The sequence below is a fragment of the Petromyzon marinus genome, chromosome 24, assembly GCF_048934315.1.
Source record: "Petromyzon marinus isolate PM22_M1 ecotype Great Lakes invasive population chromosome 24, UKy_Petmar_22M1.pri1.0, whole genome shotgun sequence".
NCBI classification, from domain to species: Eukaryota; Metazoa; Chordata; class Hyperoartia; order Petromyzontiformes; family Petromyzontidae; genus Petromyzon; species Petromyzon marinus.
The window spans coordinates 15963354-16102009 of NC_133690.1; the positions used below are offsets into that span (position 1 = coordinate 15963354).

The window sequence follows — 138656 nt, forward strand, 5'->3', positions numbered from 1 at the left end:
TTCCGGATCACGTTTGATGCTTTTGGTGGTTACATCGCGGCTGTGATGCTGATTGTCGTGGTAGTAGTGGTGGTGGTAACTCCGAATGGATGATGTTGTTGTTATGATGCCGTTAAAAGTGATTCTGAATATGTATACATTTCGTTTGATTCCTCAAACCTGTTTGCGATTACGATGTTTGCCGGTTATGATCGTTAACATTGGTTACATTCTGGAATAGGTTTGATGTTTTGTTTGTTATGTTAATTCATTAAAACTCTTTGGGTATTTCGGTAAAGTCACGTGGAGACGATTGCTTGTGTTGCGATCGAAACGTGATTTTGTTTCATTTTTTGTTTCATTTTTTTATTTTCATTTTTTTATTTTCATTTTTTTATTTTCATTTTTTTATTTTCTATCTACGTGACTTTACGGAAAGACCCAAAGAGTATGAATCCCTGCAGTCACGAAAGCTTGAAGTCAATATTTAATTCATTAAAAGAAAAAAATTGTACCTCTCAAGAACCTGTCCGCTCTGTCGATGATTATACCGCAGTAAAATTAACATTTTTATCTCTAGAAACTGCTCTTTACTTTATGATGTGAAACCGACTTTAAATGTACCATTTATGGCATAAATACGGCTAAGACGTTCAAACGCCCAAAATAGACATGATAAATCTTTTAGTATGAAAACTGGTCGCGAAAACCGATGTATTAAATTTCCAAAGTAGACCCCCACGACAAGACATAAAGTTTGCATCAAGAGCGAGTACTTGCGGTAAAATATATAAATACGCTTTTATATTGTATGCAATGTCCTTGCCACGAATAGGCCTTCCATCAGAGGCGAGCCTCCTCCGTGACTTTGTCTCCCCCAGTGCTGTAGACCAATGGCTACCAAAAGGCGAAACCCGTACATTCAATATCTCTATACCGGCAAAAGGGGTCCCATGGACATTGACTTTAAATGTGGCTTGTGATGTTAATACGACGGTTTCGCAGATATGTGAGACTGCCAAACTGGGTCGTCCTGGCCGTGAGGTGGCCAGGAGGCATGGTGGGGTCATTCACCGTCTGTTCGGTGGGTGGGCGCTCACCAGGCCTCTCCGGTTTACTCTTAAAACTCTGCAACAAAAACAAACCTCATCAAACAAGGAAGGGTAAAATATCCCCAATGCACGACCCTCTTCAAGAGTGACTCTGAAGACTCGCTGAGATTTGCCCGGATAATAAAATGACACAAAGCGGGGAAATTTTGACTTAAAACCGAGGTTAAGAACCAGGCTACAGTCTACATTATAGACTGTCAGTACACTGACCCAGCTTACTAACCATTGCGACAGTCTACATTATAGATTGCCAGTACACTCACCAAACTTAAGAACCAGGCTACAGTCTACATTAGTGTTTTTTTATTTTTCTATCGACGTGACTTTACCGAATTGAACGAAAGAATACAAGCGGGGAAGCCTGCGATCACGTGCGCTGTCTCCCCTCCTCTCCCCTCACCGCCTCCTTCCCTCAGTAGGAAGACACTTCCAGAAGTGTCCCGCCTACAGACGTCATTCTCCCGTGTGTTTGCTCACCTTCGTCGCCCAGAAGGTTCCCGTGCCCCTACATGACACTTCCGCTCTTCGCAGGCCAGGTGGCTCAGCAGTAGAGCAAAGCAGCTCGCAGTTTGGAAGGTTGCGAATTCCAATCCTGGTTTTGGGGGGGGTTGACTAAGAACCATGAATCATCCCTCTACGGTCTATAAAATCAGTACCACTTTGCAGTGAAGTGAGCAGTGGGGGTTGTCCTTCTGAGCGAGAGAGAACGTTAACCCCTGCCACAGAAATGTGGAATTTCAAGAGCCGATTCGGGGCTCTCAATGGACGGCGTGCACCGCTTTTCATTGCTCGTTTGAGCAGGTAATCCACCTTAGACTTTGTTGATTCGACTTCTCATACCGGGGCTTCCGCGGATTTCCTCGGGACCCCCTCCCCCCACCGCCGTGGTGTTTTCTCGGTGTCTTCGTACGATCCGCCTTCACCCAGCACAAGGGGAACAGCCGTAACTCGATCTGGACCGTGGTTTTTTTTGTTTTTCTGTTTTTAAAATCGGTCTCCCAGCACTGCCAGCCTCTTAGCGTCGACCGGACCCACGCGGCCCGGGTCGGCTTACATTCCGTCATTCCAGGCAGCCGTCGTGAGATCTTCCTTCATCCAGCAGTGGAAAACATCCTCTGCTTTAATTTCTGCCATCAAACTCCTACGTCATGACGTCATGGTCTCATCTTGAACCGTCTGGACTACTTCTGTAATTCTCTTCTTCTTTGTCATCATGCATCTGCCGTCAATCCGCTCGAACAAATTCAAAATGCTTCTGCCCGAGTTATTTTCAGTCTCCCCTTTAATCTTCACGCTTCGCCTGTCCTCCAACTCCAATGGTCTCCCCGGTCTCCTTTCAAATACCCGACGGAAAATTCGCGCAAGCAGCGAAACGTCACAGTGCTCAAGTTGTACATGTTGTGGGTTTACTCTCCAACACACCGGTGTTCTGAAGCAGTAACTAATTGGCACGTTACTTACGTGACACACCTTACGGGTTGGCTGTGTCAGGTGGTGGTGGGTGAACGACACATCGTTACGCGATCTAACCAAAAGAAACCCTTATTATGAATATTTTATAGGTGTTGTTTTCGCCGTGCTATCCGTACTGTCTCTCGTGTTTTCTCTGCCATACATCCTCAATGTTTTATTCGTAGCTCGTTCGCATACACTCAACAAAAGTTGAGCCTTTTACACGAACCATGGGGCCTGTTAATAGCTAGTCAGGATTAGCGGATGACGCCTCTGATGCGTCGCTTAACCCCCTGGGCCCCACGGCATCATTGACGTCTCTCGTACAGCAGATGGCGCGCTTAGCTCACGGATAACAGCAGGCGACCTGCTGAGAATCCTCAGTGCCGTATAGGGAGGCTCAATATGACCTTAAAATGCTTTGCATGGTCCCTTGCCTGCGTCTCCTCTGCTCCCGATGTCTGGAATCCTCTTTAACTCCACTCACTCTGCAGTTGAGACTCTGCCCCTGGTTCAAGTCAAGACATAAGAGTCATTTGTTCTCATGTGCAGAGAGATATATTTTTTTAGCTGCTCTTGTGGAGCGTCTGGAGATGTAGTTGTATATAGACTCCACTATACCACTCTTCGTCACTAATTTCAGGGGGGGGGCTTTCGCCGATAAGACATCATCAGTATGAGGGCCACCACGTATTTGAAACCATTGGGGTTTGACAGCAGCACGATGATTATGATGGGGGGGGGGGGTCTTGTCACGTGTTGTGTATTGTCGGAGACCACACGTCAGAGGCCGCGCTAAAGGTCACCAGGGGCCGCCAGTGACCCACGAGCCTTCCAATGAAGAACGCCGCTCTACACGAATGTCAATTGTATTGTAATATGGAACCCCTATTATCTGCATACCAACTACCTGCATCTGTAGGTTTCGTGAAGAGTCGTGTGATCTCCGCACCCACCCCCCGACTCCGATCTGCGATTTCCCCACACATCCCACATTGCCCAGCGGCTTCCTAATTATCCGCAAATTCTAGCGGATAAGTGAACTGAACTTGTGGAAAAGATAGCGGATAATAGGATCCGTGATACTCGTCCCCTTCATAACCAGATGAGCTCTACTGTATGTTTACACTGCGGTACCTGCACAGTTTAATAGCCAACATTTAAAAACTTTGGGTTTAAGATGTTCCAATTATAAAACGTAGATTTGGATGTCCAGTACTGTAGCCCTCCATCCCTTCGTCGAACAGCGATGCATTTCACAAAACTCAAATCAGAATGTATGTCGCATTGTTGCATGCCATGTTTATGTCTGTGTACGTGTTTGCATACGTACGAGCGTTTACAACATATAATTGAGCGCTCATAAAAATGGTGTGTACATCAATCTAGATTTGAAGCTTTCGTGACTGCAGGAATCCATACTCTTTGGTTCTTTCGGTAAAGTCACGTAGGTACAAAATAAAATAAATCACGGCGTTTCCATTGCAACACAAGCAATCGAAACTTCGTGATGTATTTTATTTTATACCTACGTGACTTTACCGAAAGAACCAAAGAGTGTGGTGTGTACACCATCCTAGATTTAGGCGACCGCAAATGAACAAAACCTTGCAAATAATGCGGGACAAATGGGAAACAAGACATGGAACAGGAGGTAAAAGTAGTTTTAATGAATTCCAATCATGACCCTGAAGTATGACAATTCATTATATTTCTGGGCGGGGGTGATGTTGAATGGCCACTTTGCCGCTAAGAGATTAATGATGGATCGAGTGAAATTGTGAGGCTAAGATTTGTGTTAACTCACAGTGAATATGCCTTGTAATGTGTGAGTTCACTTACTCCCTGACGCCACTAGAGGCCGCTATATTCACCACTTGAGCAAACACGAAACATCGATCCTCGAATTAAATGATCAATTCTGAATTGTGACACGTCATCAAATGGCTCTGGAGGGGCTGTCAATGGTAACGTTACGCTCACTATTCACAATCAGAACATTTATTTGGACTGCAGGAGCAATCTGATGAGCTTTTAAGCACTTTTTTTCCCCACATGTCCAGTAGAGTACCCATATCCATCTAGATCAGGGGTCGGCAACCAAAATAACAAGAAGAGCCATTTTTTTCGAATAGAGTAGTTAAAAAGAAATCACTATTTCAAGAGCCGCATTGCACTGCGGTGAATACGAGACAGCGGTCCTTCATAAATAACGTCACGAGGCAGGCCTTAGAGCCGCAGGTTGCCGACCCCCTGGTCTAGTAAGCAGACAATGCCCCCTGAAAAAATATCCGTCTCTCCCTAGACGGATATATGAAAAAGGCACCATTGTCTCAGCTTCATCGGGTTTGCTATTTTTACTCAACACAGACGGATATAGCGACATCGTCAGATGTCTCACAATTCTCCCCCCCCCCCCCTGCAGCAGTGGTTCTCGGAACGCGGTCCCGAGTATCCACCCGCAGTTCGTGACGGCCCTGCAGGCGGTCCGCGGGGCCTGTGATGCCAACGCAGGTTGATCCGGACAATAATTACAACGTTTGTAGCTTTTTTTATATATATATTCGGACGTTAATTAATATTTAAATGTATGATGTTTAATTACAAAAATAAGGTGGGTAAACTACCCTCATTAAGCTACCCAAATCATAAAATGTAAATGCCACCCGTAACTTTATTTATGTATTTATAGTTTAGTAATACTATTAATACTTTAGTATGACGGCTATTGAGAGGGGAAGAGAGAGAACTGAACGAATAAAACAAGTTTGAGAAACTCTTCCCTATAGGAACAATGCGCCAATCCCAAGCGCTCCTGTGTCCTACGCACGGAGCATTCCACTTGCACCTTTTGTGGGGGTGCGACGCCGTGAGGCTGGGATGGGGTGGGGAGGGCATTGCAAGCTCCCTCCACGTGTGGCTGGCATTGACCCCAAAGTACAAACTCGTGACCCTGTGGAGTCTGGTTTCATGTTAACGAGGCTTAGCTTGGCGAAACAGCGCTGCGCAGTGACAGGGCTGGGCGTGTGTGGAATCTGGATCAATGTTGGACCTTCCAGTCTACGAAATTTGTAACGTTGTCTCTGCTGCTGTGTTTACGGGTTTTTGTTGTTAGCCCGTTGTGTTCATCACGATGTCCATGCCGGCACAAACCTGAATACACATCAGAGTTCTGTAGCACGCAGCCACGAGAAAAAGCCACGATGAAATTTTGTATTTTTACCCAGGTAAGGCTCACTGAGCTAAATAGACATTTTTCAGAAGCGACCTGGCCACAAATGATATCTCAACGAAGTGGCTTACCACGTGGAAATGTATGGCAACCAAAAACTCAAAATGCATGTTTCCAAATGTGGAGGGGAAAACCGGAGGACCCGGAGAAAAATCCCCGCGACCACGGGAAGAGAGACACAAAAACTCCAAATATACAGGCATCGTCAGGGTCGGGATCGGGATCGACCCCACGACCATCCTGTACACCAGGCGAGGCAGATAACATTTCGCCACCGTGGCGCCCCACTGCGTAGAGAAGATCCCAGTGCACGGTGGAGCTTCTCTACGCCCTACGCAGTGGCGCTCGTAAACATTGATGCCGGTCGCTCAAGCAACGACAAATTCGTCGCATTCATCGCCATCAACAGAAAGCCTCGCCACTGTCATTGTTGTCACTGCCAAGTACTTCCCACGCGCTAAGATAATAAATAATTCCTGACAACAATCTGCAACCCATATTCCTGGTTCTTTCGGTAAAGTCACGTTGAAGGGAAACAATAAAATAATAAAATATATATAAAACAATTAAATTCTCACGACGTTTCCCTTCAACGTGACTTTAACGAAAGAACCAAGAATATTAATCACTGCAGTCACGAAAGCTTTCAATTAAAATCTGCAACCCTTTCACTTTTGGATGGGGAATGCTCCACGCTGGGTCAGTTTTGCAGGGGTTGTTTGACCATACTTCACCGCACGGGTCAATGAGGGTTAGTGAAGGGTGAGGAGATTTGGGGGTGGGGGGCAGGATAGAATTTCTGACTGGACATCACTGGCTACCTGATGTAACCTGTGGCCAGGAATCGAACTCAGGTCACTGGGTTCATCGTGCATTGTGTTGTCCTTTCCCCGCACCGCCGATTAGCACGGTTGGCTCGGCATGGTGCGAAATTAGTTCTACACACATACAATGTGCCAACGACCGTGGTGTAGCTCCATAAGTTAAGCGCAGTACTGTGTAGTATTGACATTGACGTGGCTAATGTGTTCCAATAGTTGGTGTCGGTTAAACAGGGCATAAAATTGCGTGCAATTCAATTGAAAGCCTTTATGTACGCTCTTGAAACATGCTTAGGAAACAATTTTTAAAAAACGTATTTGGAATGCGTGAAAATAATGTTCCTGTGCTTACATTTAGATTAACAGGGCAAACACAATAATCCGAAGGAAATCCTGTACAAACGAGGCAAGGTAAATTGTCAACAACAAACACGAGACGGTTAAGAAATGATACCAAAATAAAACGGTGTCGTTGGCTGGATCGAATCGCAGGGCCTTGACCCTGCGATTAAACCCGGGCTCTCAAGTGTCGCGAGTCGCTGGTCCTCGCCACAGTCACCGATGTGAGAGTGGGCACCATATAACCCGATCGCGTGAAACTTGCTTCTGTGCCCTATATATCTCCTGAGCATTAAAAACAAATATCGGATTGTAATAAAACAAACGTCGTTGTTATAGCGATACACCTGGCGCAAAGCGCTGCCCCCGACTATTATGCACGGATATTGCTTGAAGGCATCTTCGAGGTAGCCCTGTAATGTCCTCTTCCGTGGGCCATTCACTAAACTAAACGTTTTATTTTACCAGGTAAGGCCCACTGAGCTACATATCTCTCTTTTTCAGAAGCGACCTGGTCACAAATCAAATGATAGCTCAACGAAGTGACTCATCATGTGGACATGTATAGCAGCCACATACTCGAAACGCATGTTGATTGTAAACGTGGAGGGAAGACCCGGAGAAAAATCCACGCGACCACGGGGAGAACATAACACTGCTCAGCAAGGGATCCATATTCATTTATCTCGTGACATGATGCCGAATGCACGATCGTGCTCAGCGTTGTTGTTGTTGTTTTTAAGCTGTGAAACCGGTTTTGGCGTTTCCAGCAGCCTTGAGCAAGTGTTTCCACTGCTTTCTCAACCAGCCACAGGAGGCATGTACCCTCTGAAAGTGCAAACGATCAAAAAAATCCACATCTCGCAGCAGCAGCAGCAGCGGGGCTGATGTCAGCCCGATCTATATTTAAAATATCCCGCACAGCCGGAGCAGGATTCGCTCTTCACTCATCGCTTGTTCACGAGCCCCGGGGTACGTCCCATCACGCTCGGTGTCTTCCAGGCGCTCCTGGTGCCTCCGGGCTCCTCCTCATCTCCAACCTCCTCCTCATCTCCAACCTCCTCCGTTCTTCTCCTCTCCTCTTCCTGTCTCACCGCCTCCTCCTCTTCCTGTCTCAACGCCTCCTCTTGTCTCACCTCCTCGCTCTTCCCATCCCTTCTGGTCGGGCGATGCCCACGATCTGAACGAAGCCTTCAACTCCACTGTCCCTCAACTCTTCAAGCCTCCAGGTGAGGATGAGCTGCACCTGCGCGCGGTCGCTTTGCAAATTCGAAATTTGTCTCTCGGTAGTTAACGATAGGGATTTGCAACGGATGTTTATTTCCAGTGCTTAAACGCATCTTTAAAGTGCTTTGCAAGTGCATGGCAATGCAATCTGATCGGGTAAAATATGGGGAATTGATAGAGGGGGAATAATGGAAAAACGTACAGCCCTTTTGTCAATCCACTGCTGGATGAGGGCCTCATGATTCCCCAAGTAACGACAAGGATCTGCGTTTTAAATGCCGAGGCGTGGTGAATGCCCGGCGTGGAACCGTGCTTTATAGACGCATGGATGGAGTGTGAGAGCAAACTCGGAGCTGAGTACGGGGGCAAAGTAGAGAGGGGCCAAAACGGAAGCATAAAGACATCGTTGTAAAAAATGGTCAAACTCACATCATCATTATTCTATTGTGCTTGGGAACATATATAGGGGGGTAGAGTTGACAGCCCCCCACCCACCGCCCAACAACTTTTGACAGGGGGCAGTAACAAGGCATATAAGGTGCCCCCCCCCTATAATGCTCATCATTCACGGAGTCCCTCTGGGCTATTCAATACAGAACCCCCGTGCGGGTAGTTGTGCACTCAGTCTCTCGTCGTTTTCTCTTCACCTGCAGTGTTATTATGGAGGTGGAAAATTGGCTAAAAATACTGCGAGCGTTTTGGGACGTCGATGGATGTGAAAGATTGATCGCACTAACTCTGCAGGTTGAATCCCACTGCAATTTGGACTCGGTGATGAAATGTGGCCGCCGTCACAAGGCTCTGTCTAGAAACAGTGGCTTGTTTATCCTGCAGACAGAGGCACCAGTCGGACATAGGTAGAGCGGAAGGTCTTGAGGCTGGACTTGAAACGAGGGCAGGGAGCCGACAGCACAGACGACTTGGGGAAGGGAGTTCCAAACTCTGCGGGTGATTTGAAGTCACGATCCGTTTCACAAATCGGTGACTTACTTTTTTTACCTTTCGATGACCACACGTAGAGTTTACAGCAGGTGCGAATATATGAAACGTTCTGCAGTGACATAAAACTAAACATCTTTGAACACATAAACAAATATACACATTTACTCTCATGAGTTGATGCATATATCTCGGCAGCGGTGATCCCCGGCATGTATCGATGGCCAGAGATGGGGAATTCCGAGTGAGTCGAGTCGGCGTTAGGAGGAGCAGCCTGTCACCGCAGTGCTGTTCAGACACACGCACAGGGTTCGTCACAGCGCTACTCGGCACGCTGATCTACGAGCATTGCCCACAGCACCGTATTGCAGGTGGGAATGCCAAGTTAAAAGTCGTGGACTTGTAAACATTCACAAAAATTGGTAGCACATGCTGTTGTTGGCCTTTTGTGGCCAAGACAACCTAGTTTAACACGTAGGCTTTCGCGACCAATATTATTCATAATAAAGGTTTTTGGGTTAGATTGCGTTATTTATAAATGTGTCGTAACCCTCCACCACCCGACACGGCCAATCAGCAAAAAAAGTGTCACGTTAACAAAAGACAAATAGTTCACTACTTTAGCCCACCGGTGTGTTGAAGAGTGAATCCACAACATTTACAGTTTGAATACGACGTTTCACTGGTAATTACATCCAGCATCATCGGGCAATTCGCCAGAATGGTAAAGCCCTCACTTGCTCCCAGTCTTAAATGGAGCAGCAGGGTGACGTCATCATTTCATTAGAGAATACATTGAAATTGAGAGAAATAGAAATAACTTTAATCGCTCTGACAGCTACAGGCTTAGTGCGGCTTGGAAGCGTATTATTAAATAATACATATGACAATTCCTTATAGGGGAAACACATACTAATTAACGGATTACTAACGTAGCATATAATCACAATAACACACATTACAACTTATTACTAATCTACAACTCATTACTAATCATAACCATTGACTGATTACCAATCAATTAAATAATTACAATACCCCCCCTCCGCCTCAAATCACTGCACCTGAATGAGTTAAATGATGACGTCATCCTCCTGCTCCATTTAATACCGGGAGCAAGCGAGGGCTTTACCATTCTGGCGAATTGCCCGATGATGCTGGATGTAATTGCCAGCGAAACGTCGTACTCAAACTGTAAATGTTGTGGATTCACTCTTAAACATACCGGTGGGCTAAAGCAGTGAACTATTTGTCTTTTGTCAACGTGACACTTTTTTTCTGATTGGCCATGTCGGGTGGTGGAGGGTTACGACACATTTATAAATAACGCAATCTCAGAAAGGGTTTTATTCGCCATGAAAGTTCGCACAGACAAGGAATTTACTTTGGCAGGAAGGTGCATAAATTCAACATATAGGAATCTGAAATCTAAAATAAGTGGTATACAAGTCTAACTATACTAAAGGTACAAAGTCTAACTAACACTAAGGGGCTAAAGTATGTAAAAATTTGAATAAATATTGAATATAAAGTAGCTATAAGATACAATCTAAAAATACAAAAAATACAAATAGGGTAACATAGTGTAAATATGGCAAGGTGTCATTTTGTAGATAAAATATTAAAGTCAGTGTAAGCCCTTGGCCTTGTTGAAGAGGCCAGCAGTGGATGGGAAGAAACTGTTTTTGTGGCGTGAGGTTTTGGTCCTGATGGACCGCACCCTTCTGCCGGAGAGGAGTAGCTGGAACAGAGAGTGTCCAGGGTGGGTGGAATCGGCCACAATCTTCCTTGCTCGCCTCATGGTCCTCGAGGTGTGCAGGTCCTCGAGGGTTGGTAGATTGCAGGCAATCACCTTCTCAGCAGTGTGGATGATACGCTGCAGTCTGCTCTTGTCCTTGGCAGTGGCAGCAGCGTACCAGACGGTTATGGAGGAGGTGAGGATGGATTCAATGATTGCTGTATAGAAGTGCACCATCATTGTCTTTGGCAGGTTGAATTTCTTCAGCTGCCGTAGGAAGTACATCCTCTGCTGAGCTCTCTTGGTGAGGGAGCTGATGTTCATTTCCCATTTGAGGTCCCGGGAGAGCATAGTGCCCAGGAAGCGGAAGGACTCTACAATTTTGACTGGGGAATCGCACAGGGTGATGGGGGTGAGTGGGGCTGTGTTCTTCCTTAAGTCCACAACCATCTCAACTGTCTTTAGAGCATTTAGCTCTAAGTTGTTCTGACTACACCAGGCCACCAGGTTGTCAGCTTCTCACCTATAGTCAGACTCATCCCCACCAGAGATCAGCTCAATGAGGGTGGTGTCGTCCGCAAACTTCAAGAGTTTGACGGACAGATGATTGGAGGTGCAGCTGTTGGTGTACAGGGAGAAGAGCAGTGGGGAAAGGACGCAGCCCTGAGGAGTTCCGGTGCTGATGGACCTGGAGTCAGAGACTTGTGTTCCCAGCTTAACGCACTGCTTCCTGTCAGACAGGAAGTCTGTGATCCACCTGCAGGTGGAGTCGGGCACGTTCAGCTGGAAGAGCTTGTCCTGAAGCAGGGCAGGGATGATGGTGTTGCAGGCAGAGCTGAAGTCCACAAACAGGATCCTGGCGTAGGATGCTGGGGAGTCCAGATGCTGTAGGGTGAAGTAGAGGGCCATGTTAACTGCGTCGTCCACAGACCTGTTGGCTCTGTAGGCAAACTGAAGGGGGTCCAGGAGAGGGTCTGTGATGGCTTTGAGGTATGCCAGGACCAGGCGCTCAAAAGACTGCATTACCACAGAGGTAAGGGCGACCGGTCTATAATCATTTAGTCCTGTTGGCTTTAGCCTTTTGGGCACAGGGATGATGGTGGAGGACTTGAGACAGGCTGGCACATGGCATGTCTACAGGGAGGTGTTAAAGATGTTGGTGAACACCGGAGACAGCTGGTCAGCGTAGTGCCTGAGGGTGGCTGGAGAGACAGAGTCCGGCCCAGCTGCTTTGCGTGGGTTCTGCCTCTTGAAAAGTCTATTAACTTCTCCCTCCTGAAAGGAGAGAGTCGTCTCTGTAGTTGGGGTGGGGGATGGGGCCTCTTGGGTGGGAAGGGGTAGTTCAGGACAGTCCAATTGTCTTTCACATCTGCAGTAGAACTCGTTCAGGTCGTTGGCCAGGCGGGAGTCGTTAGTGGTGTGGGGGGCTCTGGGTTTGTAGTTGGTGATCTGCCTGAGCCCTCTCCAGACAGAAGCAGAGTCGTTCGCAAAGAACTGATGTTTTAATCTCTCTGAGTACAGTTGTTTAGCCTCTCTCACCGCATTGCTAAACCTGTTCTTCGACTCCTTGAATCTGTCTCTATCCCCACTCCTAAACGCTTCCTTCTTCTCCAACCTCAACCTTCTGAACTTTGCTGAGAACCAGGGCTTGTTGTTGTTGAAGTTCACCCTGGTACGTGTTGGAATACAGCAGTCCTCACAGAAGCTGATGTACGACGTCACAGCCTCTGTGAGTTCATCCAGACTATTGGTAGCAGTCGTGAACATATCCCAGTCAGTGCAGTCCAAGCACGCCCGCAAATCCTCCACAGCCTCACTGGTCCACTGTTTAGATGTCCTCACAGCAGGTTTACAGAGCTTTAGTTTCTGCCTGTACGCAGGAATCAGGTGGACCATGGCATGGTCAGAGTGTCCCAGTGCTGCTCGGGGGACGGCGTGGTAGGCTCTACTGATTGTAGTGTAGCAGTGATCCAGAATGTTCCCTTCTCTGGTAGGACATTTAATGAATTGTATGTATTTGGGGAGTTCGTGGCTGAGATTACCTTTGTTAAAGTCGCCAAGTACGATAACCAGCGAATTTGGATTTGCTCCACACTCAGAATCTGGTCGGCGAGCATGCGTTGGGCCTCTATAACCTGAGGACCCGGCGGCAAGTAAACTCCGACCAAAATGAGCGACGCGAACTCGCGAGGCGAGTATAAAGGTTTACAGTTTATAAAAAAATTATTCAAGGAGCGGAGAACAATGTTGCAGAATCACTTGACATCTACACACCAGCCACTGTTAATGTAAAAACAAACACCACCGCCTTTCGTCTTGCCGGAGAGTGCTATGTCACGGTCCGATCTTACAAGATGGAATCCTGCCAGTTGTAGCGCAGTGTCCGGAATCAAATCACACAGCCATGTCTCCGTGAAGCATTAAACAGAAGATGAAAGAAAGTCTCTGTTTTCACCATAAGTAGCTGAAGTTCGTCCATTTTGTTGCACAGTGAACGTACGTTGGAGAGGAAAAAGCTCGGTACCACTGTTCGGATCCCGCGTCTGTGTAGCCGTACTAGAGCCCCCGACCGTTTACCCCTTGGGTGGCGTTTCGCTGCTTGAGCAAAGCCTAGCGCGGCTTTGACTAGAATGCCCACTAATTCTGCCACTGGAAACAGAAGAGTGGGAAATAAATCCACAGGAATTGTTTCCCTGATGTTTAAAAGTTCGTCTCTTGTTAGGGAACTCCGAAAATATTGGCAAAACACTGAATTAACAGACAAAACAAGACAAAACGGGGCTACCATCATCGGCGCCATCTCACCAGTACGGGTGTGCTGAACAGCAGGCCTCTCTCACCAGCACGGGTGTGCTGAACAGCAGGCCTCTCTCAATAGCACGGGTGTGCTGAACAGCAGGCCTCTCTCACCAGCAGCTGAACAGCAGGCCTCTCTCACCAGCACAGGTGATCAAGCAAAACAAGACAAAACCGGACAAAACAGGGCTCACCAACCGACCGAGGCTGCCATCATCGGCGCCAACTGCACCAATGTTCTAACCCAAAAACCTTTATTATGAACAAGACAAGTGAGTTGTGCAGATATCAATCCACTTTCAAAACGATATTGGACAATTTACTTCCATTGGCCATGTGAACACAAATTGTTATCGCTAACGTTTAACCGGGGTGGAGTGGGTGGCCTATTGATTAGCACGCTGTGCAATGAACCCAAACTGTCCAGCGTGGTGAAGTATGGTCAAACGACTCCCACAATCGACATGGCACGGGGAAGCCTTCACCCAGCAGCACATTGACAAAGTGCTATCAATCATATTTTGTGTTCAACATTTTTTCCATGTAAATTTCCCTCGGTTGTATTTCAATCGTGTTATTTGAGTCTTCATCAGACGAACAATCCGTTTGGAAATCTTTCAGAGCAGTGACCATTTATGTTAGAGAATAACTGTCGGAAGCGGATATCACATTCTACGTCTGAGATACCTTTAAGTGACCTGGACCACACAGTAAAAGGCAGAACGTTCCACCCACTTCGCCACATGGAGAGTAATAATGTTCGTCACGTGACCGGCAAAGCAATATTTAAATTCTCATTGCTGGAATTTAACCAAATTAAATGTAGTGGATAATCAATTTGATATGAAGAGGTTTTTTTTGTGCAATCATCGGTGAACGGGCCACGACAATTAACTTGAGAATCCAGTTTAACTACAGTTGTGTGGCTAATACTTGGATTAAAACCCAGCATTTCAGTGGTACCACCTCAGCACTCGGAACTCTTGAGCCAACCCGCCACCTTTCTCACTATATGTAACCACACCAGGTTAGCCAACTGGTCATGGCACGTGGATTAATATGAATGCAAATCTTAGAGCGCATTTTTTTGCTATCCATTGAATATCGCTGGCTTTATTTTAATTTCATGCTGCAGATTCATGCCTTTAAAATAATTCTGGAGCAGCGAAACGCCAACTTTGCCTCTTCCCTGCTTGCTGCAGAGATTAATAATAGCTCTTCCAGTCACACTTTTAGTTCCACTAATACAGTGCATGGATATTCATAGTTTGTACATGAGGCCACGGTGGTAAAGTTAAAATATGCAGAGCTGGATATTTAATTACTGAAATGGAATTATGCAGAGGCCACGTTTTCTTGTGCATTTTTTCATTTTAAATTTAGCAGGACTTTTGAAAATCCATTCCGAGTGCCAGCACCCGTGCCGTGTTTATTTTTCCACCGAACGACAGCATCTTGTAATGTGTAAACGGGTTAATCCACTGCGGAATGTTGGGGCATTGCTGAGCGAGAAAACATGGAACTGGATTATGCCTTTTGAGGACTGGAATATATTGCGCCAATGTAATTTTTGTTCTCAAATATTATATTCTAGCTGTGCTATCGGCGTCATGGCACGCACATATATTATTTTATTCTCATTCTACGTGACTTTACCGAAAGAACCAAAGAAGATGAATCCTTGCAGTCACGAAAGCTTTAAATCGAAATTTTACGCATATATTTTTCACGTGTTTCTACTCTGCAGCTAGCAGTGCATCGCCCTGTGTCAGATAATGTTCCCAAACAATGACAGAACTGGCAATCATTGGTAAGTGAGAATAAAGATTTAATCGTGGGTGTCTGCCTAGTTCCGAACCCAGGAATCTCAGCAGTGCTAGCTCACGACTATGAACCTGGAGCATTGGTGCTTTAGCAAATAATACGTAATCGATTTAATTTCAGTGGAGGTGGAACAATTAAGATCACGAAAAATACATCAAATCACCTGTGTGTGTATGAATCAATGTTATGATTTTCCTAGCCGGGCGGTGGTAGTTATGCACATGGCCTGTAATCCAGCACTGTGGAGCCGAGGGTTGCTTGATCACACGAACTTTGTGGAACCCCTTACTCATTGGGCATCGATGTGCCCATATCCTGTCGAGCCAGGAGAAGGTGGTACAGCAAAGCGCCGATGAATATCATCCGTCTTCTCCAGGTCCTCCGGTTTTTCCCTCCACATTTAGAATCAATATGCGCTTAGAGTATTTGGCTGATATAAATGTCCACGTAATAAGCCACTTCGTTGGGGTATCACTTGTCGCCAGGTCTCTTCTGGAAAATAGCTATATAGCTCAGTGGGCCTGATCTAGTAAAATAAATATATATTTAGTTTAGTTTTAATAGAATGTTTCCACCTCGCAAGAGTAGGATTTCTCCAGGTGCTCCGGGCCTCCCCTCGCATGCAAACTCTTGTGAATTTGCTGAAAACATCTTGATCTAAAAAAACAACTATAATGTAGGACCCTAATTTAAAAAAAACACATCGCCCTTGAAATTGAATTCGTTGCTGGGGTTGAAGGGTCGATTTATATCGATTGTCATTGTGGCGCGTGCAGACTCTCTTAGACGGGTTCAGAGGTCACGTGAACCAATTTTCACGTGATGCGCCCGAATTGTAAACGATAAATCTCTCACTTTAATAATGCGACGCGCGCTTTGAAGTACATGCCCTATACCCGCGATGCGCCAAGTGATTTAATTCGAGAAGCGTCAGCCCCTTACCAATGCACTGCTGGACGACACGCCTCCCCGCCCTGTGTCAGTTGCTGCGCATTGTTTACCCATACTTCACCACGCCTATCGTCAGTTGGTCACACGCGAGGTATCCAACCGGAAGGGATCTTCGGGGCAAAGCCCCCTGCCTTGATGCGTGCACCTAAAGCTGCCCCTGGGGCTTCGATCGCCCGTGAAGCTTCTGGGGGCCACGACCACCGGAACCGCACACAAACCACGGCAGCAGATGCGGTTACTTGATGGACGCATGGACATTTTTTTTTAAAAACCTCTCTGGTGTGCGGAGACTGTTGTCGCCCAGAACAGACCACGGGACCATATGCTTGGACTCACTGCCCGGTTCACAGACACAAAGGGAGGCATCGTCAGGGCGATCCCACTACTCCTGATGCAATGATCTGGCCCAACCACCTCAATGTCAAATTATAGCTGCTGCTGCTGCTACCGCTGCTCCAATCAACATCAGCCACACGAAGTTTTGCGGTGCGACCGAATCGCCGAGCGGATAGCTTGAGTGGAGTATTGTCTCTAGTCTGCAACCAGCTCGAGCTGTGCACAGATAATGATTCGTCCCCGGGTCATAGCAGGAGTTGGTATGACCTAAGGTAGCAAATGTTTGGCCTACCGATGTCTTTACATGACCGATGAAAGTTAATTAAATTTTGATTTAAAGCTTTCGTGACTGCAGGGATTCATGTTCTTGGTTCTTTCGGTAAAGTCACGTAGAAGGGAAACAATAAAATAATAAAAATATAAAACAATATTTTTCATTTTATTTTATTGTTTCCCTTCTACGTGACTTTACCGAAATAACCAAGAATATGAAAGTTAATTACTTAATAAGCCAGTCATTGCAACAGGTTATCACACAACTCACTGTTATTGGTCACATCAAGACATTGGAACCCGCTATGGCTTTACCAGCTCAGGTGGGTGCCGCGGATGAGAGATGTTAACGACCTCACCTGGTATACAGGAGGTCGTGGGTTCGATCCCAACACTGACAGCTGTAGATTTGGAATTTGCGTCTCTCTCCCCGTGGTCGCGTGGGTTTTTCTCCGGGTCCTCCGGTTTTTCCCCTCCACATTTAGAAACATGCGTTTAGAATATTTGCCTGCTATACATTTCCACGTAATAGGCCACTTCGTTGAGCCGTCATTTGTGGCCAGGTCGCTTCTGAAAAATATCTACAAAAACTCAGTGGACCTTACCTGGTGACATAAAAAGTTTTTTTTAAAGCGGTACTGAGCGGTGAGAAACCATGCCTGGGCTCGTGGACTATATAGAAGCGATTCGGTCGCAAGCAACCAAGGCTTATAATAGGGTTTTTCCCCTTTTTTTCTGGCAACAAAACTGAAACCTTTTTAAAAGGTTTCATGTCTGCATTAACCACAATACCTGCAGTCAAAATGCAAACAAAAAACATATGATAATATATGTATTGTCCTTGAAACTGATTGGTCCACACCAAGGGACGGCTTTCTTTTGAGCCTCGACCCAATTGGTGCTCGACCAGATGACGCCAGAAGGCGAACGATCAATGGACGTGACATTTTAAATGCGCCACGATCGAGATTTAAAAAAAAGCTGAGACAATGTACGTTCAACTTCTTTCTCACCGTACATAGCCAAGGCAAAGAGCAGTGGACGAAGAGAGGCACGGCGAGTGTACGGCGTGGGACGTTTTCTCAGCTTTGTTTTTTATTGAAAATGTGTACGAAAAAGAAGCAAAAGGAAAATATGAAGCGTATTAGGGATTGACCGCCAACTATATAATGCGATCGAAGCGACAACAACACTCGAACAAAAAAGAACCCGGAAAGTTCCCGGGCCATTCGCCGCGCGCACTTGCGACGGCATCTGTGGGCTTTCCTTTCGGACGTTCACCCTGGGGGTGGTCCGGTCGCCACAACGACAACGAATGGATGTAACTGAAGTTTAAGATAATAGTTATTAGAAACCCCACCCCCACCGAACAAAAATGAAAGCAACACAACATGTCACCATGTTGTGTTGTTTTTGTCGTTGTAAATGGAACTTGGGCGGTGGTCCATTTTAAATGTTAATTTGTTTTTTTGGGTCGGGTACATCGATGAAGCCAGTGCAACGATTTATTGCCAATATTTCATCGTAAGTCAATATTTATTTCATCGTAACTTTGATTTAAGGGGTGACATCACATTCCTCGTCGCATTAAGGTGGCTACGCTAAAACAAAACAGTTGGAATGTTGACAGGGCTATCGCTAGGCCAGGCTCCAGCTTATCTCAGTTGGAGGTGTGGGGGTAGATTGGATACTGTTGCTGCAGGCAGCCACAGTAACAGTTTTTCACCGCTAAGGGAGCGTGGACTTGGATGGGGGAGGGGGGCAGCGGTGGTGTGGGAAGCCAAAGCGACATTGCGTGGTGCAAGCCTCACCCGATCGCCCGCCTATTGTAAGCCCTGACTATCGCAGGTATTTCGATGAACCCAGTGCAGCGAGTTATCATCAGATTGATCGTGAACTTTGACCTGTCGTGGCATCACATAATAGTCTCCAAGAAGCTCTGCAAAGCGAGCATCATTTTGACACAGCCATTGTTCAGATCCGCTACCGGATTTCGAGACTGGATTTCAATCGACGAGTCGATGCGTCGTCAGGACGGGCCGGGGAGGCATCTTTGCTAAGAATCCGTCGCTAACAGACACCCACAGCTGAGGGATTTGCGGCGATTACCTGCAAAAGCCTTCTCTCACCGGCGTCAAGAGGTTAGGATGAGCGACAGGATGAGCCGTGTTCGGTTAATTGGCTGTGCCGTGACCGCAGGTCCTGTGCGGGCTGGACATAAGTGGCGATTGGGGGGGCAGGGTTGGAGGGAGCCCCAGGTGGCTATAATGAGGGGGGGGGGGCGTTAGACAGGTGGTCCCAGGTAAAATCCTGCAGCAGCAGCAGCAGGGGGCCCCATGCCAGCCACGCTCCGGCAGCAACCCCTGGTACCACCACCGCTCTGAATGGCGAGCGGCGTGTCTACTTCGCGTTACCGGAACACGCAACGGACTCCAACCGTCATCTAGACGAGAAAATCGACGTCGTTGAATTCGATTTCCGGATAAACACCGCTGCAGAGTGTGATGAATACAAGCTGGTAAATTGGTTTGCGAGAGGGGGGGGGGTCTAAGCCCGTGACTTGCACCGTGTTAGCCGCCCACCCCACACGAAGCCTCACGGCGCCCGAAAGTCTCGGCGCTTCTCGCCTGTGGCAGACGGCCAATGGGACGACGGTGATGCCGCTCCACAATTTCACAGCCTTGGGGGACCCCCCCCTCCCCCTCGGACCCCCCCCCCCTGCCCTCCGGACATCGAACAACAGATGGACGGTGAACTAATGCGCAGTGTAGCAAGCGGAAACAATCTCTCCCAAACACTTTTACCGTTAGCGAAAATAAAAACAAAAAAGTGCAGACGTTTAAACAATTCTTAATCGCCTAATTGTTTACGGAAGTTTCTTTTTTTCCTGTATTATTATTCATGTCTATATTCTTTTTTTATGCACTTTGGTGAAGATATTCTATTGGAAATAAATAAGCGTGGTTTTAAGAAAAAAAAAAGATCTATTTGTCGCAGCACGCGTACGCTGTGATACATAGGCACAGGATACAAATCGTACTTGCGTGCGTGCGCGCGTGTGTGTGTAGTAATATAAGCAGTTTTATATTTTTGTATTTTTTTGTTTTTGTGCCACTACGACTACCGCTAAACGTTACACTGTTATCGGATTACGTTGCCGTATTGTTTCATTTTTTCTCTCGCCATTAACATATGATGCGTGATACATGTGCCCCCTTTAAAAAAAAACTAAGCGACGTACCTACCTCCCTAGATAATGAAACTACAAGCGCCACCCTTCTCTCGGGCCAATCTCGACACTTTCTCTCTTTCCCCCACGCTCTCTCTTTACTCTCTGCCTGCATGCGCCGAAAGAGGCCGGCTGTAACCCAGCGATGCCACAACCAACAACGCCGTTGCAATTTGCCTGCTCTTACCAGGTGGACCAAACTAACCCACAGCTCAACTGTCCTCGTGTGCCAACGCCAGTGATGATCATCTGCACCAATTCGGTCTCAAATGAGTACGTGGTGGCCACGCGTAAACATCGCCACCAGGGAGACAAAGGCGGCCGGACGTGGTGCTGGCCACCCACCCCCTCATATGCTGTGAAGGGCGCTAACATTTTAAGAGTAAATATTATTCAATTCAAAATGCGCCCTGGTGGCACGCATCTCATGGGTGGCACACGAATATGAGTCGCGTATCGGATAACTTGTAATTTCAACAGGAACCAAATTGTTCGCTCCACCAAGCTGACTTCACACAAAGGACAAGTCTGGCCAGGTATAGATATCCACGGGTTGAACAGAAGCGTGAAGATTCACATTCGTCTGATGGTGTTGTGGCATTCACCCGTGTAAAATAGCTTTATAGCTAATCGGATATCTCCAGGATAAATAAAGATTCTGGTCACGATTCGTTGTGCCACCTTGCTCTCTGGAACCTAAACGCCACCGTGACATAGGCTGGCGCACGCTGGCATCTCCAACCCATGCCCAACTTGCAACTTTGCCCACCTCTTGACTCTAGCCCGTCAGCGTCTGCGATTTCCCATCACTCGTCAATCTCCTTTGAGGTTTTTGAGCCTCGCACATTCTCTCTCGTCCTTGATAAAGTTTCCGTACAGGAGGATGATGCGAGCACCTCTCTGCACGATCCCTAACCCTGTGTGTGCAAAGTAAGAAAACCCCATCTCCTTTACATGACGTCTGCGATCCTCCGTTTGTATCTCCAATTCCATTTTAGGGAACTAGAAATTGTCCAATGGGAAGAGCCAGCAGAAACGCAGCCCCCCCTCCCCTTGTCCAGTGGGTGCTACTCGAGGTCTTTCAAAATAGCCCCGAGTGCGCGATCTCGCAAAAGCCCACAATGCACCATTGCACAACCGCTTCTAAAAAAACTACTTCCTTTGCTCGTCCCTTTTGCCCCGTTTCTGTTTCCTGTCGGGCGTTGAGATATCAATAAAAACCAATATCGGTGGAAGGGGGGTGGGAGAGGGGCTGGAAGGCCCTTCCGCCCCCTCCCTTCCATCGTTTCTGTACGATCCTCGTGCAAACAAGCGAAGCCGGCTGCGACAAGATTCCACAAATCTTGCTGCCACCTGATGATGCCGGTTGTAATTACTGGCAAAACGTCGTACTCCGATTGTACATGTTGTGGATTTGCTCTCCAACACACAACCGGTGTGGCTGTACTAGTAACGAATTGGCACGTCCTGTTTCTGTGACAAACCTTACACATTTATATTTACGCGATCTAACCCATAAAAAAAACCCTCTTATGGATGATATTGGTCGCAAAAGCCTCCTCCTACGTGCTAAACTGACGAGCTTCTACTGGGCAATGCGGTGGCGGTGGACGTAGAATGCTTATCTTTTTGCAAAGTCTGATGATCGCTAAATATTGCGGGGTAGGACGAGGTGGCGGGGGGGGGGGGGCTCTTTGGCAAATGACGTTTGTGCTCACGTGGGGTTTCCTATCGACCCCGTGGCACGCCGCGGCTCCGTGCGTGCGTGCCGAGTCTAAGCTCTCGCACCCCCCCCCCCCGCACCACCCTAGCGTGCGTTTCGGTGTGGGGGGCTGGATGAGTTGTGCTGTGCGCCGCCATCCGGCGCGATGTCTCTCGACGTTTGTCCTCCACGTGCCGGGAATGAAATTCGACAGAGCTCGTGCCGCGCAAGCGCAGCGGAAACGTCCGTCGTGCGAGGGCAACCGCAAAACAAAACAACTCACGCGGCCGTCGAGCGAGCGTCGCTCAACAGGCGCCACCGCCGCCATCGTCAAATCCTTCCAGCGTCCGACAGAAGTCCTCTCGTTCATCAAGCACTCGCGCCCCCCCCCCGCCTCTCTCTCTCCCCTCCCACGCCCTCCTATCCCTCTCTGCTTTCTTCCTCTCCAATGTCAATGATAAGCAAGTAAAAGCTCAGTAGGACTATGGATGAGCACTGGGAAATGTTCACCCGGGCTTTTGCCGCGAGTGCCCGTCGCGTTACTATCGATAGCTGACAATGATCATTTAACTTTGGACAAAACGTTGAGGAATTAACGCGTCGACTAATTGACAATTGTTTGTGGACCGCAAGGTGTAAACAAGCTCGCACGTGATTCAGAAACGTGATTTTTTTTTTTAAGCACGCGCACACGCGTCACAAAAAAAAAATCCCCGCTTGCCAAATGTGACTCGACGACTAAAATGTGCGTGGTTTGCCGCCGGATCTGCTTCGCTTGAATTTGAAATCGCCCAAGTATGCGAACGTTTTTCAGCGATTGCCCCATTACGTTTGGGTTTTTGTTACTTTAAGATACTCCTGCACGCGATTCGGTGTGGAGAGACAAAAAACGAGGAGTCCGCGGGGGCACATCCAGAAGCCCTCGTGTTTACCAGTGCTCATCCTTTTGAGGAATAACGAAACGGAATATATATAGCTATTAAATAAACTGCGAGTAACATACATTTCTGTTTAAAGCCATTATATAAATGATATTTTTTTTTGTTTTCCTTAAAAAAAATTATAAATACAAAAATGAAATTGCTGGCGTGGGAGATGTTGCGCAGTTAGAAGATCTTTCAGACTTCATTCACGTATTGCTCCAAACCTGAAAAAAATAAACAATGCAGAATATTTAGAGGATTTTCCATAGACAAGTTATAACTTATCTTGTGAGTTAAATTATTCGCTACGACGCCAGTGCTTATTATCTGTTGTGTATTACATCACTTTGCGTTGAACTAGGACCCATATGTTATAAGAGATGGTCCTTGTCTATAAACATCTGGCAGTTCACCAGTATTGATTCAAGAAGGTCCGACGCTGCTGATGCGACACTGTATGTTGAAAGCGGTCCAGCATTTTGCTTTTACCAAATCAATGCTGCTGAATGTATTCAATCCCAGAAGGCTATCGTGCGAATGGGTTGTAAGAGATATACTTTTAGAGAGTTCTGGTTGCCATTGTGCATGTATCGTGGATTCATATCGATTCCCAAAACCCCACAAAGACGTCCATCGAATCGCGCGTGAGAATCAATGATCCTCGCTTCATTCCTGTTGCATTCATGTCATGTGTTCACGTTGCACCTGCAGCCACTAAAGGCAGCTAGAATATCCACCACGATAGAAAAATAGCGGCTCGGCGAGTCATATCGCGACCTCTCCGAGGTGATTACTATTCATCAGCTCGTCGGGTGGGAGGTTGAATCCGCGGCAAGCCCAACAGCATCTATTGTCTCCGGAGAGAGCGGCGAACTTCCAAGCATTCCTGGCGACATAGTGGACGTGTGTGGCCACAGACACCTGCGTTGCACCGTGTATATATTGTGAGAAGCAAATCCCAGTGGCTGGCTTGCCGCGGTTCACATTACTGGCGCACCGGATTGTGCCATACCGTCACAAAAATGGGGGGGGGGTAGGGGGAGGTGTTGGTTAGCTTGTACTTCTTGCGCTTCCCTAGAATGGCTTATTCCATTTATTCACGGGGTGTGAGGGGGGGGGAGATGAGGGTGAACTTGGTGGTGACCATGGGCAACTTGCGTTGGACGCAGCGAGTGCTGAATGCAAACGCCTTGAGATCGAATCGGGCGAGAAAGGCGGCTGGGGCCCAGCACCTGCCTGCCGGCACACTGGGCAGAGGACCGAGTCGAGAAGCTGACGCCATTTTTGTTAACGTCTATTTCGATAAACGCCCCACGCGAGTTTGGACATCGGACACAAATGCCAAGGTGGAGCTGAGAGCGTATGCTTTGGGTGCGTAGGTGAGCGTGTGGCGGTGGTGTGGTAATTCGGGTGATTTGAGGGGGGGGGTGTGGGAGGGAGGGGGGTAGGAGAGGGGGGGGGTGATGGGAGGTGAGGGGGCAGCCACTTGAGCAGCGTCCATAAGCGGCGTCGCGGTATCGGATACTGCAAGCTGTCCATTCCTGCCCTATTCTTGGCATGCTGGCACCTGAGGCTCGGTGAGCAGCTGTTGCCGGAGGCCACGAGGCCACTCGGAGCCCCGGGGGAGCGCAATAAGCGAGACCGGCAGATGGGCAGAGAGCGAGCGTAGGCAGCAGTGGAGTATGCAGGCGGTGCAACTGCACCGGGCACCACAGGCTACACAGGGGCCCCGTGCACTCGGAGGCTATGGACAGGAGAACGTTTGATTCCTTGCACCAGGGCACATGGCGACCGAGTTATGCCACAAGGGAGAGCGGAATGAATAAACAGCAAAAGTAAAGTGGGAAACAGAAACGAGCCAGATTTAAATTGGAGGATGTGCTTCCGGACATCTGTAAAAACAAGCTTCATAGCTCATCGGATTGCTCCAGTATAAATAAAAGACTGATACTGAATATCATTGATATTAAATTGCAAAAAATCAATTCACATGCGCCGGGGTTCAAGGTGTGCGTCATGACCAGCATTTGGGAATCGGCGGCGCGTTTGCTTGCTTAAAAAAAAGGCTGCGTGATCAAATTGGTCTGGAAAACCGATTGGCTGATGGACTGAAATATTTTTTTTATTTATACACGGAGACAAGCAATGGATTTCTTCTTCATATAAGCTTTTATCCAAGAATGGGAACGGAGAGAGTTTTCTGAGGCTAACGATACAAAACTGGATAAAAACAAACTCATTTCAATTAAAATGTTTTTATGAAATTTAAATTTAAATAAAAAGTCCTTTCTAATCGGAGAAGAGCAAAGACTGCTGTGACTTCTTTTTCCCAAAATATTTTTCATTGCTTTAATGCGACTTTCTACCTGAGCTCTGCCTATCTATATATGTAAAAGGCTACGGATGTCTGCAATAGCTCAGTGTCTGAAGACAACCAGAAAGAACCCGGAAATTGACAATTGTGTCTGTAGAGAAATCTTTGATAAAAAAAATATAATTAAACGCGTGAATGTTGAATCAAGATCTGCTAGATCGGCGTATGTTACGCCAGGTACAGCTAGTTTAATACATTTTCCTACAAGCCTGCCTATTGACCTTTGACCCCTTTGTCGATCATGTGACAGGTTGGCTACCATGATGGTTACCATGGCATCTGCATACCCGGCCTACCAGCAGGTCCATGCCAAGCCTCCGCCCCCTGTGCCACCCCCCAAGCCCAAGAAAAAGGTCAAGTTCCTCAACTCTGTCAACAAGGACAGCAAGAAGAGCGACAAGAACCATGAACACGGAGTCAATCATCACCAACATCATCATCAGCACAACCAGCACCACCCCCGTCATCGGCAGCACCAGCATCAGCAGCAGCTGCCAGATGACATCTTGGAGGTGGAGGAGCCGGAAGACGGCTCTGTAAAAAACAAACGGGAGGCCCCAGTTGTTGTCGTGGTCAACAGCGAGATCCGGCAAGAAGTCGGCGACAATTCAGCGCAGGTGCGGCTGATTCCGGTTATTGAGACTGAAGTGGCGGTGGACGCCGAGGAACCGGTGATTGCCAGGCCTCCTGTCCGTGCCATTCAGTCGACGCCGCCGCCACGGCCGCCGTCAGCTGAACCATCAACGGTAGAGAATGCTGGCAAGACCCAGGAGAAGCAGAAGCCAAAGACTCTACCGAAACCGGCCAAGAAGGGACTTGGCTGGGCGCGTCTGAGGAAGCACCTCATTGTGCAGGAGCCCGAGAATGCCGGCACCGGGGACGGCCAAGCTACGACTGGCAATGAAAAGCCCGGCGAGGCCACCACCGCCGCTTCCCCTTCCCAAACGGAGATGCAGCGGGCCATCGTGCCTCCGCAGAGCCGGGGGATGGGCAAGCGGTGGGACTCGGTGCTGTCTCAGCTGTTTGCGGCACGTGCCGAGCACCAGCGCCGCAAGGAGCAGCGGGAGAAGCGAGGAGGGGAGCCCGAGGGCACCGGTCACCGGGCCTACAAGGGCCGCCTGCCGCTGCTGCTGTTCGGCCCGCGCTTCGACGCACGGAAGCTCCGCGAGGCGGCATCACGGCCCGCCAAGAAGCTCGCCACCTTCGTCTTCGACCTGGGCCTGGCGCGGAGGGCCGCGGCGGCCGTCTGCGATGACGATTCCGCCACCGCCGCCGCCGCCACCGCCGACGCGGTCGCCACCAACAAGACGTTCAACCGCTCGGCTCGCGGTTGGCAGACTGATGAGGTGGCGGCAGCGGCATTGGTGCCAGCCGCCAGCGAGTGATGGAGACGACGGCGGATTCGGGGACGGTCCTCGGCAAAGCCCCGTCGGCGGCGGTGATCGATCGCGCGAAACCTAGTCATGCCGAGTCTTCTGCGAATTCGGCGACGTTGGGGCAAAGTGTGAGGTTTCTTGGCCTCGTGCAGCTGAGCTGACCATACTAACCTTGGGTCAAACAAACGAGTTATTGTTCGGGGGCAACGACGCTGTTATTATATTGTTGGGTCAGAATCGTACGAAATTCAATTTAGCTTTGGGCTGTTTTATATCTACATGCAGTGTGGTCGCACATACCTGGTAAGGTGATAGGTGATAGCTTAAAATCCGTGAAATGTGAATATTAACCCTATTGACCAGTTCAGGCCACTGCCAATTTTCACCCAAGTGAAAAAACTACCCGAGCGATTGACAGCATAAAAGCCAAAGGGTTGTTATTGAGTTGGATTTGCAGTTCGTGAAGAAGGTAACGACTGAAATCATGAGGGAAACAGAGGTGAAGTAGAGCTATGGATACGTGAAGTGTGTCAGTGATGAAAGGAAAACTGGCACCAAAAGAATGCTCAGTGGTAATGTATTCAGTTGATAAGCACTTCTCGGCCTAGTAAAGAAAACTGCGATTATATTTGTTTTCTTTTGTTCCCACACCTTTTTCGGAAACCACGATGCCAATCCGTCGCGCGCTGTTGTAAGCCTTCTTCAAAATAAGAGCAGCACGTTACATCGGTAACGAGTGTCAATCAACAGTGATATCGGCCAAAGGCAGAGCCGACGTCCGATGTCCGTTTCACGCAACTTGTTGGGGTTCGCACCCAAGGCCGGGGCGCTGCGTCGTCGAGTCGTCAGGAGCCTCGCGTCCAACTCGAGGTGAACTTGCCAAGCGTGTCGGTGCTCCTTGCATGCCCAAGATGTGCAGCACGAGACGTCCCCACAGTCACCACACAACGAAGCCGGCGTCGCGTGGTAGAGGAGGGATCGTCGCAGCCAGCCAATTGCATTGATGCCGCCATGCCATCGCTTCCTTCCTTCCTTCTGTTAGGTCCTGCACAGCTTTTGCCTGACCTTGAAGGATCGCTCTTACAGCCTCTGCATTGGGTGACCTCTGGGCTGCCACTCCACAGTGCCTGTCGGTCATGGTTGGTGGTTTGACCACTCGCCAGCGATGTTAGTAGTGGCCAGGAATCGAACTTGGGTCACCGGGCTCTAGAGTAATATGCACAACGTATGCTAATTTGGATATTATTTACTTGCATGAAGATATTGCTATGTAAACAGAGAGACAACTTGAGTTAAACTTGGAATGTTGCTACGTATTTATTTTTGAAAGTGTATTGAATTAGATTTTCCGGCAATGTGCTGCGACGCGTGACTTTAGAGGCTGGGAATTTGCTCGAACTCAAAAGTTCATGGTTTTTCAGCCGCTTTGGAATCCTGGACCACACACCTTACACTTGGTGCTATGAATCCCAAACATATTTCCTCGGGCACAATTTCTTATTGCGATTTGCTTTTTGCAAAAGTGCAATTGGATGCCGTAGAACATACGCAGAACAATACCATTTTATATTTTGCGTTATAAACCATTTGCTTTCTTCCCAACAGTCCTTGCTCCAACGGCCCTTGATGGGACCTGCGTCACTTCCTGTGCAACAGTCTCTCGGACTTCTGCCGACAAACTGTGGCACGTCGTCCTGGCGGTTCCCTCTGACAAGTTCCCCTTCGCTTTGACGAGGCCCATGCAGCGTGTGCAAACTGATTCACTTGCATTCGATCTCGATTGGGGCGCAACAGCCTGGCATCGTCACCCCCTCCGATGTTTGTGAATGTGCGTTCATCAATGTTGCCAACTGAGCAAATTTGTATCTAGATGTAGTGACTTTGATAAATCGACAGTTTTAAAGATTTACCAGGTGGCTGGCTGTTGTTGGGGGAGTTGGCAATACTGGCCTACATCGGCTCACGATGAATTTCTAGATCGGTAGACATGGGAAAGGGAGGCAAGCATATGGTAGTTCACGAGGACCGGAGTTTGAGCAACCTTGCTTCGCTACAGAATCTTAAAAACCTCGTTTATCCCACTGGCGAATAAAAGGCACTTAGCTGGGTGCCATGCATGGCGGGGTGGTCAGAAGTTAAATGTGGAAGAGTGCTCCAAATATCGCGTCAGCTTAAATCAAGGCCTGGATGTAATCGAAATCTGAATGTTAATCCAGGCATGTTGCCGTGTGAAGACAGGCCTGTGACCTACAGTGAGGGAAAAAAATATTTGATCCCCTGCTGATTTTGTACGTTTGCCCACTGAAAAAGAAATTATCAGTCTATAATTTTAATGGTAGGTTTATTTGAACAGTGAGAGACAGAATAACAAAAAAATTCAGAAAAACGCATGTCAAAAAGTGTTATAAATTGATTTGCATTTTAATGAGGGAAAGAAGTATTTGACCCCTCTGCAAAACATGACTTAGTACTTGGTGGCAAAACCCTTGTTGGCAATCACAGAGGTCAGACGTTTCTTGTAGTTGGCCACCAGGTTTGCACACATCTCAGGAGGGATTTTGTCCCACTCCTCTTGCAGATCTTCTCCAAGTCATTAAGGTTTCGAGGCTGACGTTTGGCAACTTGAACCTTCAGCTCCCTCCACAGATTTTCTATGGGATTCAGGTCTGGAGACTGGCTATGCCACTCCAGGACCTTAATGTGCTTCTTCTTGAGCCACTCCTTTGTTGCCTTAGCCATGTGTTTTGGGTCATTGTCATGCTGGAATACCCATCCACAACCCATTTTCAATGCCCTGGCTGACGGAAGGAGGTTCTCACCCAAGATTTGACGGTACATGGCCCCGTCCATCGTCCCATTGATGCGGTGAAGTTGTCCTGTCCCCTTAGCAGAAAAACACCCCCAAAACATAATGTTCCACCTCCATGTTTGATGGTGAGGATGGTGTTCTTGGGGTCATAGGCAGCATTCCTCCTCCTCCAAACACGGCGAGTTGAGTTGATGCCAAAGAGCTCCATTTTGGTCTCACCTGACCACAACACTTTCACCCAGTTGTCCTCTGAATCATTCAGATGTTCATTGGCAAACTTCAGATGGGCACATATATATGTGCTTTCTTGAGCAGGGGGACCTTGCGGGCGCTGCAGGATTTCAGTCCTTCATGGCGTAGTGTGTTACCAATTGTTTTCTTGGTGACTATGGTCCCAGCTGCCTTGAGATCATTGACAAGATCCTCCCGTGTAGTTCTGGGCTGATTCCTCACCGTTCTCATGATCATTGCAACTCCACGAGGTGAGATCTTGCATGGAGCCCCAGGCCGAGGGAGATTGACAGTTCTTTTGTGTTTCTTCCATTTGCGAATAATCCCACCAACTGTTGTCACCTTCTCACCAAGCTGCTTGGCAATGGTCTTGTAGCCCATTCCAGCCTTGTGTAGGTCTACAATCTTGTCCCTGACATCCTTGGAGAGCTCCTTGGTCTTGGCCATGGTGGAGAGTTTGGAATCTGATTGATCGATTGCTTCTGTGGACAGGTGTCTTTTATACAGGTAACAAGCTGAGATCAGGGACACTCCCTTTAAGAGTGTGCTCCTAATCTCAACTCGTTACCTGTATAAAAGACACCTGGGAGCCAGAAATCTTTCTGATTGAGAGGGGGGCAAATACTTATTTCCCTCATTAAAATGCAAATCAATTTATAACATTTTTGACAAGCGTTTTTCTGGATTTTTTTTGTTGTTATTCTGTCTCTCACTGTTCAAATAAACCTACCATTAAAATTATAGACGGATCATTTCTTTGTCAGTGGGCAAACGAACAAAATCAGCAGGGTATCAAATACTTTTTTCCCTCACTGTACGCTCCGGTGTTAAAACACAGCTCTCGCTGACATCGGATAACTCTCATCGGCTGTCTGCAGATGTAAAATAATGATTTTACAGTATATATGTATGTACAGTGCAATGTAACACCCGACTCCCTGGGTAGTGATGTATAGGCAGATACGTGAAATGGTTGGATATGTGAATATTGACAGAAAATTGTGACCACCATGCACAGTGTGTGGGTGTTTTGCTTGGTGAGGGAAGATAGGTGACGGTCGGGTAAGCGATGTACTGAACAGTATAGTCGAGGAGTTTGCAATGAAAAGGAAAACTGCTAAAATCATGTGTTCATACCGAGCAGTGTCGTGATATGCATTGCTATTGAACCACTGAGGTTTTGCACATGTATGTGATCTTAATGCAATGTAGCTCTTTCATAATAATAATTAAAAAACTGAACTAAATTATTTTATTTACCAGGTAAAGCCCACTGAGATTTGTTGCTGTTTTTCAGTTGCGACCTGGCCACACATGATAGCTCATCGAAATTGCTTATATCATTACACGTGGGAATTTATAATTGCAGACAAATAACCTCACCGCATGTTTCTAAATGTGGAGGGGAAAACCAGAGGACCTGGACAAATATCCACATGACCACGGGTAGAGAGATCAATCAAACTCCAAATATATAGGCATCGTCAGGGTCCAGGATCGATCACACAAGCTCCTGTGTACCGGGAGAGTTGAATACAACACCTTGATACTTAAACATTTTTTTAACTAAAACCAACAATCACTGTCTTTGTTAAAATACGTGCTTGTTTGCACATCATTGGTGAGAAAGTTTGAGAAGGGTTATTTATCAAGTTTAGGTAATTACTATAACTGTGCATAAATATAAGACTATATACAAACTTGTACGTTTGATTGTAAATATGTTTAAAGCAAAATCTAATAAAAAATTGAATGCTACGTTTTCTTGCATGATGATACTGTACATATACACTCCAGAAAAAAACAATATGGCTGCTGAGCAGGTCGAAGCCTGCACTGGGCTTGAGATAAAATGCAAATGGGTGTGCTTTTCGGAATATACGAGACAATACAATGTTAGCTTAGGTAGAATGTATATGTGACCACATCTTACTGTTAAAAAAAAACAGCATGCATATTTATGTATAGAGAAAAATAGGCATAGCCTGGGATTAAACGTGCAGGGAATTGACAGCACAGATTTCTGGGAGAATGGAGTACCAGACCCAAGGTGCAGCAGAAGAGGACGAGTGACCCCCACTAAGTGAAGGTGGACACGTGACTGACAGAAAGACTGGGTTGCTGGCACAGAGGGTGCGTGGGGGGAGAGAACAGAGTATGATGACAGGGGATAAGTAGGCGATTGAGGAATGAAGAGTGAGATAAGAGAGGAGAAATATGCTGGGGAGTCCATGGAGGATCTTGAAGATGCGAAAATCATCTTGAAAAGTCAATGTGGCTGCAGGGAGTTACAGGAACCAATAGCAAAAACACATGAATAAAAAAAGATTTTCACACTGCATGTATCGTGGGTGTATGAATTGATGTTTAATCAACAAAGCTGATGCACCTACTCCTCAGCCACACTGAGGAGCTTCTCCTGAATGGGAGAAATGGGGAACACGAACTGAGGGGCACTGCTGTTTGGGTGATTTGCTCCCCCCCCCCATCACCCCCGCCCCCCACCAATTCCACCGTGGAAGAAGCCATGCCCGCAAAGTTCCAAGTTCGGCTGGAAGCAAGCAACCTTCTACCATGCACACACACACGTTTCCTAGGAGAGGTTAGGCCATACTTCACCAAAAAAAACAGCTGCTGCCATCCATCATCGCTGACTCCTCATAGACAAGAATAGGAAGTTCCTAGTAGACCCTGCACTCTCTCTCTCTCTGGCTCTCCTGCTCTCTCTCTATCTTACGAACTCGCTCTATCGCTCACAATCTCCATCTCTTACCTTTATTTTACCTCTGCTCTCAACAACCCTCGCTGCACCTGTCCTCTTTTTTCACTCTGATGTCCGCTCTCCCGCCACAGTGGTGAGATGTTAACTATCTCGCCTGGTATGCAGGAGGTCGTGGGTTCGATCCCAACTCTGACGCCTGCTATATATTTGGAGTCTCCCCGTGGTCGCATGGATTTTTCTCTGGGTCCTCTGCTTTTTCCTCCACATTTATAAACTTGTATTCAGAGTATTTGGTTGCTATAAATTTTCACATCATAAGCCACTTCGTTGAGCTATCCAATCGCTTCTGAAAAATAGCTACATAGCTCAGTGGCCCTTACCTGGTATTTTTTAAAAAATATATATATTTTCTCACTCTTGCTGGCTTGCTCTCTCCTCTCCGTTGCACTCAATGCCTCTGCATGGGGTTGGGTCTTCGCTACGCCTACCTCGAGCATGACCCGCAGCCACCACCTCTTATTTACCATAAATCTCCATGGGGTTGCTCTGTTATTTCCAGAGTTAAAATAGTCCCACGTTCGCCGGGCGCCCCCAGTCTAACATAACCGTGCAATGGAATCGCGACCGGATGAGCCCGCGCGTATATGTTTGTACGTACGTGTAAACATACACCGAAGACAAAGATTCCCTGTATATCCTTATTAGACCCTCGGGGCAGTACTATTAGCGAGCACCTATTAAGGCCAGCTCGGCAGCGCGAGGAGAGGAAATGGTGTGGCCACAGCGGCCGTCCTTGTCTGCCCAGTGCTGATGTTTACATGCCGCTCTGGGGATGCGGGGGGCGGGATACTCGTTTGGGTTGACCTGGGGGGAAGAGGCCCATGACTGTTTCAGATATCGCTTGCCACTTACGTTAGCTGTGGCTTTGGAATGGAATCCGGGCCTGTCGAGCTTTTTTTCGTTCAGCGTGCAAACTGCTGCACCACTGCAGCATGACTGGCTCATGTGACGAGGCGTGTTGCAACCCCAGAGGACTAATGCGATTGCCACGTGTGGATGAGAGGCAACCAACCGAAGGGACCTCGGAGGTAGTTCTTTGACGTCACCTTCCTACACCGAAATGAATCGTCTACGGGCAGTGATAACACGACGCCGATCCACCTTGCCCCAGCCCACGTCAGAGACAAGCTGCACCCATCTCCTAAGACCTGGGGATGCAGGTTCTCTCTGCATTTCCAGGTCATCGAGGCTTCAGTCGATGGGTGACTGAGCTGTTTCCTGCATAGTCCCGGGACTCAAATCTATCCCACAAGATCTCAGATTCTCAGAGTCGGGACATCTTTGAAACACGTATTTATACACTTCCTTTGATTCAACTGTTAGTTACTTCAGAAAATGGCTTTTAGCATTTCTTTTGATCTTGTTTTGTGAGTATTTTTTAATGCTGAGCTTTTGCTGCCGTGCACAGACTTTTAAATACTGGCTAAAAGGCGATTTGTAAATGCAATTATTATTACCTTTCTAAATAAACCGTGATTCGGAGGAAAATGGCAAAAACGAGAAGAAGAAATGTCAAAATGTTGGACCTTGTGGGTGAGCATTGGCGTGGGGTGGTGGGGGAGGATGCTGGGGGGGGGGGGGAGACGTAAGGGGTGGAGTTTGAGGAATCGCGCTCTAGAGGGCGCCGGTGGCCACACTCGGCCAGAACAACACCCGGGCGTTGGGGCCGGAGTTAGTGTGCCATTCTATTCAGGGTGTGTTGTGTATGTACGTGTGTTGAACTTCTTTGGCACCATACGTAGCCAACCGTGCTAATCGGGGGTGCGGCACTCGCTGTTTTTGCTGCCTTGCCCAACGTTGAAAAATCGGACTTGTAAAAATATTATCTGATTTATTTATTAATTGTTACCTGCACACCATTTTCTCTATTTTGCACTCCTATCGGTTTTTTTTTTGCACCGTTTGCCATTGTGACTTGCTGACCCGACCCATCTTTGAAAGGGAGCTTCATAGCTCATCCGATTCCTCCTCCAGTCTGTATCAAGATTCCGATTCTGAGGCCGAGGTGACGGTGGGGGGGGGGGGGGTGTTGGTGCCGTACCGTTCTCGCAGTCCTCTCCCTCCTCGATGGGAACCTTCTCGTATTTGCCGTGCCCTGTGATGATGAACTTGTATCGCTTCCCGCTGGGCGTGGACTGCGGGGAGAGTGAGCGAGAGAGACAGACAGCGGCCAGGTTCAGTCTCTGTCAAGTTCAGTGGTCTGATGTGTTATTCGATTATATGACTCACCAAGAGCTGTTATCTTTGGTGGAGTTGTTATTCCAGTTTGAAAGTGCGGGGGGGAGTATTTGATTTCTTCCAAGTTACGCATGTGCGTGTCTGTATGTGTGTGTGACTGTGCAAGTGTGCGGGTGCGTGTTCATAAGTTGGCACAGTCGGGGGCACAGCTGGTGCATCTGCCAGTCATCTCAGTCAGTCAACCCATGGCACCTGGGTCTGTCCCCGTGACCTCCTGCCGGTGAGCCTTCGACACTTCACGTGGCCTCAAAGTGCACCTGGCCTGGCACAGGTGCCGTGGTGACGTCACCGTAACTCAGTGGCGAATTGCATTTGTTGTTGTATACGTACGATTGCACATGTGCAGAGGTATCGCTGAGCGCACCTGAACACGCGAGCGTGTGTTTTTGCGCGTGTGTTTTGCGCCATTGTGTCCCCTGACCTTGTTGAGCCCAGACTTGTCACGCTCGGAGGCCGGAGCGTCCGACATGTGCTCCCACATGCTGCGCTTGCTCAGGATATCCACGGGGCGCAGATCCTGCGCAGCACACCGTCGGCACAACACAGGCAGCGCCTTCATCGCCTCTCCCGTTCCCCGCTGCAGCTCCCCCACCTCTACCGGATCATCGTCATCATTGATTGAAAGCTCATTTATTTAGGACTGCTTTTTTGTGTTTAGTTTGTTGTCCTGCCCCTGCAACCTCCGATTAGCGCGGTTGGCCACGCACGGTGCGAAAGAAGTTCAATGTACAGTACTTAGCATTAATAACTACAGTCTACATTATAGACTGCCAGTACACTCACCAAACTTAGTAACCAGGCTACAGTCTACATTATAGACTGCCAGTACACTCACCAAACTTAATAACCAGGCTACAGTCTACATTATAGACTGCCAGTACACTAACTCAGAATAAGAATCAGGCTAACAGTTTACACGAGTGTTTTTTTGTTTTTTAGTATTTTTTCTTATTTTTATTCACTTTCTTTTTATTATTATTTTTATTTTCCTATCTACGTGACTTTACCGAAAGAACAAAAGATGCGTGCCCCCCTTTTGGCTGCGAATCCGTCATTTGTCTCGACCACTGGCAAACGTCCATTCTAGCAGCCGTGTCCTGCCCATGCCAGGGTTTCTCAAACGCCAACCCCATGGGGCCCACCACTGCCCACGTTTCAACGTTTACCAATTTACCTCCGGTCAACAGCTCAATCGTGTCTTCGCACGCCGCACGCACACTTCGTCATCGCGAAACGGTAGCCTCACGCTACTTCTTTGTTTCGACCATCAACTTAGTCCACTTGCGCACGCTTTCTGAGGATGGAAAACTCGAGGCAGACTTTTGTCACTCCTCGAGCTGTGGGCGCTGGGAGTTGCCCACCTGTCATAATTTTCGCAGGATCCCATCCCTCCTCTGATTTAGGCAGGTGTGTTCTGGGAAACGTGCAAATCTTCCCAGAAGCATTCAAAGTCACCTTCCGCGGTCAGCTGAGTAACAATGACAAGATTAGTATCAACACACCACTCAGGTCCATGCATTGTGCCTGTAGTGCTCCCATCTTCTTGGCAATCGAGATTGGAAACCCATTTCTTTAGCACTGCTTTCTTGTGTTTCATTTGCTGTCCTTTCCCCGCACCTCCAATTAGCACGTTTGGCTACGTAAGGTTGCCAAAGAAGATCAATATACACGCATTGTGAGACATTCTTGCCCACAATGCGTTCCGTTTTTTTTTTTGTACCCAACCTTAAAGAAAAGTTGGCGACCCAAAACCCGGAGCAAAAACGACCGACGCCCAAACCGGAGCGAGCCGCGCTCTGTTCTCGGCCGGCGCGGGCTTGTGCGACGCCACGCTCATCGGCACGGCGCTCGCCATTTATTTGTACGGGTTGGTAAGGGGAGAGAGGGGGCGGGGGGAGCGCTCGCGGTGTCTGCGACCTGTGGGTTGTAAATCACGGTAATGAGGGCTCGCGATCGCGGCCGCCCGGCCTGACGCACGTGCGCGGCAGCGCGTGCGTGCGTGCGCTCGCGTTAGAACGAAGCGGCGTTCATGAATCATCATAGGTGCTCGCGTGCGAGTTCACCCTTGACACGCACCTGGCGGAGCTATCCTAGTTTTCTTGTTGTTTCTTGGTGATTAATGTGACGCCAAGCTATGCAATGATTAATATCAAAGAGTGACACGTGATGCGATCAGTTGTCGCCGCAGTATATGCAGGGTTGTGATTCAAATGAGTGATTCGGTGTTTCTTGCGTTGCTTTTGTCTCCGTTAACATCGATGTTATTTTGCTTTGAGGCTCACGCAAGTCGCGCGATATCATGAATTCAACGTCGCCTAAGCATGAGTTCACCATTTCTCCATCTCTGAAGAGTTGCCCAGTGGGTGCTTTATTATCATTCTTATTATGATTGTTCATTTGAATTGCCAAGTATTGGCGATTCTTTACCCCCTCCACGTTCCAATTTGATGAATTGTAAATGAAGACTTTGCCATTCCATTCAAAATTCTATTAATTTTTGTCTCCATTTCATCATCTCATTCATATCGTTTATGGTACAATTTATTCTTGTTAGTTTTTTGCCTCTGTTCACACGTAACGTTAGCACGTGATTTACGTAAATTGCAATTAATCGATTCCTTACGATTAATTGCAACGCGTATACGTCGACACGGTCTGAGTGGAAAGTCTCGTGGTCGCTGTTCACCACGGATGCCCTATACACCGGTGTCACGACCAAAAATAGACGTTCATAACGTGGTTTTGCGACTATGACCCGAATGCACCCCATCTCATCAGATCTCAGAAGCTAAGCGGGCTTGAGCCTGGATAGTTATCGGATGGGCGACCACCATGCACAACAAGTTTGTTACAGGCAGCTGCGGGGCTACGTGGTCACTAGCAGCAAAGGGAAATGAAGAAAACAACTACATTGTTGTACGGTACTTCTATGCTCCACGCCTTCACTCAACCCACACTGACCGGCATGGTGAAGATTCGTTAAATAGGTTCCCACAACCTCATCCAGCTGTGGATTGGCAATAGCGCTTGCAAGTTCGCGTGTATTTAAAGTTTGATCTCAATGAGTTCACGGTTCACATCAATGAAGGACAGCGACTTGGAACTTCAGCTCGCGTCCGTTCACCCAAAGCTCTCGCCGCCGCGAGCGATGAACCGAGGACTGCTCGCTCATCGGTGAACATTCCTGATCGCCACTCGGCTCGCCGCCTTCTCCACTGCTTGGGATGCAAACTCGCACGTCACCTAACTAACATTTTTATTTCCTTGGAGATACGGGAATGGTTAGCTGAGCGAGCGGAGCGAGAGAGAGAGAGGAGGTGGGGGGAAAGAGACTCGGCGAGGTTGGTGAGGAACGGCGGGCGCGAGCGGTTTTTCGGGGAAACGCCAGAACGCGTTATTATGAAAATAGATATTTAAACCCTCGTTCCGACTGCTGAGTAGCGGCGAAGCGACGGGGGAGGGTGGGGGGGGGGGTCTCTGGAGGGGGGTGCGACTCCGATGGGGGTTTCAGATTTCCCAGCGCCGGCCACGTTGGCCGAAACGCGGCAACGGCAACGCCGCCGGCTCCAACGGGAGTGAAGCGCCACACTCGCACGAGGCACTCAGCGCGGCAGTTGAAACGATGGTCCAAATTTCTTAAATCCACCCACGGGTATGAACAGGTGCAGCCCCAGTTAGTCGATGGGCAGGTCACAAGTGTGGCTACTCCCAGCTCTTCCAAGGCGTGCAAAGGTAGGCCAAAGCTCCCTCCAGAGGGGTGTTTTTCTTTAGCTCCGTCTAAACGGAGGCCCGAACGCCGTAACGCAGCGGATCCATCTGCCCAGATTGAAGCCCCACAACGATTTTCGTCAATCCACGGCCGGGTGAGGGCATCCCCTGGGGTTTATTTGACCGTACTTCTCCACGCCGGCCGCTCAGTGTGGGGTAGCGATGGTGGTGGGATAGGGGGAGGGGAGCACGGGTGATGGGGGCATTGATGTTGCTGCGCTGCCCCCGCGCCTGACGACGTCGATCTGCGGCGGCCTACGATCGTGGTGGCGGTCGCCCATCCAACCAACAGACTACGCGGGCCCGGGCCTCCTTTAGGTTCCGAGGTCTGACAAAATATGGCGCGTCCCGGGTGGTGAGGTGACAGGCGACCCCCCCCCCCCAAGAAAGAGAACGGAGGTCTAAAGCGAAGAGCGCTCGCTCTCTCTCTGCAGTGTTCTTCGAGACTTCAGGGGGTAGAAAAAAACAAAGCAGTTCGGCGACGCTCTCTGTCGGCTTGGGACATTGTTCCGAATTGCCCAGAACATAACTCCGCAATAATTCATAAAAAAAACAAATATAATTCACCCCAACGTGGGACAGCAGATCACAGCCTGCAGTTAATGCCCCGTCCTGTAGGAGCATTTGACCTTCCGACCCGTGGCAGTTATTTAATGTTAACACATGCTAGATATTAGTTATGTCACATTCCTTAACAAGTAATTGCTGTAACGTATATCTGCCTTGTGACCTCATTGCATCACTGGAGGGTGGGCGTGGGGGGTGGGGGTAGGGGGGGGGTACAGCAAACTCGATGTCGGCTCGACGAAAAAGGGGAGAGAAAAAAATAAACAACGATCAAAAATCGCTTTAGCGTGAATATTTCTCGAAAATAAACAATTAAACAAAGTCGCCGAGTCGCGGCGTTTACGTAATGGCAGCGCTGCACGTGCTTGTGCCGCGGCCCTGATACGAAGATGAGGAATGAGCGCGTTGGCCTCCTCGGAGCAGAAACACGAGCACCCATCGCCACGACGCCCTGGATCGCATTAGCGCTCGCGTGCACGGTACACGCACACACGCACGGTATACACGCTCGCCGCTCGACCGACTCAGCCCGAGACCCAACACGGGCACTCCGGTCAGCCTCTGGGTCGACTCAACCGAAGGTCCACGTCAGGCGGAGGCTGCGGGTTTTGTCGGTCGAGCGTCTAAAGATCCTACCGGAGGCTGGGCTGTCGGTCAATTATCGTCGAGACTCCATCGGACCGAAATGTCAAGCAGGTATGAAGGCTGCGATATCTCGGTCCATTGTCTGAAGACCCCGTGAGAGGCTGGTATATCAGTCTATTGTCTGGAGGGAATCGGCAATAACACCCTGATGGCAACAGATAGAGAAACGCTCCATTTCATGAATCTTTATCTGAACGCTTTGGGAGTTAACTTAGAAGCAGAAACCTACTCCCTCATCACCATAGCTCGATAACCCCCGTGCTCACCACTGCTCTCTAATCTCTCCGCTCACCACCACTCTCTAACCACCTCGTTCACCACCGCTCTCTAACCACTCCGCTCACCACCGCGCTCTAACCATAATGCAACATTGCACCGCTTAGCTCTACATACCGACAGCACGGAGCACATGACCTCGAAACAATTCTAGCCGTGCTCTCAACGAAGAACAAAAAACGATGAGTCGGAGGTGGGTGGGTGGGTGGGCGAGCTAGGGCCAGGGTCTTCCAGATGTGGGGTCACGCGGGGTGCTCGGGTGGGAGTCGCCTTGAGAATTTTGGAGGCTGAGAGGAGGGGGCTAAGAGGGCGGCGAGGAGATGGAGGAGGAGAAGGGGGGGTGGGGGCAGGGTGAAGCTTTGGGAACGAAACTCTCACAAATAGGGTTGACCGCAGCGAGTGCATTGAACGCACTGGACAAACAAACCCGAGTGTGCGTGGTCACCCCCACTCGTACAGCCTCAATTACTCACCCCCCCCACTCCCTACCTCCCCCACCGCTCCACCCCCAGGCGCTTATGTGTAATTGCGTGCACGTAAACACACTGGCACGCTTATCGTCGAGCGCGCGCGCACACGTCCCCGCACGCGAGCGAGTGAGTGCATCTTTTGAGAGATCTGGTTCATCAGAGACGTCGCGATGCTCCCGTGAGATTTATTTTTTTCCTCGTCGTCGATTCGCCGGATGGATGATGAACGGAATGCAATCACCCCCCTCTCTCTCTCTCTCTCGACTCTCTCTCTTTCTCTTCACCTTGTCCGAACACGCAGCGTTGGAGACCTTGTCTCCCAGTAAACGTGCCAACGTTGGGGCCGAGGTTGACAAACGGTTGGAACCGTTTGACCAATGTTGGCCGGACGTTGGTCCAACGTGCGCCACATTTGCTGAGCCAATATTCGCTCAAAATCGATTGCTTTGTCGCTCGCAGATGGCAGTGAGGTGGTGGTTGCCGATCTGTTCGTTATCTCCGTTCGAATATTTTTTTTTCCCATTCTCCGGGTCAGGTCATGCCCTCCCCCCTCGACCCCAACCCTCCCACCCACCAAATAAACAAACGAGGATCTTGGAAAGGGGAATTCTTTTGCAGATATTTTTGTAGCATTGAGAGACAAAGATAAGAACCGTTTTGTGGGATTCAGCAGTGGTTGTCCACTGCATAGACTCGCCCCGGCCATATAAATACGTTACTTCCACCATTGGCTTGGGGGTGGCCGTAAGTGGGTGATGAGCACAGCTCCCATGCTCAATTACTTTCAGAAACGATTTTGGAATTATTTTACTTAAAAATTGTCACACTTTCTAGTGGTGTATTGGTGCGTTTGTGGTGGGGAGCGGTAGCGCAGCGGTCAGCGCGCTGCGGAGTCCCGAATTAAATTCCCGCTCACGGCCAACATCAGTGACGATTTTCTGAACCGGTCCTGGGCCTCCACCGGGGCGACTGAGCCTCAAATGAGTTCCTGGTGCGATGTGTAAACATCGCCACGAGGGAGACAACAGCGGCCGGGCGTGGTGCTGGCCACCCACTCCCTTGTGTCCCGTGCCGGCCTTCATTAGGTGCTCGCTAACAGCACTTGCCCAAAAAGTCTGTTAAGGATATACGCGGGGCGGGGGGAAGGGAGGGGGGGGTCATCTTTTTATTTTGTGTGTTTGTGCGTGCGTGCGTGCGGGCGGCGCGTGCCTTGACAAAATTAAAACGATGGTCGTGCTCCCGAGGCAGTCCATGCGAGGTCAATGAAAAGCAAAGCGTGCCGGGAGCCTCCAGGGGAGGGCGGCGGGGAGGAGGCGGTTCGCGAGTTTTACCTGGCAGTGACAGAGTGCCGAGCACAGAGCTGCTCAAGAGGAGGCAGAAAAGAGGCAGCGTCTAAAAGTGAGAGCGGGGCAGTCGGCGGAGAGAGAGAGAGAGAGCGCCACAGATCAGCTGAAAACAAAGAAAATCATAATTCGAATCACTGAAGCGGAGAGGAACAGAGACGTACGAACGAATAAACTCATAAAAGCACAGGGAGAGGGGGGAGGGTAGGCTTGTGCATTGACTGTCACGTGTCGTCCAGCTGTCACGTGTCATCTGGCTGCTACATGTTATCTGGCTGTCACGTGCCCGGCTGTCACGTGTTATCTGGCTGTCACGTGTCTGGCTGTCACGTGTTATCTGGCTGTCACGTGCCCGGCTGTCAGGCTGTGAGACCGTGTTGCGCGGTCGCAACACGAGTTTGGTTAATTCCACCGCGGCAGTGTTCCCAGATTCGGAGCGCAAATGGTTCTCTTCGAAGGGTTTCAGCCGGGGCCGCAGCACGCACGCTGAACAAGCCTCTAAACGTCACAATTTAATCCTCTGCTTCTTGACGTTCCAATCAAGCCGTGATGGTCGTTGCTATTTAGTAGAGCGCAAGACCATCGCCAAAGATGCGACGTGTCTACCGCCGCTGTAAACGTGTAGAGATGGGCCCGCTGGCCGACTCGGCCGCTTGATTGAGGAGCCTAGCGCGATCGCCTCCTCCCCCTTCTCGGTGGGCGATTATTCTGTACGCCTTCAGAAATAGCGACCGGAACCCACATATACTGCCTACCGAAGTGGGGAAAACCCCCCCCAGGAGCCATGTCCGGCATGAGCGGCTGACGGTGCCGATGATGTCACCAAGCCCTGCCCATCATCACCTCTCCCGTCGAACGGGAGAGGTGAGTGGTCGAGTAATGGATCACTTAAATCACGGGATTACAGCCCAGCTCGAGTCAAGAGCTATGCGTCGTGTTGTTCGGACAGGCAGCACCCCCTCCCTAACCCCCACCCCCTATTGACGTGTCAGCGGTCACAGCCTCAGCTCCGACACGCAACAACGCGCGACCGGGATCGGGCGAGAGCGGTAATAATCACGGAGGGAATGGAGAAAGTTTCAGAGTGAATACGGCAAGTCGATGGGAGAGTCGCGAGCGTCGCAGAGAGTGGCGACAATGGAGACGAGAGAGAATGGAGGAGATAATCCAGGAGAGAGTAGAGAGAATGTAGGATAGAATGGGCTGAAAGAGAGTTGAGAATATCAAGGAGAGGATGGTGGAGACAATGAAGCCGATGTTGTTGCTGTTGTTGTTGCTGCCACCACCGCCGCATTACCGTGGGCTTTGCGGGCTGAGCCGGGACCTTGCTGTCGGCCACGTCGGGCGACTTGGTGCCCCACTGGCTGATGCGGTTGGCCACGCCCACCTTGATGACCGCCAGCTCCTGCGGGCAGAGACACCGGCGGACGAGGTGGACGTTACGTGACGACGGCGATTGAGGAGGTGGCGGCGATGACGGTTGTTGTGGGGGGTCGAGGGGGCGTTGGCGGCAGTGAAGGGCGGTAATGGTGGCACCGATGGGTGTCGTGGTGTGGCGGTCGTGATGATGATGATGATGGTGGCGGTGGACGTGAATAACAAAATCCAATAAAATAATCGCGATCAAAAAATTAGTGTGGTTTCACTGGAGCCAGAGTTGACCGTCAGAAGGTCATGGGATAGTTTTTTATTAGTGTAGAGTTGATCTTATCAAACCAGTCACAAGAACAAAACGTCGCATTTACATTTGTTTCACTTCGCCTGACATCGTTTGAGCGCTGAGGATTAAACATCAAATGGCATGATTGTCGTGCAAACAAAAACATTTCTCCGCGTAGCAGGCTGTCCGGGAAACGCGTGTGCGCCCCGTAGTGTGCAAATAAAAACGGTCACTTGAAAAGTGACCTCCGAAGTAGTTCTGGGTTATCTCCTTCCACGGGCCGCCCTCGAACACGGGGAGGGACGCAGCACCGCTCGTGTGAGCATTCTGAACGGCGCCAATAATACGAATTGTGATATGCACATCCCCGCCCCCCCCACCCTACCCTAGCAAAGCGTTATTTTACTTTTCAAAAAAATATATATCTATATCGAGGAATGGCAGTGACCCCCCTCTGCCCCCCCCCTCCCCACCGATGCAGGCAGCTCCGTTCAGACAAACATCTGGCCCAAGTGGAAAAGGGAGATCGTGAGACATTTGGGGGGGGGGGGGGGGGTCTGAGTATGAAAGGCAGGAAAGAGGGAAAGCATGTGGTTTGGAGTTTCTGGGGAGGGGGGAGAAAGAAATAAATAAATAGCACGGAGCATTCCTCAACTGACTCTCCTAACAGGAGGGTCTCGGAGAAAAACCGCACGGTAATTTTCGAGAATTTGCTGAGTGGTCTCGGGCAATAAAGGCGAGCGTTGTAGTCTTTGTAGGCGGATGTGGGACAGTCGTAACAAGACGTCGTTGTGAGAGGGAACAGCGGACGCTGCCTCGGTGCTCTGTTCTGTGTCGGTCCCGATCACCCAATGCCGCAACATCTATCACCGTTGCGTCTCAATTTAAAACTATCAAAGTTAACGCCACCACAGCCAACGACACAACATTTATCACCATCACCGTTACGTCTCGATTTCTGCCATCAAATCCCACCACAACCAACGCTGCAAATGTGTAGCACTATCATCATCACGTTCCGGATTTTAAACCCGTCAATACCACCATCGACATCTCATTCACAACCAACACCACAACATATCAAAATAATACTTTCCATTTGTAAGGCGCATTTCATTCGTAGATTCCCAATGCACGCCCCGTGTATCTAAACCAGGAAATAAACAGGACCTGCAGGGAAAGTGGCCAGAACTAGGGCGTAAAAGCCAGTTTAAGTAGGTGAGTTTTCATGACAGATTAAAATATATCGAAGCATTACCTCCTCAATTACCACCATCGCCATCTCTACCTTCCGACTGCACAATCGCTCCCTCTAACCCAGTGTTATTCATTGCAAGGCCCGTAGGCCACTGGTGGCCCCTGGTGGCCTTTAGCGCAGCCCCCGACACTACTTAAAGAGTGAAAACACCCCCCCCCCCCCCCATCATCATCGTGCTGCTGTCAAACCCAACAATGTTTCAAATGTGTGGCGGCCCTCGCACTGATGATGTCTTATCGGCGAAAGTGGCCCCCATCATCCCACGCCCTCTGAAATGAAGTTAAAGAACACCGATATAACCGCTGAGCCACCGGGCCGAGAAAGGCTGGAAAGGTGCAGCCCCTGGAAGTGCATGTCCTGTCGGTGGAGGGGGCCCCCCACCTTGTTGGAGGACCCCTTTGGGGCGGCCACGCCGCTGTAGACGTCGCCCGTCTCCCACATGTTCTTCTTGCTAGCGATGGTGTCCACGGCGACGGGCAGGTCGGGGACGCCCTGCTTAGGTGGCTTCGCTGCCTTTGCCGCGCTCTGCCCACACGCACGCAACAAACACAAAGATCCCCCCCCACCCCCGCGTATCCTTTAGCGGACTGTTGGGGCAAGTGCCGTTCGCGAGCAGCACCCACGAAGGCCGACACGGCGCACGAAGGTGGCGAGCACCACGCCCGGCTGCCTTTGTCTCCCCAATGCTGATGTGGTTACACACCGCACCAGGTTCTCGTTTAAGGCCGAGTTGACGTAGTTGAGACCCGGGTACTGGTTCGGATGTTCGTCACCGATGTTGGCTGTGAACGGGAAGCGGACTGGCTGGGTTTGTAGCGCAGTGCGCTAACGTCCACACGACCGCTCCTCACAATACACACATCATAGGCACGTAAATACATGCGGGCTGCATAAACAACGTACACGTGCATAATTTCATACGCAGTCACGTGCCTGCGTACAGAAAGACAAATATTCCCCGTATAGCCTCAACAGATTATTGGGGCAAGTGCTGTTAGCGAATAGCACCTATGAAGGCCGGGATGGCACAACGAGGGGGGTGGGTGGCCAGCGCCACGCCCGGCCATGAACACAGCAAACAAGACAGATTGAACAGCAACCAAGAAACCTCACAATACAAACGAGACTGTAAAAAACGGAACAACATTTACATAAAAATACATATCTATATAAATCTTGGGATTGAATCGTGTGACAACTCATGGACTCGATGGGTGGGCCCGGTTGGGAGGGGCGGACCGTCGGACGCGCACCGCGCTGCCCACCTCAGCGGCCGAAGTGTACAGCTCCAGTTTGCTGTCGATCTTGCAAATCTCGAGCTGCGGCTGCTTGGCCTTGAGACTCCCGCTGGGGAACGGGCGATCACAGTCAACATCATCGCAGCCGCAGGTCGGTCATGATCTATCCACTGCTGGCAAGCGCTGCGATATCACGATCCATCCAGCACCCGCACACAAGCTGATTTAACTGCTCCATCTCCAAGGTGGAGATATATATTTTAAAATATATATTCGTACACATATTATCTTGCCATTTGATTACAGCACAGGCAGATTGCTTTTAGTGCCCCACGTACGGGAGGATTGTGGGAAGAACTTGCACGTGATAGCTGCCTTTAATTTTCCGTTGTAGGGCAATGGGTTCTTTACTCATCATCATAAAGTGGTAAAGTCTGCTCAAACAGCCCCAATTACCTAAAGCTGTGAGAAGGCCTTCACCCAGCAGTGGATTTAAAAGATGGCTGTTCCTTGACTACTGTTGTTTGTGCTTTTCATTTTGATGCAATGTATTCATTTGCTTATTAAATATAAATTTTCCTTGGTAGTAGGGGTTTTCATTTGCTCGGTATGTACGACGTTACGGGACATGAATGACGCTATATAAAATGACAAAATAATATTTTGGTACTAATTATAAGCGCTCGTGTGTGCGGTTCCAATGGCTAAGGTGTGAATGCCGAGGAGCTTGTTCCACTCACCTCCTTTGCACCGAGCGGCTCAGAGACTCGGTCATCTCGCTCAGCTGTTGGGCGGACACATTCGACACGGTTAGTTCGTCGCACGCGTGGGGAGCGGTATCGTGGCGGTCTAGTGCACCACGCTGTGAACCCGGCGACCCGAGTTCGATTCCCGCTCGCAGCTAACACGAGTAACGACTATCTGAACCGGTCCTGGGCCTCACCTAGATCGACTCGGGCTCAAATGAGTACCTGGTGTGGTGTGTAAATATCGCCACTGTAGAGACAAAGGACACCAGCCGTGGTTGCTGGCCACCCACACTCATGAGAATGTTGCAGAGTGTGTATCACGGTTCAAAAAATGTGTGGAATGAAGAAATAAAATAACTTAGACATGAAAAAAATAAACGACCTCTCAGACGAAAAGGCTCCAATGGTTTATACACGGAATGCAAAATTATCCCGGAGAGAATCCACCACGTCTGGCACTACCTATGTATACAGCCTATATATATATCTTAGTACCTAGACTCCCGGCCCTCACCAACCTGCGCTGACCAACGTGGTGAAGTATGGTCAAATAACCCCTGTGACCCCGTGCGGTGTGGAGAGCTCCTCATCCAGCAGTGGAATAACAAGGGGTTCACACGTGCGTGCGTATGCAGAGGCAATGCAGAAGGTAGGGAGGTAGAGAACCCTATGGATATCGTTATAAAACGTTGCAATTATAAAAAAATTAATTATCGGCGAGAACGTTTCAAGACCGGCAAGAGCGGCCACGTCACTCGGCCCTATCGTGCAGTGAGCATCTCTATCCAGCGTGTGCCACCCATAGGTCAACTCTACCTACAACAACGCAAAGATAAAGCCCCGACAGTAGGTGCAGGGTCACAGGCGGGCGGGTGGGCGGGAGGGCGTCACGGCACTCCCTGCCTCCACCGGCCCGCCACGCGTAACAGGCGCTCACTACCCACTCACCTTTCCGCTGGCACGGGGCAGGAGGCCGCCGAAGGACTCGTCCGCGTCGCCGGGAGACGTCTCGGCGAGCGCCGATATCTTCCGCCGCTTGTCGTCCGCCAACCTCCGCCGCTCGGCCTCCTCGCGCCTTCTCTGCTTATCCTCCTCCTGCGCGCGTCAAAAACCCACGGGCGACGACGGGGCCGCGGGTTGGCGTCCGCACAAATCACGGCCGATGCCGTCGGGCAGGGCAAGCGGCGTGGCTACCGGGTGTGCGCAGGCGGTACAATCGCACCGCCAGGGCCCGTGGGCTGCTGGGGCCCGGAAGGAGTCGGAGACATGGGACGGGGCGACCGGTTTATTTCAGCCGGCGAGGGCCCATCCAGCGAAGCAGCTACGTTACCGTGACGAACACAGCCCAAGACCGTCGGCAGTGGCGGCAGTCGCAGGACATAGAGTTGCGTGGCCAGGTGGCTTCTGAAAAAGAGCTATATAGCTCAGTGGGCCTTACCTGGTAAAATTGAGAAATGGTTTAGTTTGAAGTGAAAATCTCCCTGAACGTCTTTTATAAATCCAGTGTAAGCCAAGTGGAATTTTTTTCTCCTTAATGCATTTCACGTGACCGACCGCCGGCCTCGGGCAGAACTTGAGACCGACCTCCTCTCGTGCAGCTCTCTCCTCTTCCTCCTCCTGCTGCTGCCTCCGTCGCTCTTCCTCCTCGTCGTCGTCTGCTTCGTCGTCGTCGTCATCGTCATCGTCACCCAGGCCTCGCGAGCGCCCGTTGGCACGGCTGTGGGGGGGCGACATCGGTGAGACGAGAGCACGGGGGAGACACGGCACGCGCATGCGTGTGTGCGCGCAACGGCACGAGTTACATGCGTGTATCGTGAGCGGATGAATGGAGGAAACTTTACTATGCGTGCAGAACTCTCCCATGGTGGGAAGAAGAGGGGTGGTTTGGAGAGATAACCAGAGATGTTCGGTGAGATAACCAAAGATGATAACAATCCCACCTCGACTTCCCCCATGAGCGGCTGTCTTCGTCTTTTTTCTCATCGTAATCATCTTCCTCCTGAATGAACAACAATACAACGATAACAATGACAATGAGTTCACAATCGTAATAGGTTACGTGGAAGAGTAGGCCAAACATACCTTCTGAAGGGGCTCTCTCTCTCTGTCGATCTCTCTAATAGAGGCTCTTCCACTAGCAGTGGCGTGGACAAGAAATTGCACGGCTGCACCTCTACCATAAGTGAAAAATAATTATAGTGGCTTTAATTTTTTACAAGAATTTCCAATGTAATTTATGTTTTGAGCTTTTACAGACGCACAGATTCATACAAAACGTATATATGCGGGTTATCTGGCTAATTCATTGGTCGACCACCACACAGATGTTGCAAAACTCCCTTCCAGCGGGTGTCGAGGAGGAGCCGTCCGTTACCCCTTTAGCTCGCCAGGTGAGAGGCGGTACAGTAAAAAAAACGTGGACTCCACCTGCGCTCGCTGTGTGGGATAGAGTGTTCCCCCCTCGCACGAGTGAGATTTCTCCAGGTACACCTGTTCCCTCTCGCATGTAAGCACTCATCAATTGACGGGGAATATTTTAATATACAGAGGGACGCACAGCTTGTGCGATTCCTGGTGCCGGCTCACCGCTTGGCTGCTTCTGCCTTCCTGACAATTTGTTTCCTTTCTCGCGCCCCCTTTTGAGTCGATCTCTCCCTTCCAGAGCGAGCGAACACCGTGCGGCGGCGCGTTACACAAGTTCAAGTTGTTTACCGCACCCACTGGGAGCGGGCGGGCGTTAGGAACCCAAGGGGCGTGTCTTGAAACCGGTCTCAAACCTCGACCCCGCCACGTGCGAGGACCTCTGCCCACCTTCTCGTCCTCCAGAGCCTTCTTCCGCTCCTCCTCCTCTTGGCGGAGGCGTCTCTCCATCTCGCGCCGCTCCTCCTCCTCCTCCTCCTGCTGGCGCTGCAGCTCCAGCTCCTGCTCCCTCCTCTCCCGCTCCCTCACCTTCTCCCGTTCCCGCTCGCGCTCCCTCTCCTCCCGTTCCCGCTCGCGCTCGGCCTCCTCTTCCCGCGCCGCCGCCGCCGCCGCCGCTGCCGCCGCTTCCTCCTCCTCCTCCTCCTGCTGGCGCTTCTGTCGCCGCTCCTCGCGGCGACGCAGACGCTCGGCGTGCTCGGCCTCGTCGCCGTCGTCGTCGCCGCCGCCGCCGCCGCCACGGCCGTCGATCTTCGCATTCGTCTCCTGCCTGCATCGTCCCCCGGAGTCAACCACCACCGTCATCGTCGTCATCGTCGTCATCGCTGTCGTTGTCACAACCTCCGCCGTCGTCATCGGCACCGCAACGACCACCAACGCGAGCATCGATTTTTAAAATTGTGTGGGGGGAACTGCTGCAGGGCATTGTGGGAGAGCGGCGGGCACCACCTGACGTTGTTGACGGGCGCGTCGCCGGGCGAGGACGTCTCCTGGGCGGGGGCGGTGCCCGAGCGGAGGCGCTCCTCGCGAGCGCGGCGCCGCCGCTCCGTGGCCGCCTCCTCCTCGTCCTCGCAGCTGCGGAGGTTGATCATCCTGCACGGGGGGGGCGGGGGGCGGTGGCGGGAACGGAGCGATTTAGGTCACCGCGTCGTGCGCTAGTGCGTGCGTGCGTGTGTGTTGGCACGAATGATAATGACGATTACCTGAACCGGTCCTGGGTCTCCCCTAGGTCGACTCAGCCTCTAATAAGTAACCTGGTGCGGGTGTGTAAAAACATCCCCACTGGGGAGACAAAGGCGGACGGGCGTGGTGCTGGCCACTCACCCCCTCTCGTGTACCGTGGCGGCCTTCACCGGTGCGCACTGCCAGCACTCGTCTCAACAATCTGTTAAGACTATACGGGGTTTTTTTGTCTTTGTGTGCATGTGCGCGCACGTTAGCGATACGGTTTTCGGATCATATCAAACATTTCCGATGTTTGGCTTTTAAAGGATAATTCTGTACGCATTTATAAAGTCTCCGTGCGAACTAAAGTGACGTCACTCGATGCTGCGTGACATCATTCTTGGCAGGAAGAGTAAAGGGAAAGTGATGTCATGAGAGTGATGTGACGTCACGTGTGATGTCATGCTTTTTGGCCCAATGCGCAATTTTGTGTCTTAGGATAAAATTTAGATTTTTTTTTCCCGATTCACTCGAACGTGAGGAACTCATCCCGAGTGCGCGTGTAACGTGCACATTGTCCGCGTGTGGGGTCATTTCGCATGGCCTCGCTGCACCTAGCATGGCAAGAAGCGCCGTGGGGACGTCACCACCACATAGCAGCCAATCGACGGTCATTGCTGTTGTTGTGAACAGGGAGCGGCAGTGCAGTGGCGAGCGCACTGCGGTCCGATCCCACAAAGCCTGGGTTCGATTCCCAGCCAGGCTGACAGCAGTGGTGAGTGATATCTGAACCAGTTTTGGGGCCATACCCCTATCCTTTACCGAGCTGCACCGACCGGCATGGTGAAGTATGGCGTGGGGAATCTTTCGTCCAGTAGTGTATTGACAAAGGGCTGTGAATTATTATATTTTATTAGCATTACATTTATCCAACACAAACCCAGTAGGGGAGTGGCAGAATGTGTGGAGATGTTTAGCATTACACTGGCAATGCGGTCCCTATAATTTCTTTTTTATTTCAATGCAATCAAGTGCTTTAGTTTGCATCTATTCAGGTGAGTATATAGTGGGACCCTCTGCCACTCCAGCGTGGGTGCATGTTGCATCCCATTGTTGGATTATAACAACAACAACAAATACAAAATTATAATTTACAATCCACTGAGGGATGAATGCCAACCCAATGCCGTGCTGGTCATACTGCGGGTTGGTGAATGAGAGGTGAGCTCAGGATCGGTTCAGATATCGCCCGGGGACTGATGATGTTAGCCGTGGCTGCCAATCGAACTCTAATTAGCACGGTGCGAAAGAAGTTCAACATACAGTACATACATACAGGACGCTGAGTTAAAAGTGCAATGCGCTAATCATTGTCACCACTTCCAGCATTCGTTTGGACACATATACATTTGGTTCCTCATCACAAAATAGCTAAAAGATGTATTTTTTTAAAATATATATTAGACTCATCTTGTTATGGTGAACACGCTGCCATTAGGGGGTTTCCTAGGCTTAAAAAACTGCGCTGAGATGTTTCCTTACATTGCGCGCTCGATAATAATAATAACGCACAACTGCAGTTGCTATTATTACCGTTAGCAAGAAACAAATTTGCCCCGAAAAAAAAACCGTAGAAAAAAATGAACACTCGCAAACTTGTAAACCGGTAACGCTTTTGGCTCGCACCATCGGCATTACCGGAGCCAGCAGCCTTGTGGGGTTTTTTTTTCGTAGGGGGCGGCCGCGGGCGGGGGGGGGGGTTGATGGAGACGTGCTTATTAGCGTCTTATTATAACTTGGCACGCTGCGGAAATGTAATCATGTGACGATTACTCCCACCCCGGAGCCCACCGCTCCGTCGCCGAGTTCACTGCCCCCCAACCCCCCTCTCGCTGGGATCGCGTCAGCTGCTCAGCCGACATTTCCTTCATCCCCCGTGAATCACGGGTGGCGTAACCCGGCATCAGTCAACGACGGACTGGGCTCAAACCTCATCCGGCCATCGCTGGGGGAAGACGCGGCTATATCCTCCTGCGCCGATGGACGATTGCGAATAATAGCCCCAGGGCCATGGCTCCCGGTCACCGATCTCAAACAAATATGAAAGCTCAACTTGCGCTCAAAACGACGGTGACCCAGTGATGAAAGTTAATTCTGATGGTGTTCTCGAAGGGCGAAATGAGATGACATTTGGCATAAATTGAAGTCTACACTTATCTCTGGAACAATCAGAAAACGAAATATTTCGAATTTGGGCAGTCCCAAAAAAACTAAGGAGTGGACTGAAGTTCAAAGTCTCCCACTAAAAACAGGCATACTATCCCCATAATCCGTGAACCAAGTAATTTGCCTCCCGTGGGGTGTGACGCAAAAGCCAATCGGAAGCAGGCAAAGCCCTTTACTTTGACACAAATATATATGACAACACACTAAAACTGTGGTTACCTGATTAGATATTGAGACCATTAATTATCTGTCGTTATCCGCAAGTTTCACTCCTTCCATGAAGGCGGTCACGGCCAAATTTCCCAAATCACCCGGAAAGCATCGAATCTCATCAGAGGTCAAATGCAAGGTCGAGCCTGGATAGAGCTTTCATAAGCGACCACCATGCGTAAACGAGGTGTCACAGACTGGATGGAGAGCTACGTGGTTGGCAACAGAGGGCAGTGCCGCAAAATCCAAAGTTGTGGCGTACGTATATGCTCCTGCATCTATGCTCCCCGCCATCACGAACCCGTACTGACGAGTGTCGTCGATTAAACCCCCATGACCGCGTAGCACGGTTGGCTGCGTGTGCTGTGAAAGAAGTTCAACATACGTACGTGCATTAGTATGGGAGGTCCTCATCCAGCAGCGGATGGACAAACGGCTGTTCACATTGCACGACTGACAGTGAACACCGACAAGGATGAATTTGCGAACACTTCCAGGTCGCTTCCTCTTATTCGCACGATGGCTCGGACAAAAGGAAGAGTGTTGCGCACGGATAGTAGGAAGGTTTGCGGATAACAGGATGTGTGGATAATCGAGACTCGGTGAAGAGGCGTTTCGCCTCTGAATGTAATTTGTATCGTTGCTCGTTCATCATGGCCATCAATCGCCCTGTACAGCGGCTCTCTTATTACTGCGTCCCTGCCATGTCTTGCACTAGCTCTTAAAATAAATAAAATAAAATGCTCTGTTGGTTTAACTCGAGCAGAACACATTAAATATGTTCTGGCCGATAGATCAGTTTTGAGTTTCAACCGTGGTATGCCTTAGATCCGTACACGTACAGAGACACAGCTACACCGTATAGACTGTTAGGGTGAGTGCTAGCACGCACCTATTAAGAGAGGATGACGTGGGCCTGCAGGTCTGCTGGCCCACGTCATCCTCTCTTGTGCTGCACTCATTCCTGACCACCTTTGTCCCCGGAATGTTGACGCCGAGTGTCACCTCCACGCTGTGAAAAGTACAACACTTCAGGCCGCTGGGGGTGAGTGCTGGTTGTGAGCATCTACTGAAGGCAAGGCACGCAGGGTGGCAGTGTAGCTGGTTTCGTGCTGATGTTTACGCAACGGTGATTTTTTTTCTTTCCCTAATCACGGCAGTCGATCGAATCTCAAAGGGGGTAGCGAATAATCGTCGCCCGTCTAGCCCGGGGACGTGTGGTGGTAGATCTCGCGCACGTGATCCACGTGCGGACCTGTAACCCCCGCCATACACAAAGGTCGTCTTGCCTTCAAGAGATATTTTTTTTGTCCGCTGGAGGAACGTGACGATTTACGTGGAGGACACTCGCGTTCAGGGTGCGTCGGTTTGGAGAGGTGCCCTAGACACGAGATGCACACCACAAGGCTCAAGGCTTGGGATATTTCGTTTATTATTATTTTTTTCTTAGAGGAGATTCTGAACCCGGGGCACAGGTGTGTCAATTCAGGCCGAATCTCACCGAGGCGACGTCCAAGACCGGTTAAGACGCCACTTCCTACTGACGCTAGCCGTGCCCAGAAATCATACGCAGTTCACCGGGGTTCATAGCAGCCCAGTGCATAAATCATTGCACCACCGTTTCCGACACACAACAACCACCACCACCATTCGCAATTAAGTTGTGGTAACGTCACCACGGTGTTGGTGCAGGCCAGGCACGCGTTTAGGCCACGGAAAATGATACTGCACACACACACACTACATTTGAGATACTGTACTAACAGTAATGCACAAGCTCAAACAACAAAAAACGTAACAGACTCATCAAATAGCATTTCCTGAAATAATAATTTAAAAAATACACAATATTTAATAGGCGACTTGTTGGGCGATGACAGAATGGTCATTTCCAGAAATGTATGTGGGATTATTTATTTATCTATTTCCCTCGCACGCGCACAAAGATAGACAAAGATCCCCGTGTAGCCTTAACAGACTGCTGGGGCAAGTGCTTTTCACGAGCAACTATGAAGGCCGGCTCGGCACACAACGGCGTGGGGTGGACAGCACCACGCTCGACCGCCTTTGTCTCCCTGGTGGCGATGTTTATAAACGCTGCACCAGGTACTCATTTGAGGCTGAGTCGACCTAGGAGAGGCCCATGCCCGGTTCAGATAATCGTCACTGGTGCTGGTGGCCGTGAACTGGAATTGAAATTGGGTCAACCGGGCTCGTCGCGCCGCGTAGCGCAGCACTAACCACAGCTCCCCACAACACAGACACAAATACATGTACACACGCACACATGCACACATATGCACGCACAAGCATTAACACACAGCACGTGCACCCAACAGAAGATTTACTTTGTACATCAGGGGAGGAGGAAACGGAGGGAGAATTCGTGAATTGTGAAGTCGGCAAAAGCCTCCATTATCCTCCCGCAGCCTTCACGCTTCCCACAAGGCCACATTCTTTTGTTCCCTGAAGGAATTTTCTCTTAAAACACGAGGAAAGTGAACGAGCGAGAGAGAAAATTCCTCTGCAAGGGAAGTGTATGTACCAGCCGACACTAAAATATACAATACTGTACTGCGCATTCCTTCCCAGAAGCACGCCCCGATTGCCGCGCAATATATTCCCCCTCACTCTTTAAACGCTAAACAGGCAACCTCATAATTTATTGCCGAAGATTGGAAAAAAAAATGTGTTCTGGTCGCCCATCTTGAGCCATATGTTGTGTCAGGGTTAGGGCTCGCATTGAGGCACCCTGTCTGAAAGTGACAAACGTTGTGAGAATTTTGTTTTTTATCATTAATATTTACATCAGCCTCGGGTTCCAGATATGCATTTTATGGCGGCTGTCTGCGTGCGTCTGGGAAGAAGGAAAGGAATGGGAGAATAGAGGAAAGGGATGGAAAAGTAACAGTTAAATGGAACCAAAAGGTCAGGAGAGGTGAGGATCGGGAGGGAGGCTACGGGAGGGCCTCGCCGCTGCCAAGCGGAGCTGCTGCGGCTGCTTTCACAGCGGGCAGCGCGGAGAGAGTGGAGTGGGGAGCGGTCGTGTAGTGGTTAGCGCCCTGCGCTACAAACCCGATGACCCGCGTTCTATTCCCGCTGACGGCCAACACCAGTGACATTTATCTGAACCGGTCATAGGCCTCCCCTAGGTTGACTCGGCCTCAAATGAGTACCTGGTGCAATGTGTACAAACATGGCCGCTCGGAAGACAAAGGCGGCCGGGCGTGGTGCTGGCCACCCACCCCCTCGTGCGCTGTTCCGGCATTTATCGATGCTCGCTAACAGCACTTGCCCCAACAGTCTGTTAAGGCTATTCTGGAGGGTTTTTGTTTTGTATGTTGAACTTCTTTCACACCGTACATTGGGATGGGAAAATCTGCAGATAATTGCAGGTAAAAGAAGGAATCTGGGTGTGGATAATTTGAGTTTTCATGGACCCCACAGCTCGTGCGGATAATAGGCTCGCGGATAGGAGGTGTTCCCTACCAATGTTGTCCTGTAGTTTCCCACAGACACACGAATAACTAGAACTGCCCAAAACTGTGAACTTGGTTTAGCGGCAAAAATGGTCATATTCTGCAGCCAAAAGAATCTCTTTGAAGACGCGATGATGACTGGCATGGCTTGTGATGATGACTGGCATTGCTTGCTCAGGGGACTCGTCTTTGATACAAATGTAAATGTCTTTCTCATTTCCAGCTGTGCTGCTGCCGTCATCAGTAATTTGTTTGGCACGATCATGACAATCGTAATGCCCTGCATCCAGGAAAGCTTGACTCTGACCACTCTTCTTCGGGAGGGTTCTGCTACGTTGGGACGTTTGGCCAATGCCATTCTTGAGTGCTTGGCTTATCCTATTGGGGGAAATCAGATAAAACTCATGCAAACAACGTCAAATTGTCACACAGATGGATTCAAGAATCCATTGCCATTACCTTCTGGCCACCGATACTTTTATCCAACAGTGAATAGAAACTGTCTAACGGTAATACATATGAAGCAGTGGCTTATTGTCCCCAAAAACCCATCCCAACTCCTGACCACAATCAATCCCAGAATCTGCCCTCTCTCTCTCTCCCCCTCCCACTCGCATCACATCCCCATCCTCCTCCTTCCACCTTTGTCTTCACCTCCGCCCGAATTCAACACAGCCGCCGTGCTCTCGTCTCTGCCACAGACCCTCTCGGGGGGCCACCCGCCCATCCGCAACGCCCGAACCTCCCTCCCCCCACCTCTGCCTCTCCGACCCCACCCTCGTAGCCGCGCGATGTTTACACGATTCTGCAAGCCAAGTCGCCGCTCTCAAGCCCGCTATGCTGCGGCTGCGCGAGACATGAAATCATTGCCTTACATGGGCAGGCGGTGCTAAAATCTCCGCTCCGGCATCTCGTCCCGTCCGCTCCCCTAGCCCACAGCTAGCAACAACTGCCCTACCGATACCGACGGAAACAACGAGGCACTCCAGCGTCACCACCAATGATACCAATATCAACAGCGACTGTCGGCGATGCCAGTGATATCCTTACCACCGATACCACCATGACCACCAGAATCACTATCAACACCATCATTACTCACCTGATCACCAGCACTACTACCATTACCACCATCACCAATGCTACCATTACCATCACCACCAAAAAACATTCTGTGACCACCAACACTATAATTACCACCACCTCTACAACTGCCACCCTCACCACCAAAATCAACACCACCGCCACCAAAGACACCCCGTGTCGCCTACCTAGGCAGTCAGCGAGCACCTATTAAGTCCTGAACATCAAATGAGGGTTGTGGTGTGCCCAGAAACACAAAGAGCCACCTCTGCCTCCTCAGTGCTGATGTTTACACACCACACCGCGTGCTCATTTAAAGCCGAGTTGACCTTGGGGTAGGTCCAGGACCGGTTGTGATATCACTCGCCACTGATGTTAGCCGTGGTCAGAAATCAAACCCATGTCACGGCGGTTCGTAGTGGCACAGCTCACAAACTGCACCACCCCCCGTCACCAAAGACAAAGATCCCCCGTGTAGCCTTAACAGACTGTTGGGGCAAGTGATGTTCGTGAGCACCTATGAAGGCCGGCACGGCACACGAGGGGATGGGTGGCCACCGTTACACGCCGCACCACCTTTGTCTCCCCAGTCGCGATGTTTACACACCACACCAGGTACATATTTGAGGCCGAGTCAACCCAGGGGAGGCCCACGACTGGTTCAGATAATCGTCACTTGCTGGTGGCCGTGAGCGAGAATCGGGCCCCGGGTTCGTAGCGCGGCGCGCTACCCGCTACACTACCGCCCCGCACCACGACTATCACCAGCTCCATCACCATCCCCTCCCCACCATCCTCACCATCACCACCCCCGTCGCCCGAAAGGTGTGGCCACACCCCACGCAGCACCCGCAAGAGTGCGGCCGGCCAACATTCTGCGCATTCTTCCGCGGGATTTCACGGGTGGTACAGAAGGGGGAAACTATAATCCGCGAGCTTTCGCGTGGATTTACGGCAGTAAACTGCACTCTGGCCCTGAGAGCCTCTCAATGCCCCCGGCTTCATCCTCTACGAACACGGCGTCTCTCCCGTGATGCAGTTCTGTAGTCTCAACGCGATGTTCTTTACTCACCACACTGGGTAAAGCTGCAGCGGTGTAAGTGCACTGCTCATGGCACCGCTGGCAGAAGGGTCCTCTCCAGAAGGTACAGAATAGGTAAAGGTGCAGCACTGCAATTTATCGCCCTCATGCCACTCTTGGTGGAAAGGCCTTCCCTAGGGGGAACTCAAGGGAGAGCTTCTCTAAATAAAAAAAATGTGTTTTGGCCAACTCTTCCACGACTGGCCGGACGTCTTGGAAGAGGTGGGAGAACCTCACACTTTACCCCACCCACACACACGGCCTGCCGGTCAACTAACGATGACGTTACCCTTTTATAACGCTGGGTGGGCAGAGGCGGGGTTGTCAGCCTGGGAAGGTAATCACCGCGTTTAGTCAGCGCGGTCAACATCAGAGCTGAGAAATATGCCTCCTTCTTAAAGTAGCCGCATTGACAGCTATAATCACAATGCAGGGGCAGCCTCTCATACACATTTGCCTGTATATTTGCATTGCGTACGAGCGGCTAATGCTTGACACACTGCAGATCGTACCGTTGATTTATTTATGTATTTGTTTATTTAAGATTTTCTTCGCGAGGGGACCGGGCTCTCAGCCGGGCTTGCCGATAGTATATTTTGGTTTAAAGAAATATTACCTATTGTTTGGCGCGGTCTGCATTTCGTTTAGCTTGGCCATGGCTTTTGCACGCAATGGCGCGCAGCCTTGCATGTACGTACGTACGTTGAACTTCTTTCGCGCCGTACATAGCCAACCGTGCTGATCGAGAGGCCTTGCGTGGGCCGACTGCCATAGTGGAGGCCAGTTGGAGCGGCGCGGGCTAGCGAGCATGCAGGTGGCGCAACTGCGCCAGGGCTCCACCAGGGCTCCACCAGGGCTCCACCAGGAAAACATCAGGGCCCCATAAAGGCATCACCAGGGCCCCATCACGGTACTAAAATGGGCCCCATCAGGGCCCCACTGGGGCACAAAGAGAACCCCACCAAGGCCCCACCAAGGCACAATCAGGGCACCACTAGGACCCCACAAAGGGACCACCAGGGCCCCACCAGTGTCTCACCGGGGCACCACCAGGGCACCATCAGGGCCCCACCAGGGCCCCACCAGGGCCCCACCAGGGCCAGGCGCTTTCAATCCCTTGCACCCAGGGCCCACGCAAAGCAAGCATCGCCACTGGGCACTCGTCTCATTGTGCCGCTGCTACGCGGCCCACAGAGAAGTGTCGCAGCGAGCAATTTGAACTCTCGTCCGTAAATGAGACCACATGGAACACCCTCTATCTCTCTCTGCCATTGTCATTCTACTCTCTGTTGTTTTACTCATGACTGAGTATTTGTGAACCCAATGATGTAGCTACTCCACTCCCCGTGATGTTGGACTATCGCTATGGCATCGGTTTACTCCCGTCCTTCCGGTTACGTTTACAATACTTTAGTCTCTGCTTGTCATCTCTTTGCCCTCCGCTTTTGCAAACAATCGACAGTTTCTCTGGGGTTATCCCCGTCATGCCTAGGGCCGTGTGTCCGAAATATTTTAAGTTTCCGCCTATTCTGCCACGATGCACATTGGTCGGACTCTATCAACAATACATTGTGGTTCACCGTCGTCAATTCTTCTCACCGTCCACGGGGTAGGCACGCAGCTCAAAAGCCGCGGTCTTTCCCTCTCCTGCCTGGCGGCAATTGGTCACCTGATTTGAGTCGATTAGATTCTGAACCAATTCATACGACACACTTTACATTGTCACCATATGCAGATCGAAAAACGTAGATTTTTTTTCCGCAGTCCGACGCGTGTATTGTGGGCATAAGAATCTATTTTCTTGTATCGATGTATCGTTACACCCCTACCGATCACGTGCATGTCTGGATTTAAGTTTTTTTCCATTTTACAAATTAAATTCAGGCCTCAATTATAGCTGGGCCTCTCCAGGTCAGCGACCTGGAAAATATCTCTGCTGCTGGTCCACCACACCCAGTAGAGCCATCACCCGATGGCTGTATATCTGCCAGTCAAGTGGCACCTAATCGAGTCTACACAACGACGTGGGATAATATTCAGCGAGCGAGCGAGAGCCCTGATCGTATCGCGTTTGCACACCCACGCGATGCTCCCCTTGGTGATCGTCGGTGCAGCCGACGTGGGAAGGATTTTAGGCTCTAGACCGCGTCTCCCCGGCCGTTCCCGTGAAACGCTACGTCGATGACACGCGTGATAACCCCTGCTCGCCGCTATCTCCGACGCGAGCGTGCGTGCGTCGCACGCTCCGGCTCTGGCGATGCGAAGCCGTGACGGGACGATGACTGACGATCAGGGTTAAGGAAGGGCGATGGTGGTGGTGATGGTGGAGGTGGTGGCGGCAGTGGTGGTGGTGGAAAGACTTACAGCTGCCGGCAGACATGGATACAGGCACAGAGAGAATGGTAGAGAGAAACGCACACATGGAGATAGACAGAGAGACAAAGAGTGAAACAGACAGAGAGCAAAAGTTGGATACAATGGTGGTCATGGTGGAAATGGTGATGGCAGCCACGGTGATGATGGCGGTAATGGTATGGGGAGAGAAAGAAGTGGCGTTGATAATGGTGGCAGTGGTGATGGTGGTGAGGGGGAGACATGAGGGAGGCGGCCGTGATACTGGTGGTGAGGTAATGATGGTGATGATGACGATGGTGGTGGTAGTTGCGAGGGGGGAGGAAGCGGTGGTTGTGGTTAGTAGGGAGAAAGGTGGTCGTGGTGAGGAGGGAGGGAGGTGATTATGGTGGTGGTGAGTGGGCAGGGAAGAGGAGGTGGTGGTGGTGTCGAGAGGGGAGGGAGGAGGTGGGTGTGGGAGAGTCGTGGGAGGGCTCCGAGCCAGGCTTGGCCGTTCCCGTGGCCGGCAGGGCACGTGGGGCGGCTGACGTCTTAATTGGACGTCCAGGAGGACGCGGCTCCCTTCCCGTCTGCTCCCCATGGACCCGCGCGCAACGAACCGGATCCACGCGGCAAACGGATCCGGATTTGTCGCTCGGACTTCTGCCACGGTTTTCCCATGGGCTCGCCTCAGAATTGGTATTTTTTTTATTCCTTTTGGCTGAAGCCTTTTTATTGCATTAACTCTGTCCCGGACGTAGAGAACGATGACACCCGTGGTTGGAACGCCTTTGTTTGGCAAAGCAACCCAAAGATCTGGCTGATTGTTAAAAAAACCCGTTTTGTTCTAAAATAACCGTTAAATTTAACGGCAAGTTTTGTAATGATGGTGTTAAACAGGGTTGTAGGGTTCCACCCCGCCTTCACGTGGCGATGAACCGCATCACCGTTTGTTATTGTCTCGTTTGTACAGTTTTGTTCACTCCATTATCCCTGAATGCCATCATCAGCATCGTCAGCCATTATCTATCCACTGCTGGGCGAAGTCAGTCCTCCTCCCCACCCCCCACCCCATGAAGTCATCACTCACGGTCCCGCCATACAACAACCCGTTAGGGCTGCGGGCTGGTATCATGGGCCCCCATCCCCGCAGAGGGAGGCCATCCTCTTGTGTGTGTTCCCTCCTTTGGCTGCCGCTCCATCGTCAGTCTCGAAGCGTCGGCCATCGCTCCTTCAAGGGAAGCGACCTACCCGAAGCCCGCTCCGATTTCTCTTTCAACTTGCGCGAGTTCTCTCCTCCGCGAATTCGTCGTTCGAGCGGTGCGCCCCCCTCCCCACAGCCGCCGAGCAGTCTGCACGATGTCACTGGTGGCCGAGCCTGCGGTCCTCTTACTCCTCCGCAGTTTCCTCTTTGTGTCTCGCGGTGTGCGACAGTCCGATCGAATGCAAACAAAAATTCCGGGGGGCAGGGGAGGGGAATTGGGGGAGGGGGTGTAACGGGGGTGTAACGGGGGTATGAAAAACAAGTGCAAGCGTTGTGCGCCCTCCTCCCCGTCCTCCTCCACCTCCTCATCTCTCTCTCTTTCTCTCTGTGGTGCGTGAGGAATGTTGGCGGCAGGAGTAAAGGAGAGGTGCGGACGTGCAGGTGATGCGGGGCTCCGGGCGCCGCGTGTAACATGTGCTCGGTATAACGCGCCTTACCTCACCGTGCCACCGTATAAATCAGATGAAAAATTGGCAATTGTTTCAAATTCCTTTTAAACCCGGCTGCTGCGGTGTGGGCTGGGCGGCCCGGGGTAGCGGGGGAAGAAGAGATGGATGTGGGGGTGGGGTCACGGTGGTTGGGGGTGGGGGTTATGAACGTCTCACATTCTGGGCCGGACTTACGCGACGCAGAAGAGAAACGGCCGGCACCATGCACACGAGGTGCAATCGGCTGATGCGGGGGCTACGTTACGGGCAGCGGAGGGCAGGGCACCGAAATGCATAGGTGCGCTGCGCTGTGCCGTGCTCCCCACCTTAAACAATCCACAGTGACCAGCGTGGCGAACTACGGTCAAAAGACCCACGTGGCGTGGCGAAGTCCTCATCCAGCGGTGCAATTGACCAAAGGACTACGCAAGTAAAACGTACGCAGATATGACGCTCGACGGTGGCCAAACAGCTCAGGGGGGCGGCGGGGGTGGGGGTGGTGGGGCCGTGTGAGTGACATGGCGCCGGGTCCGCTGAGAACCTGGGCTCGAATCCGGGTTGCAGGGGGGGACCGGCGAAGCGGTGGCAGCCAAGCACGCGGAGAGGGAGCGGTGGGATTTAGTTTTATCGCGGCATCGTTAGCACTTAGCCGGTGACGGACTGGGCAGGCCTCTGTCCAACAGCGAAACGAACATGGCTCATGATGATGACGATGATGATATATAATCCAGACACTGCACTGTTAGTTCAATCGGTGGGTCACATGTGGTGGGGTAAAGTGTGGGTTCCTCCCACCTCTTCCGAGACTTTTCTGGCCAGCGTGGAAGAGTAGGCCAAAGACACTCTCTTGAGAGAGGTTTTCTAGAGCTCCCTCCAAGGCTGGTCCTTCCGCCAGCAGTGACGCGAACAAGACATTACGGAGCTGCGCCTTTACCTATTCTGTGCTGTGTATACAATATGCACAGCACAGTATAGGATTTCACAGCTGCAGTTCACAGCTGTGGATGTAGCAGAGTGTAAGTGGGGCTCTGCTCTACCAGGGAGGGAAATTAATATCGTATTTTACTAATGAAACTAGAATGGTTAAAACACAAAGCAGACTTCTCATAATCAAGCCTATTGTTCATTTCCGCAGTCCGATTTTTCCACCACGAAAAATAATAGCGGGTCAAAGTTCCGGAGATTCACAGCTCCTACGCAAGATCCTAAATGGCTTCATATCCTTCCTGGATTAAAGTTCTCAACGGGCTCATGTATAGAGCTCATATGCGTCACTTCGTTGGCCTGTCATTAACTGTTTCATGGCACCATCATCATCGCCACAACATGATGAACGCACCAATGTGTTTTGCGGTTGTGCTTTTTAGCTCTGATGTGTTTTCAGTCGAGTTATCGAACGGATAATCAGCGGAGTAATGGACCACTTCCATGGCCAGATAGCCCACTCCTGATGAGTGTGGGCATTGCTGTGCTTGTGCGTGTGCGCACGTGTGGTTGTCGAGTGGGGAGCGGTAGCGTAGCAGTAAGAGCGTTATGCTACAAACCCGGCGACCCGAGCTTGATTCCCGGCCAACACAAGTGACGATTATCTGAATCGGTCCTGGGTCTCCCCGAGATCGACTCAACCTCAAATGAATACTTGGTAGGATGCGTAAACATTGCCACTGGGGAGACAAAGGCGGCCGGGCGTGGTACTGACCACCCACCCCCTCGTGTGCCGTGCCTGCCTTCATTAGGTGCTACTCTCCATGCAGCGTTTGCCCCAACATTCTGTTAAGGCTACACGGGGCTATTATGTCATTTGCAAACGTGCTGCACATTGTGCAGCTAAATTGAAGAAGCTTCCAGCACGTGGAGAGATACGTCGGACATCGTACAAGCGGTGCAACGAGTGCCAAAACCGGAACACCGAAGGCGAGAGCAGTAATGCAATTTAACCCGGGAGTTTTCGGGTTATATCGAGCATTCGTAACGGACTGGACTCACAACAGTGAGCAATAACAAACGTTCTTACTTAATTTTATGGCATTTTAATGGCAACTTCATCTCACGGTGGCGTGCAAAATTGTGAGACCGGTCCATCACGAGGAACGAGGAGCTGTAGGTCCATTACATTATTACAATTATAATAATAATAATAATAACTGAGTTTGTTGTCAGTCCACATCTACATGAAGGCCTCTGCACAGTGTCAGTCACGGTCGCTGTTTGTCCACACTTCACCGCACCGCTCTTCGCGGGTTGGCGAAGAGGAAGCCCGGCACCGGGTTAGAGATCACTCGCCGCTGATGTTAGCCATGGCTGGGAATCGAACTCAGGTCACCAGGTTAAAAGTGCAGTCTGCTAACCACCATGCCAACACTCCCCCATGCACTGTACACCGTTTCGTTTTGTTGAGAAGAGGCTGACAGTCATAGACAGAGGGGAATGGGAATGAGAATGGGAGGGTATTCGGGTATAGACAGAGGAGAATAGGAAGGTATTGAGCCTGGACTTGAACTGGAGCAGGGAGTCAATAGCATGGACGTCTGGGGCGAAGGAATTCTAGACCACGGTGGGGGAGTAGCCAAGGATAATGAGCCACCGTGCACTGAGCAAAAGCCAATCGGTGGCTTCAAAACAAAACCGAAATCCTTGGTTGCTGGAGAGAAGAGTACGTGGAGGGGAGTAGAGAGAGATGAGGGGGTAGAGGTAGGATGGATGTGAGCGGGCAGCGTTGTTTTACTCAACGACAACAAAAACTCAAAAGCCACGGTGGCGGAGAGACACGAATCGCGCGCCCCCCCCCCCCCCCCCCCCCACCGTGCACGATCAACGACGGACACCACCGCTCCCCATCCGCGAGGCGAGGCGAACGGACGAGGCTGAGAAAGTCGAAATTCTGCTGCCATCCGCGGTAACAAGAAAACCCCGCAGTGTCTGGCCGGCAACTATGGTGGCGACGGTGGCCGGACTTCTTTCGCACCGTGCGTAGCCGGGCGTGCTGGTCGGAGGCGACGTCACTCGTCACCGCGACACAGACGGCATCTGCACCCCCACCCCCCTCACCCCCGTGGCATTAACCCACCTGACCCTTCCCCCAGCAATACATCTCGGGACATAGGCAGTGGGTAACAGGAATATTGCTACATATAGTTCGTGTATAATGATGGCCGCGGCTTAACCGTGCGTGTACCTCTGCGTACGATGCTCGCAAAACGAGCCGAGTGCCGGGCAGCTGAAAACACGCAGTGACTGGGTACACTTGCAGCACAGGTGGCGCATCTGCCGGTCATCTCTGTCAGTTAACACACAACACCTGGGTCTGGTCCGTGATTTCCTGCAGGAAGCCTGTGACACTTCACGTGGCCTCAAAGTGCACCAAGCCTGGCACAAGAGCTGTGGTGATGTCACCCGCACTGAGTAGAAAATGGTGGTTGTTGCTGTTGTGTGTTCTGTGTGTGTCTTTGAGTGTTTGTGAATGTTTCTGTGTGTGTGTGTGTATATCTGTGTGTATATGTCTCGATGTGCGTATCTGTGTGTACGCATGCAATGCCTGTGTGTGTGTGTATATCTGCATGTTTGTGTGTATATCTGCATGTGGTTAGCATGCTGCGCTACAAACTGGGCGACCCGAGTTTAATTCCCGCTCACGATCAATAATAGTGGTGAATTTTTGAACCAGTCTTGGGTCTCCCCTAGGTCAACTCAGCCTCAAATGAGTACCTGGTGAAGTGTGTAAACATCACCACTAGGGAGACAAAGGCGGCCATGGCGTGGTGTTGGCCACCCACCCCCTCGCGAGTGCCGTGCTGGCCTTCATTAGGTGTTGCTCGCTAACAGCACTTGCACCAACAGTCCGTTGAGGCTACACGGGGGACCTTTGTCTTTGTGTGTATCTGCGTGTGCGTCGTGGAACGCCGCTCTCACCGCTCGGTCTCGCGTCTCATATCCTCGCGTTTCTGCCGGCGCTCCTCCCGCCTGCGTTCCCAGTCGTCCATGCTGTCCGTCATGGCTCCCTCGCTCGCCTGCTCACCCTGTGGTAGTAGTGCCGTGGTAATTGCGATGGTTTTTGTAGGGCGGTGGTAGTAGTGTTAGCGGTGTGGGTGGCGGTGGTGGTAGTGTTAGCGGTGTGGGTGGTGGTGGTGGTGGTGTTAGAGGTGTGGGTGGTGTTAGAGGTGTGGGTGGTGGTGGTCGTGGTGGGGGTTGTGGCAGTGTTAGTAGTGTGGGTGGTGGTGGTGTTAGAGGTGTGGGTGGTGGTGACGGTGGTGGCAGTGTTAGTAGTGTGGGTGTTGGTGTGGGTGGTGGTGATGGTGGTGGTGGTAGTGTTAGTAGTGTGGGTGGTGGTGGTGTTAGAGGTGTGGGTGGTGGTGATGGTTGTGGCAGTGTTAGTAGTGTGGGTGGTGGTGTTAGAGGTGTGGGTGGTGGTGATGGTTGTGGCAGTGTTAGTAGTGTGGGTGGTGGTGGTGTTAGAGGTGTGGGTGGTGGTGATGGTGGTGGCAGTGTTAGTAGTGTGGGTGGTGGTGGTGGTGTTAGAGGTGTGGGTGGTGGTGACGGTGATGGTAGTGTAAGTAGTGTGGGTGTTGGTGTGGGTGGTGGTGGTGATGTTGGCGGTGGTGGTGGTTGAGGTGGTCACATTGGAGTTGGTTCGTTGGCAGGCAGGTGGGAGACAGGGAGTGAGGTACACACCATCGGTTAATAAACACAAACTTATCCGATTATCCATAATCAAATTGCTTTCCATGAGCCCCACCACATCACCACATTCAGGCTGCCCAGTGCACCGCAAGAAAGATCCCTCTTATTGTACGCCTTAAGGCTATAATAATAAAATTAAGCATTTGGTGATACTGCGTTGGCAGCGGTGCACAAGTACAAATAACAAAAACGCAAGACATTCGTCAATAACGCCGCAGCCTTAAAAGGAAATACGGTGTTTATATAGAGTGAGGTTTCACGGTGGATAATAATAGGCCACGAAAGTTTCAGGCGCGCTCGACGAACGAATAAAAATGCAAACGCCCGGAGTGTCGCGCAACAATCTGCACGCGATCCACCAACCCCTCATCCAACACGCCCGCATTGCAGGCGCGCGCTCCTCTCAAATTAGCACGATAATTAAACAAAAAACATCTGAAATTCTGGCCTGCGCAAGAGCTCAAAGCCAGACGTTGAGAGCGTCCGGAAAAAATGCGACCCTGAGCCGATGCACGGGGAGCGTGGGGCGCGGAAAGAATGCGGGCGGAGGGGACGCGGGGATCGGTGCAGCGCGGCCGGCTCCCACGGGCGGCCCACCCAGCAGTCGGGACCACCGCACCACAGCACACCACACCACACTGCACCACCCCTTACCACACCACACCGCACTGCACCACACCACCCACACCACCACACACCACCACACACCACCACACCACCACCACACCACCACCACACCAACACACCACCACACCACAACCACACCACCACCCCACACCACCACCACACCACCACCACACCACCACCACACCACCACCACACCACCACCACACCACCACACCACCACCACACCACCACACCACCACCACACCACCCCACACCACCACCACACCACCACCACACCACCACCACACCACCACACCACCACCACACCACCACCACACCACCACCACCACACCACCCCATACCGTACACCGCCAGGTTGGTTATCGCGACCACTGCAGCCACTAGAGACGCTGCAACGCATCAGTTTGCTTGTTTTGAATCAATGCTGCTGACGCCACGCACTGAGCCTATACAATATCTCTTTTTTTAAATTACGTGGCGAAACACTCATATGAAGGAGATGCATTACATTCTCATTTATTTTCGCGATATTCTCCACAACGCCGCTTATGATCATTTCGTGGTTTTGTTGTTGATGTTGCAACGTATACCGTTTTTTTTAAATTCTAGATTTGAATTGCAACCCCGAGAGTCGCGACGAATCCATCGAATTTGTTTTTATTTTCGTCCGCAGACGGCCTCCTTGCTCACAGCCTAGGCACCGTCGCCACTCGCTCCGGGCTCGGCTCAGCCCAGGCTGAGCCCGGCGTAGTGCGCCGGTCGGTGATCCCAGAGGAGGTAATTTTAGAAAAGGAGGAGGAGGGGGAGGAGGAGGAGGAAGAAAAAAAATTGAGGAATTTGTTGATACAGTTTGCGGTCCTCGAAACGGAACACAGAGTTTCCTGCTTAAGGTGCTGCGATTTCCCAGATAGCCATCGCACAGGCGGCGTGTGCGTGCGCGCGCGTGTGTGGGACATGTTCGCGTGTTAATGCACACGTGTGTGCGTCTGTGTGCGCGGGATGTGCGTGCGTGTCGATGCACACGTGTGTGTGCGATGCACGTGCGGTTGTGTGCTGCTCTGTGTGCGGTGTGCGGGGGCGTTTGGGATGCGTGTGCACCTTAATGTACATGCGTGGGTGCGCTCGTGTGTGGATACGTGTTGCTTGTGGATAGCGCACTTGCAACATTATTGACAAACATTATTGACAAATATATGGTACCAGACCTGAATTTCTCCTAGGTCGACTAGGCCTCAAATGGGTACCTGGTGCGGTGTGTAAACATCAGCATTGGGGAGACAAAGACGGCCGGGTGTGGCGCTGGCCACCTACCACCTCGTGTGCCGCACTGGCACTTAATAAGTACACACTCGCTAAAAACACTTGCACCAAGAATCCGTTAAAGGCTATACGGAGGATATTTATGTAGGTGTGCTGGCTTGTGTACACTTCGTGTGTTCTGTGTGTGTAGCACCATCTCAGTGCATCGAGCTGAAGGTCGCATGGCCAGACGCCTCAGCCACACCGTGGTCGCGAGATGTTAACTACCTCGCTTGGTATACAGGAGGTCGTGGGTTCGATCCCAACCCTGACGCCCGCTGCTGTATATTTGGAATTTGCGGTGTCTCTCTCCCCGTGGTCGCGCAAATTTTTTCTCCGGGTGGTCGAGTTTTTCCCTCCACATTTAGAATCCACGTGCGTTAAGAGTCCATGGCTGCTATAAATGTCCACGTGATGATAAGCCACTTCGTTGCGCTCTCATTTGTGTAAGACCAGGTCGCTTCCGAAAAAGAGCTATACAATAGCTCAGTGGGGCCTTACCTGGTAAAATAAAAAAAATAGTTTATGATTTTATACACCGCGGGAACGGTCACTGCACGGCCCCTCCAAGGCCCCTCCAAAGCACCCGCAGTGACCGGCCTGGCCTTGGCACAAACGCAGGCCAGCTTTAGTTGTGGGATTTTTTTGTTGGGGGGGGGTCTGGCCCCATGAGAAGGCCACTGATTGGAGACCGGGGGACGGTCAGTTCCGTTTTGTTTGCGGGGCCGCTCACCACCGCGCTGTGTGAGCGCAACACAGCGCGTCGGGCGAGTGGTGGCGTGACCCTCTCTCACACAGCAGTGGTGCAGTTCCCGCGGACATCGCTTCTGCTTCCTTCTTCCCGCGCATGGACAGAACCTCGAGAGCCGTAACGATTCGGCGATTGAGTCGACTAATCGCCAGCTAAGTGCAATCCTACGACTTTTTTGTGATTACCCCCCCCCCGCTTTCCTTTAAAAGTGGCTGCCGATTCTCCCCACCCCCACTTCCAACCCCTAAAAGCCATGGCCATCACCTCCCATCCAGCGGCACACATTAGGACATAGGTGAAACATTTTTGTCCCGATTATCTATTCAATTATTTGACAAATCGAATTAACGTGGACATTTTGGGGGGCACGTGTGCCGCTGGACGGGAGGTGGGCGGGGGCACGGTGATGTCATTGACATCATCGGGAGCCACCGTCACACTGGGATGTGGCCTGCGTGGAGTTTCCTGCCTTTGGGAGAAAATAAATGGGGAGTGGGGGCAAGGGTTGCCACCCATCCGATTTGTGACTTGGCCACATGTGCCGCTGGACGGGAGGTGGATGGGGGCACAGTGATGTCATCGACATCGTCAGCTACGTCATGCCGGGATGCAGCCTGCGGGGCATTTCTTGCCTTCGGGAGGCACGACGTGGGGGCGGCGGTGGGCGAGGGTTGCCCCCTGTCCGGTTTTGACCCGGCCAGTCCGGGAATTGGGTATCTGTGTTCGTTCGGGTAGCAGGAATTTAATTGTCTCAACCTCTGGTACCGCCATTATAGTGTTGGAACTCCCATTGCAGGATACCGCACAGTTCTGATGGACGTAGGCCCGTCGGAGGGATCCGCCTGGTCTATAGTGGAAAAGCGGACAATGTAGAGTTGCAGGAGTTGTCTGCCATTCGTAAAGGTGCTTGAATCATTTCGACCACGGCAAAAGTATGAAAGTCAAGTTCATTTTATTTCACAAGGTGGTGAGAACTCAAGGGGCCAGGATGAGCCTCATTTGCAAGCGTGAGTGAACCTGGGGTCATCAAAATGACTGAAAGCAAAGGGAATATTTAAGTCCGAGCGAAAACGACGGTGTCGAGCGAGAAACCTGAAACTCTCCTCGACTCTGAGACTCGACGAGTCGGTCCCAGCTCCACTCGCCGCACGTGTCACGTCTAACGGGGCCACGCACCCGGTCGGGGGACGGGGGTCGTTAAGAACCCACGAATCCCACGACAGGAAATGAATGCCCTTGAGAGCAGGCACGATCGGAATGATTTGCAAAGAAAGGGTACAGTCCTCCTGCCCCGTGTCATGTAGCCGCATATCATTCCACCGCCAGGAGGGAGAGGAGACAAGTGAGATATTAGAGCTGTGGTGTCACGGGCTATGAGCATTACGGATCTGTCTCATTCCGCAAAAAAAAAAACATTCTTTCGTGAGAGTCCCGCTTTAAAGACAGCGACGGTCTGTGTGTCTGGATCTCTCTCTCGCTGTCTGGCTTAGCAACTGGCAGGGCGAGAGAAGAGCATGGGGGGGGTAAGGGGAGGGGTGAAGTTCTGCAGTGGGGGGTGGTGGGGTAGAGGGGATGGAGTGTGTGAGACGTGGAAGGACTCGCGTGAGGTCTCGCGCCTGGAGTTGTGATGCAGACAATGGTAGGAACGGATGATGGTGGTGATTATGGTGGTGGTGGTGGTGATGGTTAAGGTGCCGACTCAGCAATTGCTTGCTCACGCGAATGCTGGCAGAATGGCAAGCGTGAAGCATAGAGAACCCCTCTGAGACGATATTGGGCCTACTCTTCCATGCCGGCAAGGCGTCTTAAGACGAGGTGGGAGCGCCCACGTTTTACCCCGCGACACGCAAGCTGCCGTGGGCCTAACCGTGATGCGTGGACAGAGGTGGTGAGGCTGTGGGAAACTTGCCCAACAAGAGCTGGCGACCTCTGGACCGCAAGTCCAGTGGGCTAGCAGTGACAGCAAGGGAGCATTCGACGATAATGATGATGGTGATGATGACGATGATTCATCATCGATGACCGGTTGCTTCCCGCCTTCACCAATGCGCATTTGAGGAGCGTGGCGAGATGAGGCTCTTCTAAAGATGGTAATGATCACGTTTCAACCGATGCCGATTGTCACAATGACGACGACGATGAACGCTTTGCCGCATTTTTTTTTACGTTTTTGGCCACTTTACTGTCGCGCGCGCGCACGCAAAAATCAGAAGCAGGTGAGCAAAGAATCTGCCAGGGATTTCTTTGAGGAATGTACCAACAGTTTACAGCCCACCAGCTTTACTCCCCGTTAACCACCCCCATGCACACCCATTAGAAAGTGAACCGCTCCAAGGCAAACACAGGTCACTTGCACGTGGGCAGTGTTTTTGTTAGGCTAATCCATTTTTCTGCAGGGGAGGGGTGGGGTGGGGTAGGGGTGTGCGTGACAGGTGTCAGCGGCTGTGCCGATGAGAGGTGCGAATGAGGGAAGTTCCCTTACATTGTGGCACGGGAGCAGCCACATCCTGGGTGTGGTGTGGGACGGTTCGGGCGGGGGGGCGGTGTGTGGGAGGCTGTGGTGGTGGCTCGTGGGTTAGCGGCGGGGTCGCTTCGTGGTGTGGGAAACTTCCTTCAGTGAAGTTTTATAACAAAAAAAATTATCATAAAATGCCATTGGAATGCTTACACCTGCGCACGCGTACCCATCTCTCCGCTCGCGAAAGCCGCCAACGTTTTGGGATCGCACTGCCGCACGAGCGTGTGGGGTTTGCAAGCGGCTGTCTAACAGGCTGTCTAACAGGCCGTCTAACAGGCCGTCTAACAGGCCGTCTAACAGGCCGTCTAACAGGCCGTCTAACAGGCCGTCTAACAGGCTGTCTAACAGGCTGCGACAGTGCCGATGAGACTGAGGGACGCCAAAACCGGACGGCGATTTTCACCTCCGGGGCCAGGAAGGCCGATGAGACCCATGGACCTGAATAAAGGGGGTTTTTTTTCATTTTACAAATGAGAAACAGATGTGCTCAAATGCTTATGTATTTATCATCCACAATTTGATGTGGCACAGGGTGACGGCTTGGAGAGGTCTTCATCTAGCAGTGGATCGATTACTGCTGATGAGGGTAGGTTTTATTGCAAAGGATGTCAAAATCGCCATCATCAACGGTATACGGCTAAATTAACCCATAAGAGCACCAAACCCATTGGGTCTTGGATACTAAGCAGATTTGATCCTGGTTAGTATTATGGATGGTAATCCCAAGTGTGTAGGCTTGAGATGCCAGGTGGCCAGAAGATGGCAGGACAGCAATGGATTATTGAATGCATCTGTGCGGAGCTCTGAGCATCACCTCTTTGTACGCGTGATGAAATTTCTCTCGGTGCTACAGTTTATTCCAGCGTAATGGTAAACTCTTATTATTATTGGTGGAATTGGCCAAACATTCTAGGGAAGGGATCTTCTAGAAAGAGAGTCTTGATATTCAGTGAGACTTGTCGGGATAGAGGGCATAACGATTACAAGGACCGTGCCAAACAAATAACTGATAGCGTCAGCACTCGAGTCAGAGACAAAGCTCTTAATGAGAGAGACAGAAATGGAAACTTGTATTGGATATGGCCAGCCAACCCATTAATCACCTCGTGTTCAAAGCGGTAGCTCTTTTGACCGCAGCAAATGACTTGTTTCACTGTGGGCAATTATATTTATGTGTGTGGGACAGGAAACCAATGTTCCCAGAGAAAACACATCCCACATAAGGAGAACGCACTTCATCTGAACGCGGCTAACCGCTGACACACAAAATATTTATTTTGTGTATTAAACAGTCGGTGCATTCATAGCTTTATTTCGTAAAGAATAACAAAAATTGGCCCCAGCATATCTCCCACGCAATCTCACGCACCGCACGCTTAAATATTTAGATGTACGACACATACCGCGTTCCACGCATTTCCCAAAATACAGCCTCACCCGTATCCAGGGAGGTTAAGGAGGTGAGTTTACCGCTCAATGTTCGTTCTCTCTTTTTATTATTTTACAAAAACTTTTTTTTTTCGCTGAGTGCTGCTTTTACCCCAATTTGGCCATATGGCGAGAGAAAGGGAGAGAGCTGGCAGAGAGCCGAGTCCACACAGCCGAGCAGCCACGGGCCGACGCCTAAAATAGGACGCGAACGGCAGAAATGGACGAATTCTTTTGGACTTCTTAGAAAAATAATTTGTTGGTATTTATCTGCACGTTCTTGTTTTAAACGCTTGCGTCAGGCGCGCCGTGAAACACGCTTGAGTTTGCGCGATTTCTGCTGCCAGGTATTAAACAAAACTCCGTTGCCTGTGGCAACAATCTATATACAGTATATAAAAGTCAAAAAATGTCTGTCGATTTGTGGCTTTGTTTGTGTGTTCACGCGCTTGCGAAGGAATTGGCTCTCCAACGGTGGTGGGGTTTACGTAAAATAAAAATAGCCAGGTACCACGCCGTAAGCCCCACCGTTAGCAAGCGCCATTCTTTTTTCACATCCGTCAACTTTTAATTAGTTTAATTAGCGATTTAGTGCGATTTTTGTGCGCTTTCTTTTTATTTATGTATTTATTTATGACACGTGCATGACCATACCAACTCACGCGCCTTTGGTGGGGGGGACGGCCCATGCCAAGTTGCACGCCTTCCGTGGGAGTGAGGGGGACATTTTCTTCCGCGTTAAAAATTCTATAAAAATACACTAAACGCTGAGCTTAAATCTTCACTGTGTGATGTCCCCCCCACTCCGATGCGGGCAGTTACTACTATATACAGTCGCTAGATGCTACCACTTTAAGCCGTAGATATGACTGCACAGCGGCCGGGGATAACGTGGCTGGGGGGGGGGGGGGTCAGGGGTAGCAGCCCAGCCTGCCAAGGTGCCACCTCGCCTAGATTATCCAGCCTGCCAAGGTGCGACCTCGGCCGGCTGGGCAATCTAGGCGAGGCTGGAGGGTCTGCATGTAACTAGGCCTCACCACGCCACTCTGTCAAGTGAGTATTTTGTGCTATAGAGTCGATAAATACTGCTATAGAGTCAGCATGTACTATTGTAGTGATAGCAGGTACCACCAGTCAGTTACCACAACAGTCAGTATGCACTGCTGTAATCATAGCAGGTACCACCACAGTCGGTATGCACTGCTGTAATCATAGCAGGTACCACCACAGTCAGTACGCACTGCTGTTAGATTTTTAAGAGTAGGTTTGAAAAAAAAATTTGACCCGGGCAACGCCGGGTACTTCCCGCTAGTAACAAAATAAAATCACCCGGGATGCGTCCGCCCTGGTCAGATCTCGGAAGCCAAGCAGGCTCGAGCCTGGATCGCGCTTTGACTGAGCAACCCGTAACAAACAGCCTGCATGAAGCAGGCTGTCATAGATTGACGAGGGAGGTATGTGGTGGGCAGAGTCATCTATTGTTGTACCGTGCTTCTACGCTTCCGCGTCCACGCTTCTCCACTTCCACCAATCAGCACTCACGGGCGCGGTGAAGTATGGTCAAATCACCCGCCCCATGACCTGCATGGCGTGGGTTGACAAATGGGGGCTGTACGAACTCAGGTCACCAAGTGGTGCTATAGGAGACTGTGCATCGTCAAGTTCTGAGGTTGTGATTGCTAATTGTGAATGCGACGATTATCTGGACCGGTCCTGGGCCTCCCCAAGGTCGACTGAGCCTTAAGTGAGTACCTGGGGCAGTGTGTAAACATCAGCACTGGGGAGACAAAGGCGGTCTGGCGTGTTGCTGCCTACCCACACCCTCGTATTCCTTTCCAGCCTTCATAGATGCTCGCGAACAGCACTTCCTCCAACAGCCTCTTAAGACTTTGTCCGTGTGTTTCTCCGTCTTTGTGGCCACACCACCTCCTTGTTGCGCCGTGACGGCCTTCATATGTGCTCACTAACAGCACTTGCCCCAACCGTTGGTGACACTATTTACGTTTTGTGTAATATGTGACAATGATGGCGATTCAGAGGATTGCATTTCATGAATGATGCACTTTTGATGCCGGTGACGGTGGTGAAGACGACGATGCTGGCAACGGTTAAGATGCCCACTGCGTTGCACGAATAATGACGAAGACGCATCAAAACAACCACGTGGATGACGACGAGAGTCGCGACTGCCACAGTCACGTTGACATTCACGGGGATGTAACGGCAACGCTGGCGGTCGTGGGGGCGGCGACTGCGCACGAACCCCGCGCACGCTTCGTGCCGACCGCTGGCGCCTGCAGCATTAGGGTCGGGGGTTAGAGTCCGGGGGCTGTGCGCGTGAGCGACGGTCAACACGTGGCCGGCGGGCCGGCGGGAGGGCGTTGCAACGTCCGTGGCCGGTGATTCACCGCCACCCACCACCCTTGCTCCTACACCATCGCAGCCGACGCCACGGCGGCTGGCTGGGGGATTCCAGAGCCGCTGGGGGGGGGGGCTTGGGGGATTTGAAGCTGGGGAAGGGGAGTGTGTGAGTGTGTGGGGGGGGGTGTTAGGGCGCACCGACGCCACCGCACACAAATTCCGCGTCTGTGTCTTGAGCGACGTGGGTGGAGAGAATGGCTGGGGGAGAGGAGGCTGTGCCCCGGGTATTATAGCCCAGGTCAGTGGGGGGCACATTCCCAGATTCTCGACATTCCTCGCGTGCATGTGTCTGTGTGTATGTACACACCGAGATGATATTAAGCACGAGCGTGCGCAACAATAAGCCACTTCATGCATTAACGCTGCCTTAATAGATGTTTGCTGACAGCACTTGCTAAATCTATCCAAGCCAATGTGTGTCTAATTGATGATGATGATGGTAGTGGCGATGACGATATTTGCCGTGGTGCTGGTTATTATTGCGATAATAGTTATGGTGGATGGTGGTGATTTTAGTACAAAGGTTGGTTATGACGACGAATATATAGTGAATGATATATGCTGATGATGACTGTTGTACCAGAGTTGGCTATGATGACGTAGATAATGGTAGTTGTGGTGGTGCATCTGCTAATTATGATGAAGATGGTGGTAGTTGTGGTGATGGTGGTGCTTTTGATGACAATTATGACGGTTGGGGGCTGTAAACTAATGTAAAGAACTTTAAATTTTGATTTAAAGCTTTCGTGACTGCAGTAATTCATATTCTTAGCTCTTTCGGTAAAGTCACGTTGAAGGGAAACAATAAAATAATAAATATATATAAAACTATAATATATAATACATATATATTTTATTGTTTCCCTTCAACGTGACTTCACCGAAAGAGCTAAGAATATGTAAATAACTTTGTCAATCAACTGCTGGATGAGGGCCACTCAGTACCATGCGGACGATAGCTATTTGACCATACTTCACCATTCTGGTCAGCATAGGTTTATTAAGTAAACTAATGCTATTAGTAATTTAAATAAACACTTAACTATAGCCAGAGAGTCTAACTTGGCGACTCGGAGACGTAATTTGGTCAAACTGCGCACCACATCACCGCGCCACAGCCGCTACACGCACCCGATTGGATCAACATTCCTGTCTGCTCCAGACCGCATTCCACTGCGTTAGCGAGCCGAGCCAATCAGGGATCGCGCCCATAAATTCCTGACGAATCTCATCTCATCCGAACTCCCGTGACGACCATAATGATGATGATAATCAAGGCTGCAATATTGACGACGAGTGTGGATGATGATGATGAAGGCAATGATGATGGTTGTGATAAAGAGGACATTAATGATGATGCAGACGATGATGATGGTGATGATGACGACGATGATGATGGTATTGAAAACGATGATGATGATGATGAAGACGAAGACAATGATTAGACAGTGGTGCGTGAGTATTCACCTGTACACGGCACTCACTATAAATTCAGAGGTTGTCCAGTGAGGATGTCTGTTATGAGATGAAGGCAGCAGGGAGCCAACAAAGGTCCGGTCGACCAAAATGCCATCCTAGCAACCCACATTTTTTTCAGGTTAACCAATTTGTGACCGAGTTACTTTCAACCGTAGTAATTGGTGTCGTTATACACTGCGCGCCTAATGATTGCTAAGCACACGGCACGTGACGTACAGAGCGCCGATTCAGATCGAGATAAACACCGGAGCGAGCGTGCGAGCGTCGGGACGTTGGGGAGCGGTCGAGCCGCGGTTCGAGCACCGCGCTACGAAACCGGTGACCCGAGTTCAATTGCCGCTCAGGACCAGAAGCAGAGTGGCGAATATCTGAACCGCGCCTGCTTCCACGTCTGTGACTCCCCGTCTTAACCAACCCACAACTGACAAAGTATCGCAAAGTACGGACGAATAACCCCGCTTGCGGGTTGGCTCGAGCTGCGTGGCTGCTGGATGATTATGAAGAAGGCCCATTGCCCGAAACGTCGCCTATTTGATATGTTTTTTTTTTTACCTTCAAGGCCACACAGTGCCATTGACGAACGTGTTGCGTTGCTGTTCACGCCGAACACACGACGGACAGGTCGATGTGCGGTGTTCGCCAGTTGGCTATTACATGGCTATATAACCTCGATGAAAACACATGTAATGTTGCAAGTTTCACCTTGTCATTTTTGTTCGATGATTCTTGAATCCATCTGTGCGGCACTTTCGGTGTTGTTCATCTCCGCGTATGCACACGCCCTCTTTGCATGCGCTGGTTCCGTTGTCGTACATTGGAAGCGGAGCGTGCTTTGAGGCTGGTTAGTACTAGGATGTGTGACCGGAGAGACCTGACCACCCACGACGGGGGTGACACGCAACATTGTCATCCGCCTGGCCACCTCGTAGCCGCAGGCCTCCAACACCTCGTTGGAGGCGTCTCACCCCCGACGTGGGTGGTCAGTTCTCTCCGGTCTCCCTCCCACACACAAAATTGGTCGAAACGAACCCCAGGCAAGGACCCTCCTGAAAAAAAAAAACTTGCTGGAGACTCGGTAACACTTTCCTGGATACACGTGACACTGTCATGATTATTATTATTATTTTTTATCAGAATCATGCCGAAGTAATTTATTTAAATAGTAAATTTTCCATCAAAGCTCCTCACGACGGTGACGTCGCTTTGACGCTTGGGTTTTTTTAACGAGCACGGCACGGGGGACGCTCGAGCGGTGGACTCTCCGCACAGAGGGTGCCTTAAAACAGCTGCGGATAGAGCGCGCAAGGTGACACTAAAATCACATTGATCCGTAATACGCTTCCTTCGTCCGATCGACGTTCCGTCCGAGCGGCTGTCACTTGAGGAAGGGGGAATGGGACCGCGCGGAGACTTCCACGCCGCTCAATGAAAAGGGCGAACGTAGTCGGGCACTTTAATCCGGGCTGCTTGGCAAGGTTTCAGTTTTAAAATATTGTAAAACAAAAAAAATCCTCAATTCTACCCCCCTCCCCTCTTCCTCCTTCCTTCCCCATTTCCTCTTCGTACACCCCACCCCAAACTCCGGACTCCCAACTCAAGGATTGGCGGGCGAGTGGCGAGCGGCTGAGGGCCCGGCGTAGGGATCACGTGAGCCACAATTCCCTGGAGGCCAACGATATACAGTGGGTACTCGTTTGTTTGTTCGTCGATTATCCGCTTACACGAGTGGCGGACTTAAGCGCGCTTCGCGAATGAATCGATATTCATACTCTTTGGTTCTATTCGGTAAAGTCACGTAGGTAAAAAAATAAAACAACAAAAATCACGACGTTTCGGCCACAACACACGCGGCCTTCATCAGGTGAAGGGACCAGACTGTCTCGAAGACTGCGCTGGAGTGCAACACAGAGCCAAGCTCAGACCACGGCCTTTAAGCTGTGTGAGAGGGATTAAGGTGCCTTGACAAAGGAATTAGCGTAAACATTCACATACATGGCTTCACGATCGCAGAACGTACACAGGTCAGAGGCAGCGGCCGTGAATGAAAGTGAGTGTGCTTGGGCAGGGCCAGAAGAGATGGCAGGCCATGGATGAGACCGATCATGGAATGGCGGTCAAAGGAGCGAACGTGTTTACATTATGAGACCTCCTTTGCCAGTTACAAGATATAGTAATAGGTTTTACCCTTTTAACTGGCACAAAAAACTGACACCTTTATTCAAGGCATCATGTCTGCAATAACCAAAACACAAGCAGTCAAAATGCAAACAAAAAAACAACTCTGATAATAATATGCACTGTCCTTGAATTTGATTGGTCCACACCCGAGACGGCTTTCTTTAGAGCCTAGTCTCCACTGGTGTTGGACCAGAAGACGCTTGGGCAGGACTAGGCTCTAAAGAAAGCCGTCTCGGGTGTGGAGCAATCAAATTCAAGGACAGTGCATATTATTATCAGTTGTCTTTTTGTTTGCATTTTGACTGCTTGTGTTGTGGTTATTGCAGACATGATGCCTTGAATAAAGGTGTCAGTTTTTGTGCCAGTTAAATGGGTAAAACCTATTCCTATGAGTGAACGCGTCTTTATGGGACAAACCACCGCAGAAGTGCAGCGATCAAATCAACTCTCACGCGCGAGTGATATGGTGTCCCAGGACGGCGAGAGATGGTGACAGCATGGAGAATCCTTCATCCGGCAGTGGATAGAACGCGGCTCATGATGATGTTCTGTGTACTGCCGAACCACGAATGTGTCGTTCAAAAAGCTGGCAGATTCCACTTGCGCTGGAGTTTTGTCTCGCTCACCAGCATTGAAAACTTGCCCAGAGTTTTGTTTTGCTTGTATTGAACCAACGCCGGTGATAGTGATAATAAATAATATGTATCCCTGCGCCTCCCGCCGGGGTTTTTGTTTTGTTGGGAGTTTTGTTGTGAAACAGGAAGAGAAAGGGCCTCCCCCCCCACCGTCTCCCTATAAACAAAACCCCACCCACCAAATTAACTGGTGTTTGTTTGCGCCGAGTTATTAAACAAACTCGCCGTTGGAGACTTCTCACAGCCTGACATTTAGAAACATGACAGCGAAACGAAAATGGCAAAAGTGAAAATGTGGACGCTCTTAGCTCTTCGGAGTGAGCAATTGCAGCGAGCAATCGGAGCAAGCGAATTGATGGGTAAAAAGGTCAAACCTCGGTTGAGTCTTTAGGAGGATCCTGCATTAGGATGTTTGGCCAATTCCATTGACGGGCATTTGTATGTTTTCATCTAACAGGGGTGATCGAAAAGTCAATGGCCTTACTGACCTCATTGAAGCTGAATGAATAATGCCTCCTTCCCATATCCATCTTCGCGAGAAAAACGTGAAAGTATTTATTCTTAAACAAACCCGTCATCCACACGCCATTCTGAGAGTGCCTCTTATCAGCCGCATTGGTTCAACACGAGCAAACTCTGTGCCGGTTTTCACATTCGATGTCTCAACAGCAGAGGCAGGATTGCTGGAACTTACACTGTTGAAGTGCCCGAATGTTTATGGGCAATGACAATTGACTGAAGCAGCGTTATTTATTTATTTATGTGGTCCCCTTTGAAGTGGAGTGCTCTTGATCCATCATCATAATCATCATCGTGATCCATTTTCACCACGACATTCCTCGCTTGGTATGCAGGAGGTCGGAGGTTCGATTCTAACCCTGCTGCTGCTGCTGTATATTTGGAGTTTGCATGTTCTCTCTCTCCTCGTGGTCGTGTGGATTTTTTGTCCGGGTCCTTCAGTTTTCACCTCCACATTTAGAAAAATGCGTTTAGATCGTTTCGATTATTTATATTATTCGGCTGCTATACATTTCCACATGATGAGCTCCTTCGTTCAGCTATCCGTTGTGGCCAGGTCGCTTCTGAAAAAGAAGCTAATAGCTCAGTGGGCCTTACCTGGTAAGATAAAAAATAGTTTATTTTATTTTTTGTGATTTGCTAACCTTTCCTATACTTTGCAATCCTATCGTGTTTTTTTTTTTATATATTTTTGTTGGTGTAACGTTCTGACCCGCTCCTAACTCGACATCTTTGAAAAAGAGCTTTATAGCTCATCGTATTCCTCCAGTACAAATAAATATTCTGATTCTGACTCCCTAATCCCAGGCCGGAAGAGCTCTGTCTCGGTCTATAAACCACTCACTCACAGCTCGTGTTGCTCGTCACCACTCGAACATTGTTTCCCTTCCTTCACGTATTTTCTTTAGTTGTGGAGACGTGGAGGGTGTTGGGAGCCAGGTGTGGTGAACGTGGGATTTATCCAGATTTCTCAAGATCTTTTGCCATTTTCTCCACACTCCTCGGGATTGTTAAAATGTCTCACATTTTCAGTTTAAAGGCAAGGATGATTTCAAACACGTGTAAGAAATTACAGCTAATCTATGCCCGTGGAATTTTGTAATTCTTAAAATAACACACTTTCTTTCCGACCCACTCCTTCTATAGTCAAGCCACAGAGTTTTCAATCATACTCGTGCTCGTCTCTTCATCAAAGCCCCTGATCTTCAACATTGAGTTAAAGGACGGAACAAGCAGAATATCTAAACATATATAGCGGTTGTGAGCTGGCGAGCGAGTGAGTAAGTGACAGAATGTACATCATAACGATGTACTAGAAAATTATATAACGCCGACATTTGTAAGTATGTTGAACCTCTTTCGCCACCGTACGTAGCCAACCGTGCTAATCGGAGATATGTACATTTGGTCAATATCATAGTCGAATCTCTGTTTATAATAGCACACATTTTCAAAGCAAGCATTTCCCATTTTGGGGCTCACCAAAATTGGCCGGCAAAAAAATGTTGAAGGTTTCAAAGTAAAAAATAAAGAGAGGTTTCTTTGGGTGCTCAAAGCATGACACGTGATGCTAAAATCCCCCCCCCAAAAAAAACTGAAACTCTCGATATTGGCCCTACTCACAATTATTACCATCAAAGTTATTTTCGAAACCATCTCACGCTCGCGTTGACAACAGCAATAATATAAGCACGACCGTTGCGGTAGAAATGTGCTGACTCTGCACAACGAGGCGTGGAAAATCACTCAGCAAAGCGCACTCTGAGAAAACACCGCATCACGTCGGAGTTGGTTTGAGGGCGAAGGCGCACGAGAATCCCCTAGGGCACGCGAGAATTCCGCGCAGCACGCTTCGTCCGCGAGCCCACAGTGACCCAGCGAGCAGCCAGATCCTCTACAGATTCCATCTGCAGTCTCTACAAAGACAAAGAACCCTGGTATCGCCTGAGCAGACCGTTGGGTGCTGTTAGCGAGCACCTATGAAGGCTGGCACGACGCACGACGGGATAGGTGGCCAGCACCACGCCCGACCGCCTTTGTCTCCCCAGTAGACAATGTTTACACACCGTACCAGGTACTAATTTGAGGCTGAGTCGACCTAAGGGAGGCCCAGGACCGGTTCAGATAATCGTCACTGGTGTTGGCCGTGAGTGGGGAATTGAACCCGGTTCGCCGAGTTCACAGCTCAGCGCGCTGAACCGCGACACACACACACGCGAACACACGTGCGCTGTGTAATGCCCGACACGGCCACTCTAATTAGGAGCAGACTTGTTGTACGCACGCTGACACTTTTGAAGGAGACTTGACCTCGGTAATCGCTCAACTCGTTGCGTGGCAGCTCAGTGGCACTTCGCCTCCTCCCCCAGCCCCGTAATCGTCGCGCACACACACACAGTATTGTAGCACGCAACACGCACTGCTTGAAAACGTTCTCCTGCAGGCACGTCGGCACGTGGATTCTCATTAGCAAACCAAGTTGTCACGAAAGCACTCAAAATTCCGTCTCTTTGTTTCATCGTTTACATCCCCGATCCACCTCGGACGATTGAAAATGTTCTTCTTTAGGAACATTGCCACGCTGCTCGTGAATATAATGTACTATAATATAATCTACATATACACAATGCAAAAAGTATAAAAATAGACTTTTGTATTTGGGGGGGATTGCAATAATGGATATATTTTGCACGGCAAGTGAGCGGTGACGTCACATCTGTGATGTCACCCGCATGCGGCAGCGTCACGCAGTTGTGCCTGCTGACGTCACGCATTCCCCCCCACCCTCCGCGTAGGCCGTGTATTAATCCGAGACAAAAATCCAAGTCTCGGACGAAGTAGGGTAGTAAAGCTAGTGGAGTATATAATGTACTTTAATGTAATGTAATTCCCACAACCAAATGGGCCTTGCAGACCAATGTCCTCCAGCAACGCTTGATTTGATTTTCACTCGTGGGCAAGGCAAACCCTTGGAGACGATTTCGACTTCACAGCCCCTCATCCGCAGGGCGTGGCACATTAAGCAGATGCCGCTGGGTTGCCCAGAATTATTGGCACCATTGCCATCATAATCATTACATCATTGTTTTAGCCGTGCCTCCTGTGCAGTGCACTCTCGAGGCGCCAGGACAAAGGGGGCGTAACGGGGACATCAAGCAGAGAATCACTCGGTAAGGAAGCGTCTAAAAAAACATACAATGGAGGAAACACAGCGGTGGAGACAACGCACAGAGCGCAGGGATAAACTAAAGAAAATAAACAAAGGCTCAAAAGCGAATCTGCTCTTCTTCCAGGTCCACCTTCCCGAGGGGACTGCCACCGTTTTGGGCAAGGCGCTGTCCCTCCCCCCACCCCCCCACCCCCCCACCCCCAACATCTGACCGCCGGGTTTGCGATTGTTCGCGTGGGCTGGCACTATAATTACAAATCGTCTCGAGCGGCGGCCCTTTAGATGGTGGTGCCGTGGCGGCTCTGAAACACCGCCGCCGCTTGGGCGCCGCGCGCACCCCGCGGGTGTCTTCTGCGTGGCCGAGCGGCGCTGCTTAATCGGGGGGGGGTGGGGGGTTGGCATCACAAGGGGCGGCCTGTGTGCCTTGCATTAGCGAGTGAGTGCGCGCGCCGGAGGAGGGAGGAGGAGGATGATGATGAGAGGGCATGTTTGTGTAACATACTTCCATTGGCTACGGGCACGGCTTGGCTTCTTTTCGCGTGACAAAGGGGGGTGCGGGAGGAGGGGGGGGTCTCTACTTCAAAAGCAACCTCCCAACGCTCGCCAGCGATGCGACGGGGAAACTCGTCGTGCCGAGATGACGTTGAGGAGTGCAGGCCGCAGAGCAACCGGACCACGGCGACAACAGCAACAATGCAGTGGCGGCTGGACATGAGCACACCTCTGAAAACAGCCAAACACGTGTGCTTACGTCACACCGGTGGTGGGGTGGGTGGGTGAAGCCGCTCGGCAACTTCAGACACAGGCGCGCTTTCTTCCGATACAAGCGCAGCTGACCCTGCTCCCAAATGGGCTGTGCTCATAGGATGCGTCAACTATGCCCCGCAAAATGTGCGAGGTTTCCGGAGGGCAAGACGCGCGATTGTGACGAGCGCGAGATTCGATTCACCCGTCGTGCCCCGCCTGTCACCTGGCGTCACCTCGGCAACTTCTGATACAAGCACAGGCTGACTTTGCTCCCAACGGGTGTGCTTAGAACGAGGAGCACGGCGCGCGATTGTCTCCCGCTTTGCTCCCGTCGTGCCCCGCGCGTGAAACGCGGCCTCGTTTACAAAACGAGTCTGCACTGGCCGTGGTATTTTAAACAGCGGTAGGAACAATGAGACAACTGTAAACCGGTTTCATTTGTTATTACGAATCATCGGGGCGGATACAGGTCCCACATCGTATTATCTGATACAGAACCAACGTCTTATCAAAAGCCCCTTCTCATACAATGCAGTGCCATCATGACATCAGATACAGAACGCTCATTATCTGATACAGAATCATCATATCAGACAGAGAACCCTTGTCTCACCGGATACAGATATCCCACCCCCATCTGAAATAAAATGCTGAACTGATACAGAACCCTTGTCCCTCTATATGACGTAAAACAATTTATCTAAACCCACGTAGAACCGTCATCTCATCCCATACAGAATCCACTTCAATCGTGGCTGGCTGAAACCGAAATTTGAACCCAGGATCTCACCGATCGATGCTGCCTCATTGCCATCTGGCCAGCTCCAAATATTAAATAATGAGCTGCTGATGTCCGTATTATTTTTATCACGATGCGACGTAAGTAGCCATGTGGTTCATGTCCAGTAGTCGAGCAGAGCAACCACGAAGGATATTATTTGACGGGACCACACGCAGTGGCGTGGCACGGTTGGCATGGGCCCTGGCGCAAACACAAATAACTGAAACTCAACGCGTTCATCAATAACGCTGCTCAAAAGTGGGAACAAAATACACGCCTGTGAGGCGTTGTTGGTTAAAAGCTCTTCTCCCTGTGTAAGGGATTAAATGGGCCCCCCCCCTGTCCCCCCCCACCCTCTTCATAGTCTGGCATCAGGGCCCCCTGTGACCCATGGGGCCCCCATGCAGTTGCACAGCCTGCACCCTTAATGAGTATACCCCTGGGGCCATGGCATGTAGGTCTGTCATACGACGAGCATTACTTTTGCGTGGTTCCAGAGGTCACCGCGTGGAGCAGAGGTCAGCAGAGGGGAACTCGGGAGGTAGCTCTGTGATATCCACTTCCGTGGGCTGCTCCCTAACACAGAGGGGTGGGGTTGCCTGTGTAGAGGATGTTCGGGACATCCTCACACACAGACACCACACAATGCACTGCTCTGCTCGAGATCCGAAGGCGACGTCCGTCCCGTGACGTGATGCCGATTGCCCAATGGGTATGATCATTTGGGGTTGGGGAATGACAAAGGGGATTAAAGGGGGAAGAAACCCGATGTGGTGAAGAGGGAGTGGCGGCGAAGGTGGCGGTCTGAGAAGCAACCCGTGGTCTCCATCCCCGCTGTTTCCCATGGCCCGTACAGAGAGCAACCTCCCACGATTCGCTTCAATGGGCGCTCGCCAAATTAGCGACCGCTGGTCTGTGTCACCGCCTCCGACGGCTCCCTGCACTCTCTCTTCTCCTACCTAGCCCCCTACACGCCCCCCCCCCCCCCCCGTGCTCACAGCACCATTGCCAAGCTGTGTTCCCCGGTGGGCTTGTTAAAAAAAAATCCTGACGTGAGCACAGGTTTGGGGTGTGGGGAGTCAGCGGCTTACACGGCCCTACCGCCCGCATTCCCACGACCCCACCTGAACTTCTTTTCATGCAGCGACCGTGAGAGTATACGTGTGTGTACACGTGTGCGTGGGTTGTGTGCTGTGGAGCGGCGGTGTCGCGGTTAGCGCACTGCGCTACCACCCCGGCGAACCGAGTTCAATTCCCGCTCGCGGCCAACGCCGGTTACGATGATGTCTGAACCAGTTCTGGGCCTCCCCTAAGTCGAGTCAGCCTCAAAATGAGTAACTGGTGTTGTGCGACAAAAACATCGCCACTGGGGAGACAAAGGCGGCCGGGTGTGGTGCTGGCCACCCACCCTCTCGTGTGCCGTGCCGGCCTTCATAGGTGCTCGCTAACAGCACTTGCCCCTACAGTCTGTTAAGGCTATACGGAGGGTCTTTGTTATAGCGGTGGTGAAGCGGGCTCGCGCGCCGCGCTTCGAACCAGGCGACCCGTGTTCGATTCCCGCTCAAGACGGCAACGGTGATTTTGCTGTGCTGCCCTCTGCTGCCCACCACGGAGCCCCACAATATCATATAGCAAGCAGCTGTGCACTGTGGCTGAGTAGACCTAGGGAGGAGGCCCAGGAGCAGTTCAAACATTCATGGAACTCGGGTCGCCGGGTTTGTAGCGCGAACTGCTACCCCCCCCCCCATCCACAAATATACATTTACACGCACACTACATCCATTAGAAGACCGGTTTTTCATCGCTGGTGGAAAAAATATTACCAAAACATTGCAGACAACCAACTTTCTCCAAGGTCATCGCGATTGGTAGAGAAAAATGCGGGTGGTGAATAATCGACCACTCGGCTACAAGTTTGGTCATTCGTTTACCCGGGCTGTCCTACAGCAAATGTTATTTCCGTTCTCGTCTGGTATGCTGTTGATAAGATGTGCCGCCTATGCAAATGAGGATGCATTGATTTATGCGGGAATGTGGTTGAAAGCTATAATTTTAAGTGTGTCGACCCCTCTCCCCCCGCCTTTGCTGTGATAGCGGTGCAAATTCCACGTGTTTGTCTCGTTGCAGGGATGGGTAGATGTAGAGGAAAAGTTCAACAGCCAACCATGCTGCTCTGGATTTCCACTGAAAACTGGGAGTCAGATGATCCGATTGTTGAGATGGCCAAGCTTATGAATGAACACATTTAGATTCTGTTCTAAATAACGCCGCAAGTAATCAGCGGTAATCGTCAACTATCAACCTTCATCTGTCCATCAGCCGCATTCATCATGCATCAATAAACTATCATGATTTTCCATTATGATCATCATCTTCTATCATTATGAACCAACAGTTCATCATAATCATCGATCACGACAAACCATCTCACGTCAACCATCATCAATTACCATCATCAATCATCATCATCATACTGACATCATCAACCATTAGTCATAATCTATTACACGCAACCACCTAATACTGCACGAATACTAATGACTCTAACACATTTGGTATTAACACCATTTTTATACAGTTTCGCAGACGGATATAGTCTGCCAGTTGGCGGCAATATTCACATGTGGCTTTACCCAATAGGGTACATTTTGTGGATAATTTCAAATTTAGAAAATCATCATCATGATTATTCATTGTCAATCACCATCACCACCAGCATCATCATCCTTTCTCCTCCAGTCACACCACGGGTGGGATCAGGGCCCGATCAACAATCTCTCCTCCCATCCTCAGGCCCTCATCCCACACCCGTGGTGTCGTTGGAAGAGTGAGGCCCTGCCGTGTGAAAGTGCTGACGGGACACACACGCAGTATGTGATCGGGTGGGTGGGGGGGACCTCCAGGGAGGGCCCTCCCCTTCCTGTCCCCTCTCACTGGCCGCCCTCACTCCCCGGGGGCACCGCCACCGAGCAGTGGCGGGAGGAGCAAGCAGCGAGAGGTGTAGGCGCTTCCTTCCCAGGCCAAGCGAGGTGATGGGGCTTGGCGAGCGGTGGTGACTGCACCGCGCCACGAACCCGGCGACCCGACTTGTTTGGGTTTGTGAAGCGGTGAGATCAGCCCGAGCGCAGCAATGGCATTCGATCGAGGCGTCGCTAATCCGGAAAGGGATGAGCGACGGCGTGGGATGTCCTTCTTCCAGCAGTGGATTGATCACAGCTATTGATGATAATCAGCGGTGGCGTCCGCTCATTGAGGACCCCAAGCAGTACGTTTCGTTTGGTTGCATCATGTGACTACACACATTTATATTTTTTTAAGCTGAGACTAATTAATTTGAAAGTTATTTTTAATAACGGTATTAGAATGATGAACGTTTTTATCAGATATACATATACGAATTTGAGCTGATATTTGATTCGTGAATCTGCGCTCCTTTTCATACCTTGGGACCCCTACGCTTCCACTTGGGTTGCTTATTGCCACCACTGATGAAGACCCTGAAGAGTAAAGTCACCCACCTTTATTTCTGCCAAATTTAATCTGTCTCTATCCCTTCTAAGAGGTGGTGTAACTGGTTAGCGCAGCGTGACAATTAACCTGGTAACCTGATTTCAATTCTTGGGCCACGGCGAACATCAGAAAAATTAAATCTCAACCAATCTTCGTCCTCCCTTCACCCAACCACACTGACCGGCATGGCGAAGTATGGCCAAACAACCGCTTACCACCAACACGGTGTGGATCGGTAGGCCTTAGTCCAGGAGTCAGTTGAAAAAGGGCTGTAAATGTACATAGCCAACCGCGCTGATCGTATCATGAGAAGATTCGCATTTGGTAAAACACGATCAGGCGCTCGGCCGTAGACACTGGAAGTCATCGTCCGATCCGAACGGAACGTACAAACATTTCCTCAATTCATTCGAATCGGAGCTCTCTGCGTCACGTCGGGAGAGCCTTTGCCAACCATCCGGCGTGTGCGGTGCGAAGCGACTTGAATTTCGAGTCTAAGATTCGGCAAACAGGGAAAGCGAAGGGAGCTGGGCGAGGGGGGGCGTGGTTTGGACACAAAACTTGGATCTTAGAAGCCCCTTTGCGAGGGTTCTTTAGCACGGCGATTCGTAACCATCACAAGCCCCCCTTTTTATTTTTGTTCCCGAGCACAAATCCCAAGCGGATCTTAAGATAAATAATCTTTATAGAGCGCAAGGACCTTGAGCCATCTCTCGTCTTATTGCTCTCTCTCTCTCCTTCTGCTCGCAGCACCACGCCCAGTCTCATGGGGTCGCCGTGTCTACCCACACCACACAGCAGGCTGACCCCACCATCCTCTCCCCCCCAACCTCCCCCCTGCTCCCCACTCCGTTTCTGCTCGCTCATTATCCCGAATCAAATGTAGAAGCAGAAAGGAAACAGAAAAAAAGGTTTCTTGTAAAAGAAAAAGAAAACCCACAACTGTTGCGCATGCCGGCTTTGGAACTACGCCCAGTCCCTCTGGGTCTTGAGGCCAGCTATATATATATTTTATTTTTAATGTCCACTTTGGCAATTGTTTATCGCTAGCTGTCAAAACCCCGTTCCCGATCTTTCTCTCCCTAATTCTTGATCCGTCTCGACCTCGCAGCTTGTTGAGTCGCAAACTGTACGGTACTTATCTCTCTCTGGCTTCGCTGAAATGGGGTAAACAACTCGCAAGAGTGTGGCGTACACATGTAAGCAAGGCAGAATCCTGCCGATGCAATCTGGAAGAGGAGGAGGAGTTGATGGTTGAGATGGGGATGGAGGACAACGTGGGCAGGATGGAGGATAGGGTAAACAGCTTGGTGATTGGGAATTCAATGTAGCAGAGGAAGGCGTTGTTGGTGTGCACTGGTGAACAGGAGGTTGTGATGTGATGGGTGGGCCTCGTGGCGTGCAGGCAGAGTGGAGGGGGGAAGGTGACCGAGACGCGAGCATTGAAGTGGCACCCACGGGGGAAGATCTAAAGCCTGATGGCGATGGTGAATAGATGATTTATAATAATGAATAGATAATTGATGAACACATGTATGTCTGCATGTGGAACTTCTTTCGCACAATACTTAGCCAGCCATGCTAATCGGCTGATGATGTTGACAATAATTCTAAACACACGTTTGATATTTGATGATGAATAGTGGGACGATGGATAGATGATGACAATGATTCATTAATTGACGTACAATGATGATGAGCAGACGAAGATGACTGCGAATTCACAAAAAGATCAGACGGGCATGCGTGCACGCGATTCTCGTTGCCGCTGTTGGCAGGTCCAGGCACAAAGACGCGCGCGCGAACGCAGCGCTGAGGTTTTATGTTGGCGATGAAAGATCCCCCTCTGCGGCTCCCAGAAAAAGAGCAACAAAAATGTTTGTTGAGTTCTCGGCCCCGATGGATTTCCAAGAAAATCGCCATTATTTCGGCTACAGAGTCAACACCGGTTTGTGTCAGCTCAGAGAGGTGACCCTAATATGGGGGAACGCCGTTTTTGTGTAAGGAGTTATTCGGTCGAGGTGCGGGGGGGGAGGGACAGCGGTTAAGCTGCACGATCATCCCGGTGAAACCAAGTTCGATTCCAGGTTAACCGCGGACAAAGGACGAGTGGCGACATCTGAACCACACCGCCCGTCACCATCCACAACTTCACCGGGCCGCACGAGCCAGCATCATGGTAAAGTACGGTCAAGAAACGTTGTGAACCCGGTGACCCGAGTTCGATTCTAGGCCCACGGATAACGCGAGTGGCGAGCGATGTCACCGAGTGGTCACGCCACACCGCACCCACACCACAAACGACACCGATGCCGCATTGACTAACGGCGGTGAAGTATGGTCAAGACAGCGCTGAGAGCGTATTCTGTTTTGATTTCAGTTGCGATCGCTGCGAGGGTCATGATAGTGTTTAATAGCCCAATGGCAGCTGTCACTCGACGAAAGTTGACTGAAATGTAGTCATCGAAGTTGGGATCGTGTGTCCAATTCTTAAACGTTGTGCACGGTCTTTAATTTCAGCCCTAGGCAGCAGTGCGTAGAAACTACTTCGGGTGATCGGGACTGAGCGACCGATGTACATTTTAATTTTCTGAAAGGATTGGAAAGCTGAATTTTGGGCACAATTGTCGGCCACTTTTTTTTATAATTACCATAAAAAGAAAAACATCTAAAATGTCAATGTTTTTTTCTCTCTCCTACCACTCCCCACCTCGCCCCAAACATTACAGCTCAGATGTTGATTGGTTTGACTTATAGGGCAGAGTCAGCCTGAAAGTTCCACATTCTCCCAAGCCTCTTACTCAAACACTTACAAATGCAGTTCTGAAATGTATACCACAATCCCCATCATCAGTGAAGTGTCCCGCTAAAACCAAGAGCGGAAACGAGCCACTTTATTAGTTGCAGAAGTATCTGAAGCACACCGTAATTAAAATACCGTTATTGCCGACTCGATAATGTCTCCATGATAGAGGTTTTTTTGGGTTAGGTCGCCTAAATATATAAATGTGTCGTTAAACCCGCCACCATCTGACACAGCCAACTAGTAAGGATTGTCACGTAAACAGAACGTGCCAATTCGTCACTAGTGCAGCACACCGGTGTGTTGGAGAGTCAAGCCACAACATTTATAATCTGAGTACGACGTTTCGCCAGGAATTACAACTAGCTTCATCAGGTGACAGCCAGATTTGTGGAGAAGTCCGCCTCCTTCGTTCCTTATATAGAGGCGTAGATGTGGTGACATCGAAAATGTCTCCCGTCTCTAGTACCCCAAAATGATGCAGCTACGAATAAAATATCGTTCGTGGACCGTTCATTAAAGTTGTGGCCATGGGTCGTATTTTTGTTGTTGTTGTTGGTGACCTAGCCCCACACCCCCCGATGAGCACGGTTGGCTACGTACGGTGCGGAAGAAGTTCGACGTGCACGCATGGAGGAAGTTGAGTTGCCGGGGCATGGCTTCCCCACCGCGGCTGGTGATGCCAATAGACTCTTACAAATATATTTTTTTTCAATGTGACGTGGAGATACGAAAATGGAAGACGGTGTGTTTAACAAGAAGTGGGGGGGGGGGGAGAGAAGCACGCAAGCAGTCGAGGCGAGGCAGGGCAGGAACTTCTTCCACAAATTTCCACGGAGCTGCAGTTAATAACGTGTCGACATCTGTTTCCTGTTGTCAGGACGCTAATTTATGAAAGCCTCTTTAAGCCAATTTTTTTTTTTTCTGGGTGAGGACGCCCCAAACTGCTTCGTAAATATTTCTCTGCAGTCTGAACAAACCGCGGCAGGGGCCGACTTGATCGGACCCCCCCCCCCCCCCCGAATAAAATTACACACAGAGCAGCAACCCCAGGAAGAGAGAGAGAACAAACTTGCACTAATGTAAACAGGCAGCTAGCATTCGATAGTACGCGAAATGGCTCACGCATTCATATCAGCTGCGGACGCATTAAGCCCTAATAAGGATGTGGCAAGTGTTTTTTGCCGGGTATGCTGGTGCCCGATAGTCCCCCTGTGGTTTATGCGTCTGGATCAAATTTTCAGACAGCCTCAAGTCAGCACGTGCATTGGTATGATCATTATTAACAACAACAATGCACACGTACATATTACAACGCCGTCGCTGTGACGAGATGTTAACTACCTCGCCTGGTATGCAGGAGGCCATGGGTTCGATTCCGACCCTGGTACCTGCACGTGTCTCTCTCATCGTGGTTGCGTGGATTTTTCTCCACGAGTCCTCCGGTTTTTCCCTCCACATTTAGAATCGCCGTGCGTTCAGAGTATTCGGCTCCTGTTATAAATTACCACGTGATCCGCCACTTGGTTGAGCTATCATTTGTGGCCAGGTCGCTTTTGAAAAAGAGCTATAATAGCTCAGTGAGCGATACCTGGTAAAATTAAAATAGTAGTTTGTTAATCCCTTGCTGCATGAGGACCTACTCAAGGCCTGCAAGCCTGTTTGAGTGTAACAACAACCCCGCTATGGATCCGTGCTGGGTTTTGTTTCCATAACGGAACTGGTCCAAACATTCCAACGGTAGCAGGACCAGGGTTTCATTTCAGCGGGAGCTGTCCGGGGCTGTGCTACAGAAAATATCCCCCAACACCCCGCCACCCCTTGCTCCTGAAAATGGCTTGCGACTCCACGAGGTGCGGTGTTTGTGGGTGAATGAAGGCCGTTCGTATTCGTGCCGAAGACCAAAAGGCCACAACCTCATAAGTTATCAAAGGCTAAGCAAATCATATTCTTAGCTCTTTCGGTAAAGTCACGTTGAAGGGAAACAATAAAAATAATAAAATATATATAAAGCAATAAAAAAAATTCTCACGACGTTTCGACCATAACACAAACGGTCGCCATCAGGTGTGAAAAACCAACACCTGATGACCGTTTGTGTTATGGTCGAAACGTCGTGAGAATTTTTATTGTTTCATATATATTTATTGTTTTTTTTTGTTCCCCTTCAACGTGACTTTACCGAAAGAGCTGAGAATATGAATTACTGCAGTCACGAAAGCTTTAAATCAAAAAGGCTAAGCAAGTCGTTGAGCCTGAACATCGTTCGTCACAAGGCTGCGGAGCTCCGTGCTGGGCAGCAGAGGGCAGTGCGGCTAAATCCATTGTTGTGTTGCACTGTACTTCTAAGCTACCAGCGTTCACCACTACCGCACTGATCGACAGACCGTGTGGGGGCCTTCATCCAGCAGTGGATTGATTCGTGACTACTCCATACGTTACAATAGATGTTATTTTCACAAGTCAAAAGTACACGGTAGCAATAATGATCGCGAAGCATTGGCTTGTACTCCCATATACACAGAGACTTTTAGCGGGGGTAGTGTGAAATCCATTGTTCGGCCCCCTGCCGATCAAGATATACCCCCCAGCCTGTTATACAGGAGGCCGTGAGTTCGATCCCGACCCTGACGCCTGCTCTATGTTTGGGGGGGGGGGGTTATTTCCCGTGGTCGCGTGGATTGTTCTCCGGATCCTCCGGTTTTTCCTTCCACACATTTAGAGAATATTTAGAGTATTTGGCTGCTATACATTTCCACGTGATAGGCCCCTTCGTCGTTGAACTGTCATTTGTGACCAGGTCGCGTCTGAAACAACGCTGTGTAGCTCAGTAGGCCTTACCTGGTAAAATAAAAAAAAATTGAGTTTAGTTTTAGTTAAAGTGTGTGGAAGGTAGCCCACCACCTCCTCATTACCCACCAGCAAAGGGAAAATGATGCGGGTTAAATTCCACTTTCGATCTCGTCCGGATCAGATTGTAAAGATGATGCGTGGTATAAATATTGCTATGAACATTCAAGGACGAACGCCCACCACCTTATATATACAGGACACCTTTGTCTCTTCATTTCTAATCTGGACAGACCGTAACAGGGCCGTTGTTTAAGGCTGAGCCGACATAGGGGATAGGCGCGGAACCGGTGATGATAAGAGTATCACACAAAGTCGCTGGTGTACAAACAAGCCGTGGCCGGGAATCCAACTCAGACGGGCACAGGTTCGTAGCACAGTGCCACCCAGCGACTCCACAGACACACACGACTCACACGACACGCACGTCTCACACGACTCACACGACACACACGTCCGCAACTGATCACGCGTACTCGGCATGCGTACGCACCACGACGTCTTCCCTTGAACGCAGAGCGGAATACGTCCGTGTTTGACCAATCATCCGGCGCGTGTAGCGTGCAACGGCTTCATTAGTATTCTAACGCGGAACACTGGCAAATGTGGGAATGCGCATACGGTGGGTGTGGGACACGAGTCCTGCGAGTTTGCGAATCTTTGTGTTGCGGGAAATTATCCTAACAGTCCCGACAGTGTGCGCAACGCGCTGTGCTCCGAGACCCGGGCGAACCTGGGTTCGATTCCAGGCTCCGGGCAACATCGGTGGCGCATGTTATCTGAACGTACCTTTTTTTAGTGCCGTGTCAAGAAAAAAAACGACGATAGCGGAAAGACAAAGACGGTCGGGGCGTGTCGCTGGCCAACACCGCTCCACCGTGCGTCGTGCCGACCTTTAAATATGCGCTCGCGAACAGCACTTGCACTCAATATCCCCGTTTAAGGCTGTACGAGGAATCTTTGTCCTTTGTGTGTGTATATATAATATATATACCGTATATAGACCAAACAAGACGGAATAATGGCCGACAGTCAAGAATCATAACGGAGCGGTAACCCAGTCATTGAAAGCATCCGAAAGGATCTCGCACCGCGGTGATGGAGCGATGGAATTGGCCCGTTGTGCAAGTGGCGAGGCGGATTCATCCCCAGTGGCAGGATCGTGAGAGACGGCTTAGGGAGGCCTTCATCCAGCAGTGAATTAACCGTGGCTGATGATGATAATAATAATGACGATGAGATCATATTGAACCGCGATGATGGAAAACGCACGGGCGGACGCGTAACCGGAGTGCTACTTACGTGCTTCTTGCTCTGATGATTGTCGTGGGCCGTCCGGCTCCGCCCTGTGCGCTCCGCTTCTTACCAGCCTGTGCAGCAGCAGCAGTGGGCGGTATTGATTGTCTACTCCCGTCTGTCTCTCTGCGCCTATATGGGTCTTTTGTCTGCAAGGCGCGTACTCAAACACGTAACCGACTGGGCTTTTACGGACCTCCGGCTTCGTTCACCCGACTCTGTGCTGATGCTGGCGGTGGCTCGGCGCGTCGGACGGTAGTGCGAGCGGACTGTGGAGTGGCGACGAACCTCGATCGACTCGGTTCGGGGATCGTGTGTGGGGGGGAGGGTGTTAAAGGAACGTTGCTGAGCAGTCTCAGCCCAAATCCACGCTCTCGCTCCTCCTTTCCTTTCCTCTCCCACCCACCCTCGCCTTGTCTTTATATCGTGCAACAACAACCATCCCCAGTCACCCACCCCCAGCCTCTCCCTCCACATCCTTCCACCCCCCCCCTCTCTCCTACAGCTCTCCCCCGCCTCCCATTCCCTTCCCCGCAACCAATCCACATCAAGCCAGCCCGCGTGGATGTCCCCAACCCCATCATCCATCCATCCATCCTCCGAAGCGCAACTCTCCCTCTGGCCGATGTCTCTTGTTTATTTGACTCGGCCAATGGGGGCTCTGTTTGACAGCGTGGAGGAGGGGGGGGGCTTTGGGGGGGTATCTGATTGTGGGGAGGTGGGAATTCAGCAGCCAGTGAGCGCCACACCCCCCGTGGCCCCTTCCCCGCAGCTAAGATTTCTGATTGTGATCGAGAAACAAAGTGACCGGCGATGCCAGTGGCTTTTAGGGGAGTCGGTCTCAATGAGACACCCGTCCACCCCCCCCCCCCCCCACGGCATGAGTGGGTTTAGTTTGTTCTTCAAACGATAATGAGCAATGAGTCCTCTCGATCCAGATCCATTTGTCGATAGATTACAATCGATTACTTTGTGGTGAATGAAACCGGGGCCCCTCTTTAATAGTTAACGGCCGTCCCGACCGCATGCCTTGCGAAGGCGGGAAACCCCCCACCCCCATCATCCCCTACGAGCCACGTGATTGAAGTGACATCACTAATGCCCGCCCACCACCTCCCGTCCAGCGCCACGCGTGGGAACGAACGGTGGCGAGACTTTTTTTAAATTTCACCCCAGCTACTGTTCGCGTTCTCCTAATTAGTCAAGTAGTCGAACTGTAAATTGGCAGAGTAATCAATTACTTAAATAATATCACTGTGGCCTTAAAAGGAAAATATATATCCGACGTTTCGGGCAATGGTCCTTCGATTTTTGTTACTGGTCCCTGTGCGCCGCTGCCAACGCAGCAGTGTCACCAAATACTGTGTTGACTTACAAAAAAAATCGATTAGCCCCGCGGTCGTGATGACAACACAACCACAGCACAGCTATCGCTTCCTTCTAAGACCTCGCAGCTGTGCCAAAGTTTGGCACGCAACCTCCCAATTCCCCCCTTATTTACGACAGCCTCATCACCACCGCCACCACCATCTGGGTTTAGGTCCTCTCCTTAGAAGCCGTGGCAGAAATCTATAAATCTATATTGTATATATTAGACCAAGCTGGGTATCCTGGGGTGTGGCTGTTCGTGCTTGCGTTAAGGCGTGCGTGTTTATCTTAGCAGGGAGCGGTGGCGCAGCGGTTAGCGCATTCCGCTATCAACCCAGCAAGCCGAGTTCGATTCCTGACTGTGCATTTGCATTGGAGAGTGTAGCGGGTAGCGCGCTGGTTGGGTTACGAACCCGGCCACCCGAGTTCGATTCTCGCTCTTGGTCAACACCAGTAACGATTCTCTGAACCGGTCCTAGGCCTTCCCTATGCCGACTCAGCCTCAAATGAGTACCTGGTGCGATTCGTAAACATCGCAACCTTGGAGACAAAGGCGGCCGGGCGTGGTGCTGGTCAACCACCCCCTCCTGTGCCGTGCCGGCCTTCGTAGCTGCTCGCTAACAGCACTTGCCCCAACAGTATGTTAAGGCTATACGGGGGATATTTGTCTTTTGTAAGTGTGTGTGTGTGCCCGCTTAGGTTCAGTTAACATAGAGTTACCCACAATACCGACATCATCCATTCGCCACTTAGTGACAGTGACGTCACCACGGCGCCTGTGCCAGGCCAAGTGCACTTTGAGGCCACGTGAAGTGTCGAAGGCTCGCTGACAAGAGGTCTCGGGACAGACCCAGCTGCCAATGGGTTGGCTGACTGAGATGACCGGTAGATGCACTAGCTGTTCCCCCGACTGTGTCAACTTGCTGCGTTTTAGTCGCCCGGCGCTCCGCTCGTTGTTGTGAGCGTCGCTCCTCTGCCCTCCGTTGTTGCTGGAGAGCGACTGCCTCCAACAGCCCAGTCGCACCCTTCACGATCCTCCTCCAAAGAGGCCGATCTTGACACCGCTGGTACCAGTCTTCGGCAAGTCCATTACGCTCCACATCCTCCCGTACCGCATCGCTCCATCTCTTCTCCAGCCCGTGTCGTGTCCGTTTAGCCCCCTCTATGCAGCCAAACAGAAGCTGCTTGGGCATGCAGTAGCTGGGCATGCCAGAGGAGCTCACTGATGGGAATGTGTCCAGATCTTTCAAGGATTTGTGAGCTCCTCACACAATCCAGCTTGGTTAAACCCAGGATGGATCGTAGGCATGCCAGCCTGAATGTTTCTAACCGGCGCAGATGTTCCATTAGAGGGGTCCACGTTTCACAAGCAAAGAGAAGGGAGGGCATGACTGTGGCCAAACAGACCCGAAGCTTCGTGCGGAGCGACAGACCAGGTAGCTTCCACACAGCATCGCGCAGCCGATGAAAATATAATGCCGCCTGACTGATTCGGAGTGAGACTTCTGCTGTCAGACCGGAGCTGGTCATAAGCATACTGCACAGATATGGGAAACTCTCCACTCATGATGGGGAGCTGAGGAGGTGGAGTGTTTGGTGGCACAAATACCCAGGCAGGTGCTTAGTTTTGGTGTGGCTGATGGTAAGACCCCACCTCTTAGTGGCACACTGCAGGTTCAGCATCAGCGCCTCCAACTTCTCCTCTGAGTGAGCAGCAATCACCAAATCATCAGCATACATAAGATGGTTGACCAATAAGGAGCCATCCCTCGAACGCACTCGAGCATCGATCAGCCTCCCGTTGTATCTGTACAAGATGTAAATTCCTCCGGTACAGCCATGGAAAGCTTCTCGAACTGCGTGGTCAAAGATGATGTTAAATAATGTGGGAATCAGAGGACGCACCCCAATGTGAACAGGGAATGAATGGCTCCGACTCCTGGCCACGTAGCTGAACATGCCACCACCACCAGACGGCCTCTTTTACTTTGTTGGCCTTTTTTGGAAGTGGCGAATCGGATAGAGAAGTAGGGGGGGGGTCACTTGAAAAACACGAGGCCCCACCCCTTTCCTCCCCCCGCCTCCGAAACTTATCAACAACCACACCCCCCACACACACTCACCCACACCAACCACATTCACACACTCACCCACACCCCCCACACACACACTCACCCCACACACACTTACCCACACCAACCACACTCACACACTCACCCACACCCCACACACACACACTCACCCCCCACACACACACACACACCACACACACACACACCCCACACACACTCACCAAACCCCACACACACACTCACCCCACACACACACACACACCCCACACGCACTCACCCACACCAACCACATTCACACACTCACCCACACCCCACACACACACACTCACCACACACACACTCACCACACCCCATACACACACACTCACCCCACACACACTCACCCCACACACACCACACCCCACACACACACACACACTCACCCCACACACACACACCCCACACACACTCACGCACACCAACCACATTCACCCACACCCCACACACACACACTCATCACACCCCCCACGCTCACCCACACCCCACACACACACACTCACCCACACCCCACACACACTCACCCGCCCACACCCCCCCCCCCCCACTCACCCACACCACACATCCACACCACCCCCCATTCACCCACATCCCCCCCTCACTCATCCACCCCCTCCTACACACACCCCCCCCCCATCACCCACACTCACCCACACTCACCCACACACCCTCCACCAATCTACCCCACCACCACCACACCGTACCACCCCCTCCCAGAACCACCTCGCCCACCACCACCACCACGAACTTCCCCACCACCCTCTCACCCCCTCTCTCCCCCGTCTCCCTTTTCGCCCCCCACACACCCACTCCCCCAAACCAACCCCTTATATATAAAGCCGTATTTTTTCGGATTATAAGACGCAGTTCACTGCCCCCCGCCACCCCAATATTGTACAGCTAAATATTGAGGCGCGTCTCATCATCCCAAGTGTCTGTCTGTGTGAGACCATCTTTTATAGCTGTAATCACACGGAGCATACATGTTGGGTGCGTTGCCAGCCCAAATTCCCTATTCCCCCCCCCCCCCCCCCAAAGACAAAGATGCCCCGTAAAGTCTTAACAGACTGTTGGGGCAAGTGCTGTTAGCGAGCACCTATGAAGGCCGGCACGGCACACGAGGGGTTGGGTGACCGGCACCACGCCCGACCGCCTTTGTCTCCCCAGTGGCGATGTTTACACACCGCACCAGGTGCTGTACCCATTTGAGGCTGAGTCGACCTAGGGGGCGCTCAGGACCGTTTCAGATAACCGTCACTGGTGTTGGCCGTGAGTGGGAGTCGAACTGGACACACGTCCCACATCCCACACGACGCCACCCCCGTAACCACAAAGCCCTTCCCTGCATGCTCACACCCAACGGTCCAATGTTTCAGCTTCCTGGAATTTCTAGGCGTTTCGGATACAGACCACATTGTGTGTGTACGCCCGTGTGTGTGTGTCGGTCCTGGACCTCCCCTAGGTCGACTCAGCCTCAATTTAGTGCATGGTGCGGTGTGTAAACATCTCCAATGGGGAGATAAAGGCGGTCGGGTGTGGCGCTGACCACCCAACCCCTCGTGTAACGCTCCAGCCTTCATAGGTGCTCGCGAACAGCACTTGCCCCAAAAGTTTGTTGAGGCTATGCGGGGTGCCTTTGTCTTTGTTGTAGCACGCTGCTCCAAACCTGACGGCCCCGCGTTCGAGTCTTGCTCACAACAGTGGCGACTACGAATTTGAACCGATCCTTGGCCTTGCTCCCCCCCACGGATGGAGACAAAGGCGGCCGGGTGTGGGTGCTGGACACCCACCCCCTCCTCGTGTACCGTGCCGGTCTTCCGAGGTGCTCGCTAGCAGCACTCGTCCCGATAGTCTGTTTAGAGGCCACACGGGGGATCGTTTGTACACACAGTTTAACTTGTGTTCAAAATTAAATGTATTACGATGATGCTGCGTTGGCAATAATGCAGAAGCATAATTAATAGACAACAAAAAAAACAACCCGCGGAAGAAGTTATTGCAGAACTACTGCCCGATCAAATCTGTAAATGACGAGAAATCCCCAAAAGAGGAAGAAAATAGTGCCGGCCGAAATCTTTACAAATAAACGACGAGTTTCAAACAATACACAAACACGTGTAAGTAACAAGAATCACGCCGCGTGTGTGCATTGTGCAAGCACCAACCAACAGTTCCCGAAGAACTGCAGCGTTGCGTCGTCTTGTCTTCGGTCACCATCATAAACAAATTGAAGATAATGTGACCGACCGACGGGAAGCAGCAGTGACGCAGTGATAGACAATTGTGAACCGGTTTCGTCATGAATAGACCTCATCGGTACCATACAAAAAAATCAACAATGCTCAAAGAACCAAGTGACCTCTTCAATCCATACACCAGGGGACGTTACACTTTTCCGGCACACACTTGTTGCCGATATTTAACTCCACATTAAAATCGATTTAATTTCGAGCCATTTTTGCCAAACATCCCTGTTTCGTTTTCGAGGGAGACCTGGGATGCGAAAGGCAAGTCAACGTGCAGGCAAATACGCCACGAAGGGAATCGGGTGGACGGTGTCAAGGACAGAACTCTGAGCTTGTCAGCAAAAAAAAACATCTTTAAGCCAAACATTAACATAGGTGTTTTGTCAATCCGCTGTCGGGGTAAGAGCCTCTCCGCACTGTACGTACGTGGTGAGGGTTATCTGATCATGCTTCACCACGCTGGTCAATGCGAGTTGGCGAAGATGGTAAACAAAGACGTGGGCCAACAGTAGAGGACAACAATGGATCTTACTGCAGTGCCCACAGCGAATAAAACTATTTGCACTCAACATTTTCAGGCGATTCATCAAAATTGCCATTGAAGTTGTTCGAGTGAAGTAGACTGGCCGGTCACGTGTGGCGAGGTAAAGCGTGGGTACTCCCACCTCCTTCAAGACGTTTGACCAGCGTGGATTTGAATTCCAAATAAACCCCTAGAGCTGTGGTTCTTAACATGTACTGCAGCATTGCACCCCTTAGGTTCTCTATCGTAAAAAAAAAACCCAAAGTATAATGTGAATAAATACACAGGGGTTTGCTGAAACAAAGTAGTTGTACTTAGTATACGTGCCCGTGCTTAATTTGTGTTTTCGATTATTTTAACCTTCTAAAAAATATTGCCATGTCTCGCATCAACAGAAAGGGCATCTCACACCCCCAGTGGGTGCGTACACCCAAGGTTAAGAACCACTGCTGTAGAGGGAGCCTGCAGACCCTCGTGCAGTGGTTCTCAGAGCGTGGTCCCCTGTGCCACTGGGTGGGCCACGATGGTCCTCCAGGTGGGCCACGGGGCTGTGATGCAAACGCAGGTTGATCCGGAAATAAAGACAACGTTTATACACCTTCTGTTTCCGACATTTATATTTAACTTATATTGAAACAATATATATTTTCTTACTTTTTTTCTTATTTAACAGGTAAGGCCCACTTAACTACGCAGCTGTATTTCAGACGCGACCTGGCTATCACAAACGATAGCTCAACGAAGTGGCTTATCATCACGTGGACATTTATAGCAGCCAAATACTCTTAACGAATGTGTTGATTCTAAATGTGTGGAGGAAAAAACCGGAGGACCCGGAGAAACATCCATGCGACAACCGGCAGAACATACAAACTCCAAATATACAGGCTTGATAAACTACCCTGATTAAACTGCTCTAACCCTGAGATCTAAATGGCCCTCCTGAACAAAACAAAAAAACTTTATAGCTGCGTTTAAAAAAAAACACTAAAGTTTTTTTTTATTCCGGAAACATTAATAATTTTGTATAACTAGCATTTAGAGAGATTCGGGAATGCGTTTTGTCAGCAGGGGGTCGGTGGCGGGGGGTGGCTGTGTGGGCCTCGGAAATGTTGGCATCGGCCGAGTGGTCGCTGGGCCACACTGAAGAGCGAGAGGCCATTGCTCCAGACGGTGCTGTTATGGCCTCCACCAGCCCGCCTCTTGGTGGAGGCGGCCATACCACCAGCAGTGGCGCCAGCAAGCGATGCCAGGGCTGGGCCTCTGCCTTTCACCATTTACTCACCGAAGACCGATTGAGAAGGGATCAGACATTAAGTTCGCCGCGTGGCATTCAGAAGGATTTATTTTTATATCTCAGAGCTGGAATGCAGCCAGCCGCATTAAGTGGACATCCGAAGTTAATTCGATGCGTGTGCTCAATTTTTTTTTTTTGGGGGGGGGGGTTTAAAGTTGCAAGCCTTAAGAATGTATCCCACTGCGATGAAATTAATGCACTGGCTGATGCCAACCGCTTCACCACAATTGTCTGCATATTTGTGAGATCATTGGCATCTTTCCACGATTAGAACACGGTGACCCAGAGGCTCAACAAACTCTGTTTTTCGTGTGTGTGTGCGTGTGTACAGGGAGGTGGGTGGATTGAGTGTTACACAGAATCACGAGCTGCCCCTCCTGCTTTCGACGTCCAGATAACCATCCTTATTTGGTAACCACTCGCCGCCGACTCTCACACTCCACGTATTTGTAACGATCGCCCATCCCACCCCAATACCGACAGCGTGGGTCACGATTCGTAGGGACGTCCCTTCTGCGGTCACCGCTGGATGAGGGCCCTCCATACACACCGTGGCGATGGGGGAGGGAGGGGTCGTGCGGATTGTTTGACCATACTTCACCACCTTGGTTGGTGAAGGAGGGTAATAAAATACCGTATTCAATGGAATGCAAGACCCCCCCCCACCTCCCCCCGTATGGTATAGCAAATGTTGCAGGTTCGTCTTGTAATCCGGTGTGCGCGCGTGTGATCATATTGTATAACTTTATTAACACCATACGCAAATATAGAATAGGGTAAAATGGAATTCTGTGAATTCAGAGAAGCCTCACGGAGTCTGGAGAATGTTTTTTTTGGGAGGGGACAGTCCTGCATTGGGATGTTAAAGCGATGTATTTTATTTATTAAATAATTTCACGTTTATTTTCTGGGGTCAAAGGAGAAACCCCAAAAACCCCTAAGTGGGGATAGCATTCAGATCCGTTGTACACACGGAGTCACAGACCCACTTGTTGCACCGTCATCTCCCGACCATCCCTACGTGACTCACCAACCACTCACCTGATACCCATCACTCACCAGACACACTCAGCCCCATTCTCTGGACAGTAGCAAGTCACTCCGATCGCACACTCATCTCTCACCACGAACACCGCTCACACTCCACACTCACCTACCGCAAGACGCACGCACACCCAGAAGCAAGTCACTCCGATCGCACACCGACTCGTGAAATCCGATCGTCTCTCCACGGATGTCGAACTTGCAGTCACGCATGCCCACGTGAAAGTGAAGGCGCTCACAGAGAGATGATGATGATGATGGTGGTGGCGGTGGTGGCGAGATGATGAGATAACGGCAATCACGCTGCCTTCTATCGCCAACAACAATCGCCTACTGTGTTTCAGAGAGGTTGGTGAGGGGGGGTGAAAGTGAACTGTATTGGGGAGATAGGGGCGGTCGGTGGTGGTGATGGTGGCAGCTAGGGTGGAAGTAATAGGAGAAGAGAAATCAGTAGCTGGAGGAAGATGACACTCAGCGGTGAGTGTCAAGTATGAGTACGTATGTATGTTGAACTTCTTTCCCACCGTACGTATCCAACCTTGCTAATCGGAGTAGTGAGTGTCTGGTCTTCATTGTGAGTGCCTGGTGAGACGGGTGAGCGGTGAGTGTCTGGCGGGTGTCAGGTGAGTGGTGAGTGGTAAATATGCGGTTAGTGCCGGGCGCCGTGTGAGTGGTGGGCATGTATCTCGGGAGACGTAAGACAGCAATAAGGGGGGCGCATGAGCCAGAAATTAAACTAAAATCAGAGAGACGCCAACGCTAAAAAAGCCGGCGGTCGAGACTGATGGCGGAATGACAGCCAAAGGAGAGAACACGAGAGTACGTGCACCACAGAAATGGAGTGATTAAATCAGCTCTGTGCAGGAGCTAGATTATCCAATATGCATCGGCCTGGGGTGGCCTTCATCCCGCAGTGGATAGAGCATGGCCGACGACGATAAATGCGCCAATTACATAATTGCGCAAACATTTCCCCTCTCGCGTCTCGCTGTTGTGTTTCCAGAAAATAATGGAAGGGCGATGTTGACTTAATGAGGTACAAAACACCTCTCCCCCCCGCCGCCGCCGCCGGCAGGGTTAAAACAACCAAACAAGACGTGAACGCTGCCGTTCCGATGTGGCCCCGTGCGGTCCATCACGCGTGCTGGAAAAGTCGGGGAAAATCCGCCCGCGGTTCTGTTGTTTAAACTCGGGCACGGGCGAACAAAGCCGTCGTCAAACAATGACTTACAACAACAACAAAAAAACACAATTCCTACGTTGAATTTATTTCATGGCGTACGCCTGCCAGCCGTGATAATCGGAGGTGCGGTGGGGGAGGGACAACAAACCACTTTATAAAAAAAAAAACTATTCACAATAATAATAATAATAAAGTGTGAGCACGCGTTGCCCGCATGTCTTTGAAACGTCAACGTGAATCAATTAATAATAGACATAGTGGGGCTACATTTCTCACTCGATATTCTCCAATATTAGCGCTGCTAGGCTGGCGTGGAGAAGGGATAATTGATCCTCATGCCGGTTACCCCGGGGCACCAAATAACACAAAACGGCCGAGGCAATTAAATATTTTATTTCTGGGACACTATTTTCTTCCCAGGGGTGTAACTTAACTCCGCGACTGGGGTACCAATCAATCAGAAAATCAGTGCCACACTCCGCGATGTCGAAACGCCAAACATTTGCATCAAAAAATCGTTATAAAAAATGTTCAACTTTGAATAGTGCATCGTGTACGGCTCGTCGAAATGAGTCGATTGCCGCATCGCCGACCATCGACAGACTAAGAATGACTGCATCACGGACATTATGCGAGAGCCGGGGCACTAGGGTACCCCGGGGTACAGCCATAAGGTTCAATTGGCGTAAGGCACTATCACTGGAGTCCGAGCTAACGCCATCCATAATAATCCTATATTATTGTACCCTATATTCCTCACATCCTATAAAACATATTTATTATTTTAAAAAAAGCAAAATAAGCCAAGATGGATGTGGCGTGCCAACATAATTCCAGGAACAGCGTTCCGAAGTGTTCCGGCTGAAAGTTTATTTTATTTACTTAATAATGACGTAAACACATATATGTATATATTGCAGTCATACGGCATGTTGTTTGGGAATAATGTCCGACGTTTCGCTCCACTTGCTGGAATCTTCGTCAGGGGAGCCGCAGCGAGTATGCACGTATGTCGAACTTCTTTCGCACCGTACGCCACCAACCGTGCAAATCATAATGTGCAAGTAAGGTCTTGTTACGATGGCAATAACAACCGCTATTGCGCCATAACATGGCAAAACAGGCCTATATTTGCAAGGGCGCTGAACAAACAGCGCCAACTGTTACCATCGTGAGAGAACCCCGCAGCACCGCTACACCGAGGGAGTGGTTAACCCCCAGAGTTGGGCCAAACGACCCCACACGGCGTAGCAGAGAGTTGGTCATCATCCAGCAGTGGAATTGACACCGGCGCTGGGCGCGCACCGCGCGACTCTCGCTTGCTGCGGTTTGTTTGGCCGTAGCGCGAGACGAGAGAGAGAGGGAGAGAGTTCAGGAAATTCCCTTCGTTGTGAAAAGAAATAACCTCGAAGAAAGAAAATACGCGGAGGAGAGGATGGGGAGGGGGAGGGGTGGTCTTCAAATGTTTAAACCATGTGCTCACGCATCGCGGTCGCGTGCGGAGTAGACACATCAGTGATGGGACTTTAACGACTTATCGGTTAACAAGTCGAGTGTAGATCGCCTTACGTTTAGTCAATGTGTGCATGGCTGGCACGTATAAGGGATAGTTTCATTTAGTCATATATATTCAACACTTTACAGCTAAGGCCACGGATAACGTGTCTGAAATTCGATCAAACGCGCGAGCGAAAACTTCGGGATAACGTTTCGTGTTGCTATTCGGGAAGTCGCCTCGAGTTAAAGCGGGCAAAGTTGGTCAAAGCGTTGCCCAAAACGTGGGGACACAACAAAAAAAACCAGGGCTACGTGGATCCAAACGTAACGTTGTTATCGCTTGTTTAGTACGCGGCCATCCATAAATGACGTCACGCGATTTTGGACAATTTTTGACCCCCCCCTTCGTCACACGGCGTCACAAAAAGTCAGATACCCCCTTAAATATGACGTCACAAAGCTCTGCCCCCCCCCCCACAAAAAAAACATGGTTCAAATCGCTTGAAACTATTGGCATTGTAGTGCGTATTTAATGTGGCGCTGCACTCTGATGTAGGAGAAAACATTTATTAAAAAGTCTATTTAATTAAGGAGAACGTGATTTAAAGCTTTCGCGACTGCAGGGATTCATATTCTTGGTTCTTTCGGTAAAGTCACGTAGAAGGGAAACAATAAAAAAAAAATATATGAAACAATAAAATTATCACGACGTTTCGACTGCAACACAAGCAATCATCATCAGTGTTGTGGTTTTCACACCTGATGATGATTGCTTGTGTTGCAGTCGAAACGTCGTGATAATTTTATTGTTTTATATATATATATTTTATTATTTATTGTTTCCCTTCTACGTGACTTTACCGAAAGAACCAAGAATATAAGTAGAACGTGTTTTATTTAAAGTGGCGCATTTTGATGTGACGTCACATTTTCACCCCCCCCCCCCCCAGGTGCGTGACGTCATTTATGGACGGCCCTTACTCCCGATGACAAGGGCGCGCTTTTGGAAAAGGGTCACGCAATCGAAAGGCGTGCGCACGGTTCTTCTTCCTCGTTACGAAGAGGAGTAACAACGCCGTTTTTTGTCGTGTCGGGAGCGACGTACATCGACGCGACTTACAGGGTAGGTGGTGCTGGTGGTGATGGAAGGCTGAGAGGAGACGGATAACGAGACGCGGCACGGACGATCGTGTCGGCGACGCGCGTGTGTGGGGTTGAGGCGACGCAACAAATCACATAGCGGTATTAATACATTGACGACGTGTTAGCGAAACGACGTGAAACGGGGGGAAACGTAAGTCCAATGGGTATTGCTCTTTGGTTCTTTGGGTAAAAGTTTACGTAGAAAAAAAAATAGAACACGACGTTTCGATTGCAACACAAGCAATCGTCATCAGGTGAGAACTGTATGTAAATGCAAGCTCGGAGAGAGACACATACACAGAGAGAGAGAGAGAGACAAACACAGACAGGGAGAAAGACACATACAGAGAGAGAGATAAACACAGACACGGAGAATGACACATATACACAGAGAGACACACAAATGTGTTTTACTGTGAAACACCGTATACCGTACAACCTGCCACGGTCGTTAGCGCACTGGGCGCTGAGACCCGTTTATCCGCGATATGCACATTCCCTGGCACGACTCACATCGGTGATGATACCTGGACCGGTTCCTTGCCAACAAACCCGTGTCACGTTTCTCAAGCGCCACGCGATGTTGTCACAAGGTGGTTCATGTTACGTGAGGTTTTGTGTTTTTTTTTCCCCCTTAGCCAGGAGATGGTTTAAAAGCCCAACGAGACGCATGCGAGAACTTCTTTTGCGAGCAAGACCTGGGTCACGCGAATGATGAAACACGTGAATGTTAAAGCTTCAAGCGAGTTTCAATTACTCATGAAAGTACTCGCCTCTAAGCACGACCACCACTAGGATGATGACATTCTTTTCTATTCGAGCGCGCAGCGCAACGGGAACGAGAATAAGAATCGATTCGTGAAGCCGAAGACGCTGGAATCGTTTAAAGGCTCAGAAATTCCTTCAGTCATTGACTCCAGATGGCGGCGCTGTAAACAACGTCGCCACACGTGGTTACGCGAACAAAGGATGGGGAGGGGCTGGGGGGAGTCCTAGAAAAAAAAGGGGAGGGGGGATGTGTGTTGATTGGCTAGAAGTTGTTAGAGCTACCAGGGCTAGTGTGGTTAGGGGTAGTGCTAAGGTCCGGTTGGCTACGGGAGTTAAGAGTTTGGTTAGCGAGTGTTGTTCGTGGTTGGGGTAGTGTGAGCGTGTGTTTGGCTAGTATGGTTAGGGCTAAGGCTAGTTAGTGCTAGTTAGCTGGTAGTCGGTAGGTCGAGGCGTGGTTGTGTGCAGTGCTCGTGTCTGTAGTTGTTTTTTGGTGATTAGGGTTGGACAAAAATGTAATACCGTCCTGGTTGTCTATAGTTTGAGGGTCAGACTATGGTCTGGTTGACTAGTTTGTTAGGGTTAGTGCTAGTGTCTGGCTAACTAGTTTACTCCAACCATAATCTTTGTTTTTTTTTTGTAAAGTCACGTAGATAGGTTCAAATTAATAAAAAATCAAATAAACCAAAAACTACGACGTTTCGTAGTTTTTTTTTCATCGATCGCTTGTGTTGCGATCGAAACGGCGTCGTTTTTTGTTTATTTTATTTTTTATTAATTTGAACCTATCTACGTGACTTTACCGATAGACCCAAAGAATATGAATTCCTGCAGACTCGAAAGCTTTAAATCAAGATTTTACTCCAACCATTTTCACTTTTCCACTCTCCTCCGTGTCCACGTGTTGGCAACTCGCCTGTTTTTGCTTCCATATTTCGCCTGCAGGGCCCCCCCCCCCGTAAGTCGCTTGTTAACCAATCGTTGGTATTCGCCAGATCGTCGGCGAAAGCATTGCCGATGTCTCTCTGCACGTGCACGTATGTGTACTCATGTTGAACTTCTTTCGCACCGTACGTAGCCAAACCCTGCTAATCGGCGATGCCAATCTCTGCATCGTCATCATCCAAACTGGAACATTTCGCCCATGGCTTCTGTCAAGTTCTGTCAAGTTGTGATGTTGCCTTTTTATTCCCCGGTGTTTACTCTGGCCAGCAGCAGAGTGCCGAGTTAGCAGAACCTCGCGCCGACAGCCACTGACTCCGAAGACATCGTAAATAAAATTACAACCATAATGATGAAGTCCATAATGAATTGAGTATGCAGGATTGGGCACGCGAGCAGGAAGTGTGGGTGGCTTGCGTGTTTGCTGGCAGTCGGTAAACTCAGCGGTTTGCGCTGCGCTACGAACCCGGCGACCCGAGTTCGATTCCCGCTCACGGTCAAAAACAATGGCGCATATACGAACCGGTCCCGAGGCTACACGAGGTCGACTCAGCCTTAAATGACTAACCGGGTGCGGTGTGCAAACATCAGCACCGGGGAGACAAAGGCGGCCGGGCGTAGTGCTGGCCACCCACCCCGTCGTGTGTCGTTCCGGCCTTGGTGGGTGCTCGCTAACAGCACTTGCCCCAACAGTCTGTTAAGGCTACACGGGGGATATTCGTATTTGTTTACCCACGCACACTTACCGCAGCGGTCTGTTAAATGTTATACGTGGCGCGGTACTTTGTCTTCATATGCAAGCGTGTGGATGTGTGTGTGTGCATGGGTTTAGCGGTCCGCATCAGTTAGCGCGCTGCACTACGACCCGAGTTCAAATCAACTTCAAGTAGGAGCCATATCGGTGTGCGAAAATCAGCTCTGTCAATACATATGATAATGAATTCATTTAAATATCCTCTCTATATATACACATTAAAGTCAGTGGCAGACCGTCGTACAGACTGGGTGAATCTTTGTCTAAATTACCATGAGGGAGCTGAAGTCTCGCTGGCTAAGAGGCTATGCCCTCCACCACGCCATCAATCTGAGCTCAAGTTTAGGAGCTGAATAAACACGTGTGCAGGAAGGAGGTTTTTTTTATTCGTATGTGTTGGACGTAAGTAGTTCAATTGACCCCTGCAGCCGCTAGATGACGATATACTCATCTTGCCACCTTGGGGTCCAATTGTGGCAAGATGTTAACTGGCTCGCCTGGTATGGAGGAAGTTGTGGGTTCAATCTCAACCCTGACGCCTGCTGTATATTTGGAGTTTGCAAGGTCTCCCCGTGGTCGCGTGGATTTTTTCTCCGGGTGCTCCGATTTTTTTCCTCCAATTTAGAAAAATGCGTTTTGAGTAATTGGTCGCTGTAAAATTCCACGTGATGAACCGCTTCGCTGAGCTATCATTTGTGGCCAGGTCGCTTCTGAAAAAGAGCTACATAGCTCAGTGGGCATCACCTGGTAAAACAAAAAATTGTTTAGTTTTCAATGAATTTGAAATAAATATTGGATTTGTTTTGTGACTACCGATTAATTAATGTAACCCACGCACACTGTTCGATTCAATATATCCAGGAGATAAATCCCAATACCGAGGTCTGCTGCCCACGACAAGCGGGCTTCAGAAGCGAGGGACATTGTCTAGTTTTGCCGTTCCTCCTCCGTTGAAGGAGCTAAGACTATCGCGGTTTGCAATTTTGTCTATAGTTTGGTTGGCAATACGGTCTATAGTTTGGTTTGCAATATGGTCTATAGGAATGTTTACAATTTGGTTTATAGTTTGGTTTGCAATATGGTCTATAGTTTGGTTGGCAATACGGTCTATAGTTTGGGTTTGCATAGCCGTAATATACAAGTGGATGACGCTCCTCTACGCGTGGCTCTGTCGCCACCACGTGGCTCTACGCGGATTGGTAAATACAGAACCCAAATAAATAGGCATGCGATTAAAACATTACGGCCACATGGTAAAGGTGCAGCCCTGTAATTGCATGCTCACCTCACTGCTGGCAAAAGGGCCTCCACAAATAGTGGGAGCTCTATAGAGCCATATCTTACCATGGTATTTTGGCCTTCTCTTCAACGCTGTACCGCACATCTTGGAAAGACTTGGGAGTCACCTACACCTCGCCGCACCAAACGCGACCTGCCAATAGACTAACTGTGATGGATCATTCTTATTTGGTTCTTTCGGTAAAGTCACGTAGTTAATTCTACGTGACTTTACCGAAAGAACCAAAGAAGATGAATCATTGCAGTCACGAAAGCTTTAAATCGAAATGTGATGGATCCATTTACACTGCCGAATGCACCGTGTCGGGGGGGGTAAGCGACGTACTGTCCCCCATCATCAGGGAACCAAATAATTCGCCTTACCGTTGAGTGTGACGGCAAAAGCCTATGACACACACACACATATATATCTAAGCCGCAAACGAGACTAGAGTGTAACACCAGGGAGTGGAAATTGGCCGGAACGACCCGGATGGTCGGGGTGGGAATGAAAATCTGAACTCGACTGTGTCCCGGAAGGAAACCAAGAGACCCGTGTAGCGGCTTGTAGTCGACAGTTCCCGGAGTCAGTTTAACATTTAGTAGCAATGGTAGCAGGAGGAGGCTTTCGCGACCAACATTATCCATAATAGAGGCTTTTTGGGTTGGATAAGCGTATAAATAAATAAACCTTGTACCTCGTATTTGTTCACTCTGTGTTGTTTGCCGACTGGTTTTGCATCACGTAATGTTTTCTTAGGTTTGTTGAATTCTCGTCTCTCATCTTCTTGTTGTATTTACCTCCGTGCAGTTTAACGCTCTCTATGTGTTGCGTTGATGTCACCCTATGTGCTCCCTCGCGATTTGTTTTTTACACCTGATGAAGATCGCTTGTGTTGCGGTCGAAACGTCGTGATTTATTTTAATATAATTGTATTGGATTTCTACATACGTGACTACCGAAAAAAACAATGAGACACATTTATACATTTACGCGATCTAACCCAAACAAAAAAATATATTATGGATTGCTCCGAGTCTATAACATGTCGTCAGGCAGATAAACCACGACGTGGAACACGTCTTTTTTGTTTAACGTGACTTGTTGAATCAACGAAGCTTGGGACGTACCCTTTAAAAAATACAAACCCCCTAAACTTTCCCCCTGTGGTGTTGGTGGTGGTGGCTAGGCGGTGGAGCGAGTGCCTCGCAATCAGAAGCGTGCGAGTTTGACTCCTGGTTGAGCGGTTGACTCGGCCCTTCATATTGTGCCACTTTGCGGGGAAGTCAACAGTGGTTGTCCTATGGATAAACTCACACCCGCCCCCCAACCCCCAAATAGGAATGTGAAATTTCCACCACTGGCTCTGGGCTGCAAACATCAAGCACCGCTTAAATGCTCATTGGTACATCCCTGTGTTGCAGGAACCTCCTGAACGAGAGCCTTGTGAAACTCCTGAGCGAGGCTTTCCAGGATAAATAAAGACGCCACTCGGTAAACGTTCACCTTTGGGCCAACAACGTTGGTTGACGGCGCGAACGTTTTCACGTTTACTGGATACTGCCTGCTGCAACAGAAGTCGGAGAGGCGACGCTCAGATAAAATATACCGCAAATTGGCACAGTCAACGGAACAGCAGGTGGTGCATCTGCCAGCCACATTGGACGGGGTAACTCAAAACATCTGCCTCTGTCCGATCCGCAGCCTCCTTGCCAGCGGGCCTTCCACACTTCACGTGTATGCAGGCTTTGACGACGTGCACCTAGCCTGGCACGAGCTCCCCACTGACAACTCACTGGCTGCGTCTGCTGCTTGCTGCTGTTGCCGTTGTGTGGGTTGTAGGAATGGGAACTTTCGTGGATCTCGTCCCTACGATTTGTCCGACTTTCCGGACAAAACAGAATGCCCCCCACCCCTACCAGTGGCGTAGTAACTCGGGTTGTGTCAGTGGCGTAGTAACTACATTACTACATTGTGCTGCTTACGTTCAAACGGAGTTCAAATCTCAGCTAGGGTCAAACTATAGCCCATTGTCGTCAAGTGTTTGTCACTTGCTGTGGCAGGGATTGGCGGTCACCCCGGTTAATACTGCGAGAGTGCTCGCCGTTTAAGACCCCGTGGCACGATTCGACAAAGAGAAATGGCTCCTTTCTCGACATCTCGGTCTTGCATCTTTAGTCTCCCTCTCTCTCTCATTTATTTTCCTCCTTTACACGCGTGGCGCTCTGACATCCATTGTTCAAGGGCGTCTTATACATCTAAATTATTGTCGTTGTTGTGGTGTGTGCCGGTGCCATGTTCAAAATTGCATACATCGCTCGCAGATGACTTCCTCTGATGGTCCCTTACGTGGCAGACAAACAGCCAAGTGCAGGCCGGGGCTGAGTCGACGTTGTGCCGCACAGGGGCAGCTGCCGCCCCACGTCCCCCCGCCTGCCCCCCCACGAACATTTCCCTCCCCCCTAACCCCCACCCACCACCAAAACCCCCACCGACCCCCATACCGACCCACCCACTCCCCCACCCACCCCCCGATACACGCACAATCGCCCGAACCAGAGTCATCCGCGCAGTCCACACGACGGAGCAGCCATCACCCTTTATTAACACCAAACCCTACAGTCTGCAAACACACGGGACAGCACAAGCATACACAAATGCGTTGCCAGTCTCACTCCACTGCTGGATGAATGAAGGTACCCCCCCCCCCACTACGACATGCGCTATTCGTCCGCGGCTCCTGTCGAGGCAGCTTGGTTATGGCCAGCCCCACGTGCTGCCCTCCGTTTTACCTCTCCCCTTTAGTCGTCCCAGCCCACGCTTCGCACCGGGGTCAAACACAGCGACGTCTTCGTCAAACGAGCTATCGGGGCCTTCACTCATCTCCGAATTGTACGCGTGGGCCGTGAACGACCAATATTATTACTCGTACATTTTCGGTTTAAATCGTTGTGTCGTGTATAAAGCCAATGCTCAGCTATACCCTCCGCTAAACAAATATAGTCGCCACGTGGGCAAATTGTGTATTCACATTGAGATTGGTATGCCGATTTGATATTGGTATGCCGATTTGATATTGGTTTGCCGATTGATATTGGTGTGCCGATTGATATTGATGTGCCGATTGGGAATGGCATGCCGATTGGGATTGGAATATTTTGACAATTGTCAGTATTTTCTCTGCGTTTCAACAATCCTCCAGTTTGTTCCGATTCGCACCGTTAGCTACGTGCGATGCGAAAGAAGTTCAACGTCCGTGCGTAGATACAGTGCTGAAAACAAATTTAATTCGCATACTTGCCCCTGCGTGACAACTCGTTTTTGATTGGCCCTGTCGGGTGGCAGATGCTGTAGCTGAACATTGGCATTATGCCTCCACGATGATCTTACCAAGAATTAACTCGCTATGTTCATCTCCTGTTTATAAACTTGCGCCAGTTGTGGGAGGAGGAGGGGGGGTCAGAATCCATATTCCTATGGCGGGTGCGAATTTAATCTCTAGGAAAACTTACTGTTGCCTTCCCCGCCAATTGGTACTTGAAGAGTGCATGATGTGTAATAGACTTTGCATGCTGTGGGTTATATTGATGCTTGATTCTGCATTGTGCTTGTAAGCAATGGGCTCACTGCAAGTACAGATCAACATTGTCTATTAAAACGAATATTTTGCACACGCACACACACTGGGCTTATAATTGTGTGCAAAAAGTCACATCTCTTATAGGAAACATACCCTTATTCTCATTGGCTGTGACTTAAATACATTTAAACAAAATAGGGACGTGTACATTATTGGTGGTGTAATGATCAAACGATTATGCTATGATTGATTAAGGTCACGGACACCACGCACACATATGGTGTACAGATTTGCCCTGGTCTTCATTGGGATGTGTTCTTTTGTTTTTTAACGGACTTATAATTATCGATCGCATCTTGTCGATCCTCCGAGTGGGTTTATATGCGTTTGAGCAAAGGGCCACGCAAGCAAAAATAAATTGAATTGTAAGTCGAGTGACGACGGAAGTTTGGTGTTGCGGGTCGGACGACTCCGTGTTTGACTCCACTTGAGCTCCATGCCTCTGTTGCTTTACCTAGAATACATAAGAAGAAGCAAAAGACAAAGATCACCCGTATAGCCTTAGCAGACTGTTGGGGCAAGTGCTGTTAGCGAGCGCCTATCAAGGCCGGAACGGCACACGAAGGGGATGGGTGGCCAGCACCACGCCCAGCCGCCTTTGTCTCCCCGGCGGTGATGTTTTTACGCACCGCACCAGGTACTCATTTGAGGCTGAGTCGACCTAGAGGAGGTCCAGGATTGGTTCAGATAATCGTCACTGGTGTTGACCGTGCGCAGGAATCGAACATCGGGTCGCCAGGTTCGTAGCGCAGCAGCTGACAGCTGCACTCAGCCGAGACACGTGGAGAGCCGTTAGCCTGGGCTCCGTCGGCCCCCACCGCCTCTTACATGGCCACGGCCACTTATACCACGAAACATGCCCACAGGACTAGCGGCGTTAAGTCGACGTTTCGGGCAATGGCCTTTCACATCACTTTGAATGACCATTGCCCAAAATGTCACCTTTCGTTCTAAGGCCACAGTGTTTACCAACAATGCGTTGAGTTGTGCGAGCTGTGGTTGAGAAAAGTGGAATGATTCACTCCCCAAAAGACCGTGGGACCGGTGGGTTGTGTCAGAAATAGTTTTGTTTTTAGTTGGGTGGAGAGACGGGATGCTCTTGATGTGAGACGCAAGGTCGTCTGGCTATCTCTTTTTGTTGACGACAGGCAGCTGCAGCCCCTTCCCGCTAGGCGGCGCTAGAGACATCGACACAGGGTAAGAGTCGAATGCATTAAAATCCAGGCAGCCCATGGCATAACATACGCGGTGCATTATTAAATAAATCGATGAAAGTGTATTATTGGGCTTACGATATTCTAATAACATCGATCGAATCATGCGTGCATCAACGATTAAGGAAATAAGAGTATGTATGCTTCGCACAGCATTATGCTATTGGGCATCTGTGAAAGAAACTGGATTATGGATGATATTGGTCGCGAAAGCCGACGTGTTAAACAAACTGGACATCTGTGAACAAGAGCTTCATAGCTCATCGGATTGCTCGCGTCTCAATTAAGTTTCTGACAATCAATTAGCGTGGTTGCGGAGAATATAAATAACAAAAATAGATAAATCTTGATTTAAAACTTTCGTGACTGCAGGCATTCATACTCTTTGGGTCTTTTGGTAAAGTCACGTAGGTGAAGACGATTTGCTTGTTGTAGCGATCGAAACGTCGTGATCTATTATTTTTCTATCTACGTGACTTTACCGAAAGACCCAAAGAGTAAAAATAGATACGCAATATCTCCTCTCATATGTCTGTCTCTCCACTAAATAACAAAGTATATTGATTGTGTAAAACAAAACTTGTATTATTTTGGTATGTATGTATATTGAGAGACACGTATGGAGGACACATTGTCTGCTAATGTATCTTGTCACGTGTTGCAGTTGTGCGTCGAACTCGGACCCATACGTGAACACAGAGAGAGGGTGCTTGACAATACAGTTGCCATTTCGCCAGCATTATTTTAAGCAAGCCTGCCGCTGCTGATGAGACACCCATTTGGCGAAACCAGTCCGGAGTTTGCTTCCAAGGAGCCAATGCTGCAGTATTAGTTCGCCGATGGGATGTGTAAAAAAATATATTTTTTCAAGTAGACAGATTCGGGGAGGTGTTTTGACTGATAATTTAATTTGTTATGCACAGTCTGGCTGGAGAAATTACTGAACGGGGATCGGAATCAAAACGATACATTTGAGACGAGCAAGAGCAGGTTGGAGTGTGTTGCTGATGGCGTGGGGAAACGTTCATCCAGCAGTGGATAAATCACGATTCAAAACGATACACCTTGAGTCATGATCATATAGGGCCCACGATGGGGTTGGTGGCTCACACAGAGATCGGTCTGAAATGCCCTTACTTCCGGTAATAGGAAGCCACTGGAGCTATACACTTTGAAATCATCATCGAGATTGGAAACTAAATTAATTTAAACTGATGTCCGTGTGTTTAGTTCGTTGCCCTTCCACCGCACCTCCGATTAGAACGGTTGGCTACGTACTGTGCAAAAGCAGTTCGACATACATACACACATACACACATACATGTGTTTGTGTGCGTGCGTGTGTGCGTGTGTGTGTGTGCGTGCGTGTGTGTGCGTGTGTGCGTGCATGTGTGTGTGTGTGTGCGAGACTCCCATCCGCTGTGAATTACAAGATGACCAATGCAGCGAGGAGGTTCCTGATCTCTCTCTCTCTGCGTGGATTTCGAGCGCCGTCTCCTCACTGGCACGGGTTTCCTCGGGCACCCATACTCACTGTCCGCCCTGGGAGTCGAATATCTTCTTGCGTCCCTCCATGCCGGACAGAGCCTCGATGTTTTTGCGCCAGTCCCCAACTTCTTGCCGCTCCTGTGCACCGCGAGGCAAAGACAAAGGACCCCCCCAATTCTAGTTTTCGCCGGCCTTTTGAGACGAGTGCTGTTAGCGAGCTCCTTGTTAAGGCTGGTTAAGGCTGGCTTAACAAGGGGATGGCGTGGCAAGCAGCCTACGCCCCTGGCCACCTTTCTTCTTCAGCGCCGATCTTTACGCACAGCACCAGGTGCTCTATATTATTGTGAGTTGCCCCGGTGGAGGGGAGGGGAACCTTCGGACCGGTTGAAATATTTTTCGCCACTGATCTTCGCCGTGAGCGGGAATTAAACTCGGGTAGCCGGCTTCTTAGCCTCACGCGGTGGCCGCTGCGCCACCGGCCCGCACACACGCACACAGACACACGCAAAGACACACACGCACACAGACACGCAAAGACACACACGCATACAGACACACGCAAAGACACACACGCACACAGACACACGCAAAGACACACACGCACACAGAAACACGCACACAGACACACACGCACACAGACACACGCAAAGACACACACGCACACAGACACACGCAAAGACACACACACACACAAACCTTGTCTGTATCCTCCTTCTTGACGGACTTGAGGTTGGCCCTGAGGTCCATGGACACTTTGTGCTTGGAGCCCAGCAGGGCGCGCAGCATGGCGTCGGCCGACATGCGGACGCGCTTCAGGTTGGGACGCTTGAACTTTCCCTTGAGGTCGAAGATCTTCTGGTTCAGGTCGGTGATCTGGTGGTGGTGGTGGGGGGTTGGGTCGTGGAGAGACGATAACAACGATCGCCACAACTCCTCCAAACCATGGAGGAGCCTGACTGGCATAGGCTCCTGATGCAAGGAATAAAATGTGGCAAACCCCATCAAGCTCGGTGGCCAGGAGATGTTAACTCCCTCGCCCGGTATACAGGAGGTCGTGGGTTCGATTCCCGACCCTGACGCCTGCTGCTGTACATTATGGAGTTTGCGTGTCTCTCTCCCCGTGGTCGCGTGGAGTTCTCTCCGGGTCCTCCGGTTTTTCCCCTCCACGTCTAGAATCAACAACGTGCATTCAGAGTATTTGGCTGCTTTAAATTCCCACGTGATAAGCCACTTCGTTGAGCTATCATTTGTGATAGCCAGGTCGCTTCTGAAAACATAACTACACATCTCAGTGGGCCTTACCTGGTAACATAAAAAGTAAAAAAAAACACCTCCCAACCTTATTCGGCCCGTGATCCCTAGTGCAGTTGCACCGCCTGCACACTCGATTAATATACAGTACTACAGTACAGGCCTTTGTCAATCTACTGCTGGATGAGGGCATCCCCTCGCCATGCGGGTCTCGGGGTGGAGACCCATAGACGTGGACGCATATAAGTACAGTACAGTAATACCTCCGTTAACGAAGTTGATGGGTTCGTGGCGTCGCGTCATCGTCAGAAACTTCGTTCCCAGAAGCTTCGCTAGCAGAGGTATTCACTAACTATTTAACTAACTTTTTTTATTATTATTATTTTACCGGTCAAGGTCCACTGAGCTATTTCAGAAGCGGCCTGGCCACAAACGACAGCTCATCGAAGTGACCCCCGTCGTCATGTGGACATCTTACCGCAGCCAAATACTCTTCAACGACCACGCAGAGCGCCACGTTGAACTTTCCCTGCGTCGCCCTCCGCGGACCAACTCATCAGCTCCCACGCGTCCGCAAAGGACGAATCACTTTCGTGCCGTCCAGGCTGACAACAACAACCATCCTCTGCTTGGCTTTACGAAACCCGGTGAGACCTGGGGATAGTTTGGGGGGGGGGGGGGGAGGGACGGGGTGATTTGATTTGCACTGTGGCCGGGTCTCACCTCCGCCTGGGATTTCTTTACTTTGTACTCGATGTCATATCGCTCCTCGTCCACCACGTCCACCTTCTGGTGCAGCTCCCGGCAGAGTTCCTTCCGGCACAGAAACATACACGGTGACACGCAGAGGCAATGCTCCCCACCCCGTGTGTGTGTGCGTGTGTTAGCGCTACGCTGCTGCGCTACGAACCTGCCGACCCGGGTTCGATTCCCGCTCACGGCCAACACCGGTGACGATTATGTCAACCGGTCCAGCGCCTCCCATAGGTCGACTCAGCCTCAAATGAGCACCTGGTGCGGTGTGTAAACATTGCCACTAGGGAGACAAAGGCGGTCGGGCGTGGTGCTGGCCACCCACCCCCTCGTGTGCTGTTCCGGCCTTCATAGGTGCTGTTCGCTTACAGCACTTGCCCCAACAGTATGTTAAGGCTATATGGGGGATCTTTGTCTTTGACTATTCTAAGCATGTTGGGGCGAGTGCTGTCAGCAAACGCCCGTTAAGGCCACAACAGCACACGAGGTGGGTGATGCGTATGATGAATTTATTTCGTACCGTACGTAGCCAACCGTGCTAATAGGAGGTACGGGGGAAGGACAACAAAACTAAACACAAAAAGAAGTTCTACAGAACTGAGTTTGTCAATGTAGATGATTTAAAAGTGCGGAGCTCCAGTGGCTTCCTGATATCGGAAGGAAGAGCGTTCCAGACGGCCGCAGGAGCGCATCTGAAAGCGCCACGCGATGCGGCGACCGCCGTCTTTGTTCGATGGCCAACCAACAGCGACTGCTGACCAGAGTTCACGTGATGGTTTTCGCGGCTGATACCACACGAAGGTGATTACAATGATGACGATGTTGCTGGCTGCTTGTGCTGCTGTTGACGATGATGACCTTCACCACACCTGCAGCTGCTGCAGAGTGAACCCCGACAGCTGTAGAGGCGGCACGCGCTCCGTCAGCACGTTGTGCTTGTCGTCCTCTCGATCACGCTTCTCTCTCTCCAGGTCCTCCTGGGCCTTGGCGAGCATCAAGCTCTGCACCCTCGCAAAGGCAACACGTCGGAAACGCGTCACGAACACGTCGGGAACACGTCGGGAACACGTCATGAACATACCGGGAACATGTCACGAACACTTCGGGAACACGTCACGAACACGTCGGGGACACGTCGGGAACACGTCACGAACACGTCGGGAACATGTCACGAACACGTCGGGAACACGTCACGAACACATCGGAAACACTTGGGGAACACGTCACGAACACATCAGAAACACACGTCACGAACACATCGGGAACACGTCACGAACACATAGGGAACACGTAATTAACATATCGGGAACACGTCACGAACACATTATGAACACACCGAGATCACTTTGCAAATCCTCATCATGAACACATCGGGAATACAAAATTGAACACATTGGGAACATATCAGGAACACACCGCGAACACACAACGAATAAATATGAATATGGGTCGGGAGATACACCAGAGGTGTGGTAGACTTCTTGTTACGGCAAGTCGTGGCCAGTACGCGGGGTTGTGATCGAATTGGATGCAGATCTTGGGACAAATGAGAACACATTCTGATTCTGAGTGTGGTTAGAGGTGCGGCGAGTTCTGTACTAGGGTCTGGTCGGCTAGTTAGGGGTAGGGCTAGTGTCTGATTGCCTTTGGGGGACCTGAAATCATTTTGAAGGGCGGCGGTGGTGTGGAGGAGGACACACGTTCATCGTTTAAATGCATAATATAGATTTTTGTTCAATAAATGTTTTTGGTTTTAAGTTTAAAAACAATCGGGCACGACGGTGCCACTAGGGGAGTACGTGGGTAGGTAGGCTGACACGTCACAAAGAGAATGCATTTCTCTTTGTGATGCCCTCTGCTCGTGGTGACCTTTAGAGGCTAAGCCCTGTTTAGCCATAGCCGCCCCACCACCCATAGTCATCGTTCAGGAGTCAGTCTCATTCGGGAGTCAATATCATCTTGTTGGAGTCATCATCATCATCATCTGGGATTACATCTTCATCAACGTCATATTTGTCAATGATGTTGTTTTAATCTACATTGTCATCCAGGATTTCATCTTTATCATAGCCATCACCATCGTGAATTATCGTAACGCCATCATCAGCCTTAACCCGAGCATGAGACTTGCCAGTGCCCGAGTCTCACCTTAAGCATGAGCTTGCGAGAAGCCGAGATCTTGCTGACTCTTTTCTGAAAGTGAAAAATAGAACATATGTTTATAATAAATGATTATTATTTGTCACTCCACTGCTAGATGAAGGCCTTCCCATGCCGTGTCAGTCATGAGGGCTGTTTGACCATGCTTGACCTTACTGGTCAGTGTGGGTTAAGTGAGGCAGGGTGTTAGCCGTGCCTCGGAATCGAACTAGGTCGCGGAATTGATTGTGCAGTGTGCTGTCCACTGTGCCACCGCTCCACTCCAAATAAACCGCAGTGCATTTTTTTTAAACATGAATTTATAGACGCAAGTCCATATCTCCAAATCAAAGGCCTATTGCCTTTCGAGACGAATATTGTCGAGCAGCATTTGTTTACGCAGCAAACTCCGGACGCGTTCCCGTCACCACGGTCCGCCCTGTTTTCCAATTTGCTTCCTTGGTTCGCAGATTTTATTGGTGACCGGCTAAGGCCCAAGTCTCACCGACGCATGAGAACCCCGTTTAATCATCACCGGCGGCGTGGAACCCGGATTCGAACCCGGGTTCTCAGTGGCTCCAGCTCAGGAGTGCCCCCCACCCCCTGACGTGGCCATTGTGAGGAGCCGTATGAGGAGGCCCTCTGCCACCTCACTGCTCACTCGACTGACAGGTGCGGGATGAGAACGACTTCGCTCACCTCCTCACTGGAGTCGCCCGCGGAAACCCCACCGGGGTGGTAAGGAAGGGGAGGGGCGAGACAAGTTGAAGAACTTAGTGTTGATCACAAACGACTTGAAGACCGTCAACTATAAACTATTTTTGTGTTTTACCAGGTAAGGCCCCCACTGAGCGATGTGTAGCTTTTTTCCAAAAGCGACCCGACTATCGCAAACGATAGCTCAACGAAGAAGTGGCTTATCACGCTGAAATGTATTGCAGCCAAACACTCTAAACGCGTGATGTTGAATCTAAATAGGGAAGGGAAAAACCTGAGCACCTGGAAAACACATCCACGCGACCACGGGGAGAGAGACACGCAAACTCGAAATAATACAACAGGCGTCAGGGTCTGTATCAAACCCACGACCTCGTGCATGCCAGGCGAGGTATTTAACGTCTCACCACCGTGGCACCTCGCACGCCACGTGCTGCATTGTGTCGAGATCTCAGAGTGTACAAGGACACGCACGGAGCAAGGGCATTCGCGGGGAGAGTGAGTGAACACAACTCCACTTGAGTTTGTGAACTTAAAGGGGCGCGCGTTGGTGAGTGAGATTGCGTGAGTGGCGCCTGCGGCTATCGTGGTTCTGGCGAAAGATCGCCACCAAACTGCCCGCCGCTGCTTGTCTGTGGCTGCTGCAAAGTCTACACGAGGTTCTAAAAGCGTAGCCGGACAAGTGCAGGATTCGAACGCCGCAGTATTAATTCTTAAGAGTTCAGCTGCTAAGACCCGAGGCACTCAGCGCCAGAATAAGGCCCCCTTTTAATTCCTCGCGTTCAGTATTAACCTGGCCCAAAGAACCGCGGGCATTCATTCGTTTGCCGTGAGATGAGTGTAGGTTCAGAAGTAATGCCCAAGGCTCGTCGTTTCCAGCCTAAGGCACCTTTTATAACATTTCGTGTTCGACGCAAATGCCTTGGACTAACGCGCCGTATTAAGAGTGTTTAGTATATATATTTTTTTATTAACAGACAAGGTTTGGACAAATGCGATCGCGGCAAAGACAACTGCTGGGACCGCTTGGTTGTGTTACGACTGCGGTGGACTGTTTAACCTTCGAGCGCGACGTGCATTGTGAACTGGGTGGAAACTTACGGCATCTTGGCTGGTGGAGTCTGACAACGGACGGTGAACTCGGGAGACTGTGGAAAGCGAGACAAGTGTACGCACACACACAAACACACACGCGTGTAGGGTCAACAGAGCCGTCCCCTGGGGTGCACGGCCAATCGGGGCGAAAGCCCCGGGCCCGGCGCTTTGGGGGGGGGGGGGTGACCGCGCGCTTGGACGTCACGGTGTGAGATGTAAACCTTCCGGTTTCGTTTGAAGGAGTCGGGGTGGTGGGAGTTGTCCTAGCCCCCCCCCCCCCCCCCGCTTGGACGGCCCCGACTGTCAGACAGAATTGATGACATTATTTATTATTTGAAACCGTGTGTCGTTTTTTTCGAAGAATGTTTGCACGTGGGCTTTCAAACCTTTAATATGACAACATCGTGTCCGTTTACAATTCCTTCGATAGGGGCGGGGGGTGGGAGATGGGTGAGGGTTGAGGGGTGGAGAATCACCGAGACCCACAAATTCAAAATGCGAGTTCCGCTCCTCGATTGCACTTCGTGTGTCTGTCCTGTCCGAACGACTGCCTGCCCGTGTCTCATCCTCTCTTACGGAGTTTCCATGAGCTATGCGCGCACATTCCCTTTCTCTGAACTCGAGTTGCCGTCCGGAGCCTCGCGTTTCTCCACGATCTATATTTGAAGTCGACACACGTGTGGCCCCTGAATTCTGGCAGTCAGCCCGAATTCCCTGGGGTCTGTCATCGCTTCACGCGCTTGCCCAACGAACAGAACGACATCGCCACACGAGTTGTTCTTACAATGTGGGAGGGGAGAGGGAGGGATGTTTATATGCGGTGGGAACGGTTTAATTGGAAATATAAATTAGGCAATTGGGTTTACGCACGGCAGCAATCATCGCCCTGAACCGCGAAAACCTGGCACGACCGTCCTGAATAAGATTCCCGAGACTTGGCGAGGGCTTTCCTGGCTAAGCAAGCACTCGTAATAATTAAACTATCGACATCGAATTAGTGAGAAACGCGACAACTACAGGATACCTCTGCGACGGACCTGCCCGTGTCAGGCGGCAACATCGTGGTTACACCACGTCCCATGCCAACTAAGAGTTGTTTAGCGGTCTATAGAGCTCTAGGTGAAATCGGGTCGACTCTACTCACCTCTGGCTGGCTGTCCCGACATCGTTGTCCCCCCTACGATCATTTCTATGGATACATCTTAAGTCTACAAGTATGGGGTCTATGTGCCTGCCTGCCTATCCGTTAATCCATCTATCCTTCCGGCATTCCTCCATCTCTCTCTCTACGCTGGGCCATGTGTCCGTGTGTCCGCCTGAAATTCAAACTGTGTAGTCGGCCAACGCGTGACAGATGTGGGTCGGCCAACGCGTGACAGATGTGGGTCACCCAACATGCGGCAACGTCGCACGACAGCGCCATCGTCATCATCATCAGCAGCAGCAGCGCCATCGTCATCATCATCAGCAGCAGCAGGCCGCGTCAGTCGTTTGCAGTCCGAGTTCCAATAGAACGCGAAACAATAGCGCTAAGATTGTAACCATCACCTCCCCCCACCAACACACCCAGCCCCCAGCAATCTTTGGATCCCCCTCCCCCCCATCCCCCCGTCGAGAAAAAATTGCTCTCCATGTATGGGGCCCGAGCCACCAGGCCGATTGTCGTGGGGGGGGGGGGGGGGGTAAAAAATAACCACGGCCGCCGCGCCTGGGGAGGTAGTCTTGCTGAGCACTTTCACAATGTCACATTCCCCTGGCGGAGTGGACGGCTGGAATGGGGGGTGGGGTGTGGGGGGGAGTGGGGGTGTGGGGGGGAGTGGGGGTGTGGGGAGTGGGGGTATGGGGGGGAGTGGGGTGTGGGGAGTGGAGATGTGGGGAGTGGGGGGGTGGGGGAGTTGAGGTGTGGGGGTGTGGGGGTGTGGGGGAGTGGGGGAGTTGAGGTGTGGGGGTGTGGGGGTGTGGGGGAGTTGAGGTGTGGGGGAGTGGGGGTGTGGGGGGGTGGGGGTGTGGGGTAGTGGGGGTGTGGGGTAGGAGGTGTGTGGGGGAGTGGGGGTGTGGGGGTAGAGGCGACCGGGGGCTGCGGGGTGGTGGAAGCACACAACGGCTTCAGGCGTCGCTCGCCGCCACTGATAATTAATTAACCGTGGCAGGGAATCTAACTGTGGTTGCCGGGCTCATTTGTGCACTGCGCCACCACTCCCACGTGCTCGTCGAATGCGAGAAGCTGCCTCGCGTCGCCATTCGCTCACTCTGCTCATTGCTCGCGGCTTCTCCCTTGGGCAAGTCTCCGTCACCCGCCTGAAGGTCGCCGACATCACATTTTCCGAAGATCGTTGGCATCATTCAAATTTACTGACATCCCATTCGCAGCCCCCTCTATTCCTGTCCACGTATTCTGTGTCGGTCGTAATTGGCCCCAATTAACATGACCGGCGTACCGTTATCTTGAGCGCTCGTCGTGACAGTGATCGTACGCAGCCAACTCTCGAAGACTGCTGCTAATCCGCATCAATGCTGCACTCCCTCCACGCCATTTACGCTCCCTGGATTCCCAGGCTGCTGTCCACACCGACATCACCTCAAAGGGGCGAACGCTGGGTGATCGTGAATCCTGCTGCTGTTGCACCCCAGACTGCGGTGGACACGCTGCTATATATCAACCAGGAATTGTGACTGTTAGCAGAGCCACGGTGGCGAGATGCTAACCACCTCGTCTGGTGTAGAGGAGGGCGTGGGTCCGATCCCGATCCTTGACGGGCTGTATATTTGGAGTTTGCGTGTCTCTCTCCCCGTGGTCGCGTAGATTTTTTTTCCGGTTCCTCTGGTTTTTCCCTCCACATTTAGAATAGACGTCACGCGTTTATAGTATTTGGCTGCTGTAAATTTCGACGTGATTATCCAATTCGTTGAGCTATCATTTCTGGCCAGGTGGCTTTTGAAAATGAGCTCTATAGCTCAGTGGCATTACCTGGTCAAATAAAAACAACGTTTTTACTTTTACATGCAGCTTGGTAAACCTATGTTTACGATATGTTGTTGTTATATCGTAGTTATTCCAATTGTCTATTGGCATTTAAGAGTTTAGTTATTCATGTTATTATCAGTTTTTATTTCGGTTGGAATGTATTTATACTTTGGAGGACTTTTCTGTACAGCGCATTTGAGATTTCGTCATGGACGTCGCTTTTATGAAATCAACAAACATGATTATTATCAACTATTACAATTATCAGCGTCGTTCGCAGTGACTGCGCATGAGAAATGAATGTTTTCCTTTTTTTCTTATCATTTGATGGCAGATTACATCGTACATTTAAATAATACATTGTGGTCACTCTCATGGCCATGTTCGTGACTAATCTTCGGTTAACCTTCCTCATTACTATTCCCTGAAGAAGGCCAGTGGGCCAAAATGTCAGGGTTTTCCCCCTTTCAATTCTCGTTACAGTATTAACAACATTTACACAAGACGCTTTGAACTAAACTCGTTAACCCCACTGGGTGCACAGAGGCAGTGGGAGGGGATACAATAAAAGTTAAAACTAAATAATTATTTATTTTACCAGGTAAGGCTCACTGAGCTATGTAGCTCTTTTTCACAAGCCACCTGGCTGTCACAAATGATAGTTCAACGAAGTAGTGGCTTATCACACGTAAATGTATTGCAGCCAAATACTCTAAACGCGTGATGTTGAATCTAAATGGGGAAGGGAAAAACCGGAGGACCTGGAAAAAAATCCACGCGACCACGGGGAGACAGACACGCAAACTCCAAATAATACAGCAGGCGTCAGGGTCGGTGAGTAACATGCCCGATGTTTCGGTTACCGCGCCGGGAGATAGAATCGAGCCGGCAACATCTGGATTTCAAGTCGAGCATGCCGACCGTGCCGACCGTTACACCACCGCACATCGCCATCGTCACCACCACCACCACGATAATTATAACTCTCAACCGCCTCGTCGATGTCTGAATTCATCTTTGACAACCGATGAGCGCCACTTAATCTGTTGAAGCTGTCGCCTCTCGCTTACGTTACTGAGCTATGAGTTTGCTCACCTCCGCCACCCTTATCCGAACCGACCCTGTGAAACCCGACCCCGCGCTCTGGCAAGGCGGAGCCCATCTGCTGTTTGGCAAGAGTGGTGTGACAATCCTTGCCGCTTTCCGTATCACAATCCTTCCTGCTATCAGTATCACAATCCTTCCTTCCATCAGTATCACAATCCTTCCTGCGATCGGTATCACAATCCTTCCTGCCATCGGTATCACAATCCTTCCTGCCATCGGTATCACAATCCTTCCTGCCATCGGTACCACAATCCTTCCTGCCATCGGTATCACAATCCTTCCTGCCATCGGTATCACAATCCTTCCTGCCATCGGTATCACAATCCTTCCTGCCATCAGTATCACAATCCTTCCTGCGATTGGTATCACAATCCTTCCTACCATCAGTATCACAATCCTTCCTGCCATCAGTATCACAATCCTTCCTGCCATCGGTATCACAATCCTTCCTGCCATCGGTATCACAATCCTTCCTGCCATCGGTATCACAATCCTTCCTGCCATCAGTATCACAATCCTTCCTGCCATCAGTATCACAATCCTTCCTGCCATCAGTATCACAATCCTTCCTGCCATCGGTGCGATGGTATCACAATCATTCCTTCCACTGGCAGCTTTTTGCGGGTTGGTTTTGTGCGCTATCGCGTATATGTAGCTAATCTATTTCGCGATCTAACCCCCAAAAAAACTATATTATGAATCTATTTTTACCCAAAAGTCGCACGATTTGAATTCACTCTACATGCGGCTATGCGGTCGGACGTGAGGCAACATTGTGTGTGCTGTATGTACCGTGTATGTGTGTACTGTGTGTGTACTGTGTGTGTGTGTACTCTGTGTGTGTACTGTGTGTTTGTGTTCTGTGTGTGTGTACTCTGTGTGTGTACTGTGTGTGTGTACTGTGTGTGTGTCCTGCGTGTGTGTGTACTGTGTGTGTGTACTGTGTGTGTGTACTCTGCGTGTGTACTGTGTGTTTGTGTTCTGTGTGTGTGTACTCTGTGTGTGTACTGTGTGTGTCCTGTGTGTGTGTGTCCTCTGTGTGTGTACTGTGTGTGTGTACTGTGTGTGTCCTGTGTGTGTGTGTGTACTCTGTGTGTGTACTGTGTGTTTGTGTTCTGTGTGTGTGTACTCTGTGTGTGTACTGTGTGTGTCCTGTGTGTGTGTGTCCTCTGTGTGTGTACTGTGTGTGTGTACTGTGTGTGTCCTGCGTGTGTGTGTACTCTGTGTGTGTACTTTGTGTGTGTACTGTGTGTGTGTCCTGCGTGTGTGTGTACTTTGTGTGTGTACTGTGTGTGTGTACTCTGTGTGTGTACTGTGTGTTTGTGTTCTGTGTGTGTGTACTCTGTGTGTGTGTGTACTCTGTGTGTGTACTGTGTGTGTGTCCTCTGTGTGTGTACTGTGTGTGTGTCCTGCGTGTGTGTGTACTCTGTGTGTGTACTGTGTGTGTGTACTGTGTGTGTGTGTACTGTGTGTGTATGTGTACTGTGTGTGTGTACTGTGTGTGTACTCTGTGTGTGTACTCTGTGTGTGTACTGTGTTTGTGTTCTGTGTGTGTGTGTGTACTGTGTTTTGTGTTCTGTGTGTGTGTACTCTGTGTGTGTACTGTGTGTGTGTGTACTCTGTGTGTGTAGTGTGTGTTTGTGTTCTGTGTGTGTGTACTCTGTGTGTGTGTGTACTCTGTGTGTGTACTGTGTGTTTGTGTTCTGTGTGTGTGTACTCTGTGTGTGTACTGTGTGTGTGTACTGTGTGTGTACTCTGTGTGTGTACTCTGTGTGTGTACTGTGTGTGTGTACTCTGTGTGTGTACTGTGTGTGTGTGTACTCTGTGTGTGTACTGTGTTTGTGTTCTGTGTGTGTGTACTCTGTGTGTGTACTGTGTGTGTGTGTACTCTGTGTGTGTACTCTGTGTGTGTACTCTGTGTGTGTACTGTGTGTGTGTACTCTGTGTGTGTAATCTGTGTGTGTACTGTGTGTGTGTGTACTCTGTGTGTGTACTGTGTGTGTGTACTGTGTGTGTGTACTGTGTGTGTACTGTGTGTATGTGTACTGTGTGTGTACTCTGTGTGTGTACTGTATGTGTGTACTCTGTGTGTGTATTGTGTGTGTGTGTGTACTCTGTGTGTGTGTACTGTGTGTTTGTGTTCTGTGTTTGCTCCTCGGCAGGCAGCGATCTCGTGCGGTTTCGCTTTTGTGCGCCCTTTTCTTCGAACCCATATCTACCGCACAAGGCGAGAGAAACCCGTGTCCTTGCAGTCACCACGAAGGTCCCCGGGAACATTGTCGCTTGTATTACGTGCGACAGGAACGCTTCAGATGCCGCCCTCCACTGACGTTAGCCGTGGTCGGGAATGCAACTCACGTCACCGGGCTCAGAGCGCAGTGTTCTAATCGCTACATTCGTGACGCTATTTAAGCGTCTCGTACGCGCGCAATGTACCAACATATCTCGTTTACAAACGCAAATGTCCTGAACCTCCGCGTAGGTCTTTAAATTGGAGTACCTGATGCAGCAGCTGGCACTGGGGAGACAATAGCGGCCGGGCTTGGTCTGCTGGCCGGACTAACACCCTCCCTCTTACTCAATAGCGGTCATTTAAGTCGCTAGAAGCGTAATACAACAACGCTTCCTAATTAAGTGTTACTAGCTAATTACAATTTTAACTTGTGACACTGTATAAAAATAGGCGAACCCCCCGTCTCTATCAATTGCAAGGGGCATTTGGCCCTCGCTCTCTGACAAAGCAAATCTTAATTATCGGCATGAGCTGTGGTCTATCCACTGCTGGATGACTATGCGCCCTTGTCGCCACCGCCGTCCTTCACGATTCTGCGACGCCACGCTCCAGAGGGGGTGGTGCAGCGAGTACCGTGCCCGGCCGCCTTTGCATCACCAAATGCCAATATTAACACGCCGTACCAGCTGCTCGTTTTGGACAGTCGATCTGCGGCGAGGTTCAGGATATATATATTTTTTTGCTTTGGAAACGAAACGTGTTAAATGGATAACGACAACGGCACACGACTACGTAATGACCGACACAAACTCTTGTGCACGGAGCCACTTTGCTCACGCCGAGTGAAGTTGCGCGCACGGACGTGCAATGTAGACATTTATTGAGAACGAGTGACTGATATTCTCATGTTCCTGAAGGGTGAGGGCCCTACCATTGGGTATACATATTCATAGTTGAGTCTGCATCTTCATAGAAACATCCCAAAAATACACAATTGTCACAATTTTGCCACATTAAAGACATTACAGCCTATATAGGTTGGAAACACATTTTTTAAAATGGTTTTTAATGACGAGATTTGCGAATCAGAATGAGACTATGTATTTATACTGGAGGAATCCGATGAGCTATAAAGCTCTTTTTCACAGATGTCCAGTCGGGGCGGGTACGAACGTTCTAGCAACAAATAAATATAACACGAGAGATATTAAGGTGCCAATTACAAATATTACATCAGATATTTTAAAGCAAAACATTTTGACCACCCGTATAGACACTCATTTACAGCTGAATTTACCCAAAGCACATGCTTCTAAAGCAGTGTGATTAGCTTTTCAAATCGGTAGGCGAAAAAAAACGGTCTTGAAAATCAGCAGCACCACCACTTAAATCGGTTAGCGTTGGCAAACATGGATATACACACACCCACACACGCACACACCATGGGCCAGAACAGACATTGGTACGACCTAACGTAAGCAAAACGTTAGTAGCACCGATACATGTACACGTATGGATGAGTGTATCACTTGATAACCCACTCAGTTCACACGGATATCACATCATTCACCGTTTGTTATCGGCCACCGCGCAAAGAGAAAGTGGCACAGTTTCAAAATGATGCCACAGATCTGGTGGCACCGACAGGATGAGATCTCTGGTCCGGGGCTCTAACGCGCGCACACGCAACAGCAGCACACGCCTCGCTCTGGCTACCTGTGGTTGATGGCAAGCAAGCGGTGAGGAACTGTCGCTGGTCGCAGGCGACTAAGCGGACACACTGCGTGCCCTTCTCTCTTTATTGCCGTGTCGTGGAGTGGGGGGGGGGCGAGGGGGTGGTGCAGGTCAGGAGATGGTGGCACTGATGATAAGAGGAGGGTAGTGGCGGGGGTGGGGGGGGGAGTGAGTTGTGTGCTATGTTGGATTTCGGTGGCAGCAAAAAATAGACCCTTGGAACAAAAGTGAGTGGTCGTCTCTGGGCGGCTGAGCTTATCGCAATTAGGCGAGAGGCACGCGGTAATGGAGTGGGGTGGTGGTCGGGGATGGGGGGAGGGAGTGCGCCAAGGCCATTCGCACGTAACTGGAGCCCAACGTAAACACGAGGCTGTCCGGGCACAGGGGGCAAATGCAAGAATGGAAAGCTATGACTGACAGCGGGATGTGTGTGTGTGTGTGTGCGCGTATGTGTGTGCGTGTGTTGAACTTCTTTCGCACCGTACGTAGCCAACCGTGCGTTTCATTACAGCCAAAAGAGTGCGGGAATTATTTTGTCGCGCCGCGTCCAACTTGGAGAACGTCGTTCTTGTTCGTTGTCACGGAATGAATCAGTTCGCAGGATGACAGGGATGTGGGGTACACTAATATGGGGTTATTACGGATAGGTGTAATGGTAGTGCATACGCTTAGCAACAAAAAAAAAAACTCAACCCTACTCCAAACCAGCCTTTGGCAGCGTTCCGGCAAATATCGAGTGAGAAATAAGCCCTGGGTGTGGGCAGCGGCAGTGTGGCGGTGAGCGCAACGCTGCGCTACAAACCCGGCGACCCCGAGTTCGATACCCGCTCACGGCTACCAACACCGGTGGCGATTATCTGCACCGGTCCTGGGCCTCCTATAGGTCGACTCAGCATCAAATGAGTACCTGGTGCGATGTGTAAACATCGCCGCGAGGGGGACAAAGGCGGCCAGGCGTGGTGCTGGCCACCCACCCCCTGGCGTGCCGTGTCGGCCTTCATAGGTGCTCGCTAACAGCACTTGCTCCAACAGTCTCTTAAGGCTATAAGGGGGATATTTGTCTTTGTGCACGTATAGCAATAATGTGTCCCACAATCGCGAGTTGGTGGCGGAGGCTCGCGAGTGACCAGCAGTGAGGAATTGGCTTGTGCGTGAATTATTACTCTGGTTGTGCTACAACAATAAAAATAATAGATGGACTGGTACTCGCCATGGAATTGTGGACTTGTCTCCAATGGACGAGGGCCGGCGTAAGGTCATGAGCAGGGAGCAATGATCATGGCAGCGTGGGAATACGGACTTTGGAGTACATTTATGGCGAGTAAAAATGTATAATTGTAATGCTTCATCATCACGATCGTCGGTAGATGTGAATGGAGGAGTTTAGCGTTCAATGTCATTCAGTGGCCGGAGAGGGAAAGGATCTATAGACATGGAGATTAGTGGGTTTTATGAACATCGTCGTTGGTGAATAATGTGGATATTATAACCACCATTGCATTAATATCAACAATACCTCTTTATCATTATCACTTCACTGTAAAATGATCACTACTATAACCAAACCATCACTACCCTCCTCATCGTCAAGTTAACATCAACACAATTCAATCATCATGAATTGTATCATGAGCAATACAATTCCATCATCGCGATCTTCATCATCATCGTCCACAATTACACCGTTATGTGTTCACCTGCAGACACTAATCACCGTTTATTTTATTTAACCAGGAGATAAATCTCGGGACCAGGGTTGCGAGAGTGACCGGGCTCACCGTAAACGCAATCAAAACGAAGCAAATAGAAATAGGCGCAAAAACAATCGCGTCGAAAATATTGCACCAACAGAACTCGTCAGTGAAACAACACGTTCCCCGTCGCGCGAGTCGGCTCGGGCAGATTGTGTTCGACTGATGACAGCACAATTCATTAGACAGCACAATTCATTAGAACAGAGCAGGCCCGAGCGCCGAATGGCTCGTTCCTCTCTTTGCACTTTCGCTCTTCATCTCGAGTCTTAGCTGTCAACTTTCCACTGCCACGCGCGCGCGCACACCGCATGTTACTCGGTCAAAGTCAGGCATTTGGGTCGTGTCCCTCCCTCTGAAGCTCCGTGTTTAACGATGACGGTGTTGGACTTGTGCAATAATGCGTGTGAAACGTAAACTTATGTTGTTAGAGTTTATGCATTCGCTCTGTCCGTTTGTAACTGGGGGGGGGGGAGGGGGGGGGAGGGAGGCGCTATAGCGCTTGTAAAAATTATCAGAACCAAACTTTCGTGTGAAGTCGTGTTACTAATAAGAGACTTACCCTGATGGCCCAAGAGGTACCTCAACCTTCGCGATACGATCCAGAGCAAAGTGGATTATTTTCCAACACGCAAACGCGTTTGCCCCGACAGCTTCCACGCTGAAGGTGAAATACTTCCGAACACAAAACGCACGTTGGCAATCATTACGGAATTCACGCGTAAAACAACACTATTATTCTCTTTTTATAGCCCCAAAACCTCTTTCCTTTTAGTTTCAAGGACAATGCATATATTATCATAGTATGTTTTTTGTTTTGCATTTTGACTGCAGGTATTGTGGTTAATGCAGACATGAATCCTTGTAAAAAAAAGGTTTCAGTTTTGTTGCCAGAAAAAAGGGGAAAAACCCTATTATTACATTTTGGTACTGGCAAAGGAGGTCTAATGATGTAGATGCACACCCCGAGCCCTCATTACTTTGGTAGTGCATTGTCTTTGAGCTGTGTGACGCCTTCTGGCGTCATCTGGTCGAGCACCAATTGGGTCGAGGCTCAAAAGAAAGCCGTCCCTTGGTGTGGACCAATCAGTTTCAAGGACAAAACATATATTATCATAGTATGTTTTTTGTTTGCATTTTGACTGCAGGTATTGTGGTTAATGCAGACATGAATCCTCGTAAAAAGGTTTCAGTTTTGTTGCCAGAAAAAAAAGGGGAAAAACCCTATTATTCCAAAAACCTCTATTATGGACAGTTTGGATAAGGCGTTGATGGTTAGGAGTTCTCAACTCGATTAAATGCAAAATCCTTCAGGTGCTGTTTATAATTGGCTACTTGATTGATGGTCATATTCATTTGCACGTGCAGAACCTGTTTGTGCGCTTTGAGACGTGACTAATTTTGTAAGTTCGATTTGGTATTAAACAATGCGGTGATGTTGATGACGCACCTTGATGATAATGCAGCAACAATCTCCACCACCGATGAAAAGTGAATGAAAGGCCACGAGTCATGACCACAGAATTCAAACCATGGACCACTCTGTAACGCCACAACGCCCTCCGATCGTTTCACTCACACGCCAGACGACCACTCTTGACGCCATCCACTGGCTCGATCACACTGACCTCCACTTAGAAATATCGCTCAACTCTCCCACCGGCTACGAGAGAAGCACTATTCGACTCATATGATGATAGCACATAAATGATAAGCATAACACCCATGTGATGACAATGAGACGGTGCTATCGCCCGTAACAATGGTAAAGATTTGTTTTAGAAATCGCGCCCTCCTGTTCACCAGGGCGTCTAGGAGTGATTTGCGTCGCATCTCATCTCAGCATTTTGAAAGAGCACCTCCTGTTGCTGCTGTCCCCGTGAGTACAAGGCGATTCATCCCCTAGCCTGCCAATGGGCAGTTGTCTGTCAGTAGAGGGCAATGATTGCTTTGTGTAATCCCAATTGAGAATGTGCAGATTTTATTTGCCCAATTGTGCCCATTTCACCGGCACACAACGGCCTACTCCTGGCCCTCTGACGTCAGGGGATCTTGAACAATCCACTGTGAAGCAGGACGCCGCGTAGCATTTTTACGGTTATTACACCCGCAGTGATAACCAGGGCGAACGCTGGATTCGAACCGTGAATCCCCTCGCAACAAGCGGCGAACGCGCTGCTGCTAGGCCACGTTACCTATGCAGATGGTAAATGGCATGCTATCCTCAATGATGCTGCTGATGATGACACCCGTGATGATGGTGACTGTAATCATAACACCCGTGATGATGGCAATGATGACATCCATGATGATGACACCTTGATAATGATGGCACCTTGATGATGAGATTATAAGCACATCCATGACGATGATCATGAGGTCAATTATTGCAACGATTGTAATAATAACGATGATGATGATGATGACGATATAATTGCTATCCCCCATGAAAATGATTGTAACTATTATGATGATGATGGCAATGCTTTGGTTAGGTGGCCCAACAGGGCAATTGAGGTGATCGCCTCCCATGAGACATAAGGGGCAGATGACGCCACACTTTCACCGCGGGGTGCGTTGTAAATTACGGATTCACACGTGTGTGTGTGTATATATAGATGCTGTATATTTGGGGACAGAGAGGCTATACATGCGCCGAGAGTGCTACCACAGCCACTTGTCATAGGTTCTGGAAAGTTCCCCTCCACCCCTGGGTGATACGGGGGGGGGGGGGTCATCATGCTTGACGTGAACTAAAAAGCCACACACACACGTGCGTGTGGCGTGCGTCGTTTGACATTGACCCTCCTCGCTAGAGCCTCTGATACGGCCGGCATCGCCACAGAGACAGGCGTGCAGAGAGCAACACGCGCATTGAAGAACACGTGCAAGTTGGACGCACAACAAACACAGAGACATTGTCACATTGACCGTTAAGAAGAGTAAAGTGGGCTCGGGCAGGATAAGTCGCAACTCGAAGCAGGGTCGTCTATAGAGGGGCTCGGGGCAAATCCCACCGTGCCCCCCCCCCCCCAGCCTTCAAACTAAACTGGAAGCATTACATCTGACGCCGTGATGTCGAAGCGCGTGGCTCCCCAAAGCGCGGGGCCTGGGGCTGCCACCCCGATGGTGGACGACACTAACGATGGAGTGGCAGCCAAAGGAGGGGAAACGCCGCCCAAGAGGGCCGAGGTGGAGCGATGGAATGAGCTCCTGTGCGGGTACGAGGGTGGATTGTTGCATCGCGGAGAACCAGAGGAGACAATCATTGACATTTGTACGGCGGAATGCACGCCGTAGATTGCCGATGTGCCGCTTATGGAAAGTAGCAAATAAACAGAACCTGGCGGGTAAAACGGCCAGAACTCGGGGGTAAATGCCAATTTAAGGAGGTGACGTTTCAAGAACAGACTTAAACATATCTAACGTTCTGCTTTGTCTTCTCGTCAAAGACAAATCGTTCCAGAGCTTGGACGCTACACTGGCAAAAGCTCGATCACCCCAGCAAATGAGCCCTGCCCTCGACGTACTTCGAAAGAGGCGATCCGAAGACCTCGGGCACCTTGGGATGCCATTCATCCTGCAGTGAATAGAGCATGGTCTTTCTCGCCGCAGCAGGTCGCTTTGACCATCACTGTGACCGTGACATGTGCGCAGGTCTTGTTATTGGAGCTCGTGGAGTTGGGAGGAGCAAGAATAACAAACGCCGACGGGCACGGTCAGCCTGCCTCGTAAATCAGAGTCCGTGTTTGTGTAAGGGCTTAAAATTTTGCGACCCGCGGTGACAGCGAAACCCGCGTGGAATGACAGGACCACCGTGACCTCCACCACCACCATCGCCCACCCACACCCAACTAGCCCCCTCGGTCATCTCCCCCAGTGTCGTCTATTAAAGGAACCGTGCAGTGCCGGATTGTCCCAGTAGCACAAGTAGCTACATAAGGAGCTGCATAAGTAGCTACATAAGGAGCTACATAAGTAGCTACATAAGTAGCTACATAAGTAGCTACATAAGGAGCTGCATAAGTAGCTACATAAGGAGCTACATAAGGAGCTGCATAAGTAACTACATAAGGAGCTGCATAAGTAGCTACATAAGTAGCTACATAAGGAGCTACATAAGGAGCTGCATAAGTAGCTACATAAGGAGCTACATAAGTAGCTACATAAGGAGCTACATAAGGAGCTACATAAGGAGCTGCATAAGTAGCTACATAAGGAGCTGCATAAGGAGCTGCATAAGTAGCTACATAAGGAGCTACATAAGTAGCTACATAAGTAGCTACATAAGGAGCTACATAAAGGGCTACATAAGGAGCTACATAAGGAGCTACATAAGTAGCTACATAAGGAGCTACATAAGGAGCTACATAAGGAGCTACATAAGGAGC

General features: G+C 50.2%; 4 protein-coding genes and 1 long non-coding RNA gene across 5 annotated transcripts; 2 read left to right on the plus strand and 3 right to left on the minus strand.

Annotated features, from left to right (window-relative positions):
• The first annotated feature begins 7771 nt into the window (after positions 1-7771).
• On the plus strand, positions 7772-31945 carry LOC142928917 (uncharacterized). Its single transcript, XM_076069445.1, has 2 exons — positions 7772-8164; positions 25498-31945. The coding sequence occupies exon 2, from the start codon at positions 25508-25510 to the stop codon at positions 26630-26632; it is 1125 nt and encodes a 374-aa protein (XP_075925560.1). The 5' UTR covers positions 7772-8164; positions 25498-25507; the 3' UTR covers positions 26633-31945.
• LOC116945612 (uncharacterized) lies at positions 18093-96452 on the minus strand. The gene is made up of 14 exons (XM_032960091.2): positions 96036-96452; positions 66251-66357; positions 50024-50167; positions 49469-49844; positions 48598-48656; positions 48242-48374; positions 47606-47752; positions 46649-46692; positions 45936-46017; positions 45052-45195; positions 43050-43157; positions 35105-35200; positions 34487-34580; positions 18093-23097 (listed from the first exon to the last, which is right to left on the minus strand). Exons 2-14 carry the CDS (start codon positions 66331-66333, stop codon positions 23069-23071), a joined length of 1539 nt encoding a protein of 512 aa, XP_032815982.2. The 5' UTR covers positions 66334-66357; positions 96036-96452; the 3' UTR covers positions 18093-23068.
• An 11597-nt stretch (positions 96453-108049) lies between these two features.
• Positions 108050-114890, plus strand: LOC142928916 (uncharacterized). Its single transcript, XR_012945225.1, has 2 exons — positions 108050-108418; positions 113603-114890. It is a non-coding gene; the product is annotated as an uncharacterized LOC142928916 (long non-coding RNA).
• On the minus strand, positions 114763-122782 carry LOC116945613 (troponin I, slow skeletal muscle-like). The gene is made up of 6 exons (XM_032960092.2): positions 122673-122782; positions 121394-121525; positions 120495-120584; positions 119217-119393; positions 118567-118658; positions 114763-116272 (listed from the first exon to the last, which is right to left on the minus strand). The coding sequence occupies exons 1-6, from the start codon at positions 122679-122681 to the stop codon at positions 116269-116271; spliced, it is 504 nt and encodes a 167-aa protein (XP_032815983.2). The 5' UTR covers positions 122682-122782; the 3' UTR covers positions 114763-116268.
• Positions 122783-122919: 137 nt separating this feature from the next.
• Positions 122920-137863, minus strand: LOC142928856 (uncharacterized). The gene is made up of 4 exons (XM_076069280.1): positions 137796-137863; positions 137328-137478; positions 129259-130762; positions 122920-124528 (listed from the first exon to the last, which is right to left on the minus strand). Exons 1-3 carry the CDS (start codon positions 137861-137863, stop codon positions 129296-129298), a joined length of 1686 nt encoding a protein of 561 aa, XP_075925395.1. The 3' UTR covers positions 122920-124528; positions 129259-129295.
• Between the last annotated feature and the right edge of the window lie 793 nt (positions 137864-138656).

Excerpts from the sequence above, each read along its gene's own strand:
- LOC142928917 (XM_076069445.1), top strand. The coding sequence starts at position 25,508 with ATGATGGTTACCATGGCATCTGCATACCCGGCCTACCAGCAGGTCCAT.
- LOC142928856 (XM_076069280.1), bottom strand. The coding sequence starts at position 137,863 with ATGCTCTATTCACTGCAGGATGAATGGCATCCCAAGGTGCCCGAGGTC. Across the intron at positions 137,479-137,795 it reads TTCGGATCGCCTCTTTCGAA|GAGCTCATTCCATCGCTCCA; the intron begins GTACGTCGAGGG and ends GTACCCGCACAG. Across the intron at positions 130,763-137,327 it reads TCGACATCACGGCGTCAGAT|ATATGGGTTCGAAGAAAAGG; the intron begins GTAATGCTTCCA and ends CTTGTGCGGTAG.
- LOC116945612 (XM_032960091.2), bottom strand. The coding sequence starts at position 66,333 with ATGACGGACAGCATGGACGACTGGGAACGCAGGCGGGAGGAGCGCCGG. Across the intron at positions 43,158-45,051 it reads CAAAGGGGTCCTCCAACAAG|GAGCTGGCGGTCATCAAGGT; the intron begins GTGGGGGGCCCC and ends CTCTGCCCGCAG. Across the intron at positions 34,581-35,104 it reads ACAAGTCTGGGCTCAACAAG|TCCACGCCCAGCGGGAAGCG; the intron begins GTCAGGGGACAC and ends CTCTCCCCGCAG.
- LOC116945613 (XM_032960092.2), bottom strand. Across the intron at positions 120,585-121,393 it reads TCACTCTGCAGCAGCTGCAG|GAACTCTGCCGGGAGCTGCA; the intron begins GTGTGGTGAAGG and ends CTGTGCCGGAAG. Across the intron at positions 119,394-120,494 it reads TAAAGAAATCCCAGGCGGAG|ATCACCGACCTGAACCAGAA; the intron begins GTGAGACCCGGC and ends CACCACCACCAG.